We start from the raw sequence: 135,900 nt of genomic DNA, 5'->3' as shown, positions 1-135,900 counted from the left end.
GGACAGCGAGGCAGCTCTGCCCAGCTTGTGATGAGTGGGCTGTTTTCCTAGAGGTGAGCCCTGTGTTTTTGTTGAGTTGGTCACTCACGTGGGTTTCCTGACTGCTGAGCTTGCACTAACTCTGTTTGGGATCTAGGTGTGTTCCAGAGGGATCAGTGGGGGCTGGTCAGCCCCCTCCCTTGGGGTTTGAGTGAGCAGGGTGGCACAGCTGCCACTTCAGAAGCTCTTCTCAGCCTTTTCATGCAGATGGGTTTGATTCCTCGGGAGCCAGCCCTGAAGCCTTTGAGCACGGGGCTAGTGAAGTTTCACAACAGCTTCAGTCTGTGTGTGAGCAGTGCCCGGGCCCACGAGCCTCGTGCTTTCCTTTATGGATTTGACTCTGTATTTCTCAGGAATGGGATGGTCTCTGCTCCACACGTGCTTCAAAGAAGCCGTGCACTCACATCTTCCAAGTGCACACAGCCACTCACATCAGTCCCTCATGCCAGCACGTTGTTAAACACCTCCAGTCAAACACCTCAATTGCATCATTTGGTGGAGTATCAGGGACTTGCATCTGCTCCAGGTCTGCCCCATTACTTTAATGTGACCCTGAGGTGGCACGGCCACCTGTGCTGCTGCAAGAACAGCCACACCACAGGGGTAAGTGGTGGAATCACTCTCGGAGGCACCAGCTGGCTGGGAGAGCTGTTGCCGGGACTCACTGTGATTATTCACTTTCTTTTTCATGTGGATTTTGGTGCAACTTCAGACAGGGAAAACAAAACTGGCTTTGGAGTGAGTATCTCTGCTTTCTGAACTCTTCTCCCACCCCTTCCAGTAGTGCCCCAGGAATGCCTGAACCGGGAAGGCCGAACAGGCTTTCTTTGATTCCCCCGCTGTGTGAAATCTGCCAGCACGGTTGGTGGTGTGTGACACCCCTCCCTGCCAGCGGAGTCACGTCCCGGTGTCACGTCGCCAGTGTCTGTGACTCAGAGATAAGATGAAGTCACGTTTTTTCTCGGTTGGTTTAAAAACACGTCCCTCGTCACCGCAGCCCCGTCCCGGGCATGTCGTCAGCCTCACGCACATGAGGTCAACGCTAAAGCATCGCTGCAAAACAGGGGCTCAGTCCAACCCCTGGGAAGGCCTGCAGGGTGGGGCCAGCTAAGAGCCAGGATAAATCCAGGGATTTTGGTGTAGCCTTTGCTCTTCCTCCTTTCTCCGGCAAGCTCCAGGCAGGCACCAGCCTCCTGGAGCAGCGGGGTCAGTGTGGGCAGCAGCCATGCAGCCCCTGGGGCGGGTACAGAGGTTGGTGGTGAGGCTGGAGGATGGCCAGGCCCACGGCAGCGGGGAGCTGCTGCACGGGCGGGTGCAGCTGGAGCTGCGCGGGGCACTGCGGGTGCGGGCACTGGAGGTGTGTGCCCGGGGCTTGGCCACCGTGCACTGGCTGGAGAGCCGCAGCATCGGCCTCAACGTCGTCTACCGGGACTACACAGCCTGCCAGACCTTCCTGTACCGCCGCTGCCAGCTCATCCCTGGTAAGGCCGCACCATGGGGCGCATCTGTGTGCCAGGGCGTGGGGTTGGGACCCCCTTGGATGGGTCTGTGTGCCAGGGCGTGGGGTTGGGACCCCCTTGGATGGGTCTGTGTGCCAGGGCGTGGGGTTGGGACCCCCTTGGATGGGTCTGTGTGCCAGGGTGTGGGGTTGGGACCCCCTTGGATGGGTCTGTGTGCCAGGGCGTGGAGTTGGGACCCCCTTGGATGGGTCTGTGTGCCAGGGCATGGGGTTGGGACCCCCTTGGATGGGTCTGTGTGCCAGGTTGTGGGGTTGGGACCCCGTTGGATTGGTCTGTGTGCCAGGGTGTGGAGTTGGGACCCCCTTGGATGGGTCTGTGTGCCAGGTTGTGGGGTTGGGACCCCCTTGGATGGGTCTGTGTGCCAGGGTGTGGGGTTGGGACCCCGTTGGATGGGTCTGTGTGCCAGGGTGTGGGGTTGGGACCCCCTTGGATGGGTCTGTGTGCCAGGGCGTGGGGTTGGGACCCCCTTAGGCTGCAGGCATCCCCTCTGAGGAGCCTCTGATCTGGTGGGTGTTGCTGACCCACGCAGGGCTGTTTGCCCCTCTTCTCACCTTGGCCGAGGGTTTCTCTCTCTGCTGCTGGTTTCCAGGAGGCTGCTGGCACACCCGGGGCTGGGGAGCACCAGAGATTTGTGGCTTTTGTTGTGTTTGCACAGGGAAGAGCAAACACGGGTGTCTGTCAGCAAGTGTGGAAAGAGCTCTTAGTGCTTCAGTCAATGTTTGTTTTCAGGTCCCTGATGCTGGGACTGCGTGCCCAGCTGACACGTTGCTTAGATCTGCTGCAAGAGGACAAGCCACTTGCATGCCACAAGCCATTCTTTGTGTGCTTGGGATGAAATGATCCAGAGCCAAGGGATATGGGATGTCTCAACTGTCCCTCCGCTCATTAACTCTGGTTTTTCTTAGGAACATGCATGTCTTTTATCCTCCCCTCCAATAACAGTGTCACAGCCATTCCCCTGTTGCTTTTCCTCCCCCTTTCCCTGTTTCTGATGGCCTTATTACTATCCAGCCCTGAAGATGGCTGTAGGACTTATGCTGAGGGCATTTAATTGTGTCAATGGCCAGGTGCAACCCAGAGAGTGGTGCCAGACCAATCTGGCAAACGTAGAGGTTGCAGGGAGGATGGAAAGAGGACCTGAGTTGCCTTCCTGGAGGTGTTCCTGTCTCTGGACTGCACTGGGGGGTCATTTTCTCTATTTCTGGATGACTGTACCCTGCCATCTGCTCCAAACACCTGCACTGCTTTGGAGTTCCTGTCTTTTGGCAGCAGCTCTTCCGTGCTGTGCCTAAGGATGTCCCCTTGGCAGCTGCACCTCTACAAAGTGTCCAAATTACAATTAAGCCCTTGCCCTGGAGTGAAGCAGCGCAGGTCCTGAGCACTTGGTTGTGCAGTACTTGGTCTGTGTCCCATTAGCCCTGAGGTGACAGGGTGAGTTTTATCCCCCATTATCCCTGCAGGGAATGTCTGTAGGGAAGGCACAAGCTGCTGCCAGCATGTTTGGATTCTGCTGTTGGGATTGTGTGCAATTGGAGCCCCTGGAGGCATCTGGGGAAGGGCACTTGGCCAAGGGCTGCAGGAACTGCACGAGCTGCTCGGCCTCTCTGGCACCCTGCACACCTGTAGCTCGGAGCTGATGGTTCCTGGCCCTCACTTACTGCGCAGGGAGTGCTGAGCTGGGCTGCCTGGGGGGCAGAGAGCCTCACCAGAACAGGGGGGATGGGATTTTATTGTCTCTGTCCGTACACAGATTCCTTTTCTGCCTTGTGAGTGGGACACGTGTGATCACCAGGGAGTTTTAAGGCAGTGAACGGCAGAAATAACTTCCTTTGGATCCCACTGTCCCCTGTTCTGTCCCCAACAGCAGCGTGAGGGCCTTCCTGATGTCAGCTGGTGAGAAACATGCCACCATCCGACAGTCCCTGTGACTGCTCCTTTCTTGTTGCTTCTCCATGAGATCAGCTGTGTCTGCGTGGTGTTTAAAAAATGCAGGTTTTGTCATGGTAACAAGGCAGTGCAGAGGAGGGAAGCCAGGCACAGATAAGCGCCCTCCCTTCTGCTCTCCCCTCAGCTGAGTTTATCTGCAGTTTCCTGGCAGGGTGGTGAGTGCTGGCACTGGGGTGCTGCGCTGAAAGACAAGAAAAAAGTGTGCAAAAAGGATGTTCAGGCAGGGCCTTGAAACGTGTGTTGTGTAATCATCTGAGAAGAGGGAGCAGGAGGAGAGGAAAAGACAGGGGGTTCATGGGCAAAGGCAGCACAAGGAGAGCCCTGGACTCTTCTGCGTGAGGTGACGGGAGGGTGCCCTAGGAAACATAAATAATTGATGTGCAGTGATGTTTTTTGTCCAAGGAACCTGCAGCACTTCCCAAAGGTGTAAGTTCTGCCCTGGTGAAGAGGCAAACATCCAGAAGCCATTTTATTTTCATGGAGACGTCCAGGAGAGTTATAGCATCCGGGCTCTCCTTCCATTGCAGGGTGGCCCTCAGTCAGCCCCTTAATCCTTGTCCATACACAACAGTCCCAAATCCAGCAGGGGTGGAGCTGGTTCCTCAGTCTGGGAGCACAAGCTTGTGCCAGGCTCTGTGTTGTCCCATCTCATCCCCATACTGGGCTGCTGCTTTACCTATTTACCTACTGCATTCCCTTCTCTCTGGCGTTCCAGGGCCCCTCGTGTGACTCCAGGGTCGGTGGGGAGAAGCCACCAGGTCCCAGCAGCGGGTCAGGGAAGGAGCAGCCTCCCCGTGAGCCGGACAGGGTGTCAGCTCCTGCTGGGAGCAGTTCCAGCCTGGCCAGACTCTAGATGGGGCTGAAGAGTTGGAGATTGTGCCCTGTGTGCTATGCTCGGCCTGGCCGGGGCTTTGCTTGGGCACCCAGGACCATTCCTGAATGGAAAACCCTTGGCTGTGCTCCCACAGCCCCTGCACCTGGAGATCCCAGGAGAGAGGAGAGACCCTCTCTGGGCGCTGGGGTCCCAGAGGGGTCGGAGAGGGGCTGCCCTCCCTCCACACTTGGAGGCAGCGAGGGACAGCCGAGGGCATCGCGTGCGCTGCCACGGGAGGGAGGCTCGAAGGGAGCCGCATCCCGTGGGCGAGGGCTGAGTCACGGCCCAGGGGTGTGTGCGAGAGGCGGGAGGAGGAGGAGAAGGATGCCAAGCAAAGAGGGGGGCCCAGCCAAGGCTCCAGCCCCTCTCACGAGCCTCCCCACCTCTAATGTCACTGCAGGGACACCAGGCGCCTTCCCAGAGCCAGTGTCACCAGTTAACTCGTGCTGTGACGTGCCTTCCTTCCTCCTTTCCCTCTCCCTCTGTAGTGTTTGCTATGATTCATGTTTGCCCGTTGCAGCAAATGGCGGTGCACATAAAACAAACCACAGTCCCCTTCCCCTGGGGAGGGAGACAGACAATTCCAGTCCAGCCTTGGAAACAACTAAAGCAGTGCCAGGCTTCAGCCCAGCTCATTTTTTAAGTGGCTGCCATCAACTGAGTTCAGCACAGCAGGTCCTGCCCGGCATGGCTGGGAGCAACTCAAAAATCCCCAAAACTTCAGCAGCCAAATGCTGAGTAACATTTTTAATGCCTGTTCTGTCTTATCCCCCGCCCGTGCTGGGGGTGCAGGGCTCTGGTGCTCCGCAAACGTGACAACCATCACTAAAGTGGAAGTTTCTAAGGCTGCATTAATCCTTGGGGGGGGCACAGATTCCTTTCTCCTCCCTTTTACAACATCTTGGGGCACTGCTAATGGTGATGTCCACCCTGGGAATCAGCAGTTCCCAGTTTCCACGCTTTCACCCCAGCTGAGCACCGGCAATCATGGATGCTGCCGACGGAGTGAGCCCCTGTGCTATTCCTGGCCATGCAGGTGAAATTTATCACTGGGTTTTGGACACCGATCCCAACAGGAGCTGGCGGAAAACTGGCGCTCGCCTGGTTAACAGGCACAGGGAAGAGGATTGCTCACCCTGTCGTTGCACAAGCTGAACTCCAGCCAGTTCTTGATTTCTTAGAACTAAGTGAAGTGATGTCCCAGACATCACCGCATTGCCAATTGGCCGGGCCGTGCTGTGTCAGGAGCCCAGATCCAGTTGTGGCCTGTTCCGAGCCCTGGGAACGGCTCTTGGGAAAGGAAGGATGTGGGTCAATGTGTGGCGTGGCCCCTGGCTCTGGCCTGCGGGCACTGGAATGAGAGAGGCCGCAACTCCAAGTGAGGAATCCCCCCTGGCCACAGCCAATGGCCGTGACCCTGGGAATGGGGATTCTGGACAAAGATGGGGTGGGGTGTCAGGATTGGAGCTGCAGGGGGAGCTTGAGGGGCAAGAATGGGGATTTTGGGGGGCAAGGATAGGGATTTTGGGGGGCAAGGATAAAGCTGGAGAGCGGGCTTGAAGGGCAAGGATGGGAGGTGGAGGGAGTTTTGGGACACAAGGGTGGAGCTGGAGGGGAAATTTGGGGGTCAAGGATGGAAGTTAGAGGAGGGCTTGGGGGTCAAGGATGGGGATTTTGGGGGGCAAGGTTAGGAGCTGGAGGGGAAGTTTGAGGGGCAAGGATGGGAGCTGGAAGGGGATTTTTGAGGGGCAAGGAATGGAAGCTGGAAGGGGATTTTTGAGGGTCAAGAATAGGAGCTGGAAGGGAGTTTTGAGGGTCAAGAATAGGAGCTGGAAGGGAGTTTTGGGGGGCAAGGATGGAGCTGGAGGGGAAATTTGGGGGGCAAGGATGGAGCTGGAGGGGAAATTTGTGGGGCAAGGACAGAAGCTAGAGAAGGCTTGGGGGTCAAGGACGAGAGCTGCAGGGAGTCTTGGGGGGCACTGAGCCACCCGGCAGCAGACAGGGGGTCACCACCCGAGCACTGGCAGCGCTCAGCCCCGTGCCCAGCACACGTTCCCGCGGCGATGTCCCGGTGCGGCACCGGGAAGGCTCTGAGGAGTCCCACTGGGGCTGAACGCGGCACCCCACACTCCAACCCCCCCGGGGTCCGTGCGGAGGGGCCGATCTGCACATGCTCCCTGCCTTGTTTTGCAGGGCCCGGCGGGGCCGCCCCGTCCCGGCCCGTCCCGCCCCGCCGGGGCCGCCCCCGGCCGCGCCGGGCGCTTAAAGCGGGGTCGAGCCGCGCCGGGCCGGGTTGAGCCGCATCGCGCCGGTTGGGGCTGAGCCGCGCCATGATTTTCGACCGTCTCAAACGCTTCTCGATCGTGCTGGAGGGCGCGGAGCGGGATGGCCCGGCCGCTTTCAGCCCCGGGCAGGCGGTGTCGGGCCGCGTGGTGCTGGAGCTGGCGGCGGCGGCGCGGCTCGGGGCGCTGCGGCTGCGGGCGATGGGCGCTGCCCGCGTCCACTGGACCGAGTCCCGCAGCGCCGGCTCCAGCACCGCCTACACGCAGAGCTACAGCGACCAGGTGGAGTTTCTGAGCCACCGCGACACGCTGATGGCACCCCCAGGTACGGCATCCCCGGCCCAAGGGGCACCGCCTGGGTGCGGTACCCCGCGGTCGGCGGCGACAGCGGGAGCGTGGGGGCACCGGGGGGCTGAAACAACGGGGGTATGGGGCAGCCTGGACACCCCGCCTGTTGGGTGCTCCAGACACCCCAGCCGGCTGAAATCTGGGTGCCTGAAGCAACCGCCGATGCTGGATGCGTGGCACCCCGAAACTGCAGAAATCTGAGTGCCAGGGACAGCTTGGCTGCTGAGTGCATGACACGCCAACAAGCTGAAATCTGGGTGCCTGGGGTGCCTTCGGGTCTGAGCGCTCTGGGGACGGGCTGTGTAGGTCCCTGCAGACACCTCACGTTCTGGGTGCACCCCGAAATCTTGGGGTGCCCAGCTGGACTCTCCTGCTGTGCGGGGCACCTCGGTTAGGGACGGCTTCCTGCAAGACTCCCCCTTTTCTCAGAGCTATTTGTGGTAGGGAAGCAGTGTTGGAAAACTGGAGGTTCAGGAGCTTGTTTTGAACAGGGGGAAGGGACTGGCCTAAATGATCCCCAGAGGTCCCCACCAACCCTGGGGTGCAAAGTCTCGAGGGGCACGGGGGCTTGGCTGGCCACTCTCCCTCCAGCTGGGCATCTTGGGCTCTCGCACCAAAGCTGTGGAGCAGAGCCCACCTGGGGAAGCTGCCCGGCTCTCCAAGGAGGTGCCCCTGGGTCGTGTGCGTGTCTGCAGACACATGGAATGCAGACAGTGCCCAGCTCCTGTGTCACAGCTGCTGCAGCTCAGCCCTGGCAGAAACATTGCTGTGCCCTCGTGCTGCTCCTTGCTGGGTGCTGCACATCTCTGTGACTCTCGTGGGAAGGCTGCAGGAGGGAGCTAATCCTCCTCAATCTGTTTTGCTCACAGACAATGGTGAAGCCACCGTCCTGCAGGCAGGAAGGCATGAGTTCCCTTTCACCTTCCAGCTCCCCGAGTAAGTTGGCATTTTTGGGGGGAAGAGGACATAATGAAAATGGGGTTTTTTTTAGCAAAACCCTTCTAAAATTGTTTGTTGCTCATGCCTAGGACCCTGGCCACCTCCTTCGAGGGGAAGCACGGCAGTGTGCGCTACTGGGTGAAGGCCAAGCTGCACAGACCCTGGTCGACAGTGAAGAAAGCAAAGAAGGAGTTCACTGTGATTGAACCCATCGACATAAACACCCCTGCACTGCTGGTGAGCTCCCCCTGCTCCACCCCGGGGCTCCGACATCCAAAACTTACCCAGGAAGCCCATGGGGAAGGTGTCTGCCTCCCCTTCAGGATTACAATGCAGGCCTGGTTTCCAGAAGGAGTATTTTCCCCCATGTAACTTGTGCCCTCCAGCATTACCTGGGCTGGGCAGAGGTCAGCTGCGCCTCTTTTTTTTGGAAACTTTAATGCATTGCAACAGCTTCTTGCATCAGATACCTGAGAAGTTGCTGATGCTCCCCGGCAGGTTCTTGGTGCCAGGGAGGCGATTGCTTTGAGTTTCATCCTTAGTTACTAAACAGCTTAAATATTTCCCTTTCTCCAGGCTCCCCAGGCAGGTGCTAAGGAGAAACTTGCTCGTGCCTGGTACTGCAGCCGTGGCCAGGTCTCTGTGACTGCCAAGATTGACCGAAAAGGCTACACCCCAGGTGAGACCAGGTGCTGGGGTCCTTGAACCTCGGTGGGCCCTGGGGCAGAGCCCAGAGGAGGGGGTTTGGGTGACTGTGAGCTGGCGTGAAATCGGAGAACTTTAGTGTGTGCACCTGATATGGGCAGCATCCTTGGGACGCTCCTCCTGGATGAACCCGTGTGCCTGCCCTGTCAGACAGCGTGGCCAGCCCTCGGTGGGCCTGTGCAGCAATCCCTCGAGGCAGGACTGGGCCCTGCCTCCCCTCCTCCAACATGTGTGTCTGTTCTGGCAGGTGAGGTCATCCCCATCTTTGCTGAGATCGACAATTGCACGAGCCGTGCCGTGGTGCCCAAGGCAGCCATAATCCAGACCCAGACCTTCATCGCCCGTGGCACCAAGAAGCAGAAGAAGTCAGTGGTGACCAGCATCACTGGGGACCCCATTCCGGCTGGGAAGCGGGAGGTGTGGCACGGGCGGGCGCTGAAGATCCCGCCCGTGGGGCCGTCCATCCTCCAGTGCCGCATCATCCAGGTGGAATACTCCCTGAAGGTGAGCGAGCTCTGCAGGAATTTCCTCCTGCCCAGCTCAGACTGGGAAAACACCACCAGCTGAGCTTCCCTGCTGCTCTCTGTCTCTGCAGGTTTGTGTGGATATTCCTGGGACATCCAAGCTGCTCCTTGAACTGCCTCTTGTCATCGGGACCATCCCGCTGCATCCCTTTGGGAGCCGCACCTCCAGTGTCAGCAGCCAGTACAGCGTCAACCTGGACTGGCTCAGCACCATCCCGGAGCAGCTGGAGGGTGAGCATCTCCTTCTCCCTGGGATAAACCCCCTGCTCAGGACGTTCAAAGTTCTCGACTGGGCCAGTTTTGCTTTGTTTTAATTTAATTTTTTGGTTGTGGTGCTGAATCTCCTGGGTTCCTTCCTAAGGGAACTGGAAGGGTTTGGGAAATAATGGGTTTGAAGCCCTTTTATGTGTGTGCCCCCCATTTATAGAGGGTGTTTCCTATTCCCTGATGGTTCTGCTTTCTCTTCAGCCCCCCCTGAGTACTCAGCAGTCGTGTCCAGCCCAGAGGCCGAGCAGAGCCTGGCTCCTCCGTGCCGCAGTGAGCTTGGGGACATCCTGGAGGGTCCCTTCTTCGCCTACATCCAGGAATTCCGCTTCCGACCACCTCCGCTGTATTCAGAGGTGATTAATCCCTCTGGGCTGGGAGGCTGGTGGAGATGGTTGGGGTCTGCCACTGTGGAGGTTTTTGACTCTGAACTTGGCTGTGCAGGTGGATCCAAACCCCGCGTCGGACAGCATCCGCCCACGCTGCATGACCTGCTGAGAGAAGCACACCAGCTGCGTGTGACAGAGTGACAATCCCTTGGGATGGCAGCTTGCACCCTCACAGCACTTTGGTCTGGAAACGGGGATGTGAGACCCTGACTCGGCTCGTCGCCCTCGGCCACTCCTGTCGTGATTGTCCCACGGGCCCAGAGCCAGCGCGGTGCCGTGGCCCCGGGCAGGGTAGGAGAACACAAGGGGCTGGTGGTGTGGAGCAGCTCTGTGTATGGCTGGGTAGGACACAGAGGGTTCATAACTGACCTGGGATTTTGGGATTAGAACAGGGAATACAAGCCGAGATTGCTCTTCCCTTGCCTGCAGTGCCGCGCTCCGAAAATTTCTGTCAGCTCCTGGTGTGGAAAACGGGAGCTTGAAGGCATTTCTCAGGATTACTGGAGAATGTTTGGACGGTGCTCAGGGTTGGGCCCGAGGGCAATGCAGGTGCAGCCCTTTGCCTGTGGCTCACCAGGACTGTAGGGTCCCCAAGGCAGTGAAAGGTCCTTTTCTGGCTGGATGAAGCAGAGGCCTCAGCCACTGCTGATAATCTTTGCCACAAGCCTGTGGGTGCCTGCGGGGGGAATGGTTTGAGCCACTTAACCAAACTCTGAAGGCCTCCAAGGACTGAGACAAGGACTTGGGGAATGAATTTATGGTCTGTGGCAGTGTTTTGGTGCCATTTACCAGGAACAGGAAAGCTGGTTCCTGAGTGTCAGCAGCGACCTTGCACAACCAGCAAACCAGCCCCCAAACTGGTACCAGCACAGAGGGTTGGAGCTGTGGCTGGTGGCCAAGGAAGAGAGAGGGAAGCCCAGTCCAAGGCTGGTGGCAGCCACAGGTGCTGATGGGAGATGTGGAGTTGGGATGAATCCTTCAGGGCTGGGAGTCCTTGATGCTGCGCCCATGGAGGGCTCGGGGGCCCTGGTGGGGTGAGGACACAGCAGCAACCTGTGCTCACTGGGGTGGGAGCCAGTGTGGGAATGGTGAGCTGGACGTTGTGAGGAGCCAAAGAGTGTGCCAGGGGCTGACCCCACTCGCTGCAGGGGGACCTGAGCAGGGTTTGGGTGCCGGGGACCTTTGCATTCCCTCACTGAGAATCCCTGGCCGTGCACAACCAAAGCCAGCATACCTTGGGCTCTGTGCTGGGGTTGCTCAGATGAGTCTTTTCTATCTGTGAACACTTTTGTAATGACCACTCTTTGTCTCTACTCTTTTTGTACGACTTTTTGGCGGGGAATTTTTTGTCTGAAATAAATTCTTTAAACCAAACTGTTGCCTGGATCGTTTTCTGTTCTTCTTCCTGCTTCCCGTTGTCTGGAGCCGTACTCTGGCTGCTGGGATGTGGGAGTCTTCCCTGCCCTCTGTTCACTGCCCTGGGCCCAGTCCTGCACTGGGATTAACTGGGTCACTTGGCCAGCCCGGCTCCCCAGCAGGATTGTCCCTTGAGCCTCCAGCTCCTCCACATCTGTGCACTTCTGGCACTTTCCCCTTACCTGGCATGCAGGGCTGCAAGCAAACCTGTTGTATTTTTCCACACTTGCTTCCCATTTGTGTCCAGGCTCTGGGAGGAGAGACACATTCTCCTCCATCCTGGAAGCCTGGCAGGGACCCAGCAGGTCCAGCTGGGAGCTGGGACACTCCTGAGCTGGCTCAGCCAGTCCCAAGGAGGGTTGGAATCAGCCCCATACTGTGCTGGCTGGGAACTGCTGCTGTGTGGGAAGAGCAGGGGAGGCTCCTTCACCTGCTTCCTGGGGCTGGAATTTGGTTTTTCACAGCATTTCTGTGCTCCACATCTCTGTTGGGTGTGGTAAATCTTGGTGCATGCGAGGCAGAGCTTGAATCAGGGCTTTAATTTTCTCTTCCACAGACTGTGCTGCTTATAAATATTGTCACTGGAATGTGATTCCCCCCCCCTTATTTATTTTTTTTGTTTGCTGAGCTGCTCAGCCCCACAGCTGCATCAGAGCACATGCTCCTGCCCTGGGCCATGGGAGACAACTTGCCCCTGTGTTTGCCTGCGAGAACCTGGTGCTCCTGCAACCTTTATTCAAATCTGGTTTTTATTTGGCATCCCCGGTGCTCTGATTAATTTTTCCTCGGGGAGGATTAACCGGCCTCACAGGGAATTTGTTTGGGGGGATCGTGTCTGGATCTGCCGCTGGCAGCAGCAGCGGGGGCCGGTGCTGCGTGGCCCCTTGGAGATTTTTTGGTGACATCAAAGGGGACAGGAAGCACAGCGCTGCACCCCTGTGACCAGGCTGATCCCAGCCAGCTCCAGCCTGGCACAAGGGAGCTATTCTGTGCTGAGCAGCAGGGATGGCCGGGGGCTGCTGGTCAGCCCCGGATCATCTGCCCCGGCTGCACAAGGGGGTGTTTACTCCCCGGGCCGGAGGGGGAGGTGAGTGCCCGGCACCCCGTGTCTTTCTGGGAAACCACGTCACCCAGCGACGGGGACAGGCCATGCCGGGCCGGGGAACCCAACGCCGGTGGGCAGCGCTCCCGGTGCCCATGAGGGAGCGATCACTCCAGCAGGGACTCTTGTAGACACCTCCAGGTTTTTCTTGTACAGTCGGGCAGTAGCGCAGAGAGGTGGAGAGGGCGGGGGGGGGGCATGGCCAGGCTGGGGCTCCTGCCAGGAAAGGGCTGCACTCCTGAATCCTGGAGGGGCTAAAAATACCTCGTCTGGACATTTGGAGCCGGGGCACGGTGCAGACCCTTGCAGGCAGTGCTTTCACAACTGCTGGCAGCGCTGCCGGTGCTCCCTCCAACCTTCTGTTGTTTATCTGCCCCGGCTCCAAAGTCCTGATTGAACAGCCCGGGCTGTTTCCCCGGGCACGGGGGGTTTGGGGCTCCCTGGGGGTCCGCTGAGCCGGAACGGCCCCGTGCCCTGCGCGGCGATGCCGCGGCAGCACCGAGACCCGACCCCGGGCAGGAGGCGCGTGATGCAATTACAGTGCCGGGATTATTTATAGCTCTTGGCTCCGTGCGCTGGAAAATGCTGCCCAGACCGCTCGGCAGAATCTGCTCCTTGCGAGGGGCACGGAAACCCACCCCCACCCCCTGCTCTGCTCCTCTGTCCTGTCATTTTTGCCTTTCAGTCCCGAAGTTGTGGGACCCCTCTGCCCCGGTCGCAGGCGTGCTGGGAACTCCCTCCCCACTGCAGCTCAGGGCTCTGCAGGGCGCTGAGACACCCCGCTCCTGCGGCCCCTTTCTGCAGCATTTTGGGGGGCTCTCCCCATCCCCGGATGATGCTCGGTGCCATCACGGTGGCCACAGCCTTCAGCTGAGGCTGTTGTCCTGTGGCCGGGGGGTCAGTGGCGGGGGCCAGCGCGGCCGTGCCACGGGGAGGGTGACACGCGAACCTTGTGGCCGTCCCGGCGCTGGCAGGGACAGAATGTGCCGGGGCTGGCGCAGCCCTGCGAGGGCCGGGATTAGCTGCGCCGCTGCTGCCTCCGGCCCGGGCGCCCGTCCAGCTCCCAAAACAAGCACTGCCTTCCCCCATCCCAGCTGGGCTGAGCCCTGCGGGGTGCAGCTCACCCCAGAACCTGCCGAGGGGCACCCGCCAGGGGCTGCTCTGTTGGCACGGTTGGTGATGATAAATCTGGATTTTGGCCGAAGGGGGATGCCCCGCTCTGTCTGTGCGCTGGGGTCGGGGTTCAGGCACTGCCCAAATTCAGCATCTTTGTGCCGGTGGGGTGCTGGACTCGCAGCGCTCGCACCCTGCAGAGCAGCAGTCGGTGCTGATGGGGGCTTAGGGACACGGCAACCTGCCCAGCCCCAGGTTACAGGGTCCCTGAGCACCGCGGGGACACTTACAGTCCCCAGCAACACCAGGCCTTGCTTTGGGTTTGCTCCAACCTCCGGCCCTGCAGAAGCACCAGGGCTGAGGGCGGCATGGCTTGGCCCTGGCAGCATCTTTGGCATCTGGGACTCTGAGGTTCCCGTTCATGCGTCAGAGCTGTGCCAGGGCTCCGGGAAGCAGCCGTGCACCCCGACATGCCGGGGCGGCATCGCGGCCGCCCTCCGCCCGCTGACTCAGCCGCCTGTTTGCCGGAGCTGCTCCCGCCCACGGAAACCGCAGGCAAAGTCCCCGCATCCCTGCGCCGGGGCTTTCCCCGCCGGCTCGACAGGAATCGCAGCTTTTCTCCTGCCTGGTGCGGGCAGCGAGCCCCTCCGGGTGCGGGGGAAAACTGCAGAGAAACCGCAGGTTTCTTTATTCCAAACCAGATTTTTTTAATGCCAAAACCCGGGGTCTGGAGCAGCCGGATGGCCGTGTTGTACGTGCCACATGTCCAGTCCCCTGTAAGCATCGTGCCAGCAACATGGTGACATCACCGGGACACCCCACAAACCCCGATGGTGGCCGGTGCTGCCGGTGTTGTCTTTTCAGCAAACCACTACCTTTATTTGCTATATCAAACCCAACCCCTTGTTTTTTTTGGGTCTGACCCCTCATTTGGGGTCCCTCGCTGTTGGCGCTGCCTGGCCCCTTGCACAGTTACTCCTCGCTCCCTGCCTTCCTCGGGCAATGGAAAATTTTTATGACTTTTTGACTTTTCTCCAGTTGTTTGGGAGCGAGGAAGGGGCCGGTGCCGCGCACAAACATGTCTATGTATAAACATTGGGGACCGCGCCAGGGATGGAGCCGCCGGCACCGGACCCTCCCCATGGAGCCGGGTGTCCCCTCTCCCACCGGGACCCCAGTAAGGCGTTCCATGCCCAGTGACCCGGAGCCGTCCCCGTGGGGACGCAAATATTTTGGCTTTGTTCAAAAAAAAACAACAACACTATAAAAAAATAAAAATCCTCCCCTCCCGGATCATCCAGCGGCCGCACGTGATGTGTTGGCACACAAACAGGGAGCTTGGGGACAGCCGGGGACGGGGCACGGCTCCCACGCCACGCGCGGGGACGGGCTGGACTCTGCGGGTGACACGGCCGTGCCCTGTGCCGGGGATGTGGCGCGATGGGACTTTGCTCCCAGCGCCGCTCCACGCCCCGGCCGGGTTTGCCGTCACTCCCAGGCGCCGCTTCACAGATCGCAGAGAAGTCCCCGTCCAGCCCCGGGTGGGTGTGCGGTCCCCACCACGTCCAGGGGGATGTGGCACGGTGACATCGCACGCCCTGAGCCCCGCAGACAAAACCTTGTTGGTGTGGCATTCGGCTCAGGGAGGAGCGAGTGGCACCGCAGTCACTGGTGAGCCGCTCTGGGGGTCACTGGGGACCCAGCTGAGAGGCGAGGAGTGCGGGGCTGTCACCCTCACTGCTCCCTGTCACCTCAGCCCTGCTCCAGGGCAGGAGTGATGGGGCAGCCCTGTCAAACCCTACGGTTCTGATCCCTCCTCCCACGCCCCAACCGCAAAGTCTTCAGAAACCTGGTTGTGCTGCTTTTTTTCCCCCCCCTATCACCCTGCAAGAAGCAGCAAATTTGAGCTGATTTCAACAACAACAAAAAACCCCAGACCGAGCTCAGTTTGGGGAGAGGTTGGTCCAAGCCAGCTCGCAGGGATGCCCACACATCACCAGGAGCCTGCAATGAACCCCCTCCCCATTTCCCAACCTCATTAGCAAGCCTGAACGCGGTTATATTTAAATGCAAGGGGTTATGTGGAGCAGGGAGAGGGATTTTCCTGCTGAGCAGCTGTGTAAATGCCACCGCATCCCGGCCCAGCGATGGAGGCAGCGATAGCCCGGGGGTCCCGGCTGGTTGGAGGTGGCTGCGCCGGGCAGTGCCGGTGGGGAGGGCGGCGGTGGCGCTGCCGGACGGTCCCGGAGGGGCTCGAGCCGGTTCCCTCCGCTTTCCCGGCGGTTTTGGCGTGTGAAAAAATGAGGGAGAGTCAATCTGCCTGCAAAGAGCCGGTAAACACCCTGGGAGCGGATCTGGGAGAAGGGGGGTTGTTCTTGGCCCGTATTTATCGCTGCAAAGCCGGCCTGGCGGCTTGCTCTGGGATGAGACAGATGGGGGGGCTGCTGCAAAAAGGCGATTTTTGGGGGGCTCTCTGGTTATCAAGTTGTCCTTAGCTCAACTCTGGCCGCCTGCTTGAGCAAAATATGTTTATGCTGCAAAACCTCCGGCCGGCTCCGCTGCCAAGGGGGCAGGGAACGCGTGTGCCGATAAGGACTCAGCGTCCTCCCCTTCCTGATCACCCGATACCCAGGCACGGAGGCGGCCGCCCGCCTCCCGACACCCTCAGTTTATGATTTCTTTTGCTATTATTATAAAGTTTCCGTTGAAATAAAAACCAAAGCAAGAAAAAAAAACCCCAAACAAACAACAACAACAAAAAAAAACCCCAAAAAAACAAAAACCAAAAAACCAAAAAAAAAACCCCAAACCACCCCATAATTCAATAGCTGTGGCTTTGCAGCTGCCAAAGCCTGGAAAGCTCCGGCCGTGCCAGCGGCTGAGCTGCCCCTGGGGCTGCCGGCCCTGAGCGCAGCCATCCGAGAACATTCAAACTGCAGGGAGGAAAATGCCTCCTACCACGGCCCGGCCGTTCCGGGCAGGGAGAAGATGGGTTTTCAACCATTTCTCCCGGCTGACATGCTGGGGCTCGCAGCGCCCCGGCGGGGTTTTGCAGTGATCTGAGCATCCAGTGCCACCCCGAGGGCTGCTCCGAGCCCCTCCTGGTAGGGAAAAAATAGGAAATATTCACTTTCGCTGCTGCTTCAAGTCCTTTTCCGTGGCTGGGTTTGGAAATAGCCCTGGCCCGGGTGAGGCTGTTGCAGCTGACGTGAGCAGGAAAGAGCCGGGGCGGCCTCGGGGCCTGTTTGAGAAGCAGAACCGAGTTGTTGTTGTTGTTGTGACACCGAATGGTTGCAAAACGCCGGCGCTGAAACACCCGTGACTTTCAAAACAAGCTGAGCCCAGCTGTGGCCGGCGGCTCTCTGTCCACGTGTCCATCTGTCCATCTGTGGGCCCTGCAGCCCCTTCCCCGCTGGGATGCCTGTACCAGCAATGCTTGGGGGTTTTTTTTGGGGGGGGGGGGGGAGAGAAGAATGCCAGAAGCTTTTTTTAGGGAGGAAAAGCCCCAGTTCCCCAGCTGCAGGGGTTTCCTACCACAGGAATCACCAGGTATCCTGCCCACGGGGGCTTTGCAGTGCTTGGGGGGGTGGATGAGATGAGCTGTCTGCAGCCCTTGAATTCTGCTTAAAATATAATAATAAAAAAAAAATCCCAGGGATCAGTTTGTTTGCCTAGGGATTAAGTCACCCAATCTGCCTGGCAGCGGGTGGCATTGAGGAGGTGGTGGCAGCAATGGCTTTTTGCCCAGCAAATAATCCTGCTCCTGGCCACGGCTGGTGGTCGGGCTGGGCTCAAACTTCCTGCTGGCATCAGCTCTTCTCTGGGATGGGGTTTAGGGAGCAGGAAATGGTGCTGGGTGCGGGGAAAGGGTTGGGTGAGGGATGTACAGATGAGGGAACGGGCTGGGAAAGGGATGGATGAATGAGGGAGGGGATTGCAGAGTTGTGACCTTCTCCTCTGCCCGTGTTAAAGCCAGGCTGTGGCTCTGCAGGGCTGTTTCCCCGAGGCCGGGAAGCAGGTTAGACTTCTCAATCTGGGAGCAAAACACCTTAATCTGGTGTGAAAATATCAGTCTGGACCTGCAGGGATGGACTTTTCCTTCTGCAGGGGCTCGGACCCCCCAAGAGCTGATACTGATGGGGCCATAGCCTCTATTTTATGTTTTATCTCTGAGCTCACATCCCCAAAATCAAGAAGAAATGGCTTCAAGTCGCACCAGGGGAGGTTTAGGTTGGATATCAGGAAAAATTTCTTCATGGAAATGGTTGTCAAGCACTGGCACAGGCTGCCCTGGGCAGTGGTGGAGTCGCCAGCCCTGGAGGGATGCAAACACTGTGTGGCTGTGGCACTTGGGGACATGGGTTAGCGGTGGGCTTGGCAGTGCTGGATTAGTGGTTGGGCTCGATGATCTTAGAGAGCTTTTCCAACCTTAATGATTCTGTCAAATCAGGGAGCCAAGAGCAAATCCCCAGGCTGCCGGCACCTCCCTGCAGCTCCTTCTGGCTGCCCCACCTGCTTCCTTGGGATGCAGTGCTGATTTTCCACTCCACAAGAGCAAGCGGAGCCAGGTCAATCCATGTGCACATCCCCAGTGCCATTTGCTTTTGGGGACACAGCACTGGGACCCTGTGAGAATAGGGAGAGTAGGGGTTTTTCCCTTGAGGGCAGGGGTGCTCCACACTTGTGCCAGCAAATGGTATTGTCACCGGTGGTGTGTGGGCAGTGCTGGCACCACTGGGTGTGAACAGGGGACCCCATGGGGTGACTTTGGGATCATAATGGCACTGGGCTGACCTTTATCTTCCCTGCTGGGAGGGATTTTGGCTGCTTATCCCAGAGCTGTCCTGGAAGGAGTCCCCTGCTGGGTGTAATGAGTTGTCCCTCAGGCTGTGGGTGGCAGTGGCTCTTGCCAGGCATAACCAATGCCCTGTGGCACATCTGGGTGCTGTGCTGGGACAGAGGAGTAGGGAAGGTCACATCCTGGCTGCAAAAGCTGGCCTAGCGGCTGTCCTTGGGTCACCAAGCTCAGCGTGGCGCCTGGGGACACATTTGGGAACCAGTCCTGTGAAATTTAAGCTAATTAGCAAGCCCTGAGTTGCTCACTCACACTAATTGGCAAGCCTGGCTTGATTAATTTTCCCCAGCATGTCCATGGGCTTCACATGGCGCAGTGTTCCTGGCAGAGCACTGGCCAACTTGGGACAGGTGTGGGGAAAAATGCACGGGGCCATTGGTGGGGACAGAGCCATCGGTGGCGACAAGGCCATCCCTGAAGGCGTCAGGGGGGATGTGAGTGGCACCATGGGTGGGATGGATCCCTGGGGAGTGACCCCGTGGGGGCAGTGAGGGGGGGGTCTCATGTCCCCTGCCTGCCCAGGGTGTTTTTAATGCAGCGGCCAGGCCTGGCTGTCCTGCTGTGAACTCATTCCATGGGCTGGAATGATTAACTGGCATCAGCGCTGGCCCCGAGCCGGACCATGTGTTTACTGCTGCTACCCAACCGTGCTGAGCTGTGACCCTCAGAGCTTTCCCTCATCGCTCTGACCCCAAAAACCAGCTGTAAACAGGGGCTGGGGCTGAAACCCGAGTGTGCCTCCACGCCCGTAACCAGATACTTCCTCCACGTGTGCCTGGTGTGCTCTGAAGTGAGCCTGGCATCGCCCAAAACCCAACAAATTCCGTAAGTTTGATCGCTGCGCTGGGCTTCTGCGTGTCAGGATGCCAGATATTCCCCCTCCAGCCGATCCCCAGGGATTTGGGGGGCTGGAGGAGCAAAGCTGCCGGACACAGGGGCCTGACACACACTCCCGACGCACACTCCTGTCACATGCAGGGAGGCAGCGATGGATTTGCTCTGCCAAGAGGTTGGGAATCGCCGTGGGGACGTGGGGCTGGTGCCACCTCGTGGCTCCACCAGCAGCTGAGCCGGGCTGGACGCGCGGTGCCGGACGGTGGCGGGACGGCACCGGTGATGGGGGACCTGCACGAACGCAGCTGGGTGAGACCCCCAGCCTGGTGTCTGGGAGCGACACCACGGCAGCCACCTCATCCCTGGAGCGCTGGGAATGGCCATAAATCCCACCGCAGCCGTCACTGGCCGGGGTCTGGGTGAAGGTGCCGCCCTGGAGCGCTGTCTCCGCTCGGCATCGCCGCGGTTTCCGCCCGCGGGTGCCGCTGCTGCGAGCGCAGTTTGAGCGAAATACTTCGCAAAACGCGAGTGGAGCCAAGAGCAGCAGCGAGGAGGCCGAGTGTAAATGGCTGAGACATCGCGGCTGTGCACCTGGATTTCCCCGTGTTGCTAACCTCACGCAGCTTTTTGGTTTTTAAGATTCTTTTTTGCCCTCTCAGCAAATAAACACCGCCGCGCCAGGCAGAGAAAACCACAAATTGCTTTTCATCTCTAATTCTGTCCCAGATAAGGCCCGAGGCGGCGGCGTGGCCCCACGGGAAGGGGCTGGGGGGGCCCTCATGGATCACCCCCGGGCCGGCTGCCTGGCTGCGTCCTCCACAGCGCCGTGGATTGAACCTCGGCTCTAAATCCTTGCTGTAATCTGCCCGGGTCAGGCGAGGAAAAACCATCTCAGCCCTGCTGCTTTGTGCAGTTGTTTTAATTTTTTTAATGTTTGTGTTTATTTTTAAAATCTGGTTGTTCTTTTTTTTCCTTTCTTTCTTTTTGAATTTTTTTTTTTTTTTTTTTTTTTGCAGGTGTTTGGTGCTGGGGCTTTTTGTGTCCCCGCCAGGATATTTGTTCCAGGGGTAGCAGCCGGCTGGGATGAAGCTCTGCCTCTCTTCCCAATCCAGGCATGGAAATACCCTCGGTCCTGGCCAGACTCTGCAGCCGCCTTCGCTCGGGTTTTATCGCCGGTGAAAGGTTGAGGCTGGGAATTGCGTGGCCAAAACCTGTCCCGGCGCAATGCTGCACCCAGAGGGGTCGCCTTCCGTGCCCTGGAAACCAGAAACCCCCCTGAAAGTGCCGGTGTGACCGTGAAGCCACGGGCTGGGCACTCAGCATGGCACACAGACACTCCGCATTCCATGGGACACCCCCGTCCCCCTCCTGCCGTCCATCCCCGCTGCTCCAGCCTTGGTCATGGCTGCGGCACCGACTTCTCCGGCGAGGGATCCCATCTTTCCTCATCCCTGATGATGATGGGTTTGTCAGAGATGAGCAGGGCAATGGGGATCAGAGGCTGGTGCAGCCCCTGCCTTCCCTCCTCTTCCTCCTCCTCCTTCTCCTCTTCCTCCTCCTCCTCCTCTTCCTCCTCCTCCTCCTCCTCCTCCTCCTCCTCTCCGGGTTGGTGCCCGCTGCAGCTGGCGCTGCCAGAGAGTGGAGATCCCACCAGGCTCAGCATCTCCTGCCTGCGGTAGGCGAAGGGCAGCTCCCCCCCATAGCCCGGGGGGGACACCACCGCTGCCGCCGGCTTTTCCAGCGCGGGGCCGGGCTGCGACACGTCGGGGTGTGGCACCGCAGTCTGTGTGCCCGTGTCAGCCGTCTCCTCGCTGGGATCCGGCTCCGCCAGCAGCAGCTCGGCTGGGTTAAACCTCTCCGAGAGCTCCAGGAGGCCTGTCCGGGGCTGGCCCTAAGGGTTGGGTGGGTTTGGGGTGGAACGTCCCGTGCCAGGGCTGCGCATGGGCGTTTGGGGCTGTGGGATCAGGCCCCTCCTGCACCTTACACCTCACCTGGCTCATCTCGCCGGCAGAGAACTGGATGGCTTTGGTGCCCACGGGCTTGGGAAGGGGTGGGAAGAGGAGGCGGCTAGCCCTGGGAAGGGAGTGGTTGGTGAGGGGGTGGGCAGTGATGGGGTGGCCTGAGCGGCTTTGGGGACGAGGGTGCTCTGTCACCACCTTTTGCTCAGGTAGTAGATGCCAGCTGCGACGGGGAGACCAAGTGAGATGCCCAGGTACTTCAGGTTGCCTCTCCACGCTGCTCCCTGGGGACCTGAGGATGGACATGGCTGGGTGGTGGCGTTCCTGCCCCCAACAGGGACACAGGAGACGTTTTGGGGTGAGGGCGAGCACACAGTGGAGAGAGCACCCCATGGGGAGTGGGGAGGGCGCGGGGTCTCAGCCGTTACCCAGCGCCTTGGTCTGGAAATGCCACCAAGCTCTGCAGGTCCCCTCGCTGTCCTCTGTCACCTCCCAGACACCCACCCTGTGGGCTGTGCCAGGCTGGAGGTTTTGGAGGGTGTAGTTTGATGCCTTGGCATCCACTTCGCTGTCTGGGCAAACAAAACCGAGTGTGGGGCAGGCCGGCAGCTGCCTGCGGGCAGCACCCTCCTCCTGCCCCACGGGGATCGGGGTGTCCCACTCACAGGTCACGTTGTCCCCCTCGGCCGCGTGGCAGATGCGGTACTTGGCCAGCGCGCCGGGACAGGCGGCTCGTGGGGACGGTTTCCACTGGAGGACAACGGCGGCGTCTGCGGCGCTGATGTTGATGGGCACGGCCAGCGAGTCTGTGCGCAAAAAACCGGGGGATTATTTCAGGAACGCCCCTTCTGGAGTGAAACCAGGTGCGGATGCACAGCTCCCACGCGCACCGTTGCTGGCGTAGTGGTGCCACAGGGCGAAGGTGGCCCAGCCCCGCTTCTCGTCCCAGCCGTGCACGGCGAGGCGGTGACAGCCCGGCACTGCCAGCGATCCTGAGGAGGAACCGGGGGTGCTGGTTAGACCCTCTGACCCCGGGTGGGGGAACAGCGGGGGGCTTGGGGCGCTCCCTGCCTCTCTCCACGTGGATGCTGTTGGCAGGGAATTCCTGCCGGATGCAGACGCCCTGTTTCGGGGGCTCTGGCGGTGTCTGCTGCTCGAAGCAGAAGGCGCTGCCAGCGACCGGAGCTTCCCACTGCACAGTGACGGTGCTGCCGGCCACGCTGATCTCCTTGAAGCTGAGATCTGGGAGGAAACGGGGGATATTCAGGGTAGCCGGAAAAAACAACGCCCTGAGGGCTGCCAGGGGAGCTCGGCATTCCTAGAGGGGCAGGTACCTGCGCGCTGCTCTGCCGGCACACGGAGCTGCTGCGCTGGCCCCGGCCCCGCGGTGTTGACCGCGGTCAGCAGGATTTCATATTCAGCCCCGGAGAGGGTGAGGTTGTGCTCTGTCACCTCCCAGCCCAGCACAGTGTCCTTCTCATCTGACTCTGCACAGCCACAAGCCAACATGCGGACGTCCAGCTTGTAGGTGACATTCCTTTGCTCCTTGAGGACTGGCTGGGGAGGAAAAGGGGGTGACTCGGGGCATGAAATGGTGGCGGACACCCGGGAGGGCCCCCAGGGACGCCACTGTACCTGCCAGCTCAGCCTCAGCACCCGCTGCCCATCTCTCCCCAGTTTGCCCAGTTGATGGCTCAGCACTGGGCTTGCCAGGATTTCTGCAGGAGGAGCAAACCTGACTGAGCTATCAATGTTTTTGAGAGCTGTTGGGATCTCACCAGGCTCCTCTCCTGTTCCTCACCCTCGGGAACAGAGATGTTGCTGCTCCAGTCACTCCAGTAGCTGCTCCAGTGGTGAGGCTTGTGCCGGAGCTGGACCACGAAGGTGCCGTTTACCCCCAGGGCACATGTCACTAGAGAGGGGTGGCAGGGTCAGGTGGGGGTGACCCCTCTTTTCCCCAGCTTTTGGCCATCATGGGGTGCTGGGCAGGGAGCGCAGGGCAGAGCACCCCACCAGGATATGGGAGCACCCCTGGGAGATGCTTGTCCCCAACACTCCCACACGATAAACCAACCTGAGTCATCTTCACCTGTCACCGTCACAGTCTCACATGTCACCTGCAGAGACAACCGGGGATGGAGGCACCCACCCAGTAAAACCAGTATTTTACTGGGACAGCAGTGCTGCCCTGTGATCCCCAAATATCCTAGGGGCTGGGAGAACCAAAAGGAATGGAAAGGACATGGTGGCCAGGGGGCCCCCTCAATGCTGGGACCCTCCTGGCAGCAATTGAAAGGGGTGGGGGGGTCCCCAGCTCTGAGAGCTCTTCTGGGGACAAGCATCCGGATTTGATCCGTTGTCGTCATTAGTATAATCTGGGGTTTTGTCTGTGTAATCCCTGAGAATCATGGCCTGATCCTGTTATGGGCAGCAGCAGGATCCCATGGCCAGAGGACAAGGCAGAGTTGATAACGCAGAGAAACAGATGGGACACAGCTGGGTTTGGGGGGGGGACAGTGACATCACTGGGCCCCCACACTCCCTGGGCTGTCGTGATGCTCCTGACTGTCCTGTCAGTTGCTGCCAGCTCCAGCAAACAGCACTTTTACCTGTGTCCAGCTGCTGTCTCCCACCCTCCAGAAGCGAGCCTCCCGCTGTGGCGGCTGCTCCATGCCGTGGCACTGTGGCTGTGGCACCCGCACCCTCAGCTGGCCACCAGTCTTGGAGAAGGACATTCCACTAGGAAGTGGATCCAGTTTGACTGGAAAGATGAGGCGGTTTTGGGTGGTCTGGCTGTTCCTAGTGCTGGTGCTGGCTGCCAGCCAGGTCCCGGGGGCACTCACCAGCCTTGTCGAGGTAAAGGGTGTGGTTGGGGGTCCTGTGGACCTGGTCCCCCCAGCGTGCCTCCACCCAGGCCGTGGTGTTCTCGAAGATGTACACTTCACGATGCGGGGGGCTATAGCTGGTCGCCGTGCCCACCTTAAGGTGGCGGCACAGGTTTTGTTTCTCAAAGCTGGGGAGGGAGCGGGCACAAGGTGGGATTTGGGACACATCCCCTGGGTTCCCTCTCCCCGCCGCGCTGCCCAACTCACCAGAAGTTCAGGGTGTAGAAGGTGCTGCCGGCGGGACCGAGGGGTGGCCAGGAGCAGCGGAAAAGCTTGGGGGTGTTGCATTTCTTCCAGCAGGAGACTCCGTGGGCTGCGACGGTGTCTGCGGGACAGGGCAGTGGCTGGAGGCTCCCGCATGCCAAACTCATCCCGTGCATGGAGGGAGCAGTGGTGTGGCTGCTGCCTGCTTGCCCTGTTGCTCAAATGGGGAATCAGAGCAGCTGCACCCCAGCTGGCGCGACTTGGGTGGCGACTCTCACCCCAAACCCCCTGTGTTCCCCCTCCCCAGTGAGGCAGCGCTGGCTGGTGCCACTCGCCCCAACTCCTGCCCGCTGCCAGAGGGGATTCACCGTCTTTACTCCGTCCCTGTGGTTTTGGGTGAGTATCTCCATCTCTCTCCGGGAGCTCCCCAGGTCTTATCGTCCCCGAATCATTCATTGAAAGTCTTCTGAAGTTATCTCTCATCTCGCAGCACCGCAGGAGCACTTACCGCCCTGCGCCAGCGCCGCCAGCGCTGCCAGCAGCCACCCCAGCATCGCCCACCCGGGATGTCCCACACCGGATCCGGGGCTCCGCTGCCCTTCCTTGCTCCCAATCCCCCGGCACCCCACGGGTCCCCCCTCGGGCGTGGCGGCGGTCCCTGTGCTCAGCTCGGCTTCCCGCGCTTGGATTTCCTCTTCTGCTCAGAGTGTGCCGTTCCCACGCAGGGCAGAGCCCCAGACGTGAGTGCGTGCCCCGCTTTTACCAAAAGCAAAAGAGAAAGCAACCAAAAGATCCCCCTTTTTTTGCCGGCACGGCTGCCGGGATGAGGCCACCCCTGCCCCGCGGCTGCACCGCATGTCCCGGCCGCGCCACGTGCTCCGACACAGCGAGAAGCGCAAAGTAAGCGAAAGATGAGTCTTGGGGTTTTTGGTTGTGTTTTTTTTCTATGCACACAGCGCGTTTCTGGACCTCTGCCCGTAACTGGGTGCACCTCCAGAGGCTGCTCCGAGGTTGGGGTTCTCTGGGTATTTTTTTTTGGGGGGGGGGGTGTCTGTTATGCTTGTCCCCAGAGCCACTCATTCCTTGCGCCGCGAGAACAAAGCCCCAGTGAGGCGGGAGAGCGCGGTGGCACCGGGACGCCAGAGCCGTGTGACGGGGCGGGTGACCCGGGACGGTGGAGCCGGGTGGCACCGGAGGCCGTGCACAGAGTGCCCTTGTTCCCGCAGAAAGCGGCCCCTTGTGCGGCCCCTCCTCGGGGCCGGAGGGCGGCTGTGGCGGGAGTGTCCCTGTGCTGGGACAGCGTGGGCACGGCTGGGCTGGGGGCACAGAGGGTCCTCTGGCGCCTCCTGACTCCCCTGTTTGTCCTCCCTGTGTGTCCCCTCTCCTGCCCGCCGGGGTGGGGGTACACACCAAGCCATGCTGTGCCAAACTGAGCCGTGCTGGGCTTTGCTGTGCCACGACAGACTGGGCTGGATTGGACTGGACTGGACTGGACTGGGCCGGACTGGGCTGTGCCATGCTGAACCAGGCCATGCTGCGTCCCGCCAGGCTATGCCTTGCTGGACCATGCTGTGCCAGACTGGGCTGTGCCGTGCCATGCTGGACTGTACCGGGCAGTGCTGCCCCAGGCCATAAGCAGCTCTGTGATGTGCTGTGCCAACCAGGACAGACCTGGACTAGACCACGCCAAGCTCCCACTCCATGCCCTGCTGTGCCACCCCCAGGCATTGCCATGTGGGGCTGTACCATGCCAGGCAGACTGTGCCAGCTCCAGGCCATCCTGTGTGTGCCAGAGCTGTTACACTGGGCTGTGTCAAGCCAGAAAGGCTGTGCCAGGCCTGGGCTGTCCCATGCTGTGCTGTGCAGGCCCTGTGCCATGCTGTGCCGTGTTATGCTGTGCCATGACGTGGCAGACTCTGCAGTGCTGGGATGTGCTGAGCCAGGCAGACTGTACCAGCCCTTTGCCAGCCCTAGGATGTGCTATACTGTGCTATGCCATGCCAGAATGTGACATACTGGGCTGCACTGAACCAGGCAGACTGTGCCAAGCCCAGAATGTTCTGTGCCCTGTCAGCCCCACACCCTGCCATGCCACACCAGTCCTGTCCCATACCAGCCCCATGCCGTATGCTGTGCCAGCCCCATGTTGTGCCAGCCCTATGCCATTTCAGCCCCATGCCATGCCAGCCTCATGCTGTTCCAATGCTGTGCTGTGTCATTCCAGCCCTGTGCCATGTGGGTCTCATGCCATGCTGTGCCATCACCAGGCCATGCCAGCTCCACGCTGTGTCATGCCTTCATGCTGTGCCGTGCAAACCACACGCCATGATGTGTCAGCCCCATGCCATGCTAGACTCATGCCAAGCTGTGCCAGCCCCATGCCATGCCATGCCGTTTCTGTGCCATGCCAGCCCCATGCTGTGTTGTGCCAGCCCTGTGCCGTGCCAGCCCCATGCTGTGCCGTGCTGTGCCGTACCAGCCCCATGCTATGCCAGCCCTAGGCTGTGCCAGCCCCATGCTGTGCCATGCTGTGCCGTGCCAGCCCCATGCTGTGCCAGCCCCATGCCATGCCATGCCATTTCTGTGCTGTGCCAGCCCCGTGCCGTGCCAGCCCCATGCTGTGCTGTGCTGTACTGTTCCAGCACTGTGCCATGTGGGTCCCATGCTATGCCGTGCCAGCCCCATGCTATGCCAGCTCCATGCCATGCCATGCCATGCCATTTCTGTGCTATGCCAGCCCCGTGCCATGACAGCCCCATGCTGTGTTGTGCCAGCCCTGTGCCATGCCAGCCCCATGCCATGTCAGCCCCGTGCCGTGCCGTGCCGTGCCAGCCCCATGCTCTGCCAGCCCCATGCCGTGCCAGCCCCGTGCTCTGCCAGCCCCATGCCGTGCCGTGCCGTGCCGTGCCGTGCCGTGCCGTGCCAGCCCCGGGCTCGGTGCTGATGCGTGTCCGGTGACGCGGCAGGGCCGCTGGGCGGCGCCCCGGGCGCACCGGCGGGGCGGACCGGGCGCACCGGGCGGAGCGGGCGCAGAGGGAGGCGGCGGCGGCGCGGCGGGATGGACGAGCCCAGCATCCTGCGGCGCCGGGGCCTCCAGGTGAGCACCGGGCACGGGCAGCGGGCACCGGCACCGCAGCCAGGCGTGGCGGGGGCGGAAGGGAGCGCGGGGAGCCCGCTCCCGGTGAGCCCGGGCTGGGGGTGCTCGGGGTGCGGGTCCGCAAGGGGTGGGCGCTGCGGGGGCGCGGGGGGCGGGCGTTGTGGGTGAGAGGTGGGTGCTGTGAGTGAGAGGTGGGTGATCCGGGCGGGAGGTGGGTGTTCGGGGTGAGCGGTGGGTGTTCCGGATGCGGGGCTGCGAGGGGTGGGTGCTGTAAGTTGAGAGGTGGGTGCTCCGGGGGTGGGTGTGCGAAGGGTGGGTGCTGTAGGTGAGCAGTGGGTGCTCTGGGTGCGTGTGAAGTGGGTGCTGCGTGTGCAAGAGGTGGGTGCTGCGGGTGAGAGGGGGGTGCTCTCGGTGTGCAAGAGGTGGGTGCTGTGAGGGGGAGTTGGGTGCTCGGCGTGTGTGTGCGAGAAGCGGGCGCTGCGTGTGGGAGTGGGGTGCTCTGCGTGGGTGTGTGAGAGGTGGGTGCTGTGGGTGACGGAGGGGTGCTGCGGGGGCCAGAGGTGGGTGCTGTGTGTGACAGGTGGGACAGGAGCCGGGCACCACCTGGGATCAGGGCAGGGTCTGAGCCCCAGCCATGCCACGGGATGTTGGTGGGGGGTACCCAACTGTGTGGAGGCTCCCGTGGGAGCACCGTGGTGCGTCCAGCTCAGCTCCCGGTGCCGGTTCGTGCCGAACCGCTGTGCCAGCCCCCCCCCGCCGAGCCCCTCTATTGCCTTGCGCTCCTGCTCCCTTAGGCAGAGGGACACCCATCCTCCTGCTCATCCTGCACCCGCTCCCGCAGGAGCCCGGTACTCGCTGCCATGCTCGGAGGGGTGATGACCGGGGACCCCCCGGCTCGCAGAATTGAGTGCCGAGCCGGATTTTCCGGGTGACCTGACGCCTCCATCCCCATCTGCAGTATCCGGGGGGCCCGGGCGGAGCTGTCGGGGCGGTTGGAGGATGGCACGGCGCTGCCTTCATCCGAGCTGGCAGCTCCGCGGGCAGCTGCGCTCCGCTGCACGCTCAGCCCGGGAGAGAGCCCTGCGCGGGAGCTGCCTCCCCGCAGATGCGGATGGACAGAGCCACGGCCGTGGGCTTCAGGGCTCTTGACTGTGGGTGTCGTTCCTGGCAGTCCCGGGAAGGGCAGAGCCGTGGGACCCGGCTGAGTGCCCATGTCCCCGTGGCACAGGGGTGGGAAGGGGCTCCCACCAGGGACTTAATCCCAAAGCGCTGAGCAGCAATGCCATCCCCGATGCTGTCCCCATGCCATCCCCGATGCTGTCGCTGATGCCATCCCTGATGCCATCACTGGTGCCATCCTCGGTGCTGTCCCCAGTGCGGTCCCTAATGGTGTCCTCTCAGGGATCAGCCGATGGTTAATCCTGGCTCCCACTGGGACTTGCTGATGGGAGATGCACCGTGCTGGACGGGTGTATCAGGCACCCTGTGGGCACTGGCTCTGTGACATTTCCCCACGTGGGTCCTCAGGGCCACCGGGGGATGCTCTGGGTGTCCCTGGGGACACAGCATGGCCGGAGAGCCCCTGGCAGTGAAGGGTGTTGGGTTCTCTGCACTTTTGTACCCATAGATGGGTGGGGGTGATCATGGGGGACAGTCCTCTGTCCCGCTGTTCCATCTGCACACAGCCGAGCAGTAAAACCCTCAGCGTGACCCTCCTCTGCCTCCTCCCCTGCGCAGGGCCTGGTGGCCGGGGGCACAGCTCCGGGTGTGGGTGGGGATCCGGGCTGGGTGACAGCGGGGCTGGCTTAGGGTGCTGGGGGTCTCCCTCTCCATGTAAGGAGCCCTATTCCCTTCCCCAGCCCGGGCCTGGGGTCACCCTGTGCTGGGTGCACAGGGACACCCACACCCACGCCGTGTCCCCTGTCCCTGCACCCACGCCACCCCGGGGCAGACACGCACCCGTGGGCCCCGGGGCTGCCGAGTCCCTGTGCACCCAGGCATGATGTCACCCGTTGCCATGGCAATGCTGCTGCATCACTGCGTTGCAGTGCGCCCCAATCCCGGGATTTCCACAGGGGCTGCGTGGCGTGGGCAGCGGGATGGGGCATGGCTACCCCGGGGATTGGGGGGTGGGTACGGGTGCTGCTGGGGGTCCCCACATCTGTGGCAGCAGTCCCTGCCCACAGGGAGCTCTGTGCCTGTGCCGAAAATGGGTCTGAGCTGCTCAGGGGTACGGGACCGGTGGGCACAGGACCAGGGAATTGGTGGGGCATTAACCAGCACTTGCAGCTGCCACATGGCCGTGCATCCCACGGTGTGCCAGGGTACACAGCAGCCTGTCCACATCGTGCCACTCACAGTGTGCTGGCAGAAGCTGTGACACTCTCTGGGGTGGCAGGTGGCACACGGGTGGGCACCAGAGCAGTGCTGGAGCCGGATTGTGCCCAACACACCAGGAGGATGGCACTGGCCTGGGTTCCTGTCCCCAGCTGCCCTTTGGCCTGTTGCACCACCTGTGAGCAAACAGCTCTCACAAGAAATATTCCCAGAGTCTGGAAAAATAAATAACATAGGGGCTGCTGCATCTGGGTGGGGGGGATGGGGTGGGGGACAGGGTGCAGCCACCACCCTGGGGCCATGCTCCAGCTGGGCATATGGGTGCTGCTCCCACTCCACTGCCCTCATGCCATCGCTCCTGGACCTGGCCATGGGGCCACCAGCCTTGGGGACACTGGAAGTTGTCCCCTTGTGCTGGCCCAGGGTGGGGGATTTGTCACCCTCACCATGGGCACTGTGAGTGGGGATCGATCCTGAGGTGACATCCTGGTGTGGCAGTGGGGGTGCTGCCGGGTGTGTGGGTGTGGCTGGCAGGAGTGGGGGTCATGCTGGTGGTCACCCCCCGACTCCCAGGGCCACGCTCTGACCCCACCTCTTGCTTGTCTTGTTGCAGAAGGAGCTGAGCCTGCCACGCCGAGGAAGAGCGTAAGTCCCCGAGCTGGGTCACCCAGGGCATGGGGTGGGGTGTCACTGGGAGGGTCACACTTGGGGACACAGCACTGGCACTGTGGGTGGCAGCAGGGTTGGCTGTTGAATGGCACCAGGCCTTGTTGTCTCCAAATCTGGAGTGGCATCATCGTCTTCTCTGGTACTGGAGGGACCCGACTGCGCGTCTCCTGGGGTGTACTGGGATGTACTGGGGTGTGCTGTGCCCTGCTGTAGGTGTGTTGGGGTGTTCAAAGCAGTGTTGGGAGTGTATTGGGCTGTGATGGGGTGTTCAAAGCAGTGTTGGAGTGTACTGGGGTGTGATGGGGTGTTCTGAGCAGTACTGGGGTGTACTGGGGTACACCGGGTGTGGTAGGACGCTGCTGCAGAGCTGCTCTGGGTTTTTGTGCTGGGGATGCACGGGAGGAGCACTGGGGCTGTGTCAGGGATGCACTGCAGCCATACCGGCATTGTCAGGGATGCACTGGGGCTGTACTGGGGCTGTGCTGGGCTTGCGGTGTCTCAGCAGCGGCAGCGCCCCGGCACATCCCAGGAGCGGTCCGGATCGGGGCCGCCGCTGGACCGGGAGGGCCGGGTCGGGTGCGCGGGGGCCCGGGGGCTGCCGTGCCGTGCCGTGCCGTGCCGTGCCGTGCCGTGCCGTGCCGTGCCGTGCCGTGCCGTGCCGTGCCGCGGGGGCGGGCCCGGGCCCGGCGGGCCGAGCAGGGAGCCCCGTCGGGGCCGCCGGTGCCGCCCGCCCGCGGGAGCCGCCCAGCGCGGGGGCAGCCGGTGCGGCGGGAGCCGAGCGGGAGCGGGAGCGGGGCGGCGGCGGCGGCGGCGGCATGAAGTCGCGTCGGGACAGGCTGAAGATCCCCTCGCTGACCTTGGAGTGAGTCGGAGCCGGGGCGGGGCGCGCCGGTACCGGCATCGGCATCGGCATCGGCACCGGCACCGGGGGAGGGCGGCGGGACCCCGGGCCGTCCCCGTCCCGCTGCTTCCCCGTCCCGGCGCATCGCCTATCCTGGTCCATCCCTATCCCGCTGCATCCCCACCCCCGGGCCACAGGTCCTGGTCCTTTCTCCTGCAGTCACAGCCCCGGGCCCTCCCGGTGACAGCCCCCGCGACAGCGCCAGACCTCCCGCTGTCGTTCCCCGCCACAGCCTTAGACCCTGCAGTGTCCCTGCTGTCCTCTGCGCTCCCCCTCCAGCTCTGCCTCACTCCCCTTGCCTGAGCCCCCAGCCCATGTCCCCTCCGCTCTGGGCCCCCGGCCCCCTCCAGACCCAGGGGATTGTGCCACCGAGGGGCCACCAGCGCCATCCATCACCCACTGACACCGCGCCGGCACGTCTTGCCTTGCAGCTTGTCTCCGAGCAGCCAGAGCCCGACGCTGCTGAGCCCCTGCAGCCCCTGCAGCCCCTGCAGCCCCTTACTAACCCTGCACCCCTGGAGGTAAGACCCCCCCAAATCCTCTCTGAGAACCGTGGCCACCTGCTCCAGGGAATGAGGGGGGAGAGGTGGAGATGGGGACAGAAAGGTGGGTCCCCTTCACCAGGGATGTCCTGGGGCGCCCCAAAAGGGGTACTACTGTCTTTGACGGGGCATATGGGGTGATGTGGCCGGGGTCTGTGCCCAGCCCTGCACGCCTGGCTGTGCTGCTGGCTTTGTTCTGCTGCTGACTGGTCCGTTTTGGGAAGCCCCAATGGGAACGTTGTGGCAGCAGCTCAAGCTCAGGCTCTGAGCACCCCTGTTGTGAAGGGAGACTTCGAGAACGGGCCAGGGCAGGGCACTGTGATGGGAGCAGGGTGGGAGTGGGGATGGCGCCTGGGAAACCTCCTTTGTCACCTTTTCTGCTCCGCCGTGAGTTGAAGGTGAGGAGGGGCTGCTCTGCGGGGTGGGTGCCCCCCCCCCTTTACCTCCCCCAAAATGCCACAAGCCCCTTGTGGTGCCCCACTGGTGGAGGTGGTGGCCAGGCCCTGCGCCGTGTGCCAGCTGCGCTCTGCCCTGGGGACAAGGTGCACCAGGTGTGCTGGCACCGGCGGGCACACCCCGCCCTGTGCCCCGTGGCACCCGCGGCACGGAGCTGCACCTGCCCGGCACCCGGGGGTGACGCCGGTGCCTCCGTCCGCCTGCCGGGGAGAGCAGCTGGTGCCGGCAGAGCGGGATCCGCTGGGGAGCTCTGCCGCTGCTCAGCAACAGGCAGAGCCATTTGCTGCGGGCAGGGAGGCAGGAGCCTGGTGCTTCCTGTGCCCTGCCTGCACCCGGGGGCCCTGCCCGCTGTCCCCCTCTGCTAGCCCTGCCTGGCCACTGCTTGCCCCGTAGTGACTGCAGCATGTGGGAAAACCAGCGTGGCCTTGTGAATGCTCAGCTGAGGCCTTGGGGAGAGAGTTTTTGGGATGCTCGTGGTGGGGATGAGATGGGGATAAGGAGGGGGATGAGGATGGGGACAAGGACAAGCAGTCTGTGCTGGTGTCTCATGGCTGCTGGGCAGGAGCTGAGGAGAAATGTGCTGAACCCCTGCCCAAAGCAGCAGCACCAGGATTTCTGGCTGTGGCGCTGGCCCGGTGAGTGTGGCGATGCCATCCCACACAGCTCGGGAGGTTCCAGTGGCCATGGCGTGCCACCGCACAGGGGACTGGGTGTCACTGGGTCTGTGCTGGGATCTCCCCGGTTGAACAGGAAAGCCGGTGTGGGCAGGAGGTTGCAGGGCACTGCCAGGATGCTGCCGGGTGGGTGCCCTCGGAGGTGCTCCCAGGAAGCCCCAGGTTTAGGGGATGATATTTGTGCCCCTCGAATGCATCAGTAGTGGATGTTGCATCTCCATGGTAACCCTGACCCCATTTTGGGGTGCTGCCCTGTCTCTATGGTAACCTGAAGCCCATTTTGGGGTGCTGCCCCATCTCTGGGCTAACCCTGATCCCATTTTGGGGTGCTGCCCTGTCTCTGTGGTAATCCCAGTCTCATCTTGGGGTGCTGCCCCACCTCCAGGCCAACCCTTACCTTATTTTGGGGTGATGCCCCATCCCTACCATAACCCCGACCGCGTTTTGTACCACTGCCTCCTTTCCGTGGCAAACCCCTCCCCCCCCACTTCCTCTCCTTTTGGGGGTGATCCCCCCATCTCCATGGAAACCCCGACCCCGTTTCGGGGCGCTGCCCGTTCCCATGGTAACGCCGTCGCCGCCGGGCGGGAAGGGGCGGGCGGCAGCGGGAGGCGGCGGCGGCGGGAGGCGGCGGGAGCCCGGCCCCGCTCCCGGCCCCGCTCCCGGCCCCGCTCCGGGCCCCCGCCGCGGCCCCGCACGGTCCCGGGGGCTCCGTTCGGTGCCGGGGGAGCCGCTCGGTGCCGGAGGACGCGGCCGGGCCCAGGCGGGGCCGCGATGTCGGACCCGAGCTGCTGGGGAGCTGCCCCGCCCGGTTACCGGGGCCAGCGGGCGGCCGGCGCCCTCCTCCAGCGCTCCAAGAGGTACCGGCGGCCGCCACCGGCACCGGCGGGGCACCGGCGGGAGGGGCTGGGGCTGGGAGCCGCGCCGGGGTGCGTGGCTTGGGGGGGTTTCACCGGGGGTGATCGGGGCGCGTGGTTTGGGGCGGACAGGACACGCCACCGTGCATGGGGGGTGGGCAGCGGTGTGCGTGGCTCTGCCTCTGCACCGGGGGGACACGTGGTGCGTGGGCTGGGGGGTCTGTACCCCGCGGGGGCTCCCTGGGGTGCGTGTTTTGGGGGGGTCTGGGTGCAGCGGAGGATGCAGTGATGTGTTCAGGGTGGAGGAGAGAGGAGTGTATGGTCTGGGGGGGGGCCACGTGTGGGGTTTGGGGTGGTGTCTTAGCACTTGGGAGGCACAATGGGGTGTGTGGTTTGGGGGGGTCCGTGTGTATCGTGGGGTGCAGCAGGGTGGGGTTTGGGAAGGGCAGCAATGCATGGGGGGTGAGAACCAGACTGTGTGATATAGGGGGGGCTGTGCACGAGGTTGTGTGGTTTTGGGGGGGTCTCAGCACTGGGGGAGGTCACATGTGGGTGTGGGGTTTGGGGGGGGGGCTGTGCACCATAGCTGCATCTTTTTGGGGGGTGCTGTGCACTGAGGCAACACCCTCCAGATCCCGAGTGTGGCGGGGTGGGGTGAGCTGTGCAGCGTTGGGTGGGTTGGTTGGAAGCCCAGTGCCATGGGGGATGTGGGGTTTAGAGTCCCAGGGCATTAGGGGGTGTTTTGGGGTGTGTGTGGGTTGGGGAAGGAGAGTATCCTACATGTATGAGGCAGGAAATACCCCTGTGACCCCCTGTGCCAAGGTGGACAGTGCTGATGGAGTGGATCCCATGTGGCACATGGCCCAAACCGGGGTGAGGTTCCCCAGGGTGCCTGGAGGGGTGGGAAGGGGCCAGGGCTCCCGGAGGGCAAATAACTCCCATCCCCTTTGGCAGCAGGGCTGGGACAGTGGTGGGGGGGTGCATAAGTGGGGTGCAAGGGGGGCTACCCCGGGTCTCCAGCTGCAAGGCCAGGCCTGACCCAGGCAGGCTGGTGGGACGTGTCCCCGAGGAGGGGGACAGAGCACCCGCTGAGCCCCCCAGGCTGGGACCTCCATCCAGCAGGTTTGGGGTGCTGTAGCTGGCCCAGGCATAAAATCCTCCCAAGGCTTTGTGTAACAGAGGTGTTGAAGCCAGTGCGGAGGCAGAGCAGAGAGATTCCCATTGTTGGTGTCTGTCAGTGTCAGTGTGAGCTGGCACAAAGCAACACGGTTGCTTAGCAAATGTATCCATCCCATCCCATCCCAGCTCGGGAAGGCACCTGCCTCACCTGGGCTGTGGGAATTCCTGCTGCCAGTGTGTGAGGATGGGCGAAGAGGACCCTTAATAATTAAGAAAAGGCACTGGATGGGGTTTTCCAGTCTGGGGTGGCCAAGCCGGGGGGGGGTGTGGGAGAGATGTGTAATTGGAAAGATGATCTAGGCAGTCATCTGTCTCCAGCTGAGCATGATGAGGCTGTAATTCTCATGAAGGGCAGAGGATTTGCTCTTCTTTCATTGGTATTCCTAGAATTCACGGTGAGGACTGGTCTGGCCTATTTAACAGAAAGCATATGATGTTATTTAGTGGGATTAAGAGGTTTGAGGGATCCTAATTTCCCGTGGGGGGATGCGGAGATGGCTGGTGCAGGGCAGGAGAGCTGGTGGGTCGATGCTGACGGGGTTCTCCTTCTCCGTGGATGCTGCCCGTGGCTGTTCACACCTCAAACACCACAGGAAAACAGCTCCAAACACCACAGGGAAACAGCCCAGCAAATCTAACAGGTACAGTTTCCTACCCACCACCGGGAACCCGCGGGACAGGGACGTGCAGGGATGCACCCCAGGGTGCTGGGCAGTTTCTTGAGGCTTTTTTTCAGTGCAAAGAAATAAATAAGTCTAACCCACCTTGTTACCCTGTGATTTGAGGATTTGGGATTTTGCTTTTGGGAGGTGCCCGATGTGTTGCTTGGTGCTCCAGGGTGGGTTCCTAAAATGACCCACAGTGCCAGGCTTTTGGCTGGGGTGGGATGAGGGGTCAGAGTGAGGATGTGGTGGGGTCTATGCCAGGCAGAGTGTTGCAATTTCACCACCCAGACCCTGATCCTCATCCCAGCCCCATTCCAGCCCTCTCCCAGCCCCATCCCTGGGGGCAGCCGAGTTCAGCGCTGTCACAAGTCGTGGAGGACAAATGTCATGGAGAAACTTGGGATGCAGCTGCTTGGTTCAGCGGGTTTCAAAGTTAAACATGAATTTATCCCACTGGAAAGCAGTTTTTTTTTCCAGGACATGGTGATCCATGGCACTTCCCCAAATCTCCAGGCACATTAGAGCTGTTGGGGGACAGCAAGGAAGGGAGCTGGGAGCACAGACACGTGCTCTCAGTCACGCAGCAGGAGCGGAGCCGCCTGCTCTGCCCTTTGAGATTGACCCTGCTCCCTTATCATGGACCCCGCCCTGCTCCCGCCACCCCGCACCCACTTTGTCCCAAACCGGCTGTTTTCTTCCTCGGATTCACCTGGCTGCAGTGCCCGACACCGCGCTGGCATCGGGCACACGGTGCTCTGCTGTCCTGGGAGGTTTTAGGGTCGGATCCCGCGGGAGAGGAGCGGGAGCTGCAGCCCCTTTGTGCACTTCCCTGCCTGACCCTCGGTGTTCCACAGGGCTGACCCCGAGCCACCCATCCCCGCTCGGCCAGATCCTGGCAGAGCCATTTGCCAGTTGAGACCTCAGCGTTGTGCAGCCGCTTCCTGCCCTTCCCCGAGCTCCAGGGAGGCGCCCGAGGGAAGCTCCCCACGGAACTGATCGTGGTACCCAGCCTGAGTTCAAGGAATGTTTGGACACCGCTCTCAGGGATGCACAGGGCGGGATTGTTGGGGTGTCCTGTGCAGGGCCAGGAGTTGGACTCGATGATCCTTGTGGATCCCTTCCAACTTCAGGATATTCTAGGATTCTATGGAGCTGCCAGGTTCTGCTCCATCTCCTTCCCCTGGACATCCCGTGCCGAGGCCGGGTGCTGGTGTGGTGCCAGCAGGCGCTGGGAGATGCCGGTTCCTCCTCACAGGCAGCCTCCCGACGGGTGACACACGATTTTGCTCCAGGCTTTGGGGTCACACTGGCTGTCACACACTTTCCACATCCCTTGAAACAAGTGCTGGATGGCAGCGGCAGCGCCACAGCCAAGGCAGCCTCAGCACGAGCAGCGCGGGAGATGCTGACAGCGATTTTCCACTCCATTTTTGGTACCAAACGCGCAATTAGGTGATGGAGGCAGAGCGGGCAGCAGCCCCAGCGCCTTCCATCGGGGCTCGGCAGCTCGTCTGTGCCCTGGGGCTTGTTTCTAGCCCGAGGTTTCCGTGCGGGAAGGATGGGAACCAGCTGTAGATGATGTGTCAGGCGGAGGGGGGTTACAGTGGCGCAAGATGGTTGTGGGAGCCGAGGGTGGAGCGCGCGGAAACAGGAAACGTCGGGCTCGCTCCGTGTCACCATTACTGGAACTTGCTTCACTGAAGGTTTGTTTTCATTTCCAAAATGAAACCGAGGGAGGAGAGGTGAGCCCCTCGTCCCCCGGGCTGTCCGCTCTTCACGACACGGAAGCACGCGCACCCCGGTCCCTGTGGCAGGGCTGGCAGAGTGAAGCAATGCCAGAGCTGGCAGCTCTTTGCAGCCCTCCTGGTTCCTAAACCTCTTCCTGTGCCGCTGCGGTGGCGGGGCAGGGCTGCTCACGCTGCCTCAGTTTCCCATCCGGCACATGAAGCTGGCAGCAGCCGAGGCTGTGGGTGCTGGGCTGTGAGTTTGCAGCTCTAACTGGGGCTCAAGCCTGTGTTTAAGTGAGAAAATCAAACACCGGAGGCAGGAAAGAGAGTAGGGTTAGATGCGATATTGGGAAGGAATTGTTCCCTGTGGGGGTGGGGAGGCCCTGGCACAGGGTGCCCAGAGCAGCTGTGGCTGCCCCTGGATCCCTGGAAGAAATGTCCAAGGGCAGAAATGTCCAGGACCGGGTTGGACGTTGGGGCTTGGAGCATGCTGGGATGGTGGAAGGTGTCCCTGCCCATGGCAGGGGTGGAACAAGACCATGTTGAAGTTCCCTCCCAACCCAAACCGTTCTGGGATTCTGTGATTCCAGGAAGGGATAAATGTTCAGGGAGGGAAAGGTTTCTGTCTCCTCCCAACATCTCAGCTCAGCCCAGGTACTGAGAGGAATGTTCTGAGCCCTCCAGGGTCACTGCAGCTCCAGGTGACCTCAGAGCAGTCACAGGATGTGTGTCCCAGGGGGACACCCAGAGACCCCTCCTCCTGGGTGCAGGGAGGTGCAGAGGAGGGGTCTGGGGCCTCAAGCAGCCTCCCTGGTGGCTGAGACCTTCAGAAGAGTTGGGGCTCCTGGTTTTAGCCCCACTAAAACCAGAGCAGGAGGAAGCCCCGCAGGGGGGAGATGCCAGAGGGAGGTGAGGGGTGCTGGATGTCAGGTGTGGAGCTCTGACCACGCGTGTAGGGCTTTGTCCATGCGTGTGGAGCTCTGTCCATGTGTTTGGAGCTCTGACCACACTTGTAGAGCTCTGACCACACCTTGCTGGCGTTGGCTGTTCATCAGTGCCTTGTACATCCACCTGCAGGGACCTGTTGTGAATCATTGTCCTTTACACCCTCATGCCACACATCTGCCACTCGCGTCTGTTTTTGGGATCCGTGGAGAATCCCTTCGCTTCCAGTTCGTCCCCTCAGTGCTGTGGGTGTTTGTGGCCGTGGTGTGGTGTTAAACGATGTCCTTTAATTAGCAGCATCTGTGTGGGCTCCTGTTCCCAGCTTGGTGAGGAAACTCGGTGTCTTTGCGGAATCCGCAGCCTGAGGAAGCGGAAATAGAGGAAGGGGAGGGTTGTCCTCGTGCTTGAGCTTCTGCTCTGTGCCGTGGATATTTGCAGCTTCCTCTTGGCAGAGTGAAGGAGAACTTAAATGAGCCCATCGTGTTTTAAAGGGGGTTGAAATGTGGGAGTGGGGCACGACAGGAGTGGGGCTGCAGCATCCCTGAGGGAATTTCCGAGGCTGAGCCACCCTTGCAAGGCAGCCTTGGACTCGGGGCTGAAAGGAAAAACAAACTTCCTATGAGGATTGAAACCTTGTGAGTTGGGAGGGTGGGAATGGAGACAGGGATATGAAGACTCAGTGCTTGTGGATGTGGCCTTGCCGAGGTGCTCTGTGGGATGTGGTACCAGGAAGGGATTTTTTGTGGAGTTTTGGGGTGTCAGGGTGCTGGGGCTGCTTTTCGCCTGGTGCTGGTGCACGTGGCTCCCTCCTGCTGCTGGACAGAGCACGGCCCAGCCGGGGCAAAATTCCCACCACCTCCTGGTGACACTGCAAAGTCTCAGGGGATTGGGACTGTACTCTCTGCTGTGACATGGGGACCACCAAGGTAGGGAGATTTATAGGAACTAGGGGCATTTTCCATGCAATGGAGCAGCTCAGGTTGTGGCCACTTGGCATTTCCACCGCTTCCTCCTTTTACATCCCTTTTTCTCTTCCTGCCCTGGGGCTGTTGCCCAAGGGGCCGCCTGTCTCTGCCCTCCCCAGTGAGCCAAAACTAGAAGTGGGACCTTGACGAGACAGTTCTTTGTTAAAAATAACCCTGTCAGCCCATCTCCAGCAGCGCCAGGCCTGAGGACGGATCTTTCCCATGGCAGGAGATCCATAATCAATGGGGTGACATCAGCCGTGCTCCCTGGCACAGGAATTCACGTGCAGGCAGATCCTTCTATGTCTGAGCCCATGCAGCTCTGGCTGTCATTGATTCCCTAAATTAATTCCCTCTTTTCCTTCCCCAGTTGCCGAAGCAGCAATAGGAAGAGCTTAGTGGTGGGCACCCCCTCTCCGACCCTCTCGCGGCCTCTCTCTCCGCTCTCCGTGCCAACAGGTAAGGGATGGGTTCAGCATCTCCCAGCCCAACCCAGCGGATGGATGCAGCATCTCCCAAAATTACCCGAATATCTTGGAGGGCTTCAGCACCTTGTTAGCAGCAGTGGACTGGCTCCTGGCTGCCAGGTGCCTTTTCCAGGGGGAAATAGGTTGGGAAGTGACTTAAACACTCTTTCCCTGAAGGAGCAACCCCAAGCACCCCTGGATGCTGTATTGGGGTGGGTTTCAGGATGAATTTTCCCCCTTTCTCCCTGCAGCTGGGAGCAGTCCCTTGGACAGCCCACGGAACTTCTCTGCCAGCACCTCCATCAACTTCCCCTTCGCTCGCAGGTGAGCTCCCAACCCCAGTCCCAGAGCAGTAAATATTCACTAGTAAAGATCATTCCCCCACCAGGGAACTGTTCTGTTGATCTCAAGTGACTTGTTTTGCTTTTATTTTTGCTTTCCTTCTGCCTGGTTTCTGGCCTGGTGGTGTTTGCTCTGCCGTGACTGGTTCCTCCCACCACCCCAGCCATGCTCCTCGGACTGACAGGCAAGTACCAAGACTGGGCAGGGGCTGCATTTTGGGGAGGTGTCTGCTCCACATCATCAGGGACCTTCTTTTCTAAGTGTTCAAGGCCAAGCTGAACAAGGCTTGGAGCAACCTGGTCAAGTGGAAGGTGTCTCTGCACATGGCAGGGACTGGGACTGGCTCTTTGAGGTCCTTTCCAATACAAGCCCATCTAGGACTCTGTGATTCTTTGTCTGCATCCCTGGGGGGGAAGTTTTGCACCAGGACTGGGCTCCCTTCAGCTCTGGGAGCAGAAATATCTCTGTTCCCATCACATCACCCCTGGCTATGTGTTCAGCCCCATCTCAGGCTCTGAGTGCTCCTGATGCATTCGCAGAAGAGTCTGGGGATGGATGCTCATCCAGGTCCCCACAGAGGCAGATCCTGCTGAATCCCCTCCCCAGCCCACGCTGTTCCAGATGCAGCCACCAAAACCCCGTTTAACTAATTAATTAATTGCACACATGGAGGCGGGTGGCTGATTTTAACCCATCGATCGTGGCATGGAAAAACGCCAGGGGCTCTGGGGTGGTTTGCACACTTGTAACAGAGGGAGCAGCCAGGCTGTGGGGTCAGGAGTTTGCGAGTGCTGGAGCTGGATGTGGCACCCTGCCAGCTCCTGCTGTCCTTGACCCCACACGGGAAATGGCAGTGGGAGGTGAAGGGCCTCATCTTGACCTGGACGTGTCCCCATCCCTTGGAAACATCTCCGAGAGGAAGCATTTGCCTGCGTATGAGCGGTTCCTTTCCTGTTTATGGCCAGGCTCTACTCCCCGGCGCCTGCTGTCTCAGGATTGGTCTTTGGGAATCCCAGTTTCTCACCAAGAAAACTCCCAGCAGGCTGAATTTTGCTCTGGTTAAAAATCAGATTCTCGCTGGCAGTTTTTTTTGCCCCTTCTGAAATAGATTCCACAGAGTCCCGGCGCTGTCCCTTTGCAGTGACCCTGCTGGCTGCCACTGTCCCTGCACACCATGGCCTCAGCACAGCCCCCCTCCCCTGCAAAGCCCTTATTTCACCCAGTTTCAGTCCGTTCTGAAAAGAGGTTTTGGGGCTTTATTCCTCAAGCCACGCCTGTGTCCTGCTCCCCAGTGTTTGGCTCTGATGTTGTTGATTTGCGTTCGGATGTTGGGGTTTTTTCCCCTGTATGTGATGGTCACGTTTGTGCTCACAGGGCTGATGGCAGAAGGTGGTCACTGGCTTCGTTACCCTCCTCTGGCTATGGGACCAACACCCCCAGCTCCACGGTCTCGGTAATGTTTGCTTTCTTATGGCAAGAGATGATTTATGGCAATAGATGATAAGATCCTAAAACCTCAGGATTTTTGCTGAAATGCCTCCCGAGCCCCACGGTGCTGGGTTCTAAAGGACCATGTGCTTTAGCTGCATCCTGCTGCCCAAATGAGCTTTTAAGAAAGTCATAGGGCTTGGCTAAGGGCTTGCAGCATCCCTGGGGGTTACAGTGTCCCTGGGCATTACAGCATCTCTGGGTTAACTTCATCCCCAGGGTTACAGCATCCCTGGGAGTTACTGTGTCCTAGGTTTACAGTGCTCCTGGGGTTACAGCATCCCTGGACATTAGAGCATCCCTGGGAGTTCGAGCATCCCTGGGTGTGACAGGACTGAGCTGCCGGGGATGCTGGAGTTACAAAGGATGGGCTCAGTGGAGCCAGACCGAGTGGGAGAATGGGGGAGTTGGGGCTGGGAGTGGGCACTGCAGACCTCCCCAGACTGCCCTTCTCCACATTTCACACTCCCAAGCCCAGACCATGCTGCCTGACAGTGTTTGCCGCCTCCTAAGAGACTCCAAGGGACACTTCCCTCATGGGCTTGCTGGTTCCCACCCCAACACACCAGGAAGCACGGACCCTTCCCCTGATCTCCTGCATCCCTCTCTCTCTTCCCAGTCATCTTCATCCTCCCAGGAGCGCCTGCACCAGCTGCCGTACCAGCCCACCCCCGACGAGCTGCATTTCCTTTCTAAGCATTTCCGCAGTACGGAGAGCGTCACGGACGAGGAGGGCAGGCACTCGCCCTGCCTGCGCCCACGATCCAGGAGCCTCAGGTGGGGCACTCATGGTGGGAAGGCACCCACGGAGCTGCCAGGACAATACACCGGGTGCTGGCACATCCAGGGCATCCTCTGCCCTCTCACGAGCTGCTCCTGGGGTGTCCTGGTCCTGCTAAGCCTGTCCCAAACCCTGATATGGGTTTGCCTCTTGCAGGGAAGTGGAGAGAGTTTGGCTTGGGTTGTAGGTGCCCCATCCCTGGAAATATTCAAGGTCAGGTTAGGTGGGGCTCTGAGCGACCTGGTCTGGTGGAAGGTGTCCCAAACTGTTCCATGATTCTGTGATCCTATGCTCCACGGGCATTAAGATCTGGTTCTGAGCATCTTCTTTGCTGTTGGGATGTGGCACTGCTCTCCTGGCAGCAGGCAATACTTGTGTCCTAGGGCTGAAGCTGGAGAAAGCAGGATTTGTTCCACAGCAGTTGGTTTGCAGCCTCTTCTCAGTTTTCTGAATGATTTTGGTGGTGAGGAGGGGACCACGAAGCAGAAGCTCAAGCAGTGACCATCCTTGTATGACTGACCTGCTGTTAAAACATAAAAATCCCATTTCTGGGCTTGGATCAGAAAACATCACTTTTGTTTGCTGGGGCAGGCCTTTGCCTCTGCAAAAAAACCCACAAGGAGTTCAGGTGAACGGGAATTTGTGGGCTGGAGAGAGGAAAATTCGGAGAAAACATCGAGCCAGTGGCCACGGCACTGCGTGAGCTGACCCTCAGCTGGACCTGCTGAGCTCCACGTTGCTGCTCCAAGGTCACATCCTGCAGTGAGCCACCCACATTGTCCAGCACCAGAAGCCTGTGCTTCTTGCAGGGGATATTTTGGTTAAATCCTCTTTTCCCTCTGAAAAATCTCCTGACCCTCTTTGCTACCAGAGGCAGAACCATAGCCCGGCATGTTGCCGGCCGGAATTTCATTAAAATCAGATTAATTATCTGTCAGGGGTTTGTAGGTGGCAAGGTTTTCACTGAGGAGATGCCAGCTCTGCAGTTGGCACAGCAAAGGCTGGGGCAGGGCTGGGGCTGGGCTGGGGCTGGTTTTAATCACCATATTTATTATTTTATGGTGGTTAATGAGTTGCTGGCTGCTCCTGCGACTTGCTTTGCATAACGGGATCACCAGGCAGAGCCCTGGGAGATGAAGTGTTGGGTGAGGGAAGGAGGAAAACCATGTTTAATGGAGGTTGCTGTGTCCACCACGAGGTTTGGTTGGGTATTTTGTTTGCTGGTGAGCTGCAGAAAGGGCAACGATGGTGAGAAATTGTGGGATCCAGAGGAAGGAAAGGATGAGCTCATTCTTCAAAGCCAAGTGGCTGATGGAGCAGCCTCTCAGCTCTGGATTTCCAAGTGACTTGTCTTTGGGGACCTGGGTTTGCGGGAGGTTAAGCTTCCCTAGACCGCATCCCAGGGACCTCCAGGGGGAGGGATGCTGCTGGGAGTGCTGGCCCAAAGATGGTGACTCCACTTGGATGAGTTTTAGCCGCTTGGAATCAGGATTTAGGAGGAGGGAACAAATTGCTCTCCAGGGGTAGTGGCTATTTGCATAGATGTAAATGACTTGAGCCTCGTAACACCACTTTTCCTCCCTCTGCAGCCCTGGACGGACGAGCGGAACGTTTGATAATGAGGTGGTGATGATGAACCATGTCTACAAGGAGAGGTTCCCCAAGGTAACTGCCGGGCCCTGGGGGATGTCAGTGCTTCCCTGGCATCCTGGCAGCACCTTCTCCAGAACAACCTCTCCATGCGGGAGTGTGGAGTGCATGGGTGGATGGATCCTGGAGGTGCTGGGGACACTGGAGATGCAATAAACCTGTGGGTCTGCCCCATCACACAAGCAGGCAGAGGTCTCTGGAGACTTTGGTGGAGTTTTTTGCAGTCTGCTGGGTCCCAGGTGGGGTCATGATGTGCATGTGGATATTTGAGCTGCAGGAGGTAGAAGGGTGAGATCCTGGCTGGCCAAACCCAGTGCAGGAGGTGCTGAGATGAGATCCTGGCTGGCCAAACCCAGTGCAGGAGGTGCTGGGATGAGATCCTGGCTGGCCAAACCCAGTGCAGGAGGTGCTGGGATGAGATCCTGGCTGGCCAAACCCAGTGCAGGAGGTGCTGGGATGACATCCTGGCTGGCCAAACCCATGGCATGGGGACATGTGTTCCTGGACATCACCAGCCACTCTGCCTTGCAGGCCACAGCCCAGATGGAAGAGCGCCTGCAGGACACCATCACCAACTTCTCCCCAAGCAGCACCCTGCCCCTGGCTGATGGGGTGCTGGGCTTCATCCACCACCAGATCATCGAGCTGGCCCGAGACTGCCTGGCCAAGTCCCAGGGAGCTCTCATCACCTCCCGCTACTTCATGGAGCTGCAGGAGAAACTAGAGAAGATGCTCCGAGACGTGAGTACAGGGCAGTTCCCTGCCTGGTGCCACCTTGTGAGGCCACCAAGGGACACCTGGCATCTGTCTCCATTCCCTACAGGCTCAGGAGCGTTCTGAGAGCGAGGAGGTGAAGTTCATTGACCAGTTGGTGAGGAAGCTGCTGATCATCATCTCCCGCCCTGCTCGACTTCTGGAGTGCCTGGTAAGACATGGAAGCTCCTGTCTTGTCTTTCGTGGTCTGTGCCAGCCTGGAGAGGAGGCAAAGCCTCCAGGATGCCCCTGGATCCCTGGCAGTGTCCAAGGCCAGGCTGGATGGGGCTTGGAGCAACCTGGGAGAGTAGAAGGTGTCCCTGCCCATGGCAGGGGGTTGGAATGAGATGATCTTTAAGGTCTCTTCCAGCCCAAACCAAGCTGTGATTCTGTGGTTTTCAGGGCTTTATTTTTTAGCTGATGTGCTGAATTTCTAAAGCACTCACCTTGTGCTGTTGTTCCTGATGAAATTTTCATCTCCCTTTGTTTTCCTTCCAAAGCCAACTCACAGAGCTACATTTTTTTTTCCATCACCCTTGACATGGGGAATGACAGGGAAACGACGTGTCCAGGGCCTGTCCCCAGTTACAGGTGTCTCCTGCAAGGCTTAGAGGAGAAGTTTAACTTTGCAAAATCTCTCTCCTCAACTGTGCTTGGTTTTCCCCATCCAGGAGTTCGACCCAGAGGAGTTTTACCATCTCCTGGAAGCTGCAGAAGGACACGCCAAAGTTGGACAGGGAATAAAGACCGATATTCCCCGATACATCATCAGCCAACTGGGGCTTGTCAAGGACCCACTGGAGGGTAGGGAAGCACTTGAGCTGGTGGCTCTGAGGTCTGCAGCAGGATGTGGACTCCCAGTTTGGCCACTGGTGATCACAATCGAGCACTGGGAGCTGTCAGGGAGACCTGTAGGGCTGAGCTGCTGTCATGGTGGGAGAGTCACAGCAGGACCAGCACGACGGCCAAGTCCTTCTAGCCAGCCCCACATCCCTTATTGTTACTTCCAACACGTTCAGCAAAGCAGATTAAGCTCAAAACCACTTAATCCATGGCCTTAGGGGGGGGAAATCGTAATCCCTGGAGAACGCAGGAATGACTATCAAAAAAAGAATTATATAAATGTTTAACCTTGTGTTGAACCTCTTAACGTCATGACCTGAATTTCTCCACACGATAGCTCGAGCAAAGCATGTGGCTAAATCCCCACGGGGTCTCTGAGTTTGGAGGGAGAGTGGTTGGGCAGGGGGTGATTTTGGTGGGGGTCAAGCATGAGGAAAGTGAAAACCATCCCTGTCACCTGCAGAAATGGGGCAGCTGGATCACTTTGACAGCGGGAACACCATCACACCGGAGAACGATGACACCTGTGAGGTGAGTGTGGTCCCACCTGCATGTGCCACCTGCTGCCTCCGTCTTCCCCCAGCCTCACCCCACACCAGAGCTCCTTGCAACTGTCCCAGACTGGGAGATGTTCATCTGGATTGTCCTCAAGGGTGATTGATGTACTAAGGGGAAGATCTCACAATCCCTCATTTGGCTTCTTGAATGGACAGAGCTCGGAGTGGGCTCTTGATCTGCAGAGCATCTTGGGCTTCTGGCTTGGGGTTTGCAGCTGGAGAGGGCTCTGGCAGAAAGAAGCTTTTGGAGGTGGTACATGATGGTGCTGGGTGAATTTCTGCTTGCAAATGGGAAACATTAAAAACCTGTGTCTTCTTCAGAGCCAGCCCTCAGTCACCGTCCCACGGAGGAAGCCCTGCGAGGGGGACTTTGAGACCATCAAGCTGATCAGCAACGGGGCTTACGGGTGAGTTGGGGAGTTCCTATCAGTTGTCTCCACCTGTAAATGACTCCAAAGCCCTCCCTGTCCGAGCCCCACGGTGTGGGGTGGTCAGTGCTGGTGGCTGGAGGATGTGTGTTGAGGTCCGGCCGTTCCTCCAGGGCTGTGTACCTGGTGAGGCACAGGGAGACGCGGCAGCGCTTTGCCCTGAAGAAAATCAACAAGCAGAACCTTATCCTGAGGAACCAGATCCAGCAGGTGTTCGTGGAGAGGGACATCCTCACCTTTGCCGAGAACCCCTTCGTGGTCAGCATGTTCTGCTCCTTCGAGACGAAGCGACACCTCTGCATGGTCATGGAGTATGTGGAAGGTGAGAGCAGGACTCGGGGCTGGAGGGTGCAGGGAGGAGGGGAGGATATCAAAGTCTGAGCATCAAGGACAACACCTGGACATCTCCTGCCCTGCTTTGCTCAGGGAAGCAAAGGGAAGCACGAGGAGATGATCTTGGGATCCTGAGTCTCACCTTGATGAAGGTGGTGGCCATGGTCACCTCGGAGCGTGTTTGTGCCCCGTGCCTGGGGATCAGCTGCTCAGAGGGGCTGGCTGGGAGCCCGCTGGGCCTGCTGACCTCGCTGCCTTCTCTGAGCCCCCCATGTCCCCACAGGGGGGGACTGTGCCACGTTGCTGAAGAACATGGGCCCCCTGCCTGTTGACATGGCGAAGATGTACTTTGCTGAGACTGTCCTTGCCCTGGAGTATCTCCACAACTACGGCATCGTCCACCGGGACCTCAAACCTGACAAGTGAGGATGTGGGTCAGGTCTGAGCAAGGGTGGGGCTGGCTTTGGATGGAAAAGGGAAAGACAAGAGGGAAGGGCAGAACGGGTTTTGTTGCCCAGAGACTGGTTCTGTGCTGTTGCATCAGGACCAGAGGTCCTGGGGTGTGGCCGGTCCATCTCAAGTCTTCGCAGGAGCAAACAGCAGCATTGTGGGGTGTCTGTCTTCTCTTGCAGTTTGCTCATCACCTCCATGGGCCACATAAAGCTGACAGACTTTGGTCTGTCAAAGATCGGCCTGATGAACATGACCACGAACCTGTACGAAGGGCACATGGAGAAGGACACGCGGGAGTTCATGGACAAGCAGGTACAAGGTCCTGCTCCACGTGGCTGACCTGCCATCACTGGGGTCTGGGACAACCTCAGGACTTGTTGCAAAGGTCCCTGCAGAGGTGTCAGGCCCTGCTTCCCATGCAGGTGTGTGGCACTCCAGAGTACATCGCCCCTGAAGTCATCCTCATCCAGGGCTACGGGAAGCCCGTGGACTGGTGGGCCATGGGCATCATCCTCTACGAGTTCCTGGTGGGCTGCGTCCCCTTCTTCGGAGACACCCCCGAGGAGCTCTTCGGGCAGGTCATCAGTGGTGAGTGTCAGGGGCAAGTTTGTGTTCCCAGCAGCCAAGGCTTGTCCTTTAACACGTGGGAAGCTTCGTTCCTTCCTGTCACATCTGGCTGAACAGTGAGGAGGCTCCTCAAGCTTTGACTTCCTGCTTTGGGAGGGCCCTTCCCCTGCTGCAGCTCCCGGGGGACTTTCCTGCTGCCCAGAAGTGTCCAAACCCTTTCAGCCACCCCAAATCTCTTCCTTTTTCCTTGCAGATGAAATTATGTGGCCGGAAGGGGACGAGGCTCTCCCTGCAGACGCCCAGGACCTGATCACACGGTTGCTGAGGCAGTGTCCCCTCGAGCGCCTGGGCACTGGTATGCATGGCAGCCCCCTCGGGGGTGAGCTGGCACCTTCATTCTCATCAAGCTTGCATGGCTTTGAGTCCAAAGCATGTCCTACCACACTGAGGGTGCTCAGAGGAGGTCTTCTGCTCAGGGTTCCTCCCAGGAAGGCTGCACAGGGCTCCTGTCTGTCCTTTTTTAAGCCATTTGCTGTGTGTGGAGGAGAGACTGTGTGCTGTTTGGGGTGGGAGCAGGAGCATCCCAGGTCCCTCCTGCCCCATGTCCCTGACACGGGTTTCTCTGCCTGGCAGGAGGTGCACATGAGGTGAAGCACCATTCCTTCTTCCTCCATCTGGACTGGAACGGGCTGCTGCGGCAGAAGGCTGAGTTCATCCCCCAGCTGGAGTCGGAGGATGATACCAGCTACTTTGACAGTGAGGCCAAATCCATTCCTTTTCCCCCTCTGCCAATCCATTATCCCAGCTGCACTTTGGATGCTCCCATGGGGGATGAAAATCTCCTGGGGGAAGCTGGTTGCTTTACAACCCATGTCACAAAACAGATACAATCCTCTTTCCAGACTGCTCACCCTTACCAGCTTCCTCCCCCCAAATCTCCACTGGGATTTGGGACTGGGCTGTCACCCCATGGGTGTAGGTCCCACCTGGCCCTACAGGCAGGACGTGGAGCTCTGCAGGCAGGGTGACATCCCTGTCCCCTCTGGCTCTTGCTTTCAGCTCGCTCCGAGAGGTATCGCCACTTGGATTCGGAGGATGAGGAAACCAACGACGAGGAATCATCAGTGGAGATCGGGCAGTTCTCCTCCTGCTCCCACCGCTTCAGCAAGGTGCTCCAGTCCCTCCTGCAGCATCCAAAATACTTTGGCACTGCAACCAGTGCGGCTGTGCCGAGCATCGGTGTCTTGGCTGACACCAGAGCACCCAGATTCCCCAATTTCTGCTCCTTGCTGATGGCTCCTCTCCTCCTCAGGTGTACAGCAGCTCTGAGTTCCTGGCCGTCAACTCCACCCTCAGTCTCTCCTCCTCCGACCGGAGTCACTGTGATGACAAAGAAGAGCGGTGGGACCGGCACTCGGGAGATGAGGACAGGAGCCGGCCAGCGGGCACCGAGCCCCGGTGCGTGGTCGGGGGGGCTGCACTGCTGGTGTGGGCTCTTGCCAGTGCCCAGGGCTTGTGCCAGGACCAAGGGTTTGTGCTGACATCATGGGTTTGTGGTGGCACTGAGGGTTTGTGTCTTTACTGAGGGTTCAGTGAGGTCAGTGGGACATGTCCTGGGGTGCTGCAGGGGCTCAGTGCCATCCCCCTCACCCATCTTGGGTTGTCCTGAGCCCTCCTGCTCTTCCCACACAGCCTCCGCTCCTGGACGTCCGGCAGCGCCACGCCGTACGCCTCCCGGCACGAGCGGAGCCGCAGCCCCACCGCACTGCCCAGCACCCTCAGCCTGGACACCATGCCCAAGTTTGCCTTCTCCTCGGAGGATGAGAGCCCTTGCGTGGCATCCTCCAAGCCGGAGAGACCCAAGTTTGTGGTGGGAGACTCGGACGCAGGGGCTGGCGGCACGGTGAAGCAGTCGGCGTTATCCGGTGTGTGGGCTGTGGGCTCCAGTGTGGGATGCTCTGGGGGCAGCCAGGGTCCTGCGTGGCATGGGGTGGCTTCTCCACATCCCCAAACTCTCCCTACTCCCCTCTGTGCAGCCGATCTCGTCAGCCTGAACCGCATCCGCCTGCGGAGCAACAGCACTGGCACCAAGAACTCGACTCCCCGGAGCCTGGAGCCGAGCGGGGGCCGTCGGCTGAGCACCCAGAAGGATGTGCCGGAGAGGCAGAGAGCCTCGCTGGGCAGCCGTGTGCCCAAATCTGCCTCCGTCTCAGCCCTGTCCCTCATCATCACATCAGGTCTGTGTGCTGTGTGATTTATCCTGCTGGATGGCCACTGCCACGTGGTTTTGCCGGACTGAGCCGGCTCCTTCTGCTTGCAGATGACTTCGGTGGTGGTGCCCTGATGAGCCCCATCTCGCCCCACTCGCTCTCGTCCAACCCCTCTTCCCGGGACTCCTCCCCGAGCCGAGACTCCTCGCTGGCCATCGCCAGCCTGCGGCCACCCATCATCATCCACAGCTCGGGGAAGAAGTACGGCTTCACCCTACGAGCCATCCGCGTCTACATGGGCGACAGCGACGTCTACACTGTCCACCACATGGTCTGGGTATGTGCCCTGGGGTCTAGTGGTGCCAGACACTGCCTTTCCCAGTGGGAAAACCCCAGGAGGAAGCCTGCATCCAAATAAAATCTTTGTGTTTGGGTTGCAGAGCGTGGAGGAGGGAAGCCCCGCGCAGGAGGCCGGGCTGAGGGCGGGCGATCTCATCACACACGTGAACGGCGAGTCCGTGCTGGGTTTGGTCCACCGGGACGTCGTGGAGCTGCTGCTGAAGGTGGGTGACCAGAGCTGCTCTGCTCTCCCAGGGCATCAATTCAGCAGCTCCCTGGCACTGCCTTTGCTGGCAGCTGAGGCAGGAGCTGGTTTGGATCCAGTGCTATGGTGATTCTTTTTCCACCCCTCAGAGTGGGAATAAAGTGGCCCTGCGGACCACTGCCCTGGAAAACACCTCCATTAAAATTGGTCCCGCACGGAAGAACAGCTCCAAGACAAGAATGGCACGGAGGAGTAAAAAGAGCAGAAAAAGGGATGGCCAAGACAGGTAGGTAAAACCAGGAAAGAATTGTGTTTGTCCCAGTGCGTGGGGAACTGGAGGAATGCTCTGGATCTGCCATATCGGGGTGTCCAGTGTGGTCTGGCCCTGCTGGCACTGGGTTGGATTCTCTGGATCTGCCATACTGGGATGTCCAGTGGGGTCTGGTCCTGCTGCCACCAGGTCAGCAGGCTTGAGGCTAACAGCTTTAAGAAGAAGCCAAAGTTATTCCTGTCGTCCCCCCCCCCCCCAGCAGGAAAAAATCCCTTTTCAAGAAGATCTCCAAGCAGTCGTCGGTCCTGCACACCAGCCGCAGCTTCTCCTCGGGTCTTCATCACTCTCTGTCCTCCAGCGAGAGCCTCCCGGAGTCCCCCACGCACAGCCTGTCCCCGGGTCCCACGACGCCGTGCCGCAGCCCCGCTCCTGACCTGCCCTCAGGTACCCCAGGGGGGGATATTGGCTCGGGGCAGGGCAGGATGCTGCGTGTCCCTCGGGGAGGCCGTGTCCCTCCATCCCTACAGTGACCTTTTCTCTTTGTACGGCAGATGCTGTGTCCCCTCAGAGCACCTCTCCCTCCTCCAGCACCCCAACATCACCCGCCGGCCACGTGCGCCCCAGCTCCCTGCACGGGCTGGCCCCCAAACTGGGTGGGCCGCGCTACAAAGTGGGACGTCGCAAATCCACCAGCAGCATCCCCCCCTCGCCCCTGGCCTGCACCCCTTCCTCGGCCCAGCGCCCGCCTTCCCCCCAGCGCTCCCCATCGCCGCTCCATGGGTACCCCAAAACCCCCCATTCCTTCCAGGGCAAGACCCTGTCCCCCCCCACCATCGTCCGGCAGAGCTCCCGGCCCCGCAGCGCCGACTGCCCCCGCTCCCCCCTCCTCAAGCGCGTCCAGTCGGCCGAGAAGATCGTCACCATCCTGGCCGAGAAGAAAACCGGCGGCGGCCGCAAGCTGGGGCTGGAGATGTCCACGCTGGATGGGGAGGCCATCGGGGAGGGAGACACGCTGCCGTACCCTGGGGAGCACGGGTACCACCCCGCCAGCTCCCGGCTGGGAGAGCGGCACGACCGGGACCAGGAGATGGTGGTGATGCGGCGCCTGAACCTGTCGGAGCGCCGGGACTCCTTCAAGAAGCAAGAGGCAGTTCAAGAAGTGAGTTTTGATGAGCAGGAGACAGCGGCAGGGAGCGAAGACGGCGGCAAGAGCGAAGAAGGGCAGGACACGGCTGCCCAGGGCGGTGGCACGGAGCCGCCACCGAAGCCAAAGCCCAGCACGGTCCCGCAGATCGCCGTGCAGGGCTCGGAGAGCGACGAGCAGGAGCCGGCGGTGGCCGAGTGGGAATGCCAGGGCTCCTACCCCATCAGCAGCACTGAGCAGCCAAACAGCAGCATCTCCTTGCCGTGGTGGGATGGGTGTGAGCATCGGGACCGTGGCTCCCAGCAGCAGCGGAACTGCAGGGAGGGATCAAGCGGCCACTGGCAAGTGCCAGCACAGGGCCAGGAGCCGCCGGGTGCTCATCTCCCGGCTCACCGGGGCACGTGGAGCGGGGCCAAGCACGCCTGAGCCCCACGCTGGCACCAGGGATGGTTCAGGCTCCCTGTGGCATCCCAGTGCCTCCCCAACACCCCATCCTGTGCGGCAAATCCATGAGACAAACGTCCCCGGAGCCACTCTGGACACTGGCGCTGGCCGGGCCGGCTGTGGCCCGGTACTTCGCCCCCCTGGAAGGCTTTTTGTACTCCCTGAAAGATGCTCATATTTTTATAGAGACGCAGGAGCTTTTCTGGCGGCGGCGTTTCCCCAGCTGGGCCCCGACCTCTGTGTACAGAAAGGACTCGATGCAAATATTCCTTAATTAATTTATTACTTTTTATAAGCTAAACGGGCAGTGCAGGACTGTCGCAGGGGCCAACCCAGCTCTGGGAGTCCCAGCCTTTTCCGTGCGTCTCCCAGCTCCCAGCCCACTGTTTTCTAACCCACTCGCTTTTCCCTACTTTTTAACTTCAATTCTAGCTGGAAACACCCCAGATCTCCTAAGAAACCCATAATTCTAATATTTAAAATTAAAACAAAATCCCAAATCCATAGCAACATCCCCCACATGCTGGTGCTCTGGGCTGGGATGCAGAGGGCGAGATATTCTTAGCATATGGATCATCGGATGATGAGCATATGGATCATTTTATAAGCTTACAGGAGATATAAAAAGGGTTTAATTGTTTTATTTGGAGATTTTACAGGCACCTGGCTCCATTGGCCCTTCCAGGTGGGAAAAACCGAGACCCCCAGATGGGAATATTAATGGGATTTTTAGGGTCAGTTTTTGCTCTTTCCATTTCTCTGCCACCAGATCCCGTGGTGTTGGTTGGTCAGTGCACAGACACCCTCAAGATCCCAATTTTTCTCTTTAAAAAAAAAAAAAACAACTTCCCCAGCCCAGTGAGCGCCTGTGCTGCCTCACTTGTAATTTGGGAATTTCATCCCTTTCTTTCCCCTCCTGTTGCTCCGTACCCAACAACCAACAGCTCAACCCAGCATTTCTCCCCCATTTCTACCGTTTTCTGGGATATAAACGTTTCCATTTGTTGATGCATGTTCCGGTTTCCCCCCTCCCCCGCCGTGGTTTGGTGCCGTGGTGCTCCGAGCACCGTGACGGTGACAGGGGGACATCCCTGGTTTGCCAACCCCGCTGCCATCAGGCGTCACCGTGTCCCCGGTGGATTTTTGGGCTGCGTGTTGGATTCTTTTGTGCACGTGTGGTTTGTGCCAGGCTCCGTATCCCGCTTCTCCCGTTCAACTGGTGCTGTTAAACCCCCCCAAAAACGAGCAACCAGAGCTGCTCCGTGTTTCCTTTGCTTCTCCCTCTACTCTCTGTATTAAGGTCTTGGGAAGGCAGCGGGATTTTGGGGAGACACTGGGCACCCCCTGCCCACTGGCACGGTGGGATGGGGGGCTCGGCTGCACACCGGTGGCGTGGACAGGGTGGGAAGAGGATTTTTTAAATGGAAACTGTCTTAAAAGCCAAGGGTACTGTGTCTTCCTGCCCAGTGCCCGGCTCTGTTCGTACCTTCGGGAAGTTTTATGTTGGATTAAAATTGTCCCTTGCGCTGAGTGTGGTGTCCAGAGAAGGGGGGTGGGGGGTGGCACTGGAGCGTGCAGGGCAGCGAGTGCCCACTCTGGGGGCCATGACAAGGGGTGAACGGGGCCGCAGCACAGGTGGGAGGGGAGGGGAGGTGGCTCTGCAGTGGCACTGGGATGGCTGGCACCCAGCCTGGCTCCGGCACCGGGCCCCGACCGTGGGTGCTCGGTGCAGTGCCGGTGCCCGGAGCAGTGTCCCACACCCCTGGTGCAGTCCCAGAGCCGTGACCTGTGCCCAGGGTAGTGCCGCATGCTTGGTGCCATGCCCCATTCCCAAATCTATGCCCCATGCTCTGTCCCCGGTGCAGTGCCCGGTGCCCCATGCTCAGTGCAGTCCCGGTGCAGTGAGCCATGCCCGGTGCTGTGCCCAGTGTCCAGCGCCCGGTGCAGTCCCGGTGCTGTGCCCTGTTCCCGGTGCAATCCCGGTGTCCAGTGCAGCCGCAGTGCCCGGTGCAGTCCCGGTGCAGTCCTGGTGCTGTGCCCGGTTCCCGGTTCGATCCCGGTGCAGTCCTGATGCCCAGTGCAACCCTGGTGCAATTCCGGTGCTGTGCCCGGTTCCCGGTGTGATCCCAGCGCATTCCCGTGCCCGGTTCAATCCCGGTGCTGTGCCCCGTTCCCGGTTCGATCCCGGTGCTGTGCCTCGATCCCGGTGCTGTGCCCGGTTCCCGGTTCGATCCCGGTGCTGTGCCCCGTTCCCGGTGCTGTCCCGGTGCTGTGCCCCGTTCCCGGTGCAGTCCCGGTGCTGTGCCCCGTTCCCGGTTCGATCCCGGTGCTGTGCCCCGTTCCCGGTGCAGTCCCGGTGCTGTGCCCCGTTCCCGGTTCAATCCCGGTGCTGTGCCACGTTCCCGGTTCGATCCCGGTGCTGTGCCCCGTTCCCGGTGCCGTCCCGGTGCTGTGCCCGGTTCCCGGTTCGATCCCGGTGCTGTGCCACGTTCCCGGTGCAGTCCCGGTGCTGTGCCCCGTTCCCGGTTCAATCCCGGTGCTGTGCCCAGTTCCCGGTGCTGTCCCGGTGCTGTGCCCGGTTCCCGGTGAAGTCCCGGTGCTGTGCCCAGTTCCCGGTTCGATCCCGGTGCTGTGCCCCGTTCCCGGTGCAGTCCCGGTGCTGTGCCCGGTTCCCGGTTCGATCCCGGTGCTGTGCCCCGTTCCCGGTGCAGTCCCGGTGCTGTGCCCCGTTCCCGGTGCGATCCCGGTGCTGTGCCCGGTTCCCGGTGCAGTCCCGGTGCTGTGCCCCGTTCCCGGTGCAGTCCCGGTGCTGTGCCCCGTTCCCGGTGCGATCCCGGTGCCCGATGCGGTGCCCGCTCCGCTCACCACCAGGGGGCGCCGCCGCGCTCTCTCTCCGGGCCCCCTCGGCTCCTTCCGGAGCGGCTCGCGGGAGGGGCGGGGCCCCGATGGTGGTCGGGCCAGGGGAGGGGCGGGGCCGGAGTCTTCGGGCAGCTCCGTCCTCTGTCGTCTGCTCTCGGTCATTTCCGGGATTGGTTCGGGCAGTTCCGTTCTCTCTCGGCTACTGTCGGCTGTTTCCGGGGCGGGTTCGGGCCGTTCCGGCGGCGCTCGGGCCTGTCCCAGGCTCCGCCGAGCCGGAGGCAGCAGCGGGCTGGAGGCGAGCGGCGGCGGATGGGGCCGGCGGAGAGGTGGGACAGGGCCGGGAACGGCGGGATGGGGATCGGGGGGATCGGGATCGGGGAGAGCGGCCCGGCATCGGAACCAGGCCCAGGGTGAACGTCGGGACCCCCCTCAGCATGAGGCGGCCCGGGGCCTGGCGGGGAGCACCGGGATGGGCCCCGGGCCGAGGCTCTGTCCCTCATGGGGCAGCCTCGAGGATGTGCTCGGACCCTTCGGGAGGTGCTGGCGCAGGGTGTCCCACTGCCAGGGCAGTGCCACTGCCGTGTGGCTTCGTCGTGATGCCAGGGCTATGCCCCCCGGTCCCCTCAGGGCTGTCCCCGTGTCCTCTCTGTGCCCCCCGATCCCCCCCGGGCTGTCCCGGTCCCCCCCAGTGCCCGGGCTGTGCCCCCCGATCCCCCCCGGGCTGTCCCTGTCCCCCCCAGTGCCCGGGCTGTGCCCCCCGCTCCCCTCGGGTTCTCTGCAACCCAGCAGTGCCATCACAGACTGCCCTGTGCCGCTGTCCCCACAGCGGTGACAGTGCAGGGACCCCCTCAGCACGGTGCAGTCCCTATTGCCGAGGCTCCTGGGGACCCCCGGGGGCGGTGAAACCAGAGTGGCCTTCCAAGGTCCCAGCTCTGTTTGTTCCCCCTGCCCGGGGTTAATTCGGCCCCAGCGGTTCCCAGGCTGGAGCTGGTGCCCCAGGGATGTGCCTGTCCGTCTGGACGTGCCAAGTTCAGCTCAAGGGTGGCTTTGCTTTCTCTTAACATAGTATATCCCCCAAACCCTCGCTCTGGGATGAGCCAGTCCACTGCTTCCCAGGGAGGTTGGTCACTGTATTTCTTCTCCTTCTGTGGCTATTTCTCAGTGCCTTGAGGCGGAAAATTCCCATGGTCATGTACCTCCCAAATTGGGGTTCTGTGATCAATGGGAGATAAAGAAGCCAGGGGGCAAAACTGTCGAAAAATGAGAGCTGTGAAGAGCTGGAGTGGCCCCAGCGTTGCCTTTCAATGGAGCCGTGGCTGCCTCTCCTCCCATTAATGTGTGGCTTTGATTTCCCAAGCAGCTCTTGGAGCCGCTGGGGAACTGGCCCTGTGACTTTCTCTGTGAGAGCAGAGAATGGAGACAGCTGAGTAAATATAGCCTAAATCACTGCTTTCCTGGCCATTCCCCCACCCTTCCCTGACATGTGAAGGGCTGGTGTGTCCCCGAGGCTGGATTGGCCTCGGCTCCAGCCTTCCACGATGTGGGAAAGTCCAAGCCATGGTTTGGTTTCTTTGGTGACTCTCTTTGACGTGGGCAGCTCGTGCTTCCATCTGCCCGCGTGGTTCGTGGCACGGACTCGTTCCTCCTAAAGCTGATCTCTGCCCCAAAACCCCCCGTTCCCAACTCGCTGGAACAAGGTTTTAAGCACACAGGAAAATCCTTTCTGCCCGCAGTTGGGTCTCGCTTGGACAAAAGTGCTGGGTTGGAAAGGAAAGCGCGGCTCAGCTGGAATGTGGCGAGGAGCAGAGTGGTTTGCGGAGCCAGTTTGGAGCCGTGTCAGAGCTCCGAGTGCCGGGGTGTGTTTACAATGAAGAAGAGTATTTATAATATCGAGGGCTCTTTTAATTCCTCTGGGAATCTCTGGAGCCACAGCTTGGAGCTAAAGTAGCCTGGTAATGGAAGATAAAAAGCAGACAGAGGAAGGGATGGTGGATTTATCAAGTTGGAAGGTCTTGGCTCTCTCACCAATATCCAAATCATGCTGGTCTATTAACCTGGGTGCTTCTTACCTCGCCGGTTACTTCATGTGATTGCTGAGCTGTGCAGAGCTGCTAATAAATCATATAAATTCCAAATACCCTGAGGAATGTGATTTTAAGCAGATAAGTTAGCAAGAGCAGTTGGATTTTTTTTTTCATGTACTCAGGTTTTTTTTAGAACTGTAATTTTTTTGCCAAAATACAGCTCCTGAGTTTCTATATCCCTAAAGCCAGCTCCATAAATGCTCCTAAAATGGAATTAGTGTGTGCTTGCTGCATGGGGGATGGTGTAAAGGCAGCCTGGAGTGAGGTGATGGGGCTGGTGTTGGGTGCTGGGTCCTTCTCTGCTTGCTGCCAGCAAATAAAAGTCTCTGGCCAAGTAAAAAGCTCTTGTAGGGAGGAGGAGAAAGTTTCTGAGGTGGTTAAGAGAGAACAAGCTTCAGCTGGAGCAAGGACGTTCAGTGTCTGGAGAAGCCTCTGAACAGTATGAGAAGTCTTGGAGTCGGTGTGCAGACTGCCTGGGGTGCTCTCATGCTGTCCAGCCTTTGAGCAGGAGGTCCCTGGCACCTCCAGTGGTCTCCCAAAAGTGAGGAAGGTGTTGGTCATTCCTGATTTATTCAGCTCCTCATGTCCCTGCTAACCATGACATTGACCTTTTCAGTGAAGTATTTCAGATATTCCTTCACTTCCTCGGGCTTTGGTGAATAAAGCAAAATATTTAATGAAACTCAAGCATGAGCAGTAAATGCTCTGTGTCCCTGGCAAAGAGTGGCTTGTGGCTCTGGGCAGGAGCTGCTGCTCCTGGGAGATCTCTTGCTCCTGGCGATCTGATGCTGGCTGGGAAGCATTTCTGGGGAAGAGAAGAGGCGAAAACGGCCTCGGCTGTCCCATGCCTGGCTCGGGCACGGCTCAGGCATAACTCCCCTCCTCCCCTGCAGCTTTTCCCTGTTTGGAAGGAAATACCAGCTGGCTTGGCAGCGCCGTGGCCAGCCCGGGCTCCAGCTCTCTCTGCTCCGCTGGCTGCTTCCCCAGGGGCAGCTGCTGGAGCGTGTCCAGCTCCGCTTCCCGCCCGCACCGGCTCCCCGCGGGCTCTCCCGGCTCCTTCCCCCACAGCTCCTCGTGGCACTGCTGCCTCCTCCATGGCCTCGCTCATGGCTCCAGCCTTGCGAGTCGTTTTTCCAGTCATTGTTCCTGCTGGGGAGGCAGCAGGCCCGGGAAGCTGCCTGGGAGCACAGGGATTTGCTGTGCTGTTTGTCCTGGCTATAAATCAGGGGTTGCCAAGCTCTTACCCTCCCTGCCTCTGCCATTCGGCATTGTGGGTGCTGGTGGGTACAGCACGATCTGTGACATGCTTGCCACTGCCAGCTTCAGGAGCTGAGGCCATCAGAGCTGCCCTGGCTGCGTGGGTCAGAAGGACATGATGCAGCAGCAGATGTCACGGTGGCAGGCAATTCCCTGTCCATTTTTATTCCCATCCATCATTGCATTGTTCTATTTTCTCTTTTTGTTAAAGGAAAAGTTTGTTCTTTTTGTCTGTAACTTGCAGTTCAAAACTCAATCTGGTGTTTGTTTTGCTTGCTGAGGATCTGATGTAACTTGGAGAGGTTGGAGCTGTGTATACTGTTGTGAGCATATTCTTCTTTTAAATATTTTTATGCATTCTTTCCCCTCACTGGAAGGAAAGTAACTCTCAATCTTGCTTCAATTCAAGCTGCACTTTGAACTGCGTTTGGAACTGGGTTAAAAAGCACAGGAACCACATTTAAAATGTTAAGATGCTTTTATTTATGTGCTGGGCACAGACAAAAAGACTTGTAATGTGTTTTTTGTTTCAAACCGATGTATTAAACAAAGCAAGTATTGACAGCAGTTAATGAATTGAGGGATTGTTTCTGGGCGCTGAGATAGATTTACCAAAGGTATTTAGCTGTCTGATGCATGGGATTTTCAGAGCAGCCTAAGCAAGTGCTCGCCAGCACAGACACACGAGGTTCCTCTCTGAGAGCCGAGCAAACCTGGAGCTGGGCCCAGCACAAATCTTTTGGCAAGGTGCTCCCTCTCTCCTGCTTGGAGGTGTGCTTCCAGCCGACAGGCTTGTGCGTGTCCCGGCCTCTCGGCGCTGCCTTCCCTCCAAAGAGCTGTTCCAGGGCTTTGGGAAGTGTGTGTTCCCAGTCCCCAAAAATTCCGTCAGCTGCTCTCCAAGGGTGCAGAGCTTTTCTGCAGCTCAGTCAGGGAAGCCTCTGGCTGGGTCCGTGGCAGGATAGAGGACAACTGTTGCCCCTGGAGAGGACAGTGCTGGCATTAGCCATGAGGATTTGGGTCTCCTGGGGGTCTCCTCACCCATGTTCACGAGCACTCAGTGCCCACCTGGGCTGAGTGTGGGGAAAGCAGGTGAGACTTCTCCAGGAATCTTCTGGCTCTGAGTTCTCTGGATTTTTTCACGTGCCCAGTGACCTGCTGGAACGTGGAGAGCACGGTGGCACAGAGCTGTGCCTGCGTTCCCACCCCAGGGAAGAAGGTTGTGGAAGGAGTCGGTTGGAAGAAGCTGCGGGACCTGCTCTTTGGAGACACTCGGTGCTCCGGAGTCACCCTCCTCTTCCCACCCCTGCACGCAGATCTGCTTTTAAAAGTTACTGAACAAGTTTGCCAGGCCTGAGCATTTTGTCCTTCCAGCCTCTTCAGCTGCACCGGCTTGTCGGAGGTGCCTGGAGTCGGGGCTGGGATCCGCGGGTGGAAGCTGGGGGGGTGCCTGTGGGGGACTATAGACCCTGCTGGGGTTGGGCTCTGCTGCCTCTGGGTGCACTCTGGGGTCTGTCCTCCCCGGGAAGAGGGGGAGCTGCTGGCGCTGTGCCCAGCGGGCAGCGGCCACTCAGGCCCTTGGCAGTCAGACAGTGCCCCCAGCACTGTGACTCCACTCTGGGGGACCCTGACAGGCAGCACTCAGAGGGGCAGCCAGTAAGCCTGGTCATAAATCTCTCTTTATGCTGTGGATTATGAAGTAATATTTTCCTGGCTGGGGCTGGTTGGATTGGGGAAATGCGGGCCCTGCTGCGAGTTCCCTGCAGCCGCCATCCCAGCATGGTGGGAGCTTTCACAGCAGCTGTGCTGGGATGAGTTACTTCCCCTATGAACATCAGAAACCTCTGTAGAGTCTCTCCATGAATTCTGCAGTCTGGTGTTGCTCCTGGAGTTCTGGAGAAGCTCTCCAGCAAGCTGGATCAGGCTCAATCCTGTTCCCCACCCGCCTCTGGCCGCAAGTGCCTCACCTCCCCGCGGGCAGTGCCTGTTCATTCATGGCAAAGACAGCCCGGCTGGGACGCCTGCCCGAGCTCAGGCAGGCGGTGCGGGCTCTGGCTGCTGCACAGGTTTCCTGTGCCATGGCCTCTTTGTGCCTTTTGTCCTTGTCAAGGGAAGGAGCCCTGGTGCCGAGCTGGAGAGCCTGGCTGCGGAGAGGTGGGGCTGGCTCCTCTCGGGGGACTCACCCCGGTCTCAGACTTTGTGGCAGCACGTGCAGCTGTGGCAGCACGTGCAGGTGTGGTGACACGTGCAGGGGCGATAACATGTGCAGGAGGAAAGAGGGACTTGTAGCTGATATGAACTGTAAGGTGTTGCTGGCCCGGAAGGGTTATTTAGAAACCCTGCAGATCACCACCGTTGGTGCCTGTCACAGAGTCCAACCGGCAGCCCTGGCTTCGTGCCATGCTTGGTTGTTCACTGACCCCTCTGGGAGGGTTGTCCTGGCTCCCTTTGCCTCCTTGCCTCCCTCTACCCAGGCTCCCACAGCCCTGAGATGCACCTTCCTGCTTGTTAATAGTTTTCATATGAGACTCAAGAGTTTGAACTGGGTTTGGTGGTTTCTGGGCCAAAACAGCTCAAGCCTTTAACAGGACCTGCACCGTTTCAGCAGGCCCAAGGTGTCCCTGGGAAAGCTGGTTTCTGGCTGCCCCAGTGCCTTGTAGGTCCGGTCCTCGACCACACGCCATTTCTGCGGGAACCAGAACTCTGGGATTTGCCTGAGGGAGGTGGAAAACTGGCCTGTGCAGCCAGGAGGGGATGGGAAAAGAGGACGTGCCTGGCTGGTGGGAACGTCCCTGCTCGTACATCTCTTCAACAACATGTTATAACCCAGGTTTATTCTTTTTGGTGGATTTCTGGGCAGGGCAGGCAGCATATTCAATTTCTCTCTGAATAGCTGAAAGGCAGTTAGGAGCTCTAAGTAGACTTGAAGGCTTCTAAAGATTATTTTAACTCCTCTTGCCTCCATCTCTGCAAAAAGAACCCGTGCCTGCGCTTAATGCTGTTGCTGCTTTTGAAAAATTCAAAAATTGACTTTTTGCTCAGAGCAAAGCTTTGAAGTGCTGCTCTGTGGGAATGGCAGCGCATCTCGAACGCCTTTTGCTGAAAGCGTGGTTAACCTACATTTGTGGGCAGCTCTCTTCAGAAGATGCCTTTGTGGGGGATTGCATGGCGAGATGTAAAGGTGAACTGTGAAATTTAATCGATTTAACAAGGGAAGGTTAAATCTGTTTGTTCTGCTCCTATTCAGGGCCTGCAGCTGGTGGATGCAGGGTCACCCTTTTCTGTATGCAAAAGTTATCCTGCATAAAGGCTGTTTTGTCCCACTTGTTGTCTCCTTGTTTGCATAAGTGCTTCGAGGAGGGTAAGCTGAAGAAGCAGGGGTGAACCTCTTTAAGATGCAGAGCTGGTGCCTGGCTGTAGCAGAGAGGAGGCAGCGTTCCTGCCCGCAGCCGCTGGCTCCTCACTTGCTTTTGGGAGTGTAAATTGGGATTAGCATGTCCTGGTTGGATCCAGAGCTCAGCATCAGCTGCTAGGTAGGAGAGAAACGAGTCCTGCCTCTCTCAGGTGAACCCCTAGTTTGAATGTTGGCGTGTTGGGAGGGTGTGGGGTGCCTGGCTGTGCAGTGACAAGTCTTCTTCTCTTTGCAGGCACTGGGAAGGGGAACATAGCGTGCCACACTATTTCAGACTGGAAGCCTACTGTGCTTTTCCTCCCCAGACCCCAGGAGACTGGCTTTTTTGGTGAAACAGACTCTGATCTCGGGTTTCTTTGCTGCATGCTCACTCACCAGTGCTGGATTATGTTCGTCTCCTTCTCCCTTTGCTCCATAATTTGGTTGAATCGTGGTTTCAAGCTAAGGAAAAGGGGCTGCACCTAAGCGCTCCGGGGCACCCAGACCAGGCTGCTGGTGTGCCGGTTCACACAGAGACAGTTCAGAGTGCTGATGGGGGAGAGCTGCCTCTGAGGGCCCTCCTCTCCCACCTGGAACGTGCTGCCTCACCCTTCAGAGCCCTTCTCCCCTGGCAGAGAGGATGGGCAGCACCGACGGCTTCCAGTACCGCGCGCTCTACCCCTACCGCAAGGAGCGCGAGGAGGACATTGACCTGCTGCCCGGAGACATCCTGGTCGTGAGCAAGGGGGCCCTGCAAGCCTTGGGCTTCAAAGATGGAGATGAGCAGACCCCCAATCAGATCGGGTGGATCCTGGGCGTCAACGAGCGCACCAAGCAGAAGGGGGACTTTCCTGGCACCTACGTGGAGTACGTGGGGCCGGTGAAAATCGCCGTCCCTTCGCACCGACCCCGAGTGCAGAGACCCCTGCCCGCCACGCCAGGGGCCAGCGGCTGCCGGCTACCCGAGGCTCTGGAGCAAGGTAAGCCCTGCTGTGTGCCCTGTTGCTCCGGGACACCTCCAGTCTCGCTGTGTGACAGATGAGAGTGTGTGAGTGGCTTTGTAGGACAGCGGTGAAACCCTCAGCTCAGCAGCACTGGGTTGCCCCACCAGCAGCAGTGCAGTTGAGCCGCAGCCAAAAGCTGGCCTCTGTCAGTCCTGGCCCAGAGAAAAGCACTTTGTTCCTCCAGCTTGCCAATCTGCTCAGCAGAGCTTCCTGGGGCAAGCCTTGTCCCACTCTTACTGCTCCAAGATCTTTCTCCTTCTCTGTTGTGCAACCAGCCAGGATCCCCATGGTCCCTCTCCCTGCTCCACTGACTTTTGCCAGGCTGCCTCCCTTCAGGGTAAGTCCTGACCTCTCCCAGCCACCACCTCCCCGACTCTGCAGTGCCTGGGGCAGTGCTCCCTGCCAAGAGCTGCTCAGCCCTGCTGAGAGACACAATTACTTCTCTCTGGGCAAGAGGAGAAAAGTCAGGGTCTAAAAGAGCGCTTCTGAGAACTGGAGCTAATTGCTTGTCTGCCTGGCAGCCAGCCCTCCCCGCGGGTCGCTGAGCCCTCGCTGGGGCTGGGCAGCCACCCTGGAGCTGGGCATGGGCTGTCCTGCACCTGCGGCTGCCTCCCAGCTGGCCTGGCCTTGGCACGGACCCGGTCCGGGAGAGCCAACGTGCCTCAGCCCTGCCTGTGGAGCTGTGGCATCTGCCTGCTCTTAGCCTCTTTTTTTGGCTCCCAGGCACACAAACCCTGTGGCCAGGGCTCAGCAGCCCCTGGGTTCTCTCCTTCTACTCTTCCTTTGTGAGACTCCCACCTGCAGTGCTGAGTCTGGATCTGAAGTCCTCAGCACAAGAAAGATGTGGACCTGTTGGAGTGAGTCCAGGGGAGGTCACGGAAATGCTCCGAGGGCTGGAGCCCCTCTGGTCTGGAGACAGGCTGGGAGAGCTGGGGGTGCTCACCTGGAGAAGAGAAGGATCTGGGAGACCTTACTGTGGCCTTCCAGTACTTAAAGGGAGCTTATATAAAAGAGGGAGAGAGGCTTCTTATACAGGCAGATAGTGATAGGACAAGGGGGAAGATTTAAATTAAAACAGGGAGAGATTCAGATTAGATATTAGGAAGAAATTCCTGACTGTGAGGGTGGTGAGGCCCTGGCACAGGTTTCCCAGAGCAGCTGTGGGCTGCCCCATCCCTGGAAGTGTTCCAGGTCAGGCTGGATGGAGCTTGGAGCAACCTAATCTAGTGGAATTAGGCAGGGGGGTTTTAACTGGGTGATCTTTTAAGGTCCCTTCCAATCCAAACCATTCCAGGATTCTCTGAGGGGTGACAGCCACACTTTGCCTTCCCATGCCTTGCAGAAGACCCTGTGCTGGTGTACATGGGAGGAGTGGGGTCAGCAGCAGGAGCTGGAGGGTGCCAGGGAATGCTCCCAGCTGGCATTGCTGTGTCCTCCCCATCCCTCTCTGCCTGGAAGCCACAGCTACCCCAGCAGATACTTCTGGCTATGTGAAAATACCTCTGGGTCTTACAAAACCGGGGTTGTGGGGCTGGTGCAGCTCCCTGCAGCTGCCTCTCTTGCTCCTGCTCCCGGAGCCGGAGGGGCGGCCCCAGGAAACATCACCGCAGGGTGGGAATGCGGCCGGGCCCTGCGTGCGTTTGGGTTGGCAGCGAGAGCCTGACCTGAGTCATCCCGCTCACAACCTGCCTTTCCAAGAAAGCAGCTCCTCTTGGGAGCCTGGGATGTGCTCTGTGCTGGATGTGCTGGCCTCGCCTGCATCCAGCCCGGTGCTCCCTCGGGGGCTGGATTTCTGCCCTCATCGGCTCTCCCCTCTTCTCAAGGGGGCTTGGTGGAGGCGTGTCTGGGCAATCAAAGCCACCGGTGGGGTCTGTGGGAGGTGGAAAAAGAATACGTGCCAAAGCTCCTGAAACACAGAAAAGATAAATTTGGGAAGGAAACCAAAAGCTGGCCTCTGCTCGGAGATGGAGGGTGGGGTACCAGGGCACGTGAGGGCAGTGCCAGCCCTGTCCCCTGTGGGTGTATCCCCAGAGCCAACCTCCACTCCGGGCACAGGCAGGGCCTGCAGGGAGGCAGTTCAAACGCCCAGAGCCATTTTACACTCAGCCTGCAGGTTTGATCCCCATATGGGCCATTCACTTAAGGGCTGGTCTTGAAGATCCTTGTGGATCCCTTCCAGCTCAGGATATTCTGTGATTCTTTATTTCTGTATTCTGTATTCTGCTGGGGAGACACATTTTTGCAATGGAAAAACCATATTTGAGCCAAGCCTGTCTTATTTCTTCATGGTCTGCACTTAAGGAGGTGCAGAACCGTCTCCTGGCTGCCCCACAAAGTTCCTTCCCTGCTTCCCAGGTCCTGTCCTGGCTGGCAGGGACCCCTTAGCCCCTCAGTGTCGCTCGTGGAGCAGGGCCAGTGCCACAGCTGTCCCGCAGCCCGGGAGCAGGGCTGGCCGCGCAGAGCAGCGAGACCCAGCGTGTTCTGCCAGTGGATTTACGAGCTGCTGGTGTTTGCCTTCCGCAGAGAACACGAGCGGAAAATGCGGCTCGGGAATATTTCCGCAGCTGCCCGGGCCGTGCTGTGAGCAGCCTTGTTCGCGGCAGCCCAGCCCGGAGGCCCGGCAGGCTCAGGAGTCGCTGCTGGCTCCAGCTCTGTGCCTGACAAAAAAAGACAAGCTGCTGCCTGCTGAAGCAGCACATTCCCGGCCGGGCCACGTGGGCAGCACCAGTATTTACTCTCCCTTCAGCCCTTCCCAAGGGTCAGGCTGGGAGCTGCCAGCCTGGAAGCTTGCCTGCAGCTTCCCCACCCTGACCCACACCACGCTGGGCCCCTTTCCGTGCCCAGGGGCTCGCTCCAGGGGGGGATTGTCCCCCCTGCCCCAGTAGCACAGGCTCTTGCAGAGCTGCTGGGTGCCTGACCCGTGTGCTTCCCTTCCCATGGCTGTTCCGTCTCCCCTCGAGCCCGTGGGTGCAGGAGGCTGAGCTGGGTGCGCAGTTCCAGCTTGCTGTGCCTCGTGGTGAGACCCCACCAGGCGAGTTCGGGTCAGATCCATGACAACGGAGCTGTTTCGCAACGGGGAGCAGCCTTTTGGCTCTGCCTCTGCAGAGTGGAGCGTGCTGGGTGTCCTCACCCACTGTGGGCTCCCCAGGGTCTGCCGGGTGCTGTGAACCAGCCCAGAGGAGCTTCCTGCTCCAGCTGGTGCTCCTTTGGAAGCGGGATGGAGCCTGGCACCGCTTATCCTTCGGCAAACCTCCTGCTGGCAGCTCCTCAGCCAGGCCTGTGTGCTCCTGCCCCGGCATGCACGGAGGAAGGGGGTGCCTGGAGCCAGAACCTCAAGATTTTCTGGAAGTGGCAGTGAAATACCACCCGACACGGGGCTGCACATCCCCCAGGAATAGGGGGACCCTGGTCCCGTGCCACGGGCTGTCTGCCCTGTAGCAGCTTGCACAGAGGCTTGTGGGCTCACGGGGAGGGGGAGGCACAGGGCCGGTTTCCATGTTAAACGAGCAATCAAGGGCAGGAATTTGCTGACATGGCGTTCTGTCTGAATCGCTGGATTAATCACAGCTCACCACGACGAGCAAATCGAGCTCCCTGGCCCCGCTCCGCTGCCAGCCCTGCGCAGCCCCTGTGCTGGGCAGGGACCCAGCCCTGAGCTCCAGGAGCCCTGGTAACCCCTGTCCTGCCTGCCCGGGGGGGTGCGAGTTCCCAGGGGGATGGGCTCTGTCTCCAAGCCTCTGCAGGGAGCAGTAGAGATCTCCCTGTGCACACCCAGTCAGGGCTGGAGCTCAACAAGTGCTGTGCTGGCTCCTAGGCAGGTTCCTCGCAGGCTCCATGCTGTGTTTGCCTGGGTCACAGCCTCACAGCAGGGGCCACGGCTTTCCTTGCCCCCGTTGGGAGTTGCCTGGGTTGTGCCCTGGCCCAGCTCTGCTGCTGAGGGCTGAGCTGGTGCTGAGCCCTTCTCTCCCTCCCTCTCCCCCAGGGTCTCCTCTCCCGGACTTGCAGGAGCAGTTCAGCCCTCCCGAGGTTGCTCCGCCTCTCCTGGTGAAGCTGGTGGAAGCTATTGAGAAGAAAGGTAAGGGGGCAATGCTGAGCACTGAGGGGGCTGATACACCCCAAAAACCCACAATGGGAGCTGAGCTCTGTGGGACACACAGGAAACAGCTGCTCTCATGTTTCTCCCTGGGTTGAGCTGCTGAGGCCTATGAGGGTGATTGGTTTGAGCACCTACACACTCTGGGTGGGTGCTGGGGTTTGAGAAGCGCTTACAGCCTGGATCTGTGCCATGGTGGAAAAATGGGGCCACTGAACCAGGTGTCCTGGGGGCCACCCAGGGGCCAGACTCTGCAGGGGGTTGGCTTGGACACCATCCAGGCCTGGTTGGCCGTGCCACAGCCATTGGCTGGCACTGAAACGATGCCTGTGCTGGAGCTGACAGCAGTGTCCCCCCTTCCGCAGGGTTGGACAGCGAGATGCTGTACAGGACATCTGGCTCCGAACTGAGGCAGGCGCTGAGAACCGGTAAGAACCAGCTCGGCGTGGTGGAGGCGAATCGGCTCAGATGGAGGAGATTAGTGGATGTGACAGCGCCAGCAGTAATGCAATCCAGGCCAGGCTCGCCTGTCCCCGGCAGTTCCTGACTCCCAGCACGCTGCCTCTGGGGCTGGGCTGTTCCCCATCCCAAAATGCCTTGTCCTGCGTGGAAGGGATGGGACAGAGGGGATTCTGGCACCATCCGTGGGGGGCAACAAAGGGATGTGGTGCTGGCTCAGAGACTCGCAGGCAAACAAGTGAACCCCTGTGCTTGTCACCCACTGTCTTTGGGGTGCTCTGCTCATGGGCTGCTGGAGGCTCCTCTGGCTCTGTCACGCCACTAATAAGCAGGGGAGGATCTTTCAGCTCAGCTTGGTGGCTGGAGCCATGGCTCCATGGTGCTGGCAGCTGATGTCTCTGCCGGGGAGCCCTGGGAGCCGTCTGCCTCTCAGCTGGGCTGGGGCCTCATCCGGCACCACGCTGGCGAGTCCCCTCCCGCAGACGTTTCCGCAAACCCCAACCACGCGGTGCTGTCAGCCCGGGCTGTGCTCTTCCAGGAGTGAGGGACAGGCTTTATATGCTTCCCAAAATCCCGTGTTCGAGGGAGGTATTTTCCCTGTTCGGTTCAGTGTGTGGCTGCCCAGTCTGTGCTCAACTCTTGTTGGCAGTGGGGAGTAAAACTCTCACCCAAGCTATGGCTGCCTAGAATTCCTGTGTTGGGGCTCATGGCAAAGGGTGTGGGTACCCAAAATGACCTCTGCCCTCTCCCAAAGGAGCTGCCAGGGTTCCCAGAGCCAGCTGACTTCTGGGGTGCACTTCAGGCATCCTCTGTCACATGGGCTGCCCGAGGGCTGCTTGAGCTCCCTCGTGGTGCTGTGTCCCATGATAGCTGGCTGGTGTGTGATGGTTTCTGGGATGGGTGTTGGCAGCACCAGAGCTGCCAGCTGGATGTGCAGTGCTGTGTCCACCTCCCATGGGAAATCTGTGCCCTGGCAGATTGGACCCTGGGTGACCTGGAGCCCCTGGACGTGCACTCTCTGGGCGAGGCACTGCGAGGTTACCTGCAGGACCTGCCCTCCCCCGTGGTGCCAGTGTCGGTGCACGGAGACATCCTTCGCATCCTGCAGGGTAAGGGCCTCCCCCTGGCTGCCTTGGGAATGGGCAGCTGGGTGGGATGGACACATCTGGGATATTAAAATAATCCCTGTCCCTTTGGGGCCTGGCACATGGTCCCCACCGCTGCCAGCGCTCCTGCGCTGTGACGCAGCCGGAGCGTGGAGAGTGGTGCCGGCTGTCCCAGCTCTTCCCTCGTGTCTTGTTCTTTCCCCAGAGATCCCCCAGCCAGAGAATTGCCGGAAGCAGCTGCAGCTGGCCCTGGAGTCGCCTGCGGTCCCGCTGCAGAACACGCTCACCCTGCAGTTCCTGCTCCGGCATCTGGGGAAGGTATCGCAGCAGGCCGAGAGCAACAGCCTCCACCCTCGGGCCCTGGGAGAGATCTTCGGCCCCCTTCTGCTTCGGCTGCCTGGCGCCAGGTACGTGAGGCTTTTGGTTCCAGCAGTGTTCCCAGCTTCGGCCACTGTGCCTGCCAGGACGAGGAGTCCAGCCTGGAACAGCAGGGCTGCCTGCTGGGCTGCACGTGGGGTTAAACTCCTGGCAGCACTCAGAGGTGTCAGCCTGGGGTCTGGCAGCTGGGATGAACCAGCTGACCCCAGGGGACCTGGGAGCAGTTCTCCTCCGCAACTGCTGTTCTTAACTTGCCTCTTCTCTCCCTGCAGCCCAGAATTGAGCCCTGACTTCTCCGTGCTGTTTTTGGAGACACTTCTGCAGGCAAAGGAGCTGGAGCCGGAACAGTTGCCTCCAGGTATTTCGATACCCCTCCTTGGGGCCTGGGGCGCTGGCATTTGTGGGTGTGGACTCTCTGCCCCCACAGCTGGGTTGCCGAGGGCGTTTTGATAGCCCAGCTGTGCCTGGAGGCCGGCTCAAGGTGTTGAGCTGCTGGAGATGTGCCTGGAGCAGCTCCAGGCAATGTAGTGGCCAAGGGGCCTTCCTGGGCCAGTCACTGCAGGGAGGGAGACTCAGCACTCCAAGGGATTGCCAGTGGGGAGCTGGGATTCGGGCTCACCCTGTTTCAACCCTCCTGCTCTCACAGCCCTGCCTCCCAAACCACCGAAGCCAAAGCCCAGCGCAGCCAGCCTGGCCAATGGGAACAACGCGCCCTTGCAGGATGCCGAGTGGTACTGGGGGGACATTTCTCGGTAAGGGGGTGACTGGAGGCTCACACCTGGGGTGCCCTGTCCATCAGGGGAGCCTTGGGGCCACCTCACAGGCCGTGACAATCCTGTTCCTTGCAGGGAGGAGGTGAACGAGAAGCTTCGGGACACACCAGATGGGACCTTCTTGGTGCGTGATGCCTCCAGCAAGATCCAGGGGGAATACACACTCACGCTCAGGTAGGGCTCTGGGGTCCTCTGGGAGCTGGGATACCCTGGGAGCCTCTGGGGTGCAGCTCTTGGGACACATCCCAGCTGCAGGGATGCCAAGATCTCTGGCTGGTGTAGGGTGCTGGGGTGGTGGTAAGCACCTTCTCCTCTCCCCTCCACTACAGGAAGGGAGGCAATAACAAGCTGATCAAGATCTTCCATCGGGAGGGCAAGTACGGCTTCTCGGAGCCCCTGACTTTCAGCTCTGTGGTGGAACTCATCACCCACTACCGGCACGAGTCGCTCGCCCAGTACAACGCCAAGCTGGACACCAGGCTGCTCTACCCCATCTCCAAGTACCAGCAGGTGAGGCGTACAGGGACATGGCTGGCAAGCACAGCCTGAACCAGGGGCGTTTGCTCATCCATCCCTGCCCCTTTGGTAGATGCCGATGTCCCATCCCTCTCCCCGTGTGCTGGAATGTTTTGTTGTGGGGTTTTGTGGGACCAGCTGGAGCAGGTCCTGACTGCAGCTGTGCCTGTGGCAGGACCAGGTGGTGAAGGAGGACAGCGTGGAAGCTGTGGGGGAGCAGTTGAAGGTTTATCACCAGCAATACCAGGACAAGAGCTGGGAGTATGACCTGCTGTATGAGGAGTACACACGCACGTCCCAGGTACGTGGGCACTGCCTTCCCCACGGACTGCCTGACACCCCCAAGGGCTGCTCTGTCACCCCCTGAGTGCTGGCAGCCACCCTGCTGTGCACAGGGGAGACCAGAGATTGGGCACCTGCTGCCCCATTTGTCAGCTCATGGACTTGCGGGGACTCCCCAGAGGATGTGCTTTGAGGAGGGGGATATTTTGCCTGCAGCAAGGACAGAGCTGCTTTGGGGAAGTTGAAAGAGGGGATGCAAATGTGCAGAAAAGTTCCTCAGCTTTTCCCTCCCTTCTCCCCCAGGAGCTGCAGATGAAGAGGACGGCAATCGAGGCCTTCAATGAGACGATCAAGATCTTTGAGGAGCAGTGTCAGACACAGGAGAAGTGCAGCAAGGAGTACATCGAGCGCTTCCGGAGGGAGGGCAACGAGAAGGAGGTGCAACGGTGAGGATGGGGGTGGTGGTGGCCTGCCCTGCCTGGAGAAGGGCTCCAGGGGCTGGAAGGATCCTCCTGGCTCAGCACAGAGCCGAGGCACGCGGCCTCCTTGTCTCTCCAGCAGCATGCTGTGGGCTGGAGCTGGCAGGCTGCCTCCTCCACCTCCCCCACTCTGGCTCACAGCCTAAACCCCCCTCTTTCTCCCAGGATCCTCATGAACTCTGAGAAGCTCAAGTCCCGCATCACAGAGATCCACGACAGCAAGATGAAGCTGGAGCAGGACCTGAAGAAACAAGCCTCGGAGAACCGGGAGATCGACAAGCGCATGAACAGCCTCAAGCCAGACCTGATGCAGCTGCGCAAGCTGCGGGACCAGTACTTGGTGTACGTAGTGCCCCCGCAGCGCGGCCCGGGAGCCAGCCGGCTGCCTCCTCCGGGGCTCCGGGGCTCGTTGGACCGGCTCGCAGCCCGCTGGGGGCAGGAGCCGCTCCCGCAGCGCGGCCTCGGGGCTCGGCGGTCCCTGGCAGCGGCGGCTGCTGCCCTCTGGTGACGGCCACGCCCGGGGCTCGCTGCAGCTGCGCTCAGCTCTGCCCTCCTTCTCCAGGTGGCTGACGCAGAAGGGTGCCCGACAGAAGAAGATCAACGAGTGGCTGGGCATCAAGAACGAGACAGAGGAGTGAGTGTCCTGCTCGTGTGCTGTGGGGTTTGGGGGATGTGGGAGCACAGGCTGCCAGCTGGTTCTGCCTGTGCTGCAGCCCTGGGTAAATCCCAGCTCCCTGCCCGGGGGATGAAGATGTCTTCCCTGCCGGATGGGCGATGGTAGCTAGCAGTGTGGGGGTGGTGTGGGAGCCTTGTGCCCAGATTCAGGGAGTCTGACCCTGCCTGTGCTCGATTGCAGCCAGTACTCCATGATGGATGACGAGGAGGAGCTGCCCCACCACGAGGAGCGGACGTGGTACGTGGGGAAGATCAACCGCGTGCAGGCAGAGGAGATGCTGTGCGGGAAACGGGACGGCACCTTCCTGATCCGTGAGAGCAGCCAGAAGGGCTGCTACGCCTGCTCTGTGGTGTGAGTATCCCTGTGCAGGTGGGGTGGGATGGGATGGGATGGGATGGGATGGGATGGGATGGGATGGGATGGGATGGGATGGGATGGGATGGGGCTGGCCCAGGCTGTGTTCCCACATCGCTCCACCTTCCCCTTGCCAGATCCTGGAGGTGACAGCTCCCATCTGCCTTGGCTTCTGCCAGGGCCAGGTGTATCTTTACGTTGCTTTGGTGGCCCTGCTCATGCTCCTCTGTCCCTGTGCCACTGCTGACCCAGGCTCCCATGTCTCCCTGGCAGGGTGGATGGTGACACCAAGCACTGCGTGATCTACAAGACAGCGACGGGCTATGGGTTCGCTGAACCCTACAACCTCTACGCCTCCCTCAAGGACCTGGTCTTGCACTACAAGCACACGTCCCTGGTGCAGCACAATGACTCCCTGAATGTCACGCTGGCTCACCCGGTCCTTTCCCAGCCACCAGCCAGATGAGCAGCCCATACACAACACAACAGCTGCCTTCAGCTTCTCCCCAGGGCGCTGCTTTCTGGCTCTGGACTCTTGCACCCTGTATAGTTGAGTCTCTGTGCTCCTGCTCCTTCAGAGCCTCTGAGATGTCTGTGACCGTTCCTGATGTCCCTCTTGGTCAGTAGCTGAAACCCGTGTTGGCTGATGGGACAGAAAGGCTGGGCTGTAGATTCCCAGTGGGCTCCAGCCTCTAGGAGGTGGGATCCAGTTGTGATTGAATTGCTGGGGGCAAGCACAGCCCCCTCCCCTTCCCTGATAAGCAGGTCAGATCCCCTTCTTGCTGGCAGGTCGCCCCGCTACGCATCACTGTAGAGCTTTGGTTCCTGATTCCTCGGTGCTGTGCCCGAGGGGTTCCCTGCCTGGACACCGGAGGAGGCGGAGGCTCCATTGAGCGTGTGCATCCTTCACTCTCGCTTCCCTCGGTGGCCTTGCAGGCTGTGATGGTGTCTGGTACGAGGGGTGCTGCTCTTGCATGCAGAGACACACTTAGGAAGGAGAATCCTCCATGGGGCTCCCCGGCCGAGATCCTCGCTCCGTGCTGTGCCCCACCTCGCCACCATTCCCTCCTGTCATAACCACGTCTGGAGTGTTGCTGCCTGGGCAGGGAGGATCAGCTTAGCCGTGAATCTCCTGCATAGTTGTGCCAGTGAAGCTGTGAAATCCGTGTTGGTACCTGTGTTTTTCCTGGCAGCATCTGTGGGATGCACAGCTCGTTGTTTCCGGCCGGTTTCGGTGACTCTGCACACGTAACCCGTTGAAGCTGACTGTAGCTCTGTAAATACGGTTCTTTTTGTGACCAGCTGCTCCCCTGGTGCTGGTGTTTGCTGAGCCCCCAGTGCCACCCCCAGCATGGGCAGCAGCTGCCAGGCTGCCACAGCCTCAGGCCCTGCAGCTGTAGCAGGAGAGGGCCGGAGTCCAGCACACACTACGAGCCCTACCTGGAATGAAGGACCTCTCTGCTGCAGGAGGACACATCTGCGGGGCCCAGGGCATGCTGAAGTGTATCTGCATGATGGTGAACTACGAATGCAAAGCACTTACTATTGTGGGTACTGTGTGGGGGCCGGGCAGGGCTGCCCACCACAGCTGGCTGCTGCGGGCAGGGCGCTGTGTCTGAGCTCAGAGGGCCCCAGGGCAGCCCAGGTGGGCCTGGAAGAGCTTTAAAAGCCGAGCTGAGAGTTGAGGCTGTGGTGGCATTTGCTTTCCTGGGTTATCTCAGCTGCCTGGCTGGAGGAGAGCATTCTTGGTCCTCTTGATTTGCCAGAGTGGCTTGTTCCCTCTCAGAGGCTCCTCCTTGGGACAGGCTGGTGGATGCCATGGACTTTGGTGCTTCTGTTTCCCATTGCAGCTTGGATTCTGCCGGATCCATGGGGTGCTCCGTGCTCGTGCTGTGCCTGCATCCTGTCCTTGATGTGCCACCTGCGTTGGGGACCACGCTGTCCCTCCCTCTCCGGCCTGCTCTGCTGCTTGCCTTGGTCTGGGCAGGTCCCCAGATCCTTCTGGAGCTGGGGTTGCTGGAGCAAACATCCCATTCCTGGTTGCTTGTGGCAGCTCTCCCATGCTCAACTGTACAGCCCCCGTTCCCTGCGTGTCCTCTCCGGGCCCTGGGCCCCGGTTTTGGGTCTGGTTTGTCAGTGTTTGGTGCTCAGGTGCAGGCAGTGAGTTGGGGGTTGGGTTTGGGGATCACTTGGGAAAAGCTGCCAGGGATAATTAAGGGAATAGTTGGGGCTTCAGCATGTGAGAGATGAGGGCACATGGGACTGGGGCAGGGAGGCTCAGTCCTCACAGCCCTTTCCAGAGGCCTCCTGTGGAGTGGCCAGGAGGGCTGCACCAACACTCCAAAGCTTTGTTAGTGTCCCACACCTTTTCAGCCTGGGGACTCTGCTGGTCCTGTGCTTGTCCCTGCACTTCCAGCACATCCCCACATCACAGGACAGGATGCAGGCAGATGGGATCCTCAGCCTCTCACCCCATGGTCTCCACGTTCTTCGACCACCACCCCTCAACGTGAGCTTGGGGCCAGTCCTGCTGGAGGGTTTGCTCCTGGCTCATGCCAGGACCTGCTGAGCATCCGGGAGAGTCTCAGCTTGAAGCTGTCACCTGTCAACACTCGCTTGGTGCTCACCTGGCTCTGCTGCCCAGGGAAATTCCAGCTTCTCTTTATCCTGTGTTTTTATCCTTTTGGCTGAATTTCTGTTCTCCCCATGCTGTCCCCTCCTGCTGTCCAGCCGCAGCCCAAGGGGTGTCATGGTCACCCCTCTGCACCTTCCAGCACTGCCTTCCCTGCCCACTGGCGGCCTGTCCTTGACAGGGCACTGCTCACGTCCTGTGTACGACGAGGAGGAAGATGCCCTTCCGCAGGGCTGCCTTTCCCTGACGGTGCTTCACTTGGCTCCCTGAACAGCAGCTTTTCCCTGCTCTCCCCGGGGTGGAAGCCCCGCCTGGAGCTCCCCCAGCATAAGCTCGTTGTGATTTGTCCTTTGCTGCTTTGGCTCGTTCTGAACCCGGCCGTGTTTCGAGGCGCTGGGCTGTGCTTTGCTGCTTATAACCCCCACGTCCTCCAGCCGAGCCACACACCTGCGTCCCGTGGGTGCCACCTGGCTCTTCCTGCTCCCCGGGGCACAGTTTGGGGCTCATCCCTCCATGTCCCTGCTCGGGGGGCTCCAGGGTCCCCCATTTAACCCCCAAGGGCTCTGGTGTCAGCTTTGTGCTCGGAGAGGACGTGGCGGCTGCGTGAGGTTTTAGTTTCTAGGTATATGCAATAAAGAATAACCTGCCCCCCGAGCTGTACCGTTACCAGCAGTTGTGCTCTCTGCTCTTTCTGTTGATGTTTACTAATGTAAACCCAGTATTTGTTACTGTAAGAGGATTTTTTTTTGTACGGTACTTCGAAAAAACCCACAAAAACAACCAAAAAAAAAAAAAAAAGAAGAAGAAGAAAGAAATAAACAGAGTTAAATGAACCAGGCTGCTGGATTGCTGTGGGAGGTTGTGCGGGGGCGGGAGGGTGGTAGGGCTGTGCCCCAGTTCCTGGGCTGGGTGCAGGATGTGACCCATCCTGCCAGGATTGTGCTCCCCGGGTTTGTAGGGCTGGGGCACGTGAGGACCAGGGCTGAGAAACGGTCGGAAACAGCGGCCACACACGGGGAAACTACGAGGTTCCTCTCACTCGGCCCCACAACTGAGCTCGGGACGGCTTGGGCTGCACCCCCTTCCCGCAGCCCCGGGGGCTCTGCTGGGAGCCAGCCCCGTGTCCCCGCTCGGGGAACTCCACGCGTGGCTGCTCCAGGCTGGGTTTCGCTCCCGGACCTGTCACAACCTGCGGGGAAGCGGCGGCTGCGGGCGGGGCCGTGAGCCCAGAGCTCCGGGTCAGGGGACAGCGGGGACTCGGTGGCCGGAGCCGGGCGGCCCCACGTGGGCCGGCGGCGTCACGGGAGGCGGCCGCTGGGGCGGCAGGAAGGGCTGGAAGGGCGCATGGAGGCGGGCGCGGCCGAGCTTTAAAAGTCCCCGCTGGGACGAGCTCATTTCCGCGTCACCCCGGCGTCCTCATGGCCCCCACGGTGCCGCTGGCCGTCCTGGCGCTGGTGGCCCTGGTGGCCCCGGGACTCGGGGTGGCCCCCGGCTGTGATTACCCTGCCCACCGCTGGTGCAGCTCGCGGGACGCCGCCGTCGCCTGCCAGGTCAGAGCCGCTGCGGCTGCCGGGGCTGGGGCACGGGCAGGGTCACCCGGGGGACACGGGGACAGGGTTGTGGCATCGCCTGGCCACGATGTACGGAGCAAGTGCCAGCTGCGAGCACCGCTGAGGCACAGGCTGGCACATCCGCAGGGACGCTCAGAGCCTCCGGTGCCACACGGGCACTACGGCGGTCCCCAGCATCCCTGGGGAATGGCTGCGGTCCAGCCGGACCCTGACCTCGGCCCCTCCGCAGCTGCCGCTGGCACTTCTGCTTTTTAAGTGTAAAACCGCTTTTCAGCTTGTTCTGCCCCAAACAGCCCCGGGCGGTGCCAGCGCCCTGTGAGCCCCACGGGGCTGCAGCTTCCCCCTGGCAGTGGGTGGTGGGCCATCCCCCCACCCAGGCACGTCCTGGTCTAAATTTGTTTTCCTCTTAAATAATTTGGGGAAGTTCTCGTGGAAAGCCCCAGTGCTGGGTGTCAGCCACTCGCAGCATCCTGCGGCAGCAGAAAGGCCCTGGCCACTCTCACTTCCCTCTAGCCCTGCACACCCTCATCCCCCTTCTTCCCTGCATCGCGGGAGCTTTGCCCCATCCCTACAGATATTGGGATGGGGGGCTGCGGCCGTATCCCCCCCGTGCACCCCGAAACGTTCCCGTGTGCAGGTGGAGAGCAGCTGCCCCAGCCTCCCGCACCCCGCCGCCGCGCCCGTGGAGCTGGGCTTGTACTACGAGAGCCTGTGCCCGGCGTGCCGCGAGTTCCTGGTCATGGAGCTCTTCTCCACCTGGCTGCTGCTGCCCGAAGAGATGCTCGACATCACCCTGGTGCCCTATGGCAACGCCCAGGTAGGAGCCGGCCCTCCCGGTGCCGCGGGCGCTCGCCCCGGTGCCGCTGGCCCCGCTCTGACCGGTTGGACCCGCAGGAGAGGAACGTCAGCGGGAAGTTGGACTTCGAGTGCCAGCACGGCCCCGAGGAATGTTTGGGCAACATGATCGAGGTGACGGTCCCTGTTCCCACAGTGCTGGCACAGCGGTGTCCAGCAGCCCCTCACCACCCACCCTGTCCCCATAGGCCTGTCTGATGCACGAGGCCAAGAACTTCAGCACCTACTTCCCCGTCATCTTCTGCCTGGAGTCGGGCAGCTCCGTCACCAAGAACCTGGAGGCTGTATGTCCCCCTCCCCACCCCTCACACCCCACCCTGGGGGGCGTCCCTGTCCCCCTGACCGCCCCCCTGGCCGCTGTGCCCGGCAGTGCCTGCAGATCTACGCCCCGGAGCTGGACAGCGGCCGCATCGCCGCCTGCGTGCAGGGGGACACGGGGGTGGCCCTGATGCACCACAATGCCCAACTCACCGAGGCCCTGGACCCCCCCCACCAGTATGTGCCCTGGATCACCGTCAATGGGGTATGGCAGGGGGGCAGCAGGGTACCAGGTAGGGCTGGGACACCGTGGGGTCCCCCCTGACTGGCCCTGTATCCCCCCACAGAAGCACACCAGCGAGCTGCAGGCACAGGCACAAGCCTCACTGCTGGGGCTGGTTTGCCAGCTCTACCAGGTGGGACAGAGGATCGATCTGGGGGGACAGCAGGGCTTGGGGGCACCTCCCCATCCCTGCTGGGGCTCTACTGGCTGCTCTCTGGCAGGGGGAGAAGCCCGAAGCCTGTGGGGGCTCAAAGGCCCCGAAGATCCCAGCTGGCTGCAGGCGCTGAGGGATGTGGGAGCACCAAGAGAGAGGCCAATAAAAAGGATATTTTTTTTGAAAAACACCAGGATCTGGAGTGGTGTTGGGGGGAAGCAGGGAGGGGGTGGTTTTGCCCCACCACAGTGGGAAGGGGAGAGAGAGAGCTGGGCACTAGGACAATGGGACTGGCCTCCAGACCCGGGAATGCTCCAGAGATTCACAAAGAACGCCCTTGAAGATTTCCAGGGAACTCTGCTGAGCACCTCCCTGAGGAGCAGAATATTTTCTCTCTCCAAGTCTTGGAGAGCAGCTCTGGTGTCTTTCTCCTTGCACTGACAGCATTAAACAACCATTTCAGGAGCACTGGGGCCAAGACCATCCCAGTTCCCACCAGTCCTTCTCCATTCCCAACCAGCAGGTTTAGGATAGCGTCTTTCCTGGTGGCTCCCTGAGCACTTGTGACAAGAAGTTCTCTCCCAGAGACTTCAGGAGTTTCCCGGACCTGCTCGCCCCAGCAGGAGGCCATGCCCAGCTGGGGTCTGGGAAGCTGAAATCCACCACGAGGACAAGAACTCCTGACCCAGAGAATTCTCCTCCCTGCCTCTAGAACAGCTCCTCAGTTCTGGGTCCTGGCTGGGTGATGGGCACCAGCACCCACCTGCTTTGTTTTCCATCCCCCTCATCCTCACCCAGAGGCTCCCAACCACATCACCCCCAACTGCAGGGGCTGTGCCCTCAAACCTCTCCTCGCACCAGGTATGACCCCACCCCCTCCCACCTGAATCCTCCATCCCAGCTCTGCAGGCCTGGGACTCATCCCACCCCATCCCACTGATCTTAAGAAGATCCCAGCTCTGGCTACAGACCAAGGGCACTTGCACTGACAGACCCCTGAGAAGCACCTGTAGCCCCCCTTAGCCCTTTTCCAGAGGATCCTGTGGGAGCAGGAGGGACTCAGGAAACCCCCACTTTCCATCCAGGGAGATGCTCTGAGCAGCCAGGAGGAACCATGGCCCTGCCACCACACCCACGGCTCCTGTCTCAGGCTCAGCCAACCTGTGCCACCTGTCCTGGGCATCCCTCAGTGCCCCCACCACCCCAAGAATAGCAAGGGGGGGCAACTACAGGCAGGCAGGGATCCTCCTTCCCTTGTCTGGCTGCACCTCAGGCAGCAGCAAGACCTGGGAAGATGGGGAAAAAAACAAATCACAGCACCAACAAGAGAGTGCCTGGAAACTTCATCTCTCTTTATTGTCCATTTCTCATCCAAAACCTGGACCCCAAACCCAGCTCTGGGCCCTGAGCAAGCACAGTCCCACTGGCATGAGCACAGCACGGCACAGCTCCTGCTCAGCATTGGCCTCGAGCATCGTCCTTGCCCCAAAACTTTTGCCCCTGGATCAGCTGCACTGCCACTGCCCACAGCTCTCAGGGCCATAGGAGATTCTTCTGCTCGAGAGAAGAAGGGAAAAGAAAGAAAATAATAAACCCTACCCCCGAATCTGAAGGAGTCTCAGCGACGGAGGACGAGCTCTCCTCTCCCGAAAGTGCTGCCGAAGCCCTTGGTGCCCCCGGGGCTGTGGGGCAGGCGCAGGACCCCATCCCACAGGCTGAGGGGCTCGGACACCCACGGTGCTGCCAGGGCATCGCCGGGAGCAGCTTCGGCAGCAGGACAGAGGCCGCTGCCCCACGGTGTCCAGGACCCCCGGGGGCTCTCGGTGCCGGAGCAGCCCAAGCCCATCCCGAGCGCAGGGAAGCCTTTGCCGGTGAGGAGCGATCCGGTGAAGGCGTTGGGATTTCCAGGCTTGAAGTCGCTGCCAGGCCAGGTCGGTGCCACCAGGTCGTTGTTCAGGAGGAGGGACAGCGACCTTGAGGCATCATCCGGCTCCGGGGAGCTGCTGGGCAGGGACTCCTCGAGGCTGCGGGGGAAGGTCAGGGCTGCCGCCGGCACCTTCCAGCCCGCCCGCTCCTCCCCGGCTTTCTTCGTGCCCCCCTTCCCGCAGAGCCGCACCACCCTGATGCTGTGCCAGTCGCGGTGCCCGAGGCTCTCGAAGGCGCTGCGGGCGCTCTCCAGGCTCTCGTACTCCACCAGGGCACAGCAGCGGCTCAGCAGCTCGGGGAAGCGCGACGAGTATCTGCGGACATCCGAGGGCAGCTTGCGGCCCGGCCGCAGGATGCGGATGGAGGCGATGGCGCCGAAGGGGCTGAACATCCTCGTGATGGTCTCCAGGAAGTTCTTCTGCAGCGGCAGGTCCTGCTCGAGGGGCTGCAGCTCCCAGGCCAGCAGCAGTTTGCTGGGGGGGACGCTCAGCAGGTACTCGGGGACCGGGAGCCGCCGCCTCACTTTGGTGCCCTCCTTGTTCACCTCCAGCAGCGCCGAGAACTTGAGGGCGTAGAGGGTGAGGCGCCAGTCCCGGGTCAGGTATTTCACCTGTGGAGAGAGGGTGGAATCCCCATCAGGCTGCATCCCCCGCTCTCCCCAGGCAGGGACCACCCTAAACCCACCCTGCGGGCAGGCTGCGACCCATCCAATATCCCCCAAGGCAATATCCCCCTTCTACGGGAGCAGCTTTGGGATCTGCAGACGGTCCCTGGTGTCCCCTAGGCTGTGGCAAGAAGCCACAACTTCCCCCTGAGCCAAACCACCAGCACTTCCCTGGGATTTTTTGGTTAAGGGATGATCCCTTCCAGAGCAGTCTGGGGGAAGAGTGGGTAGAAGAGGTGAATCCAGCCCTGGAATCCCCCAGCCACCCTCCCTGGGAGCAGAGCTGCTGCAGGGTACCGAGGGCAGAGAGCAGAGCCCAGCTCTGCATCACCAGGACACAGTCTGGGGCTCCCTCCCCACGGGAGGCAGCCGGAGCAGCCCCACACACCCAGGACCCACCTTCTTGAAGGATGTCAGCAGTTTGATGCTGACAAAGCCCAGCTTGTTCTTCTGGACGTGCTTGAGGAGGAAGGCGTCCTTGGCCAGGTTCTCGTCGGACAGGTAGAACTCCACCTGGGCCACGATCCTGCGCACCAGCTGCGGGTCGGGGGCCGAGCAGCTGCAGTCCAGCAGAGCCACCCCCAGCTCACAGGAGCTCCTGGCACAGCAGTGGGGACACAGGGGTGAGCTGGAGCCCGGGCCACAAGGGTAGGACAGCACAGACACCATGGACAGCCAGGGCTGCCACCAGCCTTGTCCTGGGTACAGGGAACAACACCAGCCTTGGGAGCCTCCCAGGAGAGCCAGCCCTGAAGCAAACACATCCCGGACAAGGGACACATTCCCTGGGGGATGAACACATGGAAGGAACGGGGCTCAGCCTCTCCTGGCAGCCACGTACCCATTGTAGCCCTCCACGATGTCCTCCTGGCCGAGCAGGGCAAGCGAGCAGCTCCATGGGGGAGGGAGAGGCCGTGCCAGGAAGGGATTCCTCGGTACAGGCACTGGAGTGCCGCAGCTGGGCTGGGAATCGAGCCCCAAGGCCACTCCAGAACTGTGTGAAGACATCGTCCTTCGCCTGGGACACAACACAGGACAAGGACAGGGCTGGGACACCCCGGCCACCTCCAGCCCTGGGGCAGAGCCCTGCTCTGGCCTGCAGCCCCCAAAGCCAGCCCAGGGCAGGGCAGTGGAGGAGCTGGGTGTTGTGTCCTTACCTGCTTGGTAGCACTGGAAGGGTGGAAAGTTCTAGCAGCACATCCCAGAGACCCCGAGGCAGCAATTCCCAAATTCCCCCCAGCTCTAAACTGAGGCTCCCAAAACACAAAGGCAAAAAAAAAAAAAAAAAAAAAAAATTAAAAAAAAACCCAAAAAAAAAAAAAAGGAAGGAGAAAGAGAGAGAGAGAAAACCCCTGAGCTGATGGGGGGGGAGTGTGGGTTTATAAACACACCCTGAAGGAACTGCAGGGGTGGTTGTGGACCTGCCTCCAGATTGCCTGCTCCAGGTGAAACCTGTTTGTGGTCAAACTGCCCCAGCTGAGCCCTGGGACCAGCCAGGCTCCTCCTGCCTTGGCTGCAGAGCCAGGCCCGGGACTGGGCAGGGCAGGGCCAGCAGAACCTGGCCCCTTTGGTACCCGGGGGGGCAGTGAATGGCAGCCACGAGGCCTCTCGGTCTGTGCCATGTGTGAGGGGGAGGGAAGCTTCTATCCAGGGAATTCTTTGGGCTCTCAGTGCTGCCAGAGCAGCAGGGAAAGGTCCTTGTCCCTGCAGAAGCATCTCCCAGGCCAGTGAGGGAGCAGGGATGTGGCGGAGGCCAGGGCAGGGCAGGGCAAGGGGGGCAGGATGGCCCCTGGCTCCATGGGGAAGGGCCTGGAATGAAACATCCCCATGGCCTGAGCCCCGTGTGGGGAAGGTGAGGACACAGAGGGATGGGGACAGGGGCAGGTAGGGGGTGACACCGGGCTGGGGACGATGCCAGGGCATGGGGGGCCGTGGAGCTGGATGGAAACTGGAGCTGCTGCTGGAAGGGCTGATGCTGAGAGTCCGCCCGAGCCTCTCCTGCCAGCCCAGGCAGGGTTTGGCTGATGTTCCCGTGCCCTGTGGCCACATGGGCTCCACTGGCACAAGAGGAGATGCTGTTTCAGACAGAATGACATAAGTTGCAAGCAAACAACAGAAGGTGACCCTGGCCCCTGTTTGCAAATCCGTATTTTTGCGTTAGTTCATTTCGAGAACTTCCTCTCATTTCTCCTTGCAAGTCCCTGTGTCCCAGAGGCTTCCTAGACGTGGGTGCCTGTTCTCTGACAATGTGGGGACAAATCCAGGAGTGCCACTGCCTGACCATGACCCTAAAGGCATCCCAGCCAGGGGACACATTCCCTAGGGGACAAGCAGGAGGCAAGTCTGGGGCTCATCCCCCCCTGGCTTCCTGGCAGCCACGCGCAGATTGAAGCTCTCCAAGATGTCCTGGCTGTCCCCAGACTGGTGGCACGGCAGTGTCCCCTGCCCAAGCCCCTGCCCCAGCCACGCAGGGCTGCTCCCAAGGAATCCCTGAGCTGTGCCACCCTGCCCAGCCCCAAGGTCGCTCTTCTGGGACGAGCCACAGGGACTGGCCACGTCCAACAGCCCCTGGAATGTTGTACCCCTCTGATTTCCCTGGGTGTGGTGTCACCCCCCACCCCGGCCATCTCCCCTTCTGCCACCTCCTTGTGTTCTCTGCTGGCTGGGAAGAGATGGAAGACAAAGTCCTGGGATGCTTGTGCTGAAATCTCTGCAGGATTTGCCCACCTGGGAGGGGTGGTGGAGGCAGAGGCAGGCTGAGCATGGGGGGTGTAGGTACTGACTGGAGGACTTTGAGCTGTGTTTGCTTTCTGAGCAGCAGATTTCCTCAGGGTCAGGAGGTGCTGCCAAGCTCCCCTGGGGGAAACAACCCCCTGCTTCCAGACCCAAGATTCCCAAAGGAAGAGGCTCCGTCTGCTCCAGCCAGACCGGGCGTAATCCAGAGGGAGAGTAAAGCAAAGGCACAGGGACAAGAGGCTGAGGATAAACCTTCTTCTGAGGGTCAGAGCAGGAATGACCCAGCACGTGTCACATCCCTCCCATCCTCACTGCTCCCATGCTCTCAATTAGTCTGGAAGCTTAATTAGAAAATCCTTCTGTGGCCCTGTGCTCAGCCTGATCCTTCAGCCTCTCATCTCCTCTGAGAGCTTGGCTGTGACAGGAGTTATCCCTACACAACAGCTGCTGCTCCAGGGGGAATCTGCCTTCCTGCAGACCCCGGATCCCTGCCCAAAACTGCTTTAATTGCTCTGCCCTGGGCAGCTCTTGCATCCCCCCGAGGCTGCTGCAGCATCTCCTGGCACCTCTCAGGGATCACAGAAGAAATGGGACCACGACACTCCTTGTGCAGGCCTGAGCATTGGGTACATGTTCATTGCTGTTCGGGTTTAGCTGGGGATTCTGTGCAGGGGGGTTTGGGGGGCTCTCCAGCCTCCTCACATGCTGCTGCAGAGCTCCAGAGCAGCTCCTCTGCGGGCCAGGTTCCCTCAGTGGAAGAGCTGAACTTCCTATGGCCCTCAGTGGGAGCAGGGCAGTTAAGATTTGGTTGCTCAGTTGTGTTTTTAGACCCTCTTATCAGCAGGATCTGAAATGTGGACTCTGACCTGGGCAGTTTTTGTGGTTATTTACATTTAAATCTGCCTCTCTCACTTCTCTCCTGCCACTTCCATGTGAGACATTCACAGACAAACATCACCCTGCCACAACAGCAGGGGACTGAGGGGAGATGTGCCACTCACACCCTCTCATTTCGCTTTGCCATTAGGAATGTGTTTGGAAGTGTCACAGCTGCCTCAGTGCCACTGGGAATGAGGAAATCAGAGGTTGGGACGGATTGTACTCTGCTAGGCAAATGTACACAAGACCCCTGGAAAAGCTGACACCGAACACTGCATCATTAGAAACCATCATAAGAAAAGCTATTTATGACACGGCCTTTATTCACAGAAAGATTTGCCCCACGGCTTTGTTTTTGCAGTTTAGTTTGATGACAGATTTCTCCCGCCTCCTCTGCCCTGCAGCCCACAGCACCCCAGTGTAGTCCACAGCATCCCTGGGTAATCCATGTCAGCACAGACCCCATAGGACACGGGAAAGGCGGATAAACCCTGCTGAGCTCCCCCAGCTCAGCCCCACGGGAGCCACCCCTGCGCTGTCGCTGCAGGAAAAGGCGAAGGGATCCAGAGAGAGAAATGTCACTGGAGTGCTGAGCCCCCCTGGGGTCTGTGACAGCCTCTCCCCACCTGGGATGTGCTGCTGGGTCAGTCTGAGCCGTGCTGGGTCAGTCTGGTCTGTGCTGGGTCAGTCTGAGCTGTGCTGGCCCACCCGGAGTGGGGGAAATGGGAACAAGGCCCACCCTAAGGCACTGCGGTCGCACACCCTCGCCCCTGCTCCGGACCCTCCTTGAAGGTCAGAGAAGGACATGGAGTGGCAATTTCACAAACCCCAGGATGTGGGACCAGTTCCCCTCTGCCTGGGCACCATAGAGGATGCAGATTGCCACGGGATTGCCATGGGATTGCCATGGGATTGCCACAGGATTGCCCACAGGCATCGTGGCACAGGGCAAGGAACACGCTCTGCATGCAGCTGCCACTGCCTCGGAGTCCTTTGGTATCTTGAGTTGGCATCCTGGGAGCGTTGGGGTGAAGTGCCAAGCTGGGGAGACGTGGAAGCAGGTGGGAAGGCTCATCCCATAGTCCCAGAGCACGCCTGTGTCCGCCGGGATGTGCAGCCTGGAGCCTCTCCCCAGGTGGGGACAAGAGACACCGACTGTCCTGTGCTCCCTGGTACAAGAGATTTGGCAAAGCCAGAGCCAGGACAGCTTGTCTGGAAAGGCTGCAGGAGAAGGGCCAGGTATTTTTCCTTCTTCTTGGGCACTGATTGGTTCAAGTCTGTATCACAGTGAAGTCTGAGAAGCGGGGAAGGAACCCAAAGCACCTTCCCTGACAGAGAAAGCCTCATCTGTGCGCCTCGCTCCGGCTGGAGAGCGAGGACAGCTTCTCCCAGCCAGGCACATCCCATGGGCTGCTGGCCACAGAGGCTTCCATCCCTTGGGAGCAGACTCTGGAGCTTCTCCCTCCACACTGGAGGGACACTGGCGGCCAAACCAGCCCTGTCCCAGCGCCTGCCCCGGCTCAGCCCGGAGCCCATCCTCAAACACAAGTAAACATAAAGAGAAACTAAGAGGCACTATAATAACGCAAATCCGGGCAGGCCCAGGCTTGGGGCACCAACCCTGGCTCCGGATGGCTCCGTGCAGCTGGGAGCAGCCCAGCCCCGGTGTCAGATCTCCTGCAGGGAGTGGCCGGGCTCGCTGCGCTCCCGTTTCACCAGCGGCTCCCCCAGCGCCCGCTCCGGGTCCACCTCAGTGCCCAGCTCGCCGATGTCATCTGCAAAGGACACGGCATCAGATCAGGGAATGGGGGCACCAGGAGCTTCTTCCCAGCACAGCACAATGTTCCCCCTCCCACAGCGATCCCACCCTGACCCAGCAGAGCTCCCCGGGAGGGAGGAGAGGTACCTTTGTCCAGCAGTGTCGGGGACAGGGATGCGAGGTCACCAAACTGAAAGGAAAAGGAGTTACAGGGTCAGTGAGGCTTTGGGGAGCCAAGGGGCCAGACCGGCTGGATGGAATCACCAAACAATTTCAACCACCCAGGAGAGACTGTGAGCATCAGTGCTGGTGGTGGAGAGCAGAAAACAAAACCAACCACAGGCTTTGGGGGAAAAGCCTTTTGTTGCCGTTTAAAGCTCTGGGCAAACACCACACACAACAATCCAGGGCATGACTGAGCTCTGGAATGAAGGGAGAAATTTTTCCATCTCCCAAGTGATGACCAAGTGCTGCCACAGGCAAAGATGGTGTCTTTTCTCCAGCCCTTTCCACCTCAGGCATTTCCCCTCTCCTGGAATCCACCTTCACCTCTCTGCAAAGCCTTTGCAGTGATGTCAGAGTGTGTTTGGCCAGCGAGGCTGTGGTGCCAAGTGGAACCAGAGAGCTCCTTGGTTCTGGAGATGTGGTGTCCCTGTCAGTGATGCGGTCTGAGACACCAAATTGCTTTAACAACAACGCTGGAAAGGCATGGAAAGCTGGGCAGCAGCAGGAGCTGAGGAGAGTGGGAATGACAAAGTTCAGTGGGAATGGAAGGACACGATTCGTCCTCCTTTGCTGGGAAGAATCAGCCTCCTCCTGGAGAACAGGAATATTGCAAGGGTTTAACAAGGAAAGCCTGAGGGATGAGAGCCTCCCAGAGCTGGGTTTTGCTGGGAGCCACTCTCTGCCTTTCATGTTCCTTTAATATCAATAAAGGCAGAGGTTTTGCAGGGAATAGTGGGAGCTCAGTACTGCAGCTGGAGCAGCGTGGGAGGGGAAGGGAAAGCAGAACCAAATGGCTTTAGTTTGCCTGGCTCCCTGCATGAGCTCTGTGGAAGCTTCAAGGAGCAAATGAGATCAATTTTGAGCACGTGGGCTCAGTTTTGAACTCGCAGTAGTTTCAATATTGCTGTCACAGATTCAGCTGGGGCTTTTTACTCTGTATTTCAGAGGGAAAAGCTGGATGTGGCTTCAGCTAGGCAGGACAGGACCTGCCTGCAAGCCAGGCACCAGACTCAGTGTCTGATTGGTGAACAAAAACCACCCCAAACCCTTACAAACAGCCCAAACAACCCCATCATTCCTCTTCTTCACCTCAAAAATGGAGGCAGTGGCTGACTGTGCATGTAATGCTGGAACTTGTAGGGGCCTGGAGAAGTTCAGTTGCTGAAAGCAACTTTTGGACCATTTTTGCTTGGTTTAGATGGACTTTGTCCTGGCAGGAATCCCAAAGTCAGGGCTGGCAGTCACAGGTTGTGCAGAGAAGTGGGGAGATCCTTTCCCTCCCTCCTCCAGGCCTCCAAAGCCCAGCTGATGCTCAACCACCTCAAATCCAAAATCCACCAGCTCAGGGAAGATGCTCCAGGAGCTCTGTCCTTGTTCCAGGCACTCGAAACAACTCAGTCAATCCTTTTGGTTGTAAAACATCGAAGGCACGCTGCGGTTTGCGAACCAACGGTGTCTCTGGAGGAGCTGCTTATTTTGGGTTGGTTTGTAGGGAATAAAGGATTCTCACCTCTCCCATGACAGCAATTGGGGTCTCCCCTGTTGCCTGGGCCACACGATGCTCCACCAGGTAGAACATGTACTCGTCGTAGAGCAGGCGGATCAGGTGGAAGGAGCCAAAACTGGCGGCGCTGCGCAGGGTGAGGTCCCGGATCACCATGGAGCTGGAAACCCCAGAAATTTGGGTTGAGTTTTACACCTGTGCCGTGGCTGATGTGAATTCTGGACCCTGGAGGTACTGTGGGACCCAACACTGTCTCTGCCTCTGACCCAAAAGTATCAAAACACTTTAGGAAATCAGTGATGGAGCATCCTATCCCCATCCCGAAAGGATACCAGAACCACAGTTAACCAGAGTTTCATGGGGGTCAAGAACTCGGCCTTGGCTTTTCAAGTAGCTCTTAACATGCTGCAAGCCTGATGCAGAAATAGCCCCAAAACGAGGAAGAACACGTACCTATAGAAGGACCACTTCAACAGGAACTGCCTGGCTGCCTTGGGGAAGCTGGGGCTGCCCTCGTGATGCTTCAGCACTTGAGTCACCACATTATCCAGCCAGCTGGCCCACTGATCCAGAGAGCTCTGCTGCTGCAGAGTCAGCTTGAAATCCTGCTCCAGCTTCTGCACCATGCCCTCCTCGCACTGGCACACCCATGAGGCCTGCTCCTGCTCGGGAGGAAGGGTTCACAGTTACTCCTGCCCTGCTCCTGCTCGGGAGGAAGGGTTCACAACTACTCCTGCCCTGCTCCTGCTCGGGAGGAAGGGTTCACAACTACTCCTGCCCTGCTCCTGCTCAAAAGGAAATGTTCACAGTTACTCCTGCCCTGCTCCTGCTCGGGAGGAAGGGTTCACAGTTACTCCTGCCCTGCTCCTGCTCGGGAGGAAGGGTTCACAACTATTCCTGCCCTGCTCCTGCTTGGGAGGAAGGGTTCACAACTACTCCTGCCCTGCTCCTGCTCGGGAGGAAGGGTTCACAACTACTCCTGCCCTGCTCCTGCTCAAAAGGAAATGTTCACAGTTACTCCTGCCAGGCCTGCATGGTGTTGTATCCCAACCCAGGAATTCAACTTCATTTCTAGCAGGCAAGGGCTGCAAACCAGCTCTGAATCATGTCCCCTCTGACCTGTCTGGACCATGAGAATTTTAGAACTATGTAATTGTTGGTAGCACTTCTTTATTCTTCACTGGAAGAGTGGCAAAGCGTTGGAATGGGCTGCCCAGGGAAGTGGTGGAGTCATCACCCCTGGAAGTGTTCAAAAAATGAGAGGACATGGGGACATGGTTTAGTGGGCATGGTGGGGTTCAGCTGAACGTTGGACTGGATGATCTTGGAGGTCTTTTCCAGCCTCAGTGGTTCTGTGAGTCTTACAGAAACTCCTTTTCCACTGCTCACGGCGAGACGGAAAACTCACCTGGCAAAGTAACACCAAACCCATCACCTCGTTCACCCAGCTGGGTTTCAGTGCTGGCTGTTGGACGCTGGTTACCAGCACAGAACCTGGCTGTGGAGCCCCACTTGTGGAGGAGGTGAGGAGGAGAGGAGCCCGTGGTTACCTGCACGTTGGCGAAGTCCACGCGGTTGAGGTCGCTGAGCATCTGGTTGATCTGGGACGTGTTCTGCAGCACGGCGCGCGCCGCCTGCGCCAGGTGGTTGAGAGACGTGTACCTGCGCAGGGTCTGGGCGAAGGCACTCACCACCCCCACCTGCAACACAACAGAGGGGCTGCAGGGCACGCTCTGCTCCCTGCCCAGCCCTGCACACACCAGCAGAGGCAGTGCTGGAGTCACCAGCCCTGGAAGCGTTCAAAAAACGAGTGGAGGTGGCGCTTGGGGACACGGTTTAGTTTAGAGCAGGAGCCTTGGGGCAATGCCAAGGCAATGTCACTCCTGTGCTTTCCAGGAGGACAGCCTCGTTCCAGGGCAGAGATAACAGGGAATGGGCCCGGCCCCGAGGCTGCCAGAGCTGCAGGAGCGTTTGGACAGCGCTCTCAGGGATGCCCAGGCTGGGGTTGTTGGGGTGTCTGTGCAGGGCCAGGGGCTGCACTGATGATCCCTGAGGGTCCCTTCCAGCTCAGGATATTCTGTGACTCCATGATTTTCTCCCACAAAGCTTTATCTGTAATTTCAGGACACAGGAATGGCTCCATGGAAAGAGCATCATCAGCTTCTGGTACAAAGGAATTGCCCCACCCATCCTCCCACTCCTGGCTGATTTTGGTTCAGGATCAATCATTACCCTGTGCCAGGTGGTCAAACCCCAGCAGGGATTTCCAATCCCTGCGGAAAACTGCAAGATGCAGACGCTCACCCTGGGCCCACCTCTCCTCACCTTGGTCTGCACGACCTGTGGGGGGAATTCACTCATGGCATTCATCAGCCATCCTTCCAAACTCTTGGCAAAATTCCGGATTGCCTGTGTCAGCGTGCCTGCAAAGAAGGCTGCAAAGTCAGAAAGGCTGCTCTGTAGCAGTGTTGGGTACCACTTTCTAGCTTGGGAGTGTTGGGAAAGCACAGCCCATGGTCTGGTTAGCTGAGATCTCGACTCAGCACCAAGGAAATCAGGTGGGTTGATGCACTCAAATTATTCTTTAATGTTATTACTCAAACTCTTCTTATTATTCTTATTCTTATTCTCACTCTTACTCTTATTCTCACTCTTATTCTTACTCTTATCCTTATGACAATTGGACTTAATGATTTTAGAGGTCTTTTCCAACCTAAGCATTTCTAGGGTTTTTATTATTCTTATTTTCCCTTGTCTTTTTCTTATTCATGGCCCTTCTGAGCATTTTTCAAGCATTGAAATCTGCTCTTCAAAGACACCCTCGTGCCCCAGCTTGTGGCAGCCCTCAGAGGGACATTTGGGAAACCAAATCAGAGGGAAAACCCTCAATACCCCATCATTAATGTCCCAAAAAGTTGAGCCCTAATTCCCAGGAGTGCAGTCAGGGATGCACAGAATGGTCCTGTGCAAACAAAGACCTCCAAGGAAGCACATCCCAAGGAGTTCCCATTTCCAAACTGTGTTTTTTACCTGACTTCTGGCCAAAATCGGGCGATGTGATCTGCAACTCCCCAAATTTAAAAGGCATGGGAATTCCCAGGGGGCACCAAATTTCACCCCAGAGCAATGCTGCAGGGGGAACACTGCTGTTGCCATAATACTTCAACCACAACAAACACCTGCAAGTTGGTTTTTACAGCGGAAATCTCTGTGGCAAGTGGTGGCCAGAGTGAGATCAGACTCAGGTCCCTGGATGGGGCTGTGGGTACTCACTGGGCACTGGCCTGAGCACGTCAGGGATGAGGATCTCCACCAGGGCCTGGTACAGGATGTGGTCACAGCTCCTCATCCACTTGAGGATGGGCTCATACTTGCACAGAGTGATCAGTTTGTCCTTTGGGAGGGTCCCTTCGGGTTCCTCTTCACTGCAGGAGGAGGAGGAAGGAGACAGAGTTAGCAGCAGGTTTGCATTCAGTGCTTTCACCTTCCCTCTGTATTTATGACTCCAACTTTCAGCAGAAAAAAGATGTTTGTGTGCCTTGCAAAAGGAAATGTTTGGCTGCTTGTGCAGATCTTGTCTCTTCCAGCACCTCCCTGTCCTTGGGGCCAGAGCTCGGAGCAGTTTTCCCTCAAATCCACACTCCTGGTGCTTGCCCTGCCTTCCCCTCTTCCATTTTGAACCTCATTGCCTCTCACACCCCCTGATCATGTGGGAGTTGAGCTTCAGCACAGCCATTTCAGCCAGCAAAGGCTCAGCTGGATCCTCCTTACAGCCCCAGCTGTTCCCAAAACCTTCCCACCCCTCTCCTGTCTCCTCTGCTCTCAACCTCCTGAGCCACAGCACTGGGGACAAAAACTCTGCAGCCAGTGTAGGGACAGGTTAGCTGATGTTGAGATGTTTTCAAGGTGTTGAACACCTCCAAATGCTGAATGTTTTCAGAAGGAAGGAGACTGAGTGGATGAGAACAGAGCACATTGTCTGTAACTGACTGAGGTCAATCCAGCTTCCATTATTTTCCCTCTGTGGATGTATAAAGGCACAAGATATTTGTTACATAGCAGGAAGAGAGAGCTGAAACCTTAATGCACTGCCAGAGCATCACAGCAGAGCTGCTCACTCACACTTTATGCTGGGAATTGGGCATTTGGAAGGGTCTTTCCCCATGCATTGCATCAAAATCATTGAAGCCAAGCCTTGGACATGCTCTAAAGGGGCACTTTGAGCCTCAGCCTGCAGGATTTTAGTGATGAACTCCATGGGCATAACTCCTGGAAAATCCCACGTGGAGAAACAGGTTGTGAAACTTGCTGGGAAGTGCATCCACGTTCTGCATCTTCTCACGCTTTCAGGGTGCCCCTTCCCCAATATTTGGAGTTTATATTTATACTTATATATGAAGAAGGTGAGGGGGTGTGTTATTCACCTCCCTGGGTTACTGGCAGAGGTGTGGGGAGGTGGCAGAGCCCTGCAGAAAAGCTGCCTCCAGTTTCCCTTGCCTAGAAACAGCTCCTGGGGTGTTGCAATCTGCCTGGGAGCTGTTCCCTCAAGTAAATGAGATTTTAAACCAATCAAACACAGCTGCAGTGATTCCTTGCAGGGAAATATCCCCTGGGCAACATCTACAGGGCCATATTCTACTGATTTTTGAGGGATTTTTGCTTATTACTCAATGTTTTACCATTTTTCTTCTGAATAGAAAACCTTTGTTGTTACAGCATCAGAAAGAGTGGACAGATTTGTGATAGAAATTTTAAGAAGAAACCTTCACTTCTTCAATTTTCTCTGTTTTCACTTATTTCCATTCCCCTGGCAGCAGCTCCCAATCCATAAAGGATGAGGAAGAGGCACAGCAACGAGCCAGGCAGGAGTGAAAAGATTAAAGCAGCTTCATTTGCCATGATCTGCCTCAAAACACGAGGCACTGACAGGTCTGGGCAGCCAGGCAAGGCAGAGAGTCAGTCTGGATGTCCCTAAAACCTCAGAGAATCCCTAAAACCTCAGAGCCAGAGAATGGCACTGATTCATGGCAGGGAATCATCAGTGTCTGCTCCTGAGCACTTGGGAGAGCAGCATCCCCTTCTCTGCTACAGGAGGAGCAAGGGACACGGATGTCCAGCCTCAGGATGAGAGGGAACGGCCTCAAGTCGCCCCAGGGGAGGTTTAGATTGGATATGAGGGAAGATTTCTTCACTGAAAGAGTGGTCAGGCACTGGGACAGGCTGTGCAGGGCAGTGCTGGAGTCACCTCTCTGGAAGTGTCTAAAAAACGTGCGGATGTGGCACTTGGGGACTTGGTTTAGTGGTGACCACGGCAGTGCTGGGTTTATGGATGGACTCGATGATCTTGGAGGGTTTTTCCAACCTCAGTGAGCCCACAATTCTCTAATCAGAGCATTCACTTTCCTCAGGGCTTTGAATTTTGTGTTACAATATTAAACACTTCTGACGCTCTTTGTCACAGCTCTGCAGGGTAGAAAACACTTCCAAATTCTCCAAAGCACTCAAAAAGCCTAAAACCACTTCATGCATCTTAAAAAGAAACAGATCACCGAGAAATGGAGCAGGGAAGGCCGGGAGTACCTGGAAGGCAGAGCAGTGGGGCCATCACTAGGGGGTGCCTTGGGACTCCAGAAGGATTGCCACAGCTTCTCGATGTAGTGAAACTGGAGGTTCATCACAACATCCAAAGTGGCCTGACAGCAAAAACACCACGGTGTCAGCACACAGCTAGAGCGCTGCCACTCACAGTAAATAATTTACAAGAAAAACAACGGAATTGGCACTGTTTTTGTAACATAAAACAGGTCACACGATGAAAAAAACCACATAAAGCACAATATTTGAGTTGTTATTCCTGGCAAATGAAGCATTCCTGACTATATTCCAGCTTTTCCTAAGGGTAGGATATGAGATGGTCACATGAATGATGTCCCACAGGTAATAAATCAATTACTAATCATCACCAAATAATACTGCAAACAATCACCTCGCAGTGTCTCCTGTAGAGAATCTGCAGAGTTTTCACGTCGTTCAAGGTGAAACCTTCTTGTAAGAGGACGTTACCAAGATCAGGGGCTGGGAACTCGGGAAAGACATGGGTTACATCTGGGAAAAAAAATGGGGAAAGATGGTGAGGGTTAGGAAAGCTCAGACTCCAGGTGAGCACAAAGTGCTGCTGTCACTGGAAGCTCTTCTGTGCTCCAGCTGGGATGAAACAGGAAAATGAGACTGATAATTGCATCCTTTCCCTGATTCGTGCTGTTTTACTGGGAAAAACCAAACAACCACAGCCCAGTGGATTCAGTGTGGAAAGGAAAATGTTTTCTTTCTGTTGGTAAGAAAAGAAACAAGAAAACACTGTCCTCATCTGCCACTCTTCCATTGGAACTTCTCGGAAGCCTGAAGATGTCTCTCTGGTATTTTAAGAGTACAGTGGGGAATAGAATTGGGCAGCAGAGGTGTCAGGAGCTGGGATTTGTGATGGAGACACACAGATCCAGGACCAGCAAACCCAGAGGGTCTGTCCCACAAGAGAAAGGTTCATATGGATCATCTCAGACCCCACTGCAGCCTTTGCAAGGAAGGGAATTGCTTCTCCCCCTCTGGCCAGGCTTGGCAGGACCTCCATCTTCCATGAAATTTAGATAAAACCAGATGGATTAAAAACATACTGTGAGGGACCCAGCAGAGCCGTGGGCTCAAGGAAAAAGCCTTCCTGGGGGGACTGGAGCCAGCAGATCAACTAAGCAAGTGTGACACTACCAAAGCTTATAGAAAACATGCTATATATAAAATATATATGTCTGGAAAAAAAGAACACTGCAGATTTATTAGGAAAGCAAACAAATGCACAACAGTCAGGACTTGCTGGACAAGACCTTCCCCTTAAAGCCCAAATCCCAGGTGTGGGATAACTCATCATCAAAGGAGTCTCCTCACCTATGAACTGCTGATGGTGCTGGCTCTGAGCAGCCACTGACTGCTCAGGCGTGGTGTGGGGGTTGCTGTTGGAGGCACTCTCTGCCATCCCATCCATCTTCTGGGCTGCTCTGTACCTAAATTCCCAAGAATTAGGATGGATTAGGACCCACACAGACAGGAGAAAACACCTACACAATATTTACAACACAGACCTGTGAGTTCATGGAGTGGTTGGTACTTGAGGTTACGCCCAAGGCTGATCATTTGTACTGTGGACTCCAGTGGAGGGAAAATGAGAAGCTCCTTATGAAAAGCTTCCCCAAAACAGAATTAAAGGGTTAAGAAATTTGGTGACACCAAAAAATCAAAAGAGAAGCCAAGCTGGAGTGGGTTCCAGAGCAGACTGTCTCGAGCACTGACTTTTGCATTTACTTTCTGTTTGGGAGCTGCAGAAATAAATTCTGCTCCTTCTGCACTTCAGCAACAACCAGAAGTGTCCGTGCTTGTAGGAGGCAATTCCAAATCCCTTTGCACATCTTTAAAATGACTCAGGCACAAGATTAAACACAGCACTATTTAACTTGCACTTTTGCACAGAAAAACACCTCAAACCCCAAAATTCACCCAAATAAAGCACAAGCCCCCAGGTCCTTCACATTGACTTGGCACCTACATCTCCATAGCTGAGATCCTAAACCATTTTGGCTACAGGGAGGCTGTCAAAGGTGGCACATACAGTGGAACATGCCACTGGCAAGGAGAACAGGCAGATAAATCCCATTCCACGGAATTCCAGAAGAGTTTGGGTTGGAAAAGGCCTTTAAAGGCCATCTAGCCCAACCCCCTGCAGCGAGCAGGGACATCTTCCACCAAAACAGGTTGTTCCACGTCTCATCCAACCTGGCCTTGAGTATTCCCAGGGATGGGGCATCGACTGGAATTGTTTTTGGACCCTTCCACTGCTCAGAGCAGGCAGTGACCCTTCCACAGCTCGGCTCTGGCACTTCAGCAACACCGGGTTTGAACTTCCCGAGCGGAGCCAAATCCTGGGATGGGGCCTGCTGAGAGTTTTGGGAAGGGCCTGGGAGCACCAACCTTTGCTTCTGGTGGATGGGCTGCTGCCTCATGGCCATGTACTGGGTGTCCTCCTGCAGGCGGTTCAGCGGAGACTCCGGCTTCAGGCGGATCCCGTAGTAGTGATATTTGGAATTCCCCCTGGAAATACCAATTCTGTCAGTGGAAGGGAGATTGTGGCCCTGGTTTTTTGGACAATACACCCCATTTCTTGCAGCTGCCAAGCACTGTTTGAGTGGCTGAAGGGATGAGCTAATGAGATGCCATCATCCCCTGGAAAATTTAAACCCACGTGTGGCCGAGTCCAGTGACATCCACACTTAAACCCAGCCAGGTTTCTTCCAAAGGGGAACTGGGGAAGAGAGGAGGGAAGTGCTACAATAAAAAATGTTATTAAACAGAGTGACAGGAAGACCACAGGGGACACTTTGCTATTTGATTAGGGTTTAAGGATTTGTTTTTTCCATAAAAACAAGCATCCATCTTTATCCAGACTTGGATAAAATGAGCCTGACTGAATGGCCCACTATGAAAAGAAAAATGTCTTTCTGCTGCCAGCACTTCTGCAGCAACAGCACCAGGCTTTGATGTGGTTTTGTCCTTGGAGCTGCTCATTTTTGTAGGTTTTGTAAAAACTGAGAGCTTTCTCCAAGAACAAGGGGCTGGAATTCCTTCTGCTTTGCTGCTGTGGTGCTCCTTAGGAGGATGTGATTCCATCACATCAGAGAGAGATGTGTCAGCTGAAGTTTTTCCACCAAACTGGAGTTTTTCGGTCCCAGTGGGAGCGAGGACAGTTCTGCAGCCATGGACACATGGTGATAGTGTGTCCAACTTGGCTTCAGCACATTTGTCACCAAAAATGGGTGAATTGAGTCCTCAGAAGGAGAGGAGACCGAGCCAGGGAAGCACCAGCAGCATCTGCAGAGCACAGAGTGGAGGCTTAAAATGCAACTGCTGTGTCACTAAAACTGGGACTGGAGGCACCTTAAATCCAAGGATGCTTCCCATTGGAAAATTAGAGAAATATAAGAGAGGAGTATTTATCAAATTGGGTTCTTTTTTGGGGAGGGGGAAGAATTTGCTCTTTTCATGGGGTTGAATTGTTGGGTCTTTGTCACTGCACCAAAGGGTTTTACACACTCTCCGTGTTCAGCCCTGTCCTAAGTGATTTAAGTGCCTGCAAATCAAATAAAAGCTGCCTTTAGAACCTAAAATTACAATGAGTAAGAAAATAATGGGGGTCAGCTCTTTCCTCAATACTTATTGAGGTTCACTGTCCCCTTCCCAGCCTGCACATTTCCAGCTTACAGTGGTTTTTTTTGCTCACTTGTTTATTCTTTAATCCTTGATGGGATTAAAGAATTTCTCTCCTCTAAAGAAATTACTTCTGAGTAATTTCAGAGTTCTTGCACTTGACCCAATCTACAGAAATCCAAATGCTCCCCTGCTCTTCCTGCAACTGCCACCTCACATTCCAGCTGTGGAGTGCCCTGGTTTTGTTCTCATTTAAAAGCTCAGATATCTATGCTTGAATTTTATCATAAAATCTTCAACAATCAGAGCAATGACTGTTTTATAGGCAGTACATTACCCACTTTTTTAATATTATAAGCTGAGATAAAGTGCACACTCAGCAGTGCAGATGCTCCCTTGAAGGACACGTCTGTAATTACAGGAGTTTATTTTTTTGTGTTACACTTTGCTTGTAAAATCTTACAGATCTTTGATGGATTAGAAGAAAAAACCCTCTCCCAAGATTCAGCCTGATGCTTTGGGTGTTTCAGAAATGAACCATTTACAGCTTTGCACCTTGTCTGCATCAAAGCTGTGGGCACAGGGTCTGTCATGGGGGATCTTCACTGGACCCAAAGGGAGAAACGGCTTCACTGAGCCAGAACTTCGGGCTCTGCAGTGGGAATTGTGAGGATGAGTTACCTCATCTTTTTCAGACAATACAGAATCCCAGAATATCCTGAGCTGGAAGAGACCCACAAGGATCATTGAGGCCCTGCACAGACACCCCAACAACCCCAGCCTGGGCATCCCTGAGAGCGCTGTCCAAACGCTCCTGCAGCTCTGGCAGCCTCGGGGCCGGGCCCATTCCCTGGGGAGCCTGGGCAGTGCCCAGCAACCTCGGGGGGAAGAACCTTTCCCTGAGCTCCATGGCCAGCCCTGACCCAGCTCCAGTTGTTCCCTGGGGTACCGGGATCCTCACGGGATGAGAAGCAGCTTAGCTTCAAATAAAACATTTTCCCACCGGCTCAGGGTCGGTTGTTTCCGCAGACCTCAGAAAAACAAAAAGATGCTCAGGAGGTTCTGAGTGCACGAGAGGAGCTGCAGGAGGGTTGTGTTTTGTTTATTTAACTGCAGATTCCCACCAACCTGGTGCCCAGGCGCCGAGTCCTCAGCCCCATGAAGACGGAGCGGATGAGTTTCCCGAAGGAGGCGGCGTTGACGGGGTCCAGTTTGTGCTCCTGGCAGTGCCGCAGGTAATGGTTGTACAGGGAGCTCCTGGGGAGGCTCACACCCTCCGCTGTCTCGTAGTTATCCAGCAGCCACTGCAGCTTCAGGCAGGGAAAAATAAAGAACATGCAAGTCTAAAGAGGGCTGGGACGTCAGGCAGGGTCAGCGCTTAAACATCCGTCAGGTTTAGGAGGTCAAGAGAACTGAGTAATTAATTTATACGAGTTAATTCACATCACTTATAATCGATATAACTTCATGTTACTTTATAGGATGGCAAAAGCACCCCCAGCCCAAACAAAACCACTGTCAGATTTTTCATTACAACCCAGTCCTGCTGCCACCTCAGTGTCCACCTCGGGTTCGGATGAATTCCTGCAGAGCCAAAATAAAGCCGTAAAAACTCGCATTTTCCAAGGAAAAGAGATCTTGAGATACTGCCTAAGAGGAATAAATTTTAGGGGAAGCAAATTGATGCAAAGTCTTTATTAATTTGAAGATTGGCATGTCTGCAACGGCTCCCTTAACAATAAAATTAACGGTTGCCAAAGCAACCTTCAAAATCTGAGGGAATCCATCTACTTTGCAAAATTTACTGTCTGAACTTCTGACATGGCTGTTGATTAAAATTTGCAATTAATATAAATTATTTATACCTAGATAGTCTGAAAGGGCAGGTCCAGCACACGGTGTCAGCACCGGAATTCAAATGCAAAGCCTCCAATCTCCTTTAATTTGAGTAAATGACTTCAGCATCAATAAAATGAGTGTTGTAATAAGTGAATTTTGGGAGGAGCTGGATGTACACACGGACTAATATCAACAGGGTTGGAAAGAGCCCTTCCATTGCCACGAGGAATGTCTGGGATTAACATTTTTCAGGCTTCCCTCTCACCCCAGACCTCCATCCCTGCACCAGGAGCAGCTGCATTCCCAGCAGATCAGGGCAAAACACACTCGGGTTGTGGGTGCCAAATATCAGCCACAGCATCTCCATACAACTGATAGTCCAAGCACATACTGGAACTGAGCACGGCTTTAGTCTAGAAATCAGTGGGATTTGACAAAGCCCATGGATCTACACTCAAACCCTCTCCACTCCCACCCCAGTGTCCCTCCCTTTCCTCCCATTTTCTCCTGGTGACAATCCAGGGTCCCAATTCACCACAAGGCTGAGTTCTACACCAATAACTCTGTGAAAGACAACCTGAGCTGTGTGATGACATCTCTGGCACCTCATTCCTCTGAGCTATTTTCAGTTTCTGTGTTTCATATCCCACTCTGCGCTCACAGAGGCTTTGCAGCACCCTCAGTGTGTGTTCTGTGGGTCTCCTTCACACATCCAAATTTAAACTGCTGCTACACGAAGTCAGCTGCATCCAAAACCGTGCAGTTAAAGCTCTGCAATTAAAACTATTTCATTCAGCCTAGAGAAGAGAAGGCTCCAGGGACACCTTAGAGGACCTTCCAGTGCTAAAGGAGCTCCAAAAGAGCTGGAGAAGGACTGGGGACATGGGCTGGAGGGACAGGACCCAGGGAATGGCTTCCCAGTGCCAGAGGGCAGGGATGGATGGGATCTTGGGAAGGAATTGTTCCCTGGGAGGGTGGGCAGGCCCTGGAACGGAATTCCCAGAGCAGCTGGGGCTGCCCCTGGATCCCTGGGAAGTGTCCTAGGCCAGGTTGGACAGGGCTTGGAGCACCCTGTGGAAGGTGTCCCTGCCCATGGCAGGGGTGCAATGGGATGGGATTTAAGGTCCCTTCCAACCCCAGCCATTCCAGGATTCATGAGTTGGAGCTGATCCAAATCCAACCACAAATTCCCATGACTGGACCATCAGCTCTGGTGGCCTTTGGAGCAGAGCAGGGGCTGCCCCAGCTGGAAGAAAGAAAAACCTCCTGGCCCTTTTTCCCTCTCTCCTCCTTTTCATGGAGCCACTTGTCCTCCTCCCACCTTCCCGCAGTTCCACATCACCCAAGACACTCTTTGAGGTGATCTCCCACAGACAGAGATCATTCTGACCTCCAACCCCACAGGTCTAAGAGCTGGTGTTTATTAATGGTTCATAACGATCCTTCCTGCTCTCATCTGCAGCAGAGACACCCCTGGAAGCCCCAAAAAGTCTTTCTGTGGCCCTGAGCCTCCCCCAGTGTGGCCAAACCACTACACCCAGCCATTCAGTTCTCTCTAATGAAAGCGGAACCCAGTGGTTTTGGCATAAAACACCAGCAGGAATTCAGTTTTTAAGTTGTCCACATCTGTGTTAATGTTGGCCCATCCCCGACATTTAAAAAATTATTGCTTAAGATTCTTTCAAAAATTTAAACCATTAATTTTATTTATGCTATGGAAGATACTGAATGTGCATCAGCTATTTATCTCCTAAATCTTAAGCCTTAAGCCTTAAAAAAAATATAAAAGTCTCCTATTACTATGGAAAATTCAGATACAGATAAAATCCTCTCATTTAAATTTGATCCTGGGCTTTTTTATTCTAATCCCTGATATTTCTAGAAGATTCCCTTCATCTCCCAGCTTCCTTTTCCTGCAAATGTCTTTTTATATTCCCTTAAACATTGCAGAGTTTCACAATATGAACTCCCACTATTGAATTAGAAATTTATTACGAAGCACACAGAAGAGCTTGAAACAAAGACCTGTCAGAATAGAAATAATTTCCCAAACATGATTTTTGCTCTTCCTGCACTACTAATAACAGACTGGGCACTTAAAACGAGAAAATTAAAGATTCTTTCCATTTGTATCCCTTTATCTGTTTGCTTTCTGAACGTTGCTCAGTTGTGACAATCAGATATTCCCTGGTTTATTTCTGTTTATGCCACGATCAGGTTCCAATAAAATCACTCTGCAGCCATATGCTGCTGTGTTTGTTATGGGCACTACAGGGGAACATTTAATTTTCATTTCTACCTTAACTTTATTTCTATCTGACTGTTTGGTTTCCTTTGAAAACAACTCTTGCTAGCAAAAACCTCCTCCTTGTTCGATCCAAGGATGGAAAAAGCCATTCTTGGGGCTGGCTGAGAAAATAAAAACCTTTTCTCGAAGGTCCAGGTTTGGAGAAGTTTTCTTGTGGCCGTTTCTATGAAATATAAAAAAGAAACCATATGTGGTCATATTTAGGGTGTTTTTAGCTGGGACTGTGAGCAGCAGGTTCCTGAGTTTCCACTCCGTCGAGCTCAGAGTTAGGACAGAGCCATTCCCTCACAGGAAAGAATTCCAGTGGAGTTTTTTTGGGTTTGTTTTGTGGTTTTTTTGGTATTTCATTTTGCAGACAATGAGGGAAAATTACATTTTCCCCCTGCTCCTACTCATGCTGTGGATATCCCAGAGCCACAGGGCCTCAGGCACCCAACTCCTCCAACTTCAGGCACTCGTGTACATAAATTGGAGTTATTTTTCTCTGATTTCTTTGCACCATTTGCAAGTTCATAACTGGCAAAGAAATAATCCTCTGACCCAGGGCCTCAGCCACTCTCTGCTGCAGTCACACACGGGCATGATTTCATCAGAACCATCCCATGTCACCGGGGACCAGCAGGAGCTTCACCTTCCCCACTGGATATTTCAAGTGCACTTCAACAACCTCTCAGGGAGTTTTGGAAGCCAAATTCAGTGACCAAGCTCCATTTCCTATTGATTTTAGTTAAATTATGGGGAGAATTCCCTTTGGACTGAGATACCTTTATTTGTCCTCTTATTTTACTTTTTTTTTACAACCCCAAAGATTCCTGGCACGAACCATCTGCTGATGGTAACAAAATAAACCCCACTGCCCCAAGGATTTGCACATTTCCAAAATGCCAAATTTAAAAGGAGGGACAGAAGACAACAAAGAACTTTTCAACCTTAAGACTCAGAGCAATTAAGCCACAACTCAGTGCAATTAGCATCATCTCCCCATTTTCTCTTGCTTTTGTCAAGCTGGAATTTGCTTTCAGCCTTGACAAATTGCAGTCACCTGCTGCTTCCCTCTCTGCTCCTCCAGCACAAGCCTGACAATCCTGTGTGCCAGCCATGGGGAATTTGGGATGGGTAATGCTCTCCCTGGTGTTGTGGTTTTGCTCTTTGCCATGAAGAGGTGGGAACTGGAACACCCTGGAGAGCAGAAACCTTTCTGCCACAGCACTGGTGGTCACTGGGATGTCCCACACCCGCACTGGGAGCCAGCTCTGGCCATCTGCAGTCTCCAGGTGGTGGCTGCTCCATCCCTGGAACATCCAAGACTGGGCTGGACAGAGCTCTGAGCACCCTGGTCTGGTAGAAGGTGTCCCTGGCCATGGCAGGAGGTTGGAATTAAATGAGCTTTAAAGTCCTTTCCAACCCAAACCATCCTGGTCCAGCTTCCTACTCAAATCAGACCTCCCTTCCATGGGGCTCAGGTCCCTCACTCCAGCCCAATCCTCACTCAGATGAGTCCTAAGAACCTCCCCACGCAGAGGCTGCAGAGCCTCCCTGGGCACTGGAGCTCCTCCAGCTCTGGAACTGCCTGATCTGGCTCCCCAGTGTGCTGTGTTCCCTTCAGGCTCTCCATGCCTCCTGTTATTCCACAGACACCTCCCCGTGCCCTGGCAAGGCTGAGCAGGGATACTGGGGGTCCATGGGACAGCGAGGACCCCGTAGGGCTCCTCAGCTCAGGCTCTGTGCTGGAGGGAATGACCCACCCAGCTCTGGAACTGCCCAGGACCAGCACCTTGTGCCTGGAGCAGCACCTTCCGAGGGGCCAGCTGAGGGTGGATGTGTCACACGTGCTCAGAAGGAGTTTGTTTGCTCCAGAGTTTGTAAGAGCATTTAAACCTAATGCCAAGCTATGAACTATGACCCAGAAGCAGGGACATCAAGTTCTGCACTTCCAGCCTGCAAAACAAGGGTGGGGAAGGCGTGATCAGAGGCTGGATCAGGCCCCAGCTCCATCCTGCACAGCCTGTGGGCAGTGAAATCTCTTTGCTACCTTTTGCTTTCTTTCCTCTACCCTTTTCCTGATTTTTTTCAAACCTTGTCCTGGATGAACAAGAAAAATCCTGCAGAGCAACACAATCCTCATGCAGCACTTCAGGAGTGTGAGCCTGGCACAGCCTGGGGTGGGAGGGATGCAGGGAGATGCTCAGAACAGGAACTGCCTGACCCTGCAGGTTTGTGTTCCCCCAACTACAACCAGAAACCTTCACTCTCCACCAGCTGAAATAAGGATTGAGCTCCCTCAGGAGCCCTGGCCTGGAGTTTGAAATCAGCTAAGGAGAATCAGACTGGTTCAAAGTTCCTTTTGTTGTCTCAGGCTATTTATCTACGGTGAAGAAGCCAAAGGTTTTTTAATTTGGTTTGGTTTTTTTTTTTTTGCAGGACCTAAGAATGCCAACAAACCAGCCCCCAAACACAGAGGAAATCCATTAGAATAAAGAAGCACCACTTTGTGCACTGGGATTTATGGGTGCAGGACATGCTTGGGCTTAATCCAAACACAGGGAAGCCAAGGCAAATCCAAGGACTCCAACATGACCTGGATCAACCCAAATCTCACCCAAGCATGTGCTCACCCCTCAGTGTTCCTGCACGGGAACCACAAACCGAGATGCAAAGGCCCAGCAGAACAGTGGGAATATCACACAAAGCAGGGAAATCGTTGGCAGAGCACGGAGAGAGAGGGCCAGCACATGGATTCAGCACAGCATTGTGACAGCAATGGGCTTCCTGAGGCACAGAGACAGGGAAAAAAGGCATTCACAGGCTTTGGGTCCGTGCTGCCTGAGGGGAATCTGTCACAATTCACACCGAGTCGTGGCTGCGGATTTACAAGTCATTTTCCAGCCATTTTTCAGCTGCAGTGAAAGGAAAAGAACTTCCTCAAATGTGTTTATCTAATTGCCAGCAATTTCCATTGCAAGGCAGATGAAATAAATAAACACAGGGTAGAGGCAGCTAACAGACTGCAGAGCACCTCAGCAGCAAACATTATCATCGTGGCACGATTTTCCTTGGGAATGGGCTGTTTTGGGCAGCACAGCTCAATCACAGGCTGCTTTTGAGTGACTGTTAAATACACCAAAGGGCTACAAATAATTCTCCTATCAAAGCAGAGGAAAAGGTTGTAAATTCTGATCGTAACTTACATGGCTGTTGAGCAAACTGCTTTTGTGTGATGTAATCCCTTCATTTTTTTGTAGGTTTTCAATCGCCATTTCAAGCTAAAGAAAAATGTGCACAGGAGAGAGAGAGAGAAAAAAAAAAAAAAAGGAAAAAGAAAGGAAATCAGATAGTTAGCAACAGCCAGGATTATTGTTTCTTTATTAATATTTGAATGATTAATGCTTTATATGAACAAGCTTGTGGAAAAGAGGCAAACAGATGAGCACAGTCGGCGTGGATGGAGCTGCAGAGGCGTTACTGGGACATGCAAATGGACACACAGCAGGAATCCCCAGGGGGGTGACAGAGCGAGGCCAGGGGGGGTTTATGTTCCACTAAAAGCACTGCCCAGTTATATAAAAAAAAAGCAATTTTGCTCCTCTTTTTCCCTTCCTGCTGAGAGCAAACCATTGCCAGACAGATCCACTGCAGAGGGTCAGAGATTGGCTGCAGAGCTGTACCCAGGCCTCTCAAGGAGAGCTGGCAGTGATGATTTGGTTATTGTCACCTCTTCACATTTTGTCAAAAAAACCCTAAAAAACTAAATAAAATTGGGGTTCAAGGAGAGTGCATGAGCTGGTATGGATAAGGGCTCTCTGACGCTGAGAACTGCAGAGGGAAGAAGGGAGGAGCCAGGTCTCAGTTGGGTGAGCTCTCCCCCAGAAGCCAGGGCGGAACATTTGATGCTACCTGTGCTCGTTTCTACTGATCTCAGAGGAGCCAAGGCGAGGCCTTCTGGCCCCTGAGGAGCCCCCTCACTCGCAGTCTGGTTCCTGTTCCACCTTCAGCCCAGCTGTGGCTGCTGCCTTGTGCCTCAACCCTCTCCTGAACCCTTTTTGTCTTCTCCTTTCTGCTACTGGGGCAGAATCTGCGAAACTCCTTAGCAGATGGCTGCTGGTCCCAGAACTCCAGCGCTCCTCTTCAAGCTTTTTGCAAGAAAAAATTCCCCAAACCCCAAAAAGCCCATATAAGAGACTGCCAGGAGCAGAACCTCCTGTTTCTCTCCAGCAGACGTTCTCAAACTGCGTTATCTGTGCCCCGTGGGTGCAGGCAGGACAAGGCAGCAGCACACAGAACCTGCAGCCAGCAGCTCTCCTGCCTCTGTCCTCATTTGACACCTCTGTGGGCACAGGCACAAAGCATCTGCAGATGATCTGTCCATGGCCTCCTTCCCACATTCACAGCCTGCACTGACTCACCCCACGGTGGAGATTAAGGCTGAGATAAACCCAGCCCTTGACAGACCCAGGCTCTGTCACAGAAGGATGCAGGGGGCAGAGCAGAACAGATCAGACCCAGCTGCTGAAGTGACATCCACCAACCACAGCCACCGTGCCACATCCTGGGGTGAAGGTGACACTCCACCTCCAGCACAAGTCCCTTGGTTTCCAGCCCAAAGTGGAACCACTGTGGCACTTCTCGAGGGGTTATCACCGAGCTCAGTCTCAGATTAGTGGGGTTTCTGAGAACACTGCCTCACACCGTGATGGACCACGAGGAACCAAAGCCCGAGTGCTGACACAGCCTTCAGGAAATGAGTCAGAGTTAGAGGGAGACCCAATTTCCTTCCTCTGCTCGGGGGCTGCTTGAGCAACAGCTCTGAGGCAAGCACAGAAAAGCTGCCTGGCCTTTTGCTGTTGGCAGGTGTCCCATCCAAAAGGACACCTTGCATCAGCAATGAAAAATATTACAGGGAAAAGACTAAAAGCTCTTCAGCAGCCCTGCAGGAAGGTGAAGAGCTCTGAGGACCCACTTATAGGAGGTCTCAAGGATTTCCTCTCTTGGTCCAGACTAATCTAGGTGAAGATTAACAGTGCTGTGCTGGCACAGATACTGAGTGGGGCTGTTCCCTGTGCTGCTCCAGCCCATCTGATGGAGCAGAACGTTGTTATTCCAGCAGATAGGGAAGGTTTCTTAAGAAGGTTTCTCTAAGTATTTGAAGATTTTTCTTTGTGCACACACAGACTTCACCAAACATCTCTCAACCTCCTGAGGCAGCTCATGTGCCACTGCTAATCCTGAAGCACTCCCTTGTTTCCACTCTCCTCTGGAGGTGCCCTCCTTGCTCTCCAGGTCTCTTCCTCAAGCCCTCAACGCCTCCAATCCCTCTCCTTCCCCACTGCCCAGCCCTCTCATTGCTGACCACTCTGATGTCCATCCCCAGGGCCATGTGCAAACACTTTGGCTTCCCTGGCTCCATCTGCACGAGCTCTGCTTTCCCTTCCTCCCACAAAGCTCCCAACCCTGCCCCACCATGTTTTGCCATGACTACCTGAGCCCCTCTGGCCTCTTTAACACCAGCCTTTCCCAGTCTCTGGTTAGGCTGGACATTAACAGAAAATAATGTTCCTGCCCATGGATTTGATTCAGTCCCTGCTCTCCTGAAGCCGCCCATCCTTCCTTGTGGGCGTCTGGAGAAGCTGTGGCTGCCCCTGGATCCCTGGAATGCTCAAGGCCAGGTTGGACAGAGCTTGGAGCAGCCTGGGACTGTGGAAGGTGTCCCTGCCCATGGCAGGGGGTGGAATGGGATGAGCTTTAAGGTCCCAAACCAAATGATTCCATGATTATGTGAAATCCCAAGCAGTCAAGGCTCTGCTCTATCCCCTCCGACTCCGGTCTGCGCTGGAAGGACTGAAAGCCACACACAGACACAGACACAGCCCTGCACTGCCTGCCAGGCTCTTTTCCACCCTCTTCAGCCCTTCCTCAGCTATTTTGTGTTAAAATACCTTCACAGAGTTCATTCCTACATGCAAAAGAGTGACTTCATCTCTGATGCATTTTCATAAAGGTCGCTTTCGAATTTTTTTTTTTTTTCCTGAACAGCCTTATCTCATGTGATAACCACAAACTAAATCTGTTCATGGGACATTTCTACTGACACGTTTTCTACTTGGGCTTTTATATTGTGCTCATCTCCATGGAAATTACAAAAACCCCAAACAACAAAAAAACCTCCCCAAAAATCCCAGAGTAAAGTTGTGCAGCTTTGCAAGACGCAGTCCCACACAGGTGATGCTTCCAAACAATAACTTTGAGCAAAAATCAAATGGTCCAGTGCTAATTTTTAACTTTGAACAGTTAAAATACATACACACACACACAATTCTCACCCAGGAAAAGAACCCCAGCATCTGTCATTTTCTCTTCCACCCAAACTAAGGACTTTTCCCCTATGCCTACCCAAGGCAGAGCACATTTACCACAGGATCAAAGCAACCTTTCAAGGCACAAAGATTCAGAAAACATAAAGTCTATATTCTAAAACTCAGTGGGAGAAGAAAGCACAACTTAACAGGCCAGATTTACAAGAGTTCTCAGTAGCAACAGCTCCTGTTTTTCTCCCTGGTGATGCTGCTCACATTTTAAATTCTGGCTACATGCCCTGAATTACACCTACATTTGTATTTATATTTATATTTGAATGTACAAACACACAGAAGTCTGCAGAGGAAGGTGAGCAGTGTCCCAGGAAATGAGCTCCAACCACTCCTGGCAGCTCCTAAGGGCTGGGAGATTCCCAAATGAAAGCCCTGGTGCTTCTCACTGCAAAAAGGCTGTTCTGGGTGAAGAGCTTTGAGCCCTCAGTCCCACACAGCTGCACAGCTTCCAGCACCTGCCACCTCGGCTGGCAGCTGGAGGGACACGATTTAAAGAAATTGGAACTTTAAACCATTTCTGTTTGATCAGTATCACCTCTAAAAGACATTTTCTAAATATATGGCAAGGACAGAATACACAGTGGTGTAGGAGATATACACACAAAGAGTTTCTGATCACTGTGCACTTGGCATGATCAGCTTGATGTAAGTTATGTGCTAATTATCCACTGGGTTAATGAAGGATTTTTCAGGTCTCTTCATAACTGAAGATATATTTCAATATTTTGGCTTAGCATGTGTGAGATGTTTGACTTACTAGAAAACGTAAATAGAGACAAATCTTTAAAAGCCAAAATGTTTTGCTTGGGGGGGGGGGGGGGGGAAAACCCCAAACCAAACCCCCAGAGAATCTTCTCTAATGCTGCATAATTTCAGTGATCTGCTGAGTGAGAGGGACAGTCCAAACACCAATTGAAAAGATAAGTGTAGTACACCAGTGTCTATTCTCTCCCCTGCTCTCATGGCATGGGACAGACATATACAGCGATAATGACAGGTCAGTTTTATTTTCTGAAGGCTTTTCAGTTCCCTTTGGAATCATTCCTGGCCCCCGAGCTGCGGTGCCTGCAGGGCTACATACCGTTGCTGGAGAGGAGCGTGAGGTGTGTGACAGAGAATGTCTAGAGTTCTCCAGCCCCCCATGAATGAGATAGGCTCCCGAGCCGGAGAGGATCTGACTTCCCCCAATGTCCATGGTGATGCCCACCATGTTGTGAGAGGGAATGGCTGTAGGAGAGGATGCCGCTGTAGTCACCTGAGCTCCACCTCCTCCCTGCGCTTCGAAATAGGGCGCGGCGCTGGCGGGAGCGTAAATCTGCGCCTCGCTGCTGTAGGAGTAGGCGGCTCGTCTGTGCAGGGGACAAAAGGGGACATGGAGAGGTGCTGGCACAGGGAATCCCATGTTCAGTGGTTTCTGAAAGCTGGACAAGTGTCAGAAAACCCCCTGTGGTGTTGGTGGGGTTTGCTTTGTTGGAATGGGACCCTGAGCTGGGATTAACCGGCCCCGCAGCACAAGCGCACGGCGAGGGCAGAGCCTGGAGCTCTTGTAGGGAGCTGGGGTGAGGAAGGCCAAAAGGAGGCCCAAAATGGGGTATGGCAGACAGGAGGAAGAGGGAATTCTAAGGGTAGAGAGGCCCTGGCACAGCTGTGGCTGCCCCGTCCCTGGAAGTGTTCAAGGCCAGGTTGGATGAGGCTTGGAGCAGCCCAGGATGGTGGAAGGTGTTGGGGAGTTGGAAGGAGATGGGGTTTAAGGTCCTTTCCAACCCAGACCATTCTGGGATTCCTTGATTCTCTAAAATCCTACAACACCCCCTTTTCCCTCTAGAAGTTCCTCTCCTAAAGCTGCCCACATCACCACACAGCCTGCTGGGCACAGGGGAACACCAGGCACTTTCATGTAGCAGGATTCCCTGGAGAACAGTCCCTCCATGAGGACAACACCCCCAAGGCTGGAATCCAGCTGAAACCACCCTCACACCCCACAGAACACCTGAAACAGCTCCTCCTCCTCCTCCTTCCATCGTGGGACAGGGGAGGAAGAAGCCTGGGGGGAGGGAAGGGCTGGGAGGTGGGAGGGGAACATCTCTGAGAGACTCTTACATGGTTCCATTGGTATAAACAGCTTCTCCTCCTTCCACATACTGCACCTGGGCTGGGTAAACGTGCTGCACAGACTGCACCTGCAACAGGCAGCAAGAATTCAGGGATTGCTCAGGAACTTCAGGATAAACTGCACAACTCCAACCTTACCTTGACATTTAAGCTTTCTTTTTAAAAGAAAAAAGAAAAAAAAAAACCAAACCAAAAACATTCTCTCCCCCTGCCCTCCCCTCCCCCCCCCCCAATGCTTAGGAATCCCAAAGGAGGTTTTTCTTTTCAAAGGTCAAATTAAAATAGATAAATAAGTGGTTGCTCCATGAGCAGTGGAAACAATGGAGCTGGGTTTCCTCTGGACACGTGTCTCGGGGCTGACTAATAGGGGTGAGCTCATGCTGCAGCCTTTCCTTCAGAGGGGAGCCTGGCAGTGTCCAGCTGAACCCCAGCCCCCTTGTTCTTTGCCCTGGGAGGGATGGAGTTGCCCTCTGTCAATTATTTTTTCCCCCTGAAACAGAGCAACCAAATAAAAAAATCACTAAAGGAAGAAAAATTAGGAGGGTCAGACTCGCTGTCCACATGGGACAGCACCACATATCCCTGGTTCCTTAGAAAACAAGCCCTGGAAAAGGCAAAGTTCAAATAAATAAAAACACTTGCACGGCTCTCTGGCACCAAACCTTTCTCTGGAGCCACGTGCAGTCAGTAAATTTGTTTGTGTAATTAACTTCACCTCTAAAAAAACCTTTACCAAAGGAGATTGCTTTTAATTTAACTTTGATTTAATAAATGCTTTCAAATGGCAGTTGAAAGCATCCATCAAATCTTCAGATGTATGAATCAATCAAATCCTCAAATACATGAAAGACAACTACTACAGCAAAGGCTCTTCCTAAACTTCAAATATCTTGAGAGTTTCTTTTGTCATCAGTCTAAGAAAGGAGGAGAGAACTGGAGAAAGCGATCCCAGGTCTCTGACTGCCCATAAATCTTTAATTAAGATTTTTCTAGATCTGGCACAGTTCCAAAAGCCGTGTGGGACGTGGGGACCTGCTGATGCAGGAGTCCCTGCATGGTGTCTCTCCCCAGAGGGTTCATTACCTGTTGTGGAACCTGCTGGACTCTGGGAACGGAGATTTGCTGCATCTGCGCCCCTTTGGGAGCGGAGCCTGTGGCTTGGACCAAAACCCTCTGCAAGAAGGACATACAGGAAGAGACACTTAAATTCAGTCCATGACACAGGTGAGCCAGGTGTTCTCTAACAAAATTCCACGGATAACTTGTCTCTGACAGCAGCAGCAGCAGTGGCACCCTGGAATTAGTGTCCCTGTGGTCCCCACCCTCACAGGGGGGTGCATCAGCCTGAACTCAGCCCCCTGAACTTGGGCAAAGCTGCACCCAAAATTTCTGACAGGAACCATCTTTAAACCTCCACGAAAGGAAACAGCAGTTCGTTGGTAAGTTCAGCCACAGCTAAACAAGAATCTCTCCTCACACATCCACGTTTGGCTCCAAAGTTCCTTCTCTTAGAGCTGCTAAACCCAACCACACTCTGCCTCCTGCAACAAGAAATCCCACCAAGCTTCCACCAGCACCAAAGCTCAGGTGGTTCTGCAGCTCCCTGCAGAGCCACCGAGGGCACAGGAACGTTTGATGGTGGTGGCTCTGTCACATCCATCATCCCTGTGTTACACTCCATGTTCAGTGTGAGGTTGTCAACACATCTCAAGAGTGCTCAGCACCTTCAGATCCAGCAAAACAAACGTGGGGATGTGGTGGATGGAAAGAAAGGATTCAGAGGGAACAGAGACAAACATCTCCATGGCCTTTTAAACCTTCTCCAAGGAGACACATCCTCTGTGGTTGGAGGCTTTAAAAACATCCAGGAGATTGGGCCACAGGACAAAGAGCCAGAAAACAATCCCACAGGATTTCTAGGAGCAACCTTGATAATTACTGGCTACCTTATACATGGATATTTATGATTTTTAGCCCTCCCAACATGCCTTTGTAACAACCAGAAATCCTGTCCTAGCAGAATGACAGGTTTATGACAACTGCCCAGATTTCCAGAAACCTGCTCCATCTCCAGGGCCCAGGCTGCATTCCCTGGAGATCCTGCAGTGAGGACACCTACACTTATGTCAGCCATCACCTGGCCCGTTTTCCCTCCAGAAGGGGCTGTCACCAGAGCAGGATGGGGACATCACCAGCCCTTTTTGAAGTCAGGCCTTGGCAGTGCCACCTACATCAAAGACTCTTTCCTTTCTCCTTCTCTGGCATTGCTTTTGCCAAATGGCACATCCCTGGCACAGCTGCCCAGCTCAGCTCCTCACTGCCTGTCCCGGTGCTCTCCTGTTACCTTCCAACCAAAAGAAGGAATCATCCCCAACCTGTGAGGTGAGGCCATCCTGCTCAAACAGCCTCTGCCCACACTGAAAGGGGCACCAGTGCTCAACAACCCCAAGGGCTTCAGCCTCACACCATTCCTTCTGCCAGCAGTTCATTCTCAGTATTTTCTTTGTCCTGCTGGTGAGAAGGGAAGGCTCTGGATGCTCCTCCTCTTCAGCAGTCTTCCACTATGCCCCGGATTTTCCTTAATCCACAGAGTTCCTCTCGATGCTCCACATCCCGATGTCAGCACAGGCAAAGGCTGGACGGGTGATTTCATAATCCAAAAGTTTTCCAACCTTTGTTCACAGCCAAATCCACGTTACTGATCCTTGGGACACCTGTCCCCATCACTGCAACACCAGCAAGGAATGCTCTCCATGGATGGGAAGGCTGGGAGGCGACAGCAGCGCTCCGGATCACCCGATGGGAATGTCCATAGCTCCTGCAGAGTGGAATATTCCTCCCAACTCACAATCTTTAATTGTTCCTTTTCATCAGCATCCAATGGCAGCTGCTGCTGCTCACTTGGGAGTTGGAGAAGGATGTAGCTGAGTTACACCCACCCATCCTCTCATCCCTCCAGCTTCCTGCGAGAGAAATTTCTTTTGAAAGTTCCCCAAATGGCATAAAAAGGAACAAAAAGGAACCAGTTTCACTTAATCCTTCCCGTTTTGCACTGGGTGGTTCCCGTTCATCACTTGAAGCCACCTCTTGTGTCCTGTTGGGCCTCCCCAATGCAGCATATCCATGGATATTAATCACAAATTCCCCCTTCAAATTAAAATGTTGGGATCCACCTACTGAAGGAAGAGACCATGGAATCATGGAATGGTTTGGATTGGAAGGGACCTTAAATCCCATCCCATTGCACCTCCTGCCATGGGCAGGGACACCTTCCACTGTCCCAGGCTGCTCCAAGCCCCAATGTCCAGCCTGGCCTTGGGCACTGCCAGGGATCCAGGGGCAGCCCCAGCTGCTCTGGGCACCCTGTGCCAGGGCCTGCTCACCCTCCCAGGGAACAATTCCTGCCCAAGATCCCATCCAGCCCTGCCCTCTGGCACTGGGAAGCCATTCCCTGGCTCCTGGCCCTCTAGGCCTTGTCCCCAGTCCCTCTGCAGCTCTCCTGGAGCCCCTTTAGGCCCTGCAAGGGGCTCGGAGCTCTCCCTGGAGCCTTCTCCTCTCCAGCTGAGCACCCCCAGCTCTCCCAGCCTGGCTCCAGAGCAGAGGGGCTCCAGCCCTTGGACCATCTCCGTGGCCTCCTCCAGACTCTCTCCAACAGGTCCACGTCCTTCTTGAGCTGAGGACCCAAACCCGGCGCCAGCAGTGCAGGGGGAGGTCAGGAGGGCAGAGCAGAGGGGGGAATCCCTTCCCTGACCTGCTGGCCACTCCTCTCTGGATGCAGCACGTGGCTCCTCCACCCTCTCCTGCACCAGCTCTGCCCTCACCTGTTCCCATGACCTCGGTACCTTGCAGGGCTGCTCCATCTTCCCCTGCTTTTACTGACACACCAAACAACGACAACAGGAAATCAATCCGAAGCACACACCCAGCTGGCATGAAGTGACTCCCCTGGGGACCAAAATTAAACCCCAAACCCCACATTTGAAAGCTTGCAGGTGGATGGAGAGGGCTCAAACCCACAGGGCCTTTATCAACACCAAGTCCAGCAACAGGCTGTCCCCACTATCTCAACGAGCTGATTAAAAATCCTCTCCCCACTATCAAAACCCGGGATTAAAATACATCTGCCAGGGAAAACAGGGCTCTTCTCCATGGAAACAGCATCCCCAGCTGTGCATACGTTACCTGCTGAGACGCTGGCACTGGCTGCACCACCGGCGCCTGGGCTGAGGCCGACGTGTGAAGCGCCACGGAAGCTGCTGAGTCTGATCCACCCTCGGGACTCTGCATGCTCACTGCTGGGGACAGCACAGGGACATCAGGCAGGGCAGCACAGCACAGCCACACACCCCCAGCCCCTTTAACCGGGGGCAAAATCCCAGTGGAAGATCCAGAGGGAAGCGCTGGGAAGGGAGGCAGCTCCCGTCCTACACACGGGACTCGTTTTAGTCCTGGAGCTAATTTTAATGCAGAATTCTATTAAGGAAAAAGAAAGTTGCACAATTGTTTCACGGAGAGGAGAGGGAAGGAACAGAAAATGCACTTCTAAATTTAACCGAAAAGTGGCGTTGGAAAATTATTGTGTCACAGTGAGCATCACACATGATCAGGAAGAGTAAGGGCATATTTTTAAAATAAAGCTTTCTCCCCCTCTGCCTTATCACGTTCAACTACTGCAAAAAAGCTTTTAATCAAACCTCAGCCCGTGCCTGGAGTTTAGCTAAGATCTCACTGGGAAAGTGGGGGTGGCCAGCTTGGGTTTCTAACCACAAATAATCAAGGATGAAGAGCAGAAGAGCAGCGATTCCCCAGTATTTTAGAACCCCCAAAGCAGCATCTCCACCCTCCTATCCCTGCCCTCGCCCCAAAATCCCACCAAGGTCCCCAGACAGCCACAGCATCGCCCTCCACTGCCACACAGCCCTACAGAGCTGATGGTGCCCTTGGCATCCTCAAATCCCTGTGGCCCAGCACTCCCTCCTGGCACTGTCCCAGCCTGTGTCCATCCCTGGGGACACCGAGGGATGCTCAGAAGGGGCTTCCCAACAGCACAAAATGGCATTTTGGTTTCTTTTTGGGGTGGGGGAGCCTTTTTTCCTCAGTTTCTTGTGAAACTTCCCGCTTAATAAACTATTTTAGGAGGGTTTCTGCTGTCACTTCAAAATCAAAAGATTAAAAACAACCAGATTTTGGGCAGTGTCATTTCTGCTTTCTCGGCCTCGCTGCTGAGCCTCCAAACAACATTATGATGTCTTTGTTTTATTTCCCTTCTCCTGCCAATATTTAAACTTTTCCCTCAACTTTGTGCAAGTTAAGAGGCAAAAGGAAAAATGAGAAACTGAGGGACACTGGACCCTGCTCTCTGTGCTCAAAAGAAATGCAAGGATGGTGTGAAGGTACAGAGTTTACCTGTTCATCCCTTCAGCCACTGACAAAAAACCCCAAATATTAAGATTCTCCACGAAGCAGGTTTTTAAGGGCTTTTTTTCCCCCAATATCCATACACCCATTAGCAAATCACAATTACTCTCCCAACCTTCCCAAAACCCCAGAGCTTGCAAACAATTCTCTCTCTCCCATCATTTTTCTCACACCTGGGAGAAAGAGTAGACAGAGAACCCACAGACTCACAGCTGCCAGATGAATCCAACAAGCCAGAAACGAGGGAAATTAAATCAATATTTACTCCTGTGTTCCCCACCAGGCCCCCTGAGCTGCCCTCAGCACCCCCATCGCCACAGCTCTGCTATATAAAGGCAGCACCTGCCTCTCCCCATCACTGCCTCCACCTGGGTTTTAGCCAAAACCTCCCCACGAGAAGATTCCAGTTGCAACAGCGCCGTGGGATCAGGGAAATAATAATTCTCCCAGTAAAGGAGGGAAACAGCCCCAAATTATTTGCAATTAAACACTCGGCCAGAGCTGCTGGGTTTGGGATGCTCAGGTGGAGATGCTCGGGCAGGAGAGGGGGGCACTTTCAGCACATCTACGTCCCTAACTTTTCCAGAAGTGTTTATTGTCTCTCCCTTGTGCCCTAGGCCATGGGTTGCAGCTTTCCAGGGTTTTCTGAATGTGAAATGCAGTGTGCTGAGGTTACAGAAGAAAGGTGGGTGAGTTGACAAAGATATTTTAATCTTCTATCAGTGGTTCTTGGGTCAGCTCTTGGCATTTTAGGTCTACAAAAGGTCCCTTTTTAAGTGTAGTTATAACCAGAAAAGAACACTTAGAAATGATGGAGGAGTTGGACTTTGGTGATCCCTGTGGGTCCCTTCCAACCCAGAATATTCCATGATTCTACCATTCAAATCACCAACGACTCATCTTTGCTGATACATTTTGTCTCCTGCTTTCCCTCAGTGACCAGAAGAGAGCAGAGAGACGTGGGCAGGGCAGAAGGTGAATTGTCTGCTGCCAAAATAAATCCCCAGTGTGATTTTCAGGTTTGTTCCACGAGGCAGTGATGACAACCACGCCAGACACAAAGGCTCCGAGGAAATCTGCAGATGGCACTTCCAGACAAGGTAGACAGACAGAGAAGTCCTGGACTGCCAAGCCACATGTACAGGACTTGTTATTATTTTATTTATCAGTGCAACATCCTGGAGAAAGAATCATTCACTTCTCATTAAAGCCATCCTGCGCTTCCTGAGAATTGGATTCAGATCTGTGTGTGCCATCTGCTATCGTTAATTTGCGCTGATGGAAAGCTGACAGCACACACAGAATTCCTGCGCTCCCAGAAACCAGCACAAGGTGCTGCAGAGCTCTGCTGATGCCCTGGGAGCACGGCTGCCAAGCGAGCTGGCACCTGGGCCAAGGCTCCAGAGGGTGGAGAAAGCATTGGCTTCCAAGGAGGAGAGGAAATGTGGCACCCAAAGTCTTGCTCATTCCTCTTCACCTGATCCCAGAATGGTTTGGGTTGGAAGAGACCTTAAACCTCATCCCACTGCACCCCCTGCCATGGGCAAGGACACCTCCCACTATCCCAGGTTAGGCTCAGGGCCACAGAAAGACTTTCTGGGGCTTCCAGGGGTGTCTCTGCTGCAGATGAGAGCAGGAAGGATCGTTATGAACCATTAATAAACACCAGCTCTTAGACCTGTGGGGTTGGAGGTCAGAATGATCTCTGTCTGTGGGAGATCACCTCAAAGAGTGTCTTGGGTGATGTGGAACTGTGGGAAGGTGGGAGGAGGACAAGTGGCTCCATGAAAAGGAGGAGAGAGGGAAAAAGGGCCAGGAGGTTTTTCTTTCTTCCAGCTGGGGCAGCCCCTGCTCTGCTCCAAAGGCCACCAGAGCTGATGGTCCAGTCATGGGAATTTGTGGTTGGATTTGGATCAGCTCCAACTCATGAATCCTGGAATGGCTGGGGTTGGAAGGGACCTTAAATCCCATCCCATTGCACCCCTGCCATGGGCAGGGACACCTTCCACAGGGTGCTCCAAGCCCTGTCCAACCTGGCCTGGGACACTTCCCAGGGATCCAGGGACAGTTCCTGGCTCAAACTCCTCAGCAGTCCCAGGGTAAGGAACATCCCTGGAGCTTCCTCAGCCTCGTGCAGCTCTTTGGCAGCTCTGCCACATCCCTGAAGCAAATGCCCATGGAAGGACTCCCTGCTCTTCTCCCATCCCACTTTTCACCTCCCACAGGGGAGGCACTTTGACAGTGTTCTTGATCGTCTTCTTAGCAGAAACTCACTGGCTCAAAAACCAGCCCTCCTGCTTCCCAAAGATCTACGGTTTGCTTCTTCCTCTTAGATCTGGCCTAAGACAGACAGGTTTATCCCACCTGTAGCTCTCTCACAGAAGGGACTGACAGAAGCCATTAAAAGGTGTCTGGTGGCCTCTGACAGCCTGGCAGCCCCTGGTACTGGGGAGTTTGCAAACTGAGAAGTTAATTAATAATCAACAAAGCTGCTGCTGGGTCACAGAGAGGATCAGCAGCATCTACAGTTGATGTTCTCAGTTCCAGGGATCTTTACCAGGTGAAAAAGAGGAAAAAAAGTCAGTTATTGTGGAAATATGAGCAGATGGACCTGACCATGCAAAAGGAATAAAATCGTGGTGAGAATCCCAGAATGGTTTAGGTTGGAAGGGACCTTAAAGCTCATCTTGTTCCAATCCCCTGCCATGGGCAGGGACACCTCCCACTGTCCCAGGCTGCTCCAAGCCCCAATGTCCAGCCTGGCCTTGGGCACTGCCAGGGATCCAGGGGCAGCCCCAGCTGCTCTGGGCACCCTGTGCCAGGGCCTGCCCACCCTCCCAGGGAACAATTCCTTTCTAATTTCTAATCTAACTCTGCCCTCCTTCACCTTAAAGCCATTCCCCTTGTCCTGTCACTGCATGGCCTTGTAAAAAGTCCCTCTCCAGCTCTTTCACAGGTACCTTTTGGACACTAAAAAGCTGCTACAAGGTCTCCTTACAGCGGATTTGTTCAGCACATTGGCATTTCAGGGAGAGACAAGTTTACAGCCCTGGTTGCTCAACGTGGCCGGTGATGTCACACGGGGCCACCAGGGCCCTGGAAGGCATCACAGACATCTGGATTCCAGGTTGCATCATCACTGAATGAATCAGGCAGATAACAAGGCTGCTGCCGCTGGAAACCTTCTGTTTACACACAGCTATCCCGGTATCCAAGCAAACAGCAGGGACAGGAAAGGAAATTCAAGAAAAAAAACCCTAATAACTTCTGGGGGTTATTTCTGGTTCTGCCACCAGCTCGCTCTGTGACCTTGAACAGGATGCTTCCCTTTCCCCGTGCTTCAATTTTCCCAGTCCTAAAAAAGCCACAAATACTCCCCTAGGCAAGGTATTTTTCAAGCACTGGTCTCTGAGGGCTGTCAGAGGCTGAATGCCTTTCAGAAAGACAAGGAGTACCAGCACAAGCCTCGAGGGCTGATAAAAACTCGGCTTGTCACTGTTTCATTCATAAGGCACCGTTGCCTCCATGTAAATGGCCTCGCCTTTGTTAATCTCTCCTGCCTAAAGCAGCTCCAAAACGCTGGGAAAACAGAGATAAGAGGATAGGAGGAGAATATTTCAAAATATTCTCTACGTTCAAATTTGCAGGGGGGGTGGGTGGGGGGAAAGGAGGAGGCAGCAGGGGGAGATCACAGGGTGACTCCTTCAGGTGATGGAGCAGCATCCCCTGCACCCCAAAAGAGTTTGGGGAAGGAGGGGGCTGATGCCAGAGCTGGCCCTGAGTGCTCTCTCTGTGCTGCAGCCCACGGGCTCTGACATCCAGGAGATGGATTCTTCCACAGAATGCTCCTGAACCCTCAAACACAAACATTTTGGAGCGGAACGTGAAGCCCTCAAACATAGAAGGAGTTCTGGTGATCAGAGGCAGAGCAGGGCTCAGGGAAATGTTTGGTTTATCTGTCTTTGGTGATCTGGTCCTCACTCTGCAGCACATCTGGCAGCAGCAGCATCCATCCCAGGCAGCTCCAAACTCCAAATTAAGGGGATTTTAGTCCCTGCCTTCCTCAGGCCCTGGGTCGCTTCTGCTGTAACTGTGGCCACACTGGTTTTTGTTTTTATTCTAGAAGAAAAAATCATCACTGGACATGGATATAACTCCCTCTCCACCTTATTTTTGTTTTTCAAGAGCAGGTCACATAAATCAGAGGTGGGATTGGCATGGCCTTGGTTCTCATGGGGTATTCAGGTCTTGTGTTTACATGTCTTTATTTCTTGAAGGTGAAAATGTAAAACCTACGAGCTACCCTGCAGCAGCAGCCAAGCCAGATAATCATGGAATATGGAATGGTTTGGATTGGGAGGAACCTTAAATCCCATCCCATTCCATCCTGTTCCATGGGCAGGGACACCTCCCATTGTCCCAGGCTGCTCCAAGCCCCAATGTCCATCCCTGGCACTGCCAGGGATGCAGGGGCAGCCCCAGCTGCTCTGGGCACCCTGTGCCAGGGCCTGCCCACCCTCACAGGGAGGAATTTCCTCTCTACACAATCATACATTTCTATTAGTGCTGCTTTCAAAACATTAAAATTGTTGCTGTTCCAGTGAATCACTTGCTCATTTGAAGACAAAACAGATCATGAACTATTTTATTTAATTTGCTTTTCAAAGCTTACTTGGTTGGTCATCCTTTGATCTTATTTAAACTTTTCAAATTCCTTTATTACATCCTTTTATTTCTGCCAGGACATTTGAAATAGAGTATAATACTGAGATATGAATGAGGAAAAGGAAAATATTCTCAGTGAGTTTTTTGTTAGTTTTAAGAACAATCAGTTATTCGACTTCTGGGACAAAGTTTTTTACAGCTACTTATGTTTAAGCTTCCCAGTAAACCTTGGTGGGTGTTATTACCTCCACGAGTAAGAAATCCACTGCCCCTGTCCTTGCCATTCATAAATGGGCTTAACAACTTCATCTCAAAGGGGATTTTAAATGTGGGGCATAAAAATCCAACAGAAAAATGACTGCCTTGAAGTACAGGAAACATTAAATCAGATTTTTGATGCCTGAAGGATGTATTTATAGAATCATTTCAGTTGGAAAAGACCTTTAAGATCATCGAGTCCAACCACCACCACTGCCAAGTCCACCACTAAACTTCATGGCTTTTATTCCAAATTAAGACCTAAAGGCGGGGAAAAGTTTATTTTTCCAGGTGAAGCTGCTCTAATGATGCTGGGCTTTTTATTTCTGGTGTTCTTCACATGCCAACAGCCTTGGCTCTCCAGGTAAACTCAGGCTTCCTGAATTTGTAATCAGCACCTGCACAGGTTGTCAGACACTTCCCGTCGTGAGAATTGAGAATAAATCTGCAGCTAAAATCTCTACAGACATGGGAGAGAGACCAGCTCGGTGACAGCAAGATTTGTATTTATTGGACTTGATTTTAGAGGTCTTTTCCAACCTTAAAAATTCCATGGTAGAGCTAAAAGAGTTGCAGGAAACCTGGAGCTGGATGGGATTGCCAATGGTATTTTATCCAGGAGAATTCACCTTAAATTAATACAGCAGATAACCTTTGTTCAACGTTAATATTATCAGGAATTAATGAGATTTAGTGCAGCCAACAGCCTCAGCTGGCACAGTTTGTGCTCCACATTTTCCTTCTGTTGAACGGATCTCAGGCTGACCAGGGGGTGAATTACCCAGGGAATCTCATCCAATCCCATTTCCATATGCAAGTCCATGATGCAGCTATGAATTTTTAATAGAAATCTCCGGATATCTGTTATTTTACTGAAAATAATGGGAAGGCTGCAGTTTCACTAAAAAAAAATTGAACTATTTCTCATTTGCAACAGTGACCTGCAAGGATCAAAATTTGAAATCCAGGTTTTTCCTTGGTTTTTGGTTGATTCTGTGCAATTTTTGCCTGCTTTGAAGGGAAGGCTTACATTTAAAAATAGTTGTTTGGTTTATTGGAACTTTTATTCAGGTTTAGTTGGCTTGGAGCTTAGATAAATGGGAAAACCAGAGGAGCAATAACGGAATGCAGGAGAAATAAAAATGCTATTTAACCATCATGTTCTAGATGGGCTCTAAATGGTATTTTCTCCCCTGACTGCAGAAAAAGGAACCAGAGAATTTACATTTAATGGTTTCACTACTGAGAATTCTTAACACTCTCAAAACAGACTGAAAATAATAAAAGCAATGCAAGGAATGGCTGATTCTGATTATTTTCTAGCAGCTGCAAGTATCCATCTACTTCATCCACCACACTCTAGGTCACAGTTATTTTACTAAAGAAAACTTTCTTAAATATTTTCCATTTCATTCAACATTTCTGGCTCAGTCTTGATGTAATAACTTGCCCTGAAAAGGCATTGGTTGTGTTTGAAGCAGGGCACAGAAAGGAAGTGTTTCATTCTTTGGAAGAAGGAACTGGTTTATTTGATGTGAATGAAAATGGATCGAGTGACTTCTCCCTCCTTTGAGGCAAATATTTGTGTTAAACCCAGCCTGGCTCCTGCCTCACACACATCCTTCATCCCTGCTGCTCATGTCTCCAAAGCATGAGACCTCCAAGGAGTAACAGGCGTTCCCCTGAAATTCCAATCAGGAAAACACCAATTTAATGTTTTCCATCGCCCAAAAAAGCTCCCAAGGTGGAGGAGCACAGGAGCAGGACACAGCTCCCAACCAAGACCTTGGGGTGCCCCCATCTGTGCATCCTCTTTGGAAAAACACGATTCCAGCTCCCTCAGCTGGGAAATCAAAAGAAACTCTTCGCTTTTTGATGGTTGAGCCAAGGAGAGCCTGCTGTGCCCAGCATTCCCCTTTAGGAGTGATCTTTTCCTCAGACCACACAGGGGTGCTGAGAGAACAAAGCTCCCACCTTGGCTGTGAGCAGTGGGTGCAGCTCAAAGCCCTTGGGAGCCTGGGTGCTCGGCACCTGAACTCAATCCCTGTCCATGGTGTTGTACAGCTGCCCATTGTGATATTCCCTCACTGGGGAGCGACTGGGGACAGCAGTGCCTGGGATCTGAACTGCTCTGAAAGCCCTGGAAGATGAGCTGCTACTCTGGATCTTGGAGGGAGCCAGGAAATCTCACAGAATCCTGGAATGGTTTGGGTGGGAAGGGACCTTAAAGCTCACCCCAATCCCACCCCCTGCCATGGGCAGGGACACCTTCCACTATCCCAGGCTGCTCCAAACCCCAATGTCCAGCCTGGCCTTGGGCACTGCCAGGGATCCAGGGGCAGCCCCAGCTGCTCTGGGCACCCTGTGCCAGGGCCTGCTCACCCTCCCAGGGAACAATTCCTGCCCAAGATCCCATCCAGCCCTGCCCTCTGGCACTGGGACACTATTCCTCTTGCCCTATCACTCCAGTCCCTGACAAAGAGCCCCTCTCCAGTTTCCTTGCCAGCCCCTTCAGACCGTGGAAGGACAGGGGGAGCAGGTTAAGACCAGACAGAGCCTTGGCTCATCAAAACCAGAACCCCCATCCCACATCAAGGTGACACCGAGCCATCCCACAGAGCCTGGGACAGGGCAGGATGGTGCCTGGCATCCCCACAGCGCAGCAACCCCCAGGTACTGTCCCATGCCAAGGATGGAGCACCATCCACCCCTCACAGCCCATGGGGAGAGGCTTGGGCCACCTCTGACAGACAGGACATGTCCTTGTCTCCTCACAGCTGAACTCCAGGCTGGTGGGAGTGGCACCTGAACCAGCTCACCCACAGTGTCCTGAACCACGTGTGGTCAGCTTCACCCTTTCCACAAGTGCTGTAAGTGGAGGGGGTGGAAGTGGGAAGCAAACATGCCAAGGAACTTGAAGCGAAGCTTTCTGCAGAGACTCCTCATTACACCGCTTCAAAATGTTATAGACAAGAGAAGGCACCAGACCCTGCCACTGATTAGGTTAAATTAATTTAAAACAGAAGCAAACACTGCTTGTCTATGAGCTCCAGTTACCTGGAAACACAGATAAACCCAAAACACACTTTTCAAGGGCAGCAGGAACTATAGCTGGGCTTGGGGTTTTTTTTCAGAAACCTGGTCCTCATGGAAAAATACAAATTTGGAAATGGCTTTTATTAGCAAGTTAATAATATACTGAAATACAAATATACACTCCTTCTTTAATTAGATTTCACAGAATTAAGTCAAGTAATATCTATATACACACATAGCTGTTGTGTAACGGCGGTTCACTAATCTCTGCTGTTTCTTTAAAAGTAACTTTGAGGACAGAAAAGAGCCAGGAATGGATGTGTGCTGGCCCTGTAATTTGGAGTTTCCTTAAGAGCCAGACGAGATTGAAGAGCAGAAGCCACAATAATTTAGGGGTTCCTGGCAAAGTCCAAACCCCACGTGCAGGAATCTCAGATGTGAACAGGGGCAAAGTATTGTTGGGAACATCCTTCCCATACAAAAACCTGTCCTGTTTTCTTTTGGGTTAATAACAGGAACATTCTCCAAGCATCAAAAGCCAGGATTGGATTCCTTCAGGTCTGGGAGTGTCCCTGTTCCTGCCCTGCTGCTCCTCACCCTCAGGACCCAACAGAGAATCATGGAACACAGAACATCCTGAGCTGGAAGGGACCCTCAGGGATGATCAGTGCAGCCCCTGGCCCTGCACAGACACCCCAACAACCCCAGCCTGGGCATCCCTGAGAGCGCTGTCCAAACGCTCCTGCAGCTCTGGCAGCCTCGGGGCCGGGCCCATTCCCTGGGGAGCCTGGGCAGTGCCCAGCAGCCTCGGGGGGAAGAACCTTTCCCTGAGCTCCATGGCCAGCCCTGACCCAGCTCCAGCCGTTCCCTGGGGTTCTCACAGACTCACCCACAACACTCCCAGCTGTTTATTGCTAAGAAAAGTCCAAGAGATTACAGATTTTCACAACCCTATCAACAAGTGGAACTCCTTATTTCTTCCCTATGAACTACCTAAACGTTGACTTCAGAAAAGTTTTGCTACCATGATGGCAAATGTTAGCCAAGAAACAAAGTCAGGGTATCTGCTAAGCAGTGAGGAAGCTGTCACATTTGGAATGAGGAATTAAAAGTCACACTCCAGTTCTCTCCATGTCTGGGCTGTAACACACACAGTGATGCTGCCAGGGGGAAACAGGCACAAACTCTGGGCTGGAATTTATTGTTTCCCCATATTTTTAGTATGTGCATTGTAAGGGTTTCATGGGGCTGTGATTCAACAGAGGAAATAGAATCCCAGAATGGTTTGGATTGGAAGGATCTTAAAGCCCATCCAGTGCCACCCCCTGCCATGGGCAGGGACACCTCCCACTGTCCCAGGCTGCTCCAAGCCCCAATGTCCAGCCTGGCCTTGGGCACTGCCAGGGATCCAGGGGCAGCCCCAGCTGCTCTGGGAATTCCATTCCAGGGCCTCCTCACCCTCCCAGGGCGGATTTCCTTCCCAATATCCCATCCAGCCCTGCCCTCTGGCAGTGGGAAGCCATTCCCTGTATCCTGTCCCTCCAGACCCTTGTGAGAAAACAGTCTCTAGGAAAAATCTGGCACAAAAGCATTTCAAAGGTTCCTTTCCAGGACACATCTAAAAGTTTCCATCATCAGCCAAACCAGAGTCTCTGGTTCCTTGTCCCCTGCAGTCTGTGGCTCAGCTAGTGCCCACTCCCAGGACAATCCCAGCTACCTGGGCACAGCTAATCCTCCTCTGGCTGAATTGGGCTCCTTTTGGAACAAGGAACTGCAAACCTTGGTGCTGCTTTTTATAGCTTGTCCTATGGCTTTTATAGCTTGTCTGACATCAGAGAACTATGGAATATGTCACTTACTTGAAATTAATTCCAAGAGATCAGCTTAATTCACACCTGTAGTTCACCAGCCCTCATTTTTAACTTGCTTACACTAAACAACCCTTCAGTGGCCTTAACACCAAGCAGCCTTTTGAGGATTTCAGTGTGCAGCAGGAGAATTGCTGCAGTATTCCATGAGGATTGGCTTCAGTATTCCGTGGGGATTGGCTGCAGTATTCCGTGGGGATTGGCTGCTGTATTCTGTGGAGTTTGGCTGCAGAATTCCATGGAGAATTGCTGCAGAATTCCATGGAGTTTGGGTGCAGTATTCCATGGGGATTGGCTGCAGTATTCCATGGAGATGTGGGGCGGCAGCAGCAGCTGTTTGCAGCCAGCACAGCAGAACCACTGCCAGCACAGCCCAGGGTGTTGCTATTTATTTACACAGCAGCACTCAGGAGCGCTGTGGTGCCTCACAAAGGGAAGCAGAAGCAACAAACACGAACTGGGGCTGTTTGGAGGGGAGATGACTTTGTCTCAGATTTTACAGCATCAGTGGAGTCAGGGCTCCAAACCTCCAGAAGATCCCACCGTGGGATGAACCATGGGATGAACTGGGGGTTTGTACTTTGGGAGGCAGAAGAGGAAAAGGAGGAAAAAGAGAAGGAAGAGGAGGAGGTTCCAGGTTGTCTCAGCTCAGCACAACACAGGGAGCATTGCTCTGACCAGCAACTGGTGCTACTGGGGAGGAACCACCACAAAAGTCTGAGCTCTGCTCCTGCACTCCACAGAAAATGGAGTCAGGGAGAAGAGACCTGGAGATGGACTTTAGAAAAGGGCCCGGAGGGACAGGACACAGGGAATGGCTTCAAACTGCCAGAGGGCAGGGTTAGATGGGATATTGGGCAGAATTCTTCCCTGTGAGGTGGGGAGGGGCTGGGATGGAATTCCCAGAGCAGTTGTGGCTGCCCCTGGATCTCTGGAAGTGTCCAAGCACAGGGCTTGGAGTGCCCTGGGATAGTGGGAGGTGTCCCTGCCCATGGCAGGGGGTGGCACTGGATGGGTTTTAAAGACCTCTCCAGCCCAAACCATTCCATGATTCTGAGATCTCCAGCCACTCCTCAGTCACACAGGGGGGCCCAAAATCAAACTCAGAGCAGTTCTTCAGCCATTCCATCGCTGTGTCCAGTGCACATCTCAGCAAGTACAGGGACATCAGCAGTTGCTTCCCCACCACTGCACTGCTCCAGTGTGCAGGGAGAAGGAGCTGGGATTTTTCTGTGGGAATTTAAGGTTCATAAAGCTGCTGGGGACCAGCATTGCAGATTGCAGGACTGAACAAGACCCCAGATAGAAGGTAGAAACTATCCAGAGACAGGCAATTCTCCCTGGAGAGGCAAACAGAAAGCTGCTGTCCTAGAAATGAGGTTTGGGAATACGGATTTGAATATTCTGTGCTCAGAGAACGGCACTGGTGGATTTCTTGGTGAGGACAGCAGTAAGACAAACTGTATCCTACAGGAATGGGAGGAGATAAAGGCTTCCAACAGCTCCCACTGTCCCAAAGAAAGAGAATTGACTGCTACAGAACTGGAATTAACCAAGTGAGATCGTTTATCCGGGCAATAAATTCCTGTGGGCAGCGTCTCTGGCCTGGAGAACGAGTGGGTGGCTCAGTGACGGGCAGCTCGCCCCAGTGACCTTTCTGTCTCTGGTCTGGCTGGACAGGGCTTCCAACGACACCCAAAACCCACCTCATTTCACCATCCCCACCGCGGGGACGGGTCAGTCCAGAGCCTCCTGACGGATCAGGACGAGCGGGGAAGATTCAAAACCCTTTTTGAACCATAAATGGGGAAGCGTCTTCGCTGCTAATTCCGAGACCCCTCCGAGCGCTTTTGGAGGGGAGGCTCCCAAATCCCTTCGGCGGGCGAGGAAGCCGCGGATGGCGGGGAGGACGTGGGGGGGAGGCGATGTTTGGGGAGCAACAGCGGTTGCCAGGGGTGACGCGGTCCCCTCCCGGTCCCCTCCCGTGGCCCAGCGCGTTGCCGGGCGACGCCGGGAGCGTTTCCCAAACCAAACATCCCCATCCCGCTCCCGCCTCACTAAATATGTCAGCGGGTATTTTCAGGAGCCCGGGGAAGGCAGGACGGACAAATAACGCCTTTGCCATGGTAACTGCGAAGGAGGGGTGGGGGGAAGGGCCCGCGGGCGCCGCGGCGGCTTTGTTTTGGTTTGGTTTGATTTTATTTAATTGTTATTTCAGAATAAACGGATTAGCGGGCTGGGGAAGCGCTCTTCAAAGCAGATGCTCAGGAGAGAAATCTTTTTGTTTGGTTGGGGTTTTTTTTAAAAAAAATAATATGAAGGAGTTAAGCTTTTTGGAGGTGGGAGTATACGACTGCCGGTGTTTGTGCAGCCCATGGCCAGAGGCACCCTCAAACACACACCTCAGCAAGTTCTCTTCCAACTTATTTCTTTTCTTTTCCCCACCTATTTGTAGATCCCTCGAAGTTTTCCAGCAGAATTTAGATCCCCTTCGAGCAGGGTTTAGCTCACTTAAACCAGGTTTGCTTTTCTTGGTGGTGTCTGTGAGCCCAGGGAAAGGCAGCCTGGCTGGGAGATGAGCTTTTGGGAGAGAGCGTGTGTGTGGTTTTGGAGTGTCCTCGGGTTTGATGAAGAGGAGAAATTAATCAAAAGGATGTTTTCTTCCAGTGCCATGAACATGGAAAGCTAATTTAAATTCTCCGCATCGATTTTTTTACATTAGAATTTGAGGCAATTAATCACAAGCAAAAATGTAGAGACACTTGGAGGATTTTAAGGGAGAGCTTGCTCTGGGGAAATAAAGAATAGAGAAAAGCTTTTGTTGGGCTGGTGGAAACATCATTGTCCTGGGTGCCGTGGTCTGATCGAACACATAAAAGTTCTGCTGTGCTTGCTGATCATCACTGAGGCCACAGACTGCTGTCACAGGTTCCCAGATTCAAGAGGAGCAGATCTGGGGCAGAATTTGTCTCTCCAACTTTGCAGTCAGAGCTTGGGCTGTGGCATCCCTTCAGTTCACCTTGGCAGCGATCAATAAAAGCTCATCACTGGTGATTTCCAGGTGTGGCTGCTGTCAGTGCTTCCTTGGGTGTTTCTCCAGGTGTTTTTCTGCTGATCATGGAATCACTAAGTTGGGAAAAGGCCTCCAGGATAAAGCCCAGCCTTTGAAGGAACACACAGTCCCCCAGGGCACTGCACAAGCTTGGACTGAGGCAGTCACTTCTCTGAGGCACATAAAAAGCTGGAATCACTCATCCACTGGATGAAAAATAAAAATCACAATCCTGGGCACGTTTTAAATAAAGTCTTCCAAAATTTTGGTTCTTTGTTTAAAGATTTTTTCCCCCTCAACTATTGCTGACCCAACCCCCAAACTACTCCTTGGTCTTACAGCATTTATCTCCCTCTCAGGGGAACTGCCCCACACGAGAAGAGTAAACCCAGAAGTATTTTGAAGGAGGCAAATAATCTCTGGAGATGTTCAGAGCAGCATTCGACAGAGAGCAGCTCCTTATGGAAGACAGGTGAGAGTCTTTGGCAACTTAAAGATGACAACTGGAAATTAAAAAGTCATAATTTGAAGAATTTCCCTGGCAAAAGGACAACACAGACAGCACCTCCAGCTCTCTGAGGTGATCTGAGAGCATTTACACTCATTAATGAAAAAGTCAATCAAACCAAGCTCATTCAACCCTTGCCCACTGCTTTAAGGCCAGCCTCAGCACTGAAGCCTCCAAACTGTGTGAAAATGGTTAAAAGGTGCTTTAGCACTGCAACATTTGGCCAAGTAAAGCACCTCAAAAGAGAATTCTGGTCACAACAGCAGAAGCAGCAAAGGTGGATGTGACCAACCTCCTGCCAGCTCTGGTCTCACTCAAAGCCCAGCCTGTAAAACCAGCCCAAACTCCCTGTCTGACCCTCTTGCTCCTTCCACCAGAATTCCTACAGGGATATCTTTGCTGGCACTGACCCAAGAGCCATCAGAGTGTAAAAGAGCCCAGCTGCCCTCAAAGACCCGCTATATTTATTCCAAATTAAGTCCAAGATGCTTCTCGCTTCATTCCTTTCTCCTAAGTGCCCTTTTCCCTGCTTTAATATGCTAAAAATTACTGCTGGGATGAGGAAAACGCATTAAAATTGAGAGTTCACACCTCTCAAGTGTGGATGGCAGCGGAGGTTTTAGGATTCCAGTTGCTGGAGTCCTGTAACTCCCACAAGTGCCTGACAGGGAAAAGGGTTTCCAGCTTTCCAACTTTTACTGGAAAAAAAGTCAAGAGAAGAACACGATTTCAGAAAATCACTATTTAAACTGTCAGCCTTCCTTATTTTTATCTCCTAGTGGGTTCTAACCCAACCTTATACTTTGGGGAATTTCTGGTCTCGTGGGGGAAGAAGTTTATTTGCACTCACAGAGCAGCTCAAACCCCCTTCCTTTTTTTTTTTTCCCCCCCAAAGTTTCTTTCTACTTTTGCTTTTCAGAGATGAAATGAACTTCTTGCAGGAAGGAGAGCAAGGCAAGGAGTGTTAAGTGTGACTGCAGGAGCTATTTCCAGTCTCTACAGCATTTACTGAGCAGTATATTGAAGAGGCCATGAAATGCTAATGATCTCCAGACTGCCAGAGATACAGTCCTAAATAGAAGGAAAAAATCTCTTTGAGAGATTTTTTTTTTTTTTGCCTATTCCATCTCCAAAAAAACCACACAAAACTTTTAACACCTCCCTTTGGCTAAAAGTCTCCAAGTTGGACTTGAAAAAAAAAAAAAAAAAAGAAAAGGAAAAGGAAAAACAGATGGGGGTGGGGGAGTGGATAGAGATGATCCACAGAGCTAAAATATCCATTAGTGGTAAATTCCACCATCTCCTCCCCCTCCCAAAAAAAAAAAAACTGGGCTGCATGGGTCAGATTCCACCCGCAGACCAAGGAACCAGCTCCAAACACATTCACTCAGCCCTTTTTATTCTCTTGCTTGTCTAAGTGGCTGCTAGGCAACCCCAGCAGCATCGCTGCTCATATGCATTAAGTATTAACTATTATTTCATTCCTTTCCCCCTTTCCACAAAAAGGCAGCAGCCTCAATTCCTGGCAGATAATTCTTTTCCCAAAAGGGAATGCCGGCTGGGAATGGAGCTGTGTAAGGGGTGGATATTCCCAGTTTAGTTCCAGGATGGGATGCATCCACCACCCTGCATTACCCACCTGGTGCTCTCCTTAGGGGATGAAAAACTCATTTTTGGTACACCAGGAGATGCAGCTGCTCCGAGCTGAGCTCTGGAGGGAATTGCAGCGCTGCCCACACAGGGAGCCAAAACTCCTGGTGTCAGTTTGGTGAAGCAGCAAACACCCCCACTGCTCCAGCCCTTGTGTCCCTCTGGAGGTGGAGATTCTCCTGTGGGAATAAGCCCTGGTTTTGCCAGAGCTGGACAGCAGGAAGGACGCTGCTGCCCTGCCCAAAGCAGGATTTGAGATACAATTCAAGGATTTCTGCTCCCTTCTCTCTCAGAGTCCGTTCTAGGAGCAGCATCCTCATCCCTGCCAGAGGCAACTCTTCCAGCCATTCCAGGGGCTGTTTCGCCTGAAGAAATAAACATCAAAATTGGGATGGGACAGAAGAAAGCAGAAGCTGGTGGTGTTTAGAAATGGCTGGGATACTTCAGCTCAGCAAAAAAATTCAGTGACGTACCAAGCTCCCCTCAGCCTCATCCCAAACTTTGGTGATGCTCCTGTACCCAGAGCCATTACCAGGACAATCCTTTACAACAGAGGAGGAAGGTGCTGCTCAGTACAACAAAACCTCAGGAAAATGAATTTTTCACCTGCAGGAAGACTCCAAGAAGCGGCAGAGGGAAGGCTGCTGACAGGCAGAGCCCTGCACGCTTCCAGCCCAGTGACATTTCTGAGTAATTACAAACCCTTACGATCCATTATAATGTTAATTTACAGGCCAGTTGTTGTGGAGAAGTGTGATTAGACGTTGTGTAGCTACGATTCGGAATGGAAGGAATGCTAAGAATGCCTCCACTTCGAACTGAACTGAGCAGCAGCGGGAAGAGCAGGAGCTGGAGCAGAGAGGAGCATCCCACAGGCACCTCCAGAGCCTGGACAGGAGCACAGGCACAGGGCAGGTCCTGCTAGCAGAAGGTTCAGATATCAGACCTGCAGGAGGCTCCAGAAGAACTGCCAAGCAATGGAAATGTTCACAGAATCCCAGGATGGTTTGGGGTGGAAGGACCTTAAACCCATCCAGTGCCACCCCTGCCATGGGCAGGGGCACCTTCCACTGTGCCAGGCTGCTCCAAGCCCCAATGTCCAGCCTGGCCTTGGACACTGCCAGGGATCCAGGGGCAGCCCCAGCTGCTCTGGGCACCCTGTGCCAGGGCCTCACTGCCCTGACAGGGAGGAATTCCTTCCCAGTATCTTTTGTGTGATATCTTCACACTCCATGTATGTGAGGGACAGGGTCCCACCTGGGTCCCACCCTGCACCTTCCAAACAAAGAAATGAGTATTGGCCTCAGCTGGGAGCATCCTATTGATTTATGTCACCAGCCCAATTCAGGAGTCCAGGCCAAGTGTTTTCTTCAATGCAGGCCAACCAGAAAATGTTTGGTTTTCAAATTATGAGACATTTCCTGATATTGGTTAGGGCTCCACTCCTAACCAGTATCAGTTGAGGATAACAAAATCTTTCAAAAAGGTTTTAAAGGATGGCAAAACCTTTTTAAAAGGTTAAAAACCTGAAACAAATCTCTTTATACACAATGCCTGCCCATTTCACAAGGAAGAGAAGCAAAAATTGTCATTTTAATTTTTTTTTTTAACACTAATGTCACAGCACATTTGGAACCAGAATCAGGCATAATTTCATTTCCGCAACCTACCCATTAAAAGGGCTGCCAGATTTGATATAAATTTTCCTCTACAAAACAAATTGATTAAATGCAGACTGAACTGGAGTCCCTAAAGCTTTGTCACAGCAAACTTCATGCAGCAGTTTTGTAATTTGCAGGTGGAAATACATCAGAACATTCATTTTCAGCCTCATACAAGCACCTCGTTACTCTGCAAAGTAATATTTTTAAGCTATGAATAGTATCTAAATTATTCAGGGATGGAAAAAACAAATCCATCTCCTCTGGAAAGGAAAGCCACCAGCTGCTGAGAGCAGAGCAACTCTTCTCCTAAGGCCAAATAATCAGCAATGCAAATACCAGTGGAGAAGTGCAGCACCACGAGCAAAGAGAAAGGTTTTCTAGGAATACTCTTGTGGGGAAAAAGGGGTTTGTAACAGAGCATCATTTAGGCTGGAAAAGACCTCCCAGACCATCGAGTCTGAGACTGATCCCCACCTTGTCCCCAGCCCAGAGCACTGAGTGCCATGTCCAGGGGTGGACATCTCCAGGGCTGGGGACTCCAAACCTCCCTGGCAGTCCCTTCCAATGTTTAATCACCCTTCCAGGGAAGGAATTCCTCCTGATGTCCAGGCTGAAAGGGTTCAGCAGTTCCTAAAGGAGCAGAAAAGGCAGAGGGAGAAGGAATCTCCTCAGCATCGTCGGAGGTTCTGACACAGCCAGGCTGGGACACCTGGAACTGCTTCTTTTCCACGGATATTTCAAGCACCAGTCTCCTGCCTCACTTGTTTGCTCAGGGAGAGTTTAAACAGGGACAGAGGGGTCTCTCCTGTGCCACTCCATCCCCCAAAGCCGTGCCCTTGAGTTCATCTCACCGCCACGGCCTGCACGGGCTCAGGCCCTGTCAGTAAAAGTTGCCCAGATTTAATTCTCTGAGCACATGAAGGAGATGGCAGCGCTGGGGGAGGAACCAGGGCTCTTCTGCCAGCTTCACAGAACTCTCTTGGCCACCCAGATGTTTGCAAATTCCCACAAGGAGCCTAATTGCCAGTGCAAGGATTAACTCAATTTGTTTTTGTTACAAGGCCAGCCTCCCTCCCAGCCACACCACAGCTGACTTCAAAGACTTTTGTACCAAAGCTCAAGAACCAGGAGCAGATCTTTTCTTTCTGGAACTCCAAAGGAGGCAGGAGGATGTTGTCCATGCTGGAGCTCCTGGATATCTGTGTCTCCAGGAGCAGCAGCTGAATATTGCTGGGTTTAAGCACCTCCCAGACTTGCCTGAGGCGTCGACCCGTTCTGGATTTTGCAAAATCACAGTGCAAGGAACACCGAACCAGCAGCAGCAGCAGCAGCAGCTTTCCCCCCTTACTCTGCTGCAAAGAATATTGAAGATCTGTCATCACTTGAAGCAGAGGGAGAGCAGTGTGAGGCACTGAGAGCCAAGACCCTGTTCTGTGTGGGCTGGGAAGCTTTCAAAGGATTTTTTTCCATAGGAGAGATTGCAGGGAAGGCTTGATCAACTCACCTCAAGCTGATTCTCCTGCCTGAGCTGCACAGTTTCAAAAGGATCAGAGGAATCAGGCAGCATTCAGTCCTTCCACTGTGCTAGGGATTCACTCTGTTTTCCTTTTAAAATGATGAGTTGTTTGATTATCAACCCATTACTGCTCTCTTAACTTTCCTCTGTGACTGAAGTGCACAAACCTGTATTTTAAAAGATACAACCTAACACTAATCTCACATTCCATAGGGTAAATCCCCTCTGGAGCATTCTTCCCAAACAAAGAAGGAAAAAAGTCCTGTAGGAAGGGGAGAGAAGACAGGTTGCAGAGCATGAAACTCCACTTTATTCTGTTATTGAGGTATTGGGATTGGGGTTTCTACAACATCCACACTCGACCCTTCCCTCCTCCCTGACTCACAGGTCTCTGATGGGCCATGAGCTGGAGGTATTTATGAGCCAAACGTGTTCCAACAGCTCAAAGCATTTTAGGAAAAGCTTCCAGCAGCTCTGGAGAGCCTCAGACCAGCAGGTAGCCAGGAAAGACTACAGTGCTGCCAATTTTAACAGCAGAATGATTTGTTCTCTTAAAAAACTTAACCTTTCATTGGCTCCTTTATTTACCAAGGAGAGATTTGGGTGGGGAATAGAGGGAAGAGTCTCTTCTGTGCAGCCAGATGGAATTCCGAATCCAGTTAGTTTGGGCAGGGAGCTAAGGGGAAGATGTCAAAATATGTTTTCCATTAACGTAACAGCGGAAAACACGAGTGCTTTCAAATTCTATATACAAACAATTACTGCTCTGCTACCAGAACCTGTGCCAATAGGAGGGATTTTATCACCATAGTTAGTTTAAACCAACAGCAACAGAGTTGTAAGTCAGAAATATGGTATTTTATTCTGAAATATTTGCTTGGGGTGCTACTTAACATCAGACTTCAGTCAAAATAAGCTTTAGTGAATGATATGTTAAATGATCCCATCTGCCTGTTTCAAAGGCAAAAAAACCAAGTAGATTTTGTTAATTCTGAATTTCCAGTTCAACCTTCCAAAAGAGAAGGGACATTTTCTGCTCTTGTTCACCATGTGGTGCTAAAATGAACGGGGTTGGTGGTACAGGGCAGAGGAGTCTGGCAATCAAGACATTAACAGCAAATTTTAACAATCAGTAGGACATTGATTTTTTTTTAGTGGACAAGTTTTACTTTGCAGATGGAAGGGAGTAAAAAAGAGAGCACCATCATCTTCCCTGCATCTGCACTCAGGTACTCTGGCAGAAAGCACTCCAGGAGGAATAATGCTCCTTATTCTGCTCTCACAGCTGAGGGGGTTTTGTCTCTCACAATCAGTTTGTGCCAGAAGGGTTGGGTGACTCCCTCCAGGAGTGACACAAAGGTACAGAGGGAGGCTGGGATGACACAATTCAGGAAATGGACTCAAAGGAGCAAGGGTGAGCAGTTTATAGTTCAGAGGAGGTGGTGATGCCTCTAGGAAAGAGGCAGTAACAGCTGTGGAGGGAGAGAGGGGAACAGGGAAGGGAAGGGAAGGGAAGGGAAGGGAAGGGAAGGGAAGGGAAGGGAAGGGAAGGGAAGGGAAGGGAAGGGAAGGGAAGGGAAGGGAAGGGAAGGGAAGGGAAGGGAAGGGAAGGGAAGGGAAGGGAAGGGAAGGGAAGGGAAGGGAAGGGAAGGGAAGGGAAGGGAAGGGAAGGGAAGGGAAGGGAAGGGAAGAGAAGAGAAGAGAAGAGAAGAGAAGAGAAGAGAAGAGAAGAGAAGAGAAGAGAAGAGAAGAGAAGAGAAGAGAAGAGAAGAGAAGAGAAGAGAAGAGAAGAGAAGAGAAGAGAAGAGAAGAGAAGAGAAGAGAAGAGAAGAGAAGAGAAGAGAAGAGAAGAGAAGAGAAGAGAATATTTAATCAAGTGGTGTTTGCAGCCTGGCTCTCCAGCCCCACGAGCACCTGCAGTCGTGTGTGCAAGGGCCACAGTTGTGCTTCTGCAGTGGGAAAACAGCCCCAGTTGTCATAAACTCAGAGAATGGCATCCCTAGGGATGATTGGCCCCCCAGCCAGGCTTGCAGCACTCAGTACCCTCCAAGGACTGACACAACTCGCTGTACCCAGCTGGGGGTGGGCAGGGGGGCAGACTTTTAAAGTTAAAATCCTGTGTTATTACATTATTCGACCTTATTTTTGCCCATCTCCTCTAACCAGTCAGCACATGCTCTTGATCTGGGGGGAAATCATTCTTCCAGGGAACAGGCAGTAGCTCAACTCTTACATTAACTTTCTGATGCAGGAAAAATTAGTAAAATTTTTATAAACCCGAGAAAGAAAAAGGTCTAAAAATCACTGCAGAGTGGCCACAGGCTGTCAGTTATCACCAACTTCCACTTCACTGCTGTGCTAGGCTGGTTATAAACCTGAAGTGTAAAGTGTAAATTCATCCACAGACAATTTACTTCTCCCCAGCAGAATACTGCATGATGTTCTGGCTAATCACATAATTCAATCCTCGTATGTTAAGAAAGCACTCAAAAATCAGGAGAATGCATTCAAAATGTTCACAGTGTGGAACATTTCATTGCCCAAACATCACAATATAAATTCAAGCACGGAGCTGCCAAAATGAGAAGTTAGCACAGAAATTCCTTCATGACTGACTAAGGAGAGGCTCATCACCAAGGTATTAAGTAATTCTTAGGGGAAAGTGAATTAGAATTGCAGTGTATCATGTATTAATTATTTGGTGGCAGTTGAAGAAAAAAGCTTGGGTTTTAAGGACATGAGGTTAGAACA

At 55.9% G+C, this 135,900-nt stretch overlaps 7 protein-coding genes across 8 annotated transcripts; 4 read left to right on the top strand and 3 right to left on the bottom strand.

Annotated features, from left to right (window-relative positions):
* The first annotated feature begins 6,677 nt into the window (after positions 1-6,677).
* ARRDC2 (arrestin domain containing 2) lies at positions 6,678-11,205 on the top strand. The gene is made up of 8 exons (XM_082298074.1): positions 6,678-6,987; positions 7,880-7,946; positions 8,039-8,186; positions 8,526-8,628; positions 8,902-9,158; positions 9,250-9,409; positions 9,647-9,798; positions 9,887-11,205. The coding sequence occupies exons 1-8, from the start codon at positions 6,711-6,713 to the stop codon at positions 9,938-9,940; spliced, it is 1,218 nt and encodes a 405-aa protein (XP_082154200.1). The 5' UTR covers positions 6,678-6,710; the 3' UTR covers positions 9,941-11,205.
* Positions 11,206-20,550: 9,345 nt separating this feature from the next.
* IL12RB1 (interleukin 12 receptor subunit beta 1) lies at positions 20,551-24,282 on the bottom strand (the record flags this gene model as incomplete). Its single annotated transcript, XM_082297686.1, is given in 14 exon segments — positions 20,551-21,042; positions 21,143-21,224; positions 21,305-21,401; positions 21,538-21,681; positions 21,775-21,915; positions 22,000-22,101; positions 22,181-22,351; positions 22,444-22,666; positions 22,745-22,827; positions 22,911-23,021; positions 23,184-23,226; positions 23,719-23,870; positions 23,953-24,177; positions 24,180-24,282. Coding segments are annotated over 14 exon segments (2,169 nt in total).
* A 9,366-nt stretch (positions 24,283-33,648) lies between these two features.
* On the top strand, positions 33,649-53,747 carry MAST3 (microtubule associated serine/threonine kinase 3; the record flags this gene model as incomplete). Its single annotated transcript, XM_082297685.1, has 26 exons — positions 33,649-33,734; positions 39,583-39,671; positions 39,931-40,003; positions 41,396-41,474; positions 42,129-42,286; positions 43,880-43,955; positions 44,472-44,681; positions 44,764-44,865; positions 45,365-45,497; positions 46,000-46,067; positions 46,415-46,500; positions 46,635-46,843; positions 47,138-47,276; positions 47,487-47,619; positions 47,730-47,895; positions 48,128-48,229; positions 48,508-48,630; positions 48,934-49,043; positions 49,187-49,332; positions 49,567-49,799; positions 49,911-50,111; positions 50,195-50,421; positions 50,525-50,647; positions 50,778-50,914; positions 51,159-51,343; positions 51,451-53,747. 26 exons carry the CDS (start codon positions 33,649-33,651, stop codon positions 52,467-52,469), a joined length of 4,413 nt encoding a protein of 1,470 aa, XP_082153811.1. The 3' UTR covers positions 52,470-53,747.
* A 1,823-nt stretch (positions 53,748-55,570) lies between these two features.
* PIK3R2 (phosphoinositide-3-kinase regulatory subunit 2) lies at positions 55,571-75,593 on the top strand. Its single transcript, XM_082297997.1, has 16 exons — positions 55,571-55,672; positions 62,332-63,055; positions 67,062-67,154; positions 67,538-67,600; positions 68,609-68,740; positions 68,943-69,144; positions 69,388-69,473; positions 69,762-69,867; positions 69,964-70,062; positions 70,218-70,398; positions 70,580-70,705; positions 70,990-71,132; positions 71,331-71,507; positions 71,728-71,799; positions 72,022-72,192; positions 72,469-75,593. The coding sequence occupies exons 2-16, from the start codon at positions 62,716-62,718 to the stop codon at positions 72,659-72,661; spliced, it is 2,184 nt and encodes a 727-aa protein (XP_082154123.1). The 5' UTR covers positions 55,571-55,672; positions 62,332-62,715; the 3' UTR covers positions 72,662-75,593.
* A 553-nt stretch (positions 75,594-76,146) lies between these two features.
* On the top strand, positions 76,147-78,120 carry IFI30 (IFI30 lysosomal thiol reductase). The gene is made up of 7 exons (XM_082297925.1): positions 76,147-76,377; positions 77,036-77,215; positions 77,293-77,367; positions 77,442-77,537; positions 77,624-77,776; positions 77,859-77,927; positions 78,016-78,120. The coding sequence occupies exons 1-7, from the start codon at positions 76,246-76,248 to the stop codon at positions 78,079-78,081; spliced, it is 771 nt and encodes a 256-aa protein (XP_082154051.1). The 5' UTR covers positions 76,147-76,245; the 3' UTR covers positions 78,082-78,120.
* A 1,446-nt stretch (positions 78,121-79,566) lies between these two features.
* On the bottom strand, positions 79,567-81,546 carry LOC309582503 (la-related protein 6-like; the record flags this gene model as incomplete). The annotated part of the gene is made up of 3 exons (XM_082297684.1): positions 79,567-80,484; positions 80,938-81,136; positions 81,380-81,546. 3 exons carry the CDS (start codon positions 81,544-81,546, stop codon positions 79,567-79,569), a joined length of 1,284 nt encoding a protein of 427 aa, XP_082153810.1.
* A 4,156-nt stretch (positions 81,547-85,702) lies between these two features.
* On the bottom strand, positions 85,703-113,801 carry LOC309582716 (DNA-binding protein RFX2-like; the record flags this gene model as incomplete). Of its 2 annotated transcripts, XM_082298048.1 has the most annotated exons (17): positions 85,703-85,928; positions 86,060-86,102; positions 87,648-87,801; positions 88,095-88,303; positions 89,192-89,341; positions 89,967-90,064; positions 90,915-91,066; positions 93,222-93,334; positions 93,628-93,746; positions 94,581-94,696; positions 95,658-95,777; positions 98,019-98,200; positions 104,226-104,300; positions 108,484-108,751; positions 109,503-109,582; positions 110,598-110,687; positions 113,697-113,801. In XM_082298048.1, the coding sequence occupies 17 exons, from the start codon at positions 113,799-113,801 to the stop codon at positions 85,822-85,824; spliced, it is 2,181 nt and encodes a 726-aa protein (XP_082154174.1). In that variant the 3' UTR covers positions 85,703-85,821. The 2 variants fall into 2 exon arrangements, with proteins under 2 accessions (XP_082154174.1, XP_082154175.1); XM_082298049.1 differs by lacking the exon at positions 104,226-104,300.
* Positions 113,802-135,900: the final 22,099 nt, after the last annotated feature.

The sequence above is a fragment of the Coloeus monedula genome, assembly GCF_965178545.1.
Source record: "Coloeus monedula genome assembly, chromosome: 27".
NCBI classification, from domain to species: domain Eukaryota; kingdom Metazoa; phylum Chordata; class Aves; order Passeriformes; family Corvidae; genus Coloeus; species Coloeus monedula.
The sequence above is the reverse complement of the archived record's forward strand: the minus strand, read 5'-3'. Positions and strand labels throughout refer to the sequence as shown.

What these genes read in the sequence shown, in the direction of transcription:
- ARRDC2 (XM_082298074.1), top strand. Translation starts at nt 6,711, where the DNA reads ATGATTTTCGACCGTCTCAAACGCTTCTCGATCGTGCTGGAGGGCGCG. An exon ending in CACGCTGATGGCACCCCCAG is followed by an intron (nt 6,988 to 7,879) that starts GTACGGCATCCC and finishes TTTTGCTCACAG; the next exon opens with ACAATGGTGAAGCCACCGTC. An exon ending in AGGTGGAATACTCCCTGAAG is followed by an intron (nt 9,159 to 9,249) that starts GTGAGCGAGCTC and finishes CTGTCTCTGCAG; the next exon opens with GTTTGTGTGGATATTCCTGG.
- PIK3R2 (XM_082297997.1), top strand. Translation starts at nt 62,716, where the DNA reads ATGGGCAGCACCGACGGCTTCCAGTACCGCGCGCTCTACCCCTACCGC. An exon ending in ACCCGAGGCTCTGGAGCAAG is followed by an intron (nt 63,056 to 67,061) that starts GTAAGCCCTGCT and finishes CCTCTCCCCCAG; the next exon opens with GGTCTCCTCTCCCGGACTTG. An exon ending in GAATACACACTCACGCTCAG is followed by an intron (nt 70,063 to 70,217) that starts GTAGGGCTCTGG and finishes CCTCCACTACAG; the next exon opens with GAAGGGAGGCAATAACAAGC.
- IFI30 (XM_082297925.1), top strand. Translation starts at nt 76,246, where the DNA reads ATGGCCCCCACGGTGCCGCTGGCCGTCCTGGCGCTGGTGGCCCTGGTG. An exon ending in TGCCCTATGGCAACGCCCAG is followed by an intron (nt 77,216 to 77,292) that starts GTAGGAGCCGGC and finishes TTGGACCCGCAG; the next exon opens with GAGAGGAACGTCAGCGGGAA. An exon ending in CCTGGATCACCGTCAATGGG is followed by an intron (nt 77,777 to 77,858) that starts GTATGGCAGGGG and finishes ATCCCCCCACAG; the next exon opens with AAGCACACCAGCGAGCTGCA.